This window comes from Oreochromis niloticus, linkage group LG12, assembly GCF_001858045.2.
Source record: "Oreochromis niloticus isolate F11D_XX linkage group LG12, O_niloticus_UMD_NMBU, whole genome shotgun sequence".
NCBI classification, from domain to species: domain Eukaryota; kingdom Metazoa; phylum Chordata; class Actinopteri; order Cichliformes; family Cichlidae; genus Oreochromis; species Oreochromis niloticus.
In genome coordinates, this window is record NC_031977.2 from 36,715,809 (window position 1) to 36,859,987 (window position 144,179).

The 144,179-nt window shown below is 41.3% G+C and overlaps 3 protein-coding genes and 4 long non-coding RNA genes across 23 annotated transcripts; 5 read left to right on the top strand and 2 right to left on the bottom strand.

The window, feature by feature from the left end:
• Positions 1-7,272: 7,272 nt before the first annotated feature.
• On the bottom strand, positions 7,273-58,776 carry LOC100703505 (GTPase IMAP family member 8). 13 transcript variants are annotated; one of them, XM_019365411.2, is made up of 6 exons: positions 58,674-58,776; positions 58,553-58,590; positions 57,304-57,355; positions 53,775-53,819; positions 47,596-48,804; positions 45,860-47,495 (listed from the first exon to the last, which is right to left on the bottom strand). In XM_019365411.2, the coding sequence occupies exons 3-6, from the start codon at positions 57,320-57,322 to the stop codon at positions 45,928-45,930; spliced, it is 2,841 nt and encodes a 946-aa protein (XP_019220956.1). In that variant the 5' UTR covers positions 57,323-57,355; positions 58,553-58,590; positions 58,674-58,776; the 3' UTR covers positions 45,860-45,927. The 13 variants fall into 13 exon arrangements, with proteins under 13 accessions (XP_019220967.1, XP_019220964.1, XP_019220965.1 ...); XM_019365423.1 differs by having other exon boundaries at positions 58,534-58,590; positions 58,674-58,773; XM_019365422.2 differs by lacking the exons at positions 45,860-47,495; positions 47,596-48,804; positions 53,775-53,819 and adding exons at positions 7,273-10,003; positions 10,123-11,289 and having other exon boundaries at positions 58,534-58,590; positions 58,674-58,761.
• LOC106097499 (uncharacterized) lies at positions 48,812-51,309 on the top strand. Of its 2 annotated transcripts, XR_003213191.1 has the most exons (4): positions 48,812-50,002; positions 50,079-50,238; positions 50,321-50,417; positions 51,262-51,309. It is a non-coding gene; the product is annotated as an uncharacterized LOC106097499 (long non-coding RNA). The 2 variants fall into 2 exon arrangements; XR_001223726.3 differs by lacking the exon at positions 51,262-51,309 and having other exon boundaries at positions 48,816-50,002; positions 50,321-50,546.
• Positions 58,777-59,639: 863 nt separating the features above from the next.
• On the top strand, positions 59,640-60,773 carry LOC112841860 (uncharacterized). The gene is made up of 2 exons (XR_003213271.1): positions 59,640-59,879; positions 60,552-60,773. It is a non-coding gene; the product is annotated as an uncharacterized LOC112841860 (long non-coding RNA).
• Positions 60,774-67,270: 6,497 nt separating this feature from the next.
• On the top strand, positions 67,271-75,612 carry LOC109204429 (uncharacterized). The gene is made up of 4 exons (XM_019365286.2): positions 67,271-67,287; positions 74,442-74,504; positions 74,587-74,649; positions 74,744-75,612. The coding sequence occupies exons 1-4, from the start codon at positions 67,271-67,273 to the stop codon at positions 75,378-75,380; spliced, it is 780 nt and encodes a 259-aa protein (XP_019220831.1). The 3' UTR covers positions 75,381-75,612.
• Positions 75,613-85,893: 10,281 nt separating this feature from the next.
• Positions 85,894-86,935, bottom strand: LOC109204456 (uncharacterized). The gene is made up of 2 exons (XR_002063937.1): positions 86,617-86,935; positions 85,894-86,504 (listed from the first exon to the last, which is right to left on the bottom strand). It is a non-coding gene; the product is annotated as an uncharacterized LOC109204456 (long non-coding RNA).
• A 24,896-nt stretch (positions 86,936-111,831) lies between these two features.
• On the top strand, positions 111,832-127,415 carry LOC100711088 (GTPase IMAP family member 8-like). 2 transcript variants are annotated; one of them, XM_005466324.4, is made up of 5 exons: positions 111,832-111,934; positions 112,018-112,055; positions 113,102-113,153; positions 123,651-124,805; positions 124,892-127,414. In XM_005466324.4, exons 3-5 carry the CDS (start codon positions 113,135-113,137, stop codon positions 126,448-126,450), a joined length of 2,733 nt encoding a protein of 910 aa, XP_005466381.2. In that variant the 5' UTR covers positions 111,832-111,934; positions 112,018-112,055; positions 113,102-113,134; the 3' UTR covers positions 126,451-127,414. The 2 variants fall into 2 exon arrangements, with proteins under 2 accessions (XP_005466381.2, XP_003460330.3); XM_003460282.5 differs by lacking the exon at positions 112,018-112,055 and having other exon boundaries at positions 111,835-111,934; positions 124,892-127,415.
• Positions 127,416-131,984: 4,569 nt separating this feature from the next.
• Positions 131,985-135,420, top strand: LOC109204451 (uncharacterized). Of its 3 annotated transcripts, none has more exons than XR_002063926.2 (6): positions 131,985-132,328; positions 133,021-133,086; positions 133,181-133,219; positions 133,445-133,600; positions 134,058-134,154; positions 134,464-135,420. It is a non-coding gene; the product is annotated as an uncharacterized LOC109204451 (long non-coding RNA). The 3 variants fall into 3 exon arrangements; XR_003222410.1 differs by having other exon boundaries at positions 134,058-134,150; positions 134,470-135,420; XR_002063925.2 differs by having other exon boundaries at positions 131,986-132,328; positions 134,058-134,150.
• Positions 135,421-144,179: the final 8,759 nt, after the last annotated feature.

Sequence of the window (144,179 nt, forward strand, 5' to 3'; positions counted from 1 at the left end):
TTTGGGGTCTATCACCCCAGGAAACCTGACCAAATCAGAGTTGTTTTCGACTCAAGCGCACAATGCAATGGCATCTCGCTGAACAATGTGCTACTCACCGGACCAGACTTGAATAACAGTCTAATGGGAGTCCTTATTCGTTTCAGGAGTGAGCGAGTAGCAGTCATGGCTGACATTGAACAGATGTTTCATTGTTTTGTCGTGAGAGAAGACCACCGAGACTACTTACGCTTTCTGTGGTATAGAGATAATGATCCCAGCAAAGACATTGTTGAATACAGGATGAGGGTTCACGTATTCGGCAACAGTCCTTCTCCAGCTGTGGCAACATACTGGAGAAGGACTGTACAGAAGAGCTGCAAAGGAAGGAGAACAGCAGTACGGGTCAGACACCAGACATTTTGTGGAACGCGAGTTCTATGTAGACGATGGCCTTGTTTCCACATCCACAGAGGAAGAGGCAATTTCTCTGCTACAGAGAACCCAAGCATCTCTCTCTGAGTCAAACCTGAGACTGCACAAGATCACGTCCAACAGCGTTGACGTCTTGAAAGCCTTTCCTGCAGGAGATCATGCTAAGGGCATTAAAGATCTTTACTTGGATGGAGACGCAGTACCCACACAGCGAAGCCTTGGATTGAGTTGGGATGTAAAAAGGGACACATTCACCTTCCAAGTGTCAGTCAGTGACAAGCCGTTCACACGACGTGGGATTCTCTCCACCATAAACAGTCTTTTCGACCCTCTTGGCTTCGTCGCTCCTGTGACCGTTCAAGGCAAGTCGTTGCTGAGAGAGTTGACCTTAGATGGAACTGACTAGGACAGTCCACTCCCTCAGGACAAATGTAAGGTTTGGGAGACATGGAAAAATTCGCTTCAAGAACTGCAACATCTTCATATCCCCCGAGCGTATACCACCACCTCCTGTTCCAATGCCAGTCGTAAAGAGATATGCATCTTTTCAGACGCTTCAACCAAAGCGATTGGTGCAGTGCCGTATCTCAAGACAACAGATGCAAATGACCAGATTCATGTGGGTTTCATTCTTGGGAAAGCTAGACTTGCACCACCAACTGAACCTACCATACCCAGACTGGAGCTGTGTGCGGCAGTGCTAGCCGTAGAAATTGCTGAGTTTATCGTTCAAGAGATCGATATCCAAATTGATGCAGTCACCTTTTACTGTGACAGTAAAGTGGTGCTGGGCTACATTCATAATCAGTCCAAACGTTTCTATGTGTATGTCCACAACAGGGTCCAGAGAATCCGCCAGTCCACACAACCAAATCAGTGGAGGTATGTACCTACGGAGCACAACCCAGCTGACCATGCTTCTAGGTCCATTCAAGCCTCACAGCTCACCAGAACCAACTGGTTCACGGGTCCAACATTTCTACACAAGTCACAGCCAAGCAGCGAGCAACATGAGACCTTTGAGCTTATCAACCCAGACGCAGATGTTGAGATACGACCACAAGTTACAACCTGTGTTACGAGTCAAAAGGACAAGTTGCTGGGCTGTGAGAGATTCACGAAATTCTCTTCCTGGAAGTCCATATGGAGAGGAGTTGCAACACTCATCCACGTGGTTTGTTCTTTTAAGGCAAGCAGCCGAGGAACCAACAGATGTAATGGTTGGCATTGGTGCCCTAAACCTCTCACAGCTGACGAGTTGTCCAAGGCAACTACAGTGATTCTTCTTGCTGTGCAACAAGCTTCTTTCCTTGAAGATTTAGATGCTCTCTCCAAGGGAGCCGATGTTTCCAAGAGAAGCTCTCTAACTAAACTCAACCCGATCATAGATGCAGATGGGTTGCTAAAGGTTGGAGGCAGGTTGACGTTAGCTGATTTAAGCGACAAAGAAAGGCATCCCATCATTCTGCCAGGCAAACACCATGTATCTACATTGCTCATCAAACACTATCATGAGCAGGTCGAGCATCAAGGTCGTACCATCACAGAAGGTGCCATTCGAGCTGCTGGCATATGGCTAGTTGGCGGCAAGCGATGCGTGAGTACTGTTCTTCGCGGATGCGTCACCTGTCGAAAGCTTCGTGGGAAAAGAGAGAAACAAAAGATGTCAGACCTGCCGCAGGAGCGACTAAGCACTTCACCACCCTTTACCTACACTGGTGTGGACATTTTCGGTCCTTGGGCCGTGATAGCCAGGCGCACAAGAGGAGGCATGGCTCAGAGTAAGCGTTGGGCCGTTCTCTTCACTTGCATGAGCACACGTGCAGTCCACATAGAAGTGATAGAGTCTTTAGACACCTCTTCGTTCATCAACTCCTTGAGAAGATTCTTTGCAATCCGAGGTCCTTCTGAGCACCTATACTCAGATTGTGGAACCAATTTCGTTGGTGCTTGCAAAGAGTTGGAGTTCCAAAAGGTTTTGTCAAAGTCAGAAGTTCAGAGATACACCAACAATCGCGGATGTACATGGCATTTCAATCCACCTCACTCCTCGCACATGGGCGGTGCGTGGGAACGCATGATAGGAGTTGCAAGGAGAATCCTAGACTCAATGCTGATGCGTACTTCCTCCTCCAGTTTGACCCACGAAGTCCTGTGCACCCTGATGGCGGAGGTGACAGCCATCATCAACTCTAGACCGCTTGTCTCTGTCTCTTCAGATCCTGACGTTCCTCAGATACTTACCCCAGCAATGCTTCTCACTCAGAAGCAGAGTGTCCCACCTCCTCCAGGGACATTCACTGAGAAGGACTTGTATAAGCAACAGTGGCGCCAAGTGCAAAGATTGGCCGACCAATTCTGGAATCGTTGGAAACGCGAATACTTGCAGACACTGCAACTTCGTCGTAAATGGCAAGAAAGCAGCCCAAACATCGAAAGAGGTGACGTTGTCTTAATGAAAGATAATAGTACATGCCGGAACGACTGGCCCATGGCTCTTGTAACAAACACTTTCCCCGGCGGTGATGGAAAGGTCCGCAAGATCGAGATCCGGGTCGTCAAAGACGGAGTGGCCAAAGTTTTCCTCAGGCCTATAACGGAGGTTGTTATGGTTTTAAAGAACCAGGACTGAAAAGGTTATGTTGTGGTTTGAATATTGATATATGGCATCTTAACAGATACCAGACGGGGAGTGTTCCGCTCTTAATTTTACTGCAATATAGGCGCTCTTTGTAGTGAGCTAATTTTATTTTGAAGTTCGTTTTATTTTGAAAACCAGTTTCAGGAAGTGACAGGAAGTCAGCCATGTTTGTTTAGTTCTTAGCAGATCACATGTGGGGAAAGTTGATCCAGCGACACCACCGCCTGTAAGTTTTCATTTGTATTGAATTGTAGGATTGTATTTTATGTATATTTTGTGGAAATAGTGCTGTAGATAAATACAACTACAATAGTAGTTGTGTGCTAACGCTAATGAATGTGTATTGGAATCTATTTTGTTGTGCTAATGATGCTAGGTTAATTTTAGCTATGTTATTTGTATTTCAGTTTTACTCCATGAGGAAATACTTACTAATTAAAAGGAGTTGGATGCTACATCCTGACTTCGCACGTTATTTCAAGTGGAGTTAGGCTACTGCTGAATTGTGTAGCGTATACACACAAGGAGAGCAGGATAGTCTGCATACATGAATGTTGAGACACGCCAAAGTGAGAAAAAATAGTTTAATTAAAAACCCTATGGTTTGATTAAATTGAAACACATGAACTCATATGACCCCACAGACGCCCTGTGTGTTTCCACACATGAACTCACATAACCCCAGGACCTGAACGCGCATGCACGAAACCGGTCAAACCGGTTTGGTTGGCCGCCATTTTGAACTAGTGCCCCCTTATAGGGCTTTGGAGTTGACGTCACTGGAGATGGGCCACGCCCCCTTTCCGCCATGACAGTAGGCTAGACACAGGATACAGCTTCAGCTATGGTTCGTACGTGTTGTGTTATCAGTTGCAACGTTTGATCACACGATCGTGAAGGCAAGAAGCTGGATAATGGGCTCTCTTTTCATCGTTTTTCAACCTGGAGGCAACGTGAGGGATCCCATGTATCCGATATTACTAAACAAAGACGTCAGGCTTGCATTGCAGCGGTGAGACGAGCGGATCGAGTTCTGTGCAATCCCCAGCTTTTTGTTGGTTTGGTCTCCGCATCTTCTTTCCGGTGAGTTCTAAATTAATTCATATTACTATTAAAATGCTTTTAGTGTTATTTTCAATGTGCTGAGGTCATAGATAATGAGATAAAACATGCTAATGTGTGATGCTGCAGAACCACGTCATGTCATCATGTCGACTGAGTAGCTTATGATTTAGCATTATTGCAGGCAAACCAGCATATGAAATGGATGTAACAAATCCAGACTGGGCACCAACACTGCTCATGGGCCTCTAAAAACATACTAAATTGCTCTCATTGTACACTAATCCGCACATAACTTCCAGATGAATCACACACCTGTCATGTGCACTAATTTTATCTTACAGGCTTTTATGCAGCTGCAGAGTCTGAAGGTGTGCCCCGTGCAGAAGTAATCGATGAAGATCTGACAGAAGAACAACAACAAAATTACAATGTCATAGCTGTGGACAGCAGTTGTGTTGGACAAGTGGAGGTTGAGGTACCACCTGTAAATGTGGACAGTGGTGATCGGACAGACAGCATCACAGAAGCTAAAGGGCAGACGAAGCATTGTGTGTGCAATGAACAGGGCAGAGCAGAAATAAACACAACACTGCTTGATAAGATTGTTAAGGTTTGCTGTGTTTTGGTGAATATGTGCCCCAGTGTGGTTGTCAAACCAGCGCCAAATGAAACTTGCTCTTGTTGAGTATTCATAAAGCTGTTGTGTTGCATGTGTAGTTCATTGTAAATAATTGTACTTTGTGTGAAGTAATTTCAATAAAACAGAAAAGAATAGTATACATGTTTGGTTTTTTTTATTCTTGATCTTATCACATGTACTTAGCAAGTACATAGAAATGAAATGCAAACTATTTACATGGCAACACACAGCTGGCATCAATCTTGAACCACAAAATGAAACATTACAGGCTATTTAGAGCAGCACATTGTTTGGAGAAGTATTTCCCAACAAGTTCAGGAAGACACACTTTAAGAAAGAAGTCTTGTGCTTGCTTTAAACGTGGTTCCCAGAAATCCACATCAGGGAAGATGCGTATGACAGAAGGTCTCTCTGTGTCCACACAACGTGGTCACAGTGCAGTTTCATTCAGTCGTTGTTAGTGCAGTACCTGAAACACACAAAAACCACTTTTAATAAAAGGTCTGTAATGAACCAAGGCTAATATAGATGGTTTGGCTGTACGTGCAAATCAAAAACTGTAACAAGGAAGTTGTTTAGAAAGTTATCATGTTCAAACCGACTTACCTTTGTCTTAACGACAACGTACAGTTGTCGCAGCGTGGAGGCATAAAGATGGACAAATCTTGCACCCAGCCGTTCGTGAATTGGATGCGGGCCTCCAGGGATTTATAATTCTTAAACTGGTTTGCTGTGTATGCGCTGACTCCACAGACAAGGTATGCAAAGATCGGGATAGGACAAAGGCGGTAAGATAAAATTAGTGCACATGACAGGTGTGTGATTCATCTGGAAGTGTTTTATCTCATTATCTATGACCTCAGCACATTGAAAATAACACTAAAAGCATTTTAATAGTGATATGAATTCATTTAGAACTCACCGGAAAGAAGATGCGGAGACCAAACCAACAAAAAGCTGGGGATTGCACAGAACTCGATCCGCTCGTCTCACCGCTGCAATGCAAGCCTGACGTCTTTGTTTAGTAATATCGGATACATGAGATCCCTCACGTTGCCTCCAGGTTGAAAAACGATGAAAAGAGAGCCCATTATCCAGCTTCTTGCCTTCACGATCGTGTGATCAAACGTTGCAACTGATAACACAACACGTACGAACCATAGCTGAAGCTGTATCCTGTGTCTAGCCTACTGTCATGGCGGAAAGGGGCGTGGCCCACCTCCAGTGACATCACGCTCCAAAGCCCTATTACTACTATTAACTGCACAAGTAGTGCTGGTCATAGCTGCTGGCTCACTGGGTAAGGCTGTCATGGGTCTGTAGCTCTGTCACCATTTTAGGGAACATATTTAGTTTTAAAGTAAGTTACAGGGCTTTTTCTGCCTTTCTGAAGGGCTTATATTTAACTAAAAACTATCTAATATTAATGTCCACATAATTATGGATTATTATAATTATGATATTTAAACACACACTGTATTTTAAAGAACTTACATTAAGAAATAGATTATATTAGATTTATATTTTACACATGAAAAATGCTGATTTTCCAGCAGCAAACTTATTGTGTCTCTACCGTTTAAACAAATTTAACCGTTTAATAAATTTTCTGCCTGTACAGATTGGATAGTTAAACATACATTATTTTATATTTATTATTTATTTTTGTATTCTTTTTACTTTATTATTATAGCACTAGAAAATACCAAGGGAAGGATTCTGGATCAGCACCATGATGCAGACTTATGCGCGCAGTATATACAGTATTCTGAAGAAGGTCTAAAATGTCATTATAGATTAAGTACAAGAGTTGTTAGTTGTAAATAATAGTTTATTGCAATAGCAAGTTGTGCCTTGTTCTCATATGGACAGCAAGTGGAGAGTGATAGATGAGATCAGGAGATGGAAGGAGGAAGAGAAGCAAAGAGTGATTCACAGGCAGAGCCGAGTTTATTTCTCACAGTTTTTTGTTGCCTTATGGTTCCAAGCGCTGTCACCTATTTTTGCATTTTGTTATTATCTCATAACACTTGTTGATTCAGCTACCATCTCTCCTATGGACTTTTTAATGTCTACAGTCTCAGATCAACACAGCCCTGCCCTCCAGCACTATAAGCCGCAGAAACCCCTCAATAGCTACATTGTACCCATCAGGTAAAACACAGGCTACGTTTGCTTTGCCTTGTCCCCACCTGATGACAGTGATATACTACGATGCCATCCCATTCTAGATTCTTAACTAATGTGTGTTGTTGTTATTCAGCCTGGTTCACTGTGTCCCTTTTTAACTTTGAGCACCCGCCCCTTAAACGTCTCTGCATGGCCCTGATCTGTGATAACTGCAATCTTCCTTTCTCTTCCTGTTCGGCACTACGTTCCATGCTAATGCTGCAGACAGAAAGAAATTAAACTGCTGCTAAACACATGTGTCAGAGTGGGTGTGGGGATTAGGAAGCTCAGTTTGATTTGACAGGATCTTCAATGAAATGAAAGAAAACATGAAATCAAAATCTGAATGAAGATGCTTTGTTTCATCATTTAATCCATCCACACGAATCACAGGGAAACACTCATTTATTCTTTTGAAAATCAACAGATGCATAAACGACTGTTATTCTTAGTTATGTCACTAATTATGAAGCAAAGAATTTATATTTGTCATTTATCAAAATAAAGTCAAATTTCATCTACCGTATCTGAATATTTTCAATGATAATTGAGTAAATGTTGTTATATTTAGATATTGCAGAGGCATAAATAATATCTAAACTTTACAGTCATATACCTGACTATTTAATAAAAAATGAGAGATTTTATAATAAAACTCGATAATTACTGATTACACAAAATGTATGAAAAAACCCAAAACAAATAAACACAATAAAAATAGAACTATTCCCGATAAAATACAAGAAATCAAATCACACACTCTCCAGATTTTTACCAAACATTACAGAAAACAACAAATCAGAAAAGATTCAAATGACTGATTCAACTTACAGTACAGTACAGAGCAAAACTAACAAACTTAAATGAACATCCTGGTACTTACAGAGCTCAGGCCGGGAAAAATTATTTGATTCATAACTTCAAAAAAAGACAAGAATAAAGGTACCTGATCACCAAATGTGTGTCGTCTTTCTTTGTGATCAAACATTTAATACCCCCGCCCACACAAACACACACCAAACACACAATGATAACATTAGAATGACAAAGCCACCCTGATAACTGTTCTGTTCTTTACATATTTGACTATAATTTGTTTTTCCTGCATCATTGCAACTTATCCTCTGTTTCTATTTTGAAGTAAATTATGCTAAAAACATTTATTTGCTGGAAAAACACTGACCATTGCTTCCACTCTGCCAGGTGGCAGATTAATGAGCTGAGACAGGAGATGCTGGTTCCAGGTGGGTCTTTTAGTAACTAATACTTATTCAAAGTGAGGAGAAAGTTTAACCAGTCAGAAGCATTGCTAATGTTGGGATAGTGACTTGTGGTTTAATGGTGAGACTGGAGTCCGACACTGTGTTTAAGGCAGATTAGACGACACCCAATCAGAATTATTTTCTGTTGTGAGGAAATCCCAAACATTTAAAACACAGAACAACAAATCAGTGCCTCTTTAAATGTTTTTCTCAGAACAAATGACTGAAAAAAACTGTAATCATTCATTTCTCGTCATAAAATGCTGCAGGCTGACGCGTCACTGACCTCATCACTTAAGATTTTTTGCATCAATTCACTTAATTGTTTTTCATGTTCTTCCTCTAGTTCTTCCTTGTCTTCCTCAGTTTTTCCATTCCTCATTTCTTTTTCATGTTTTTCCACTAGATGTTTGATCTTTCTCAGGTTTTCGCTCTTCTTGGTCACACGTTTCATTAAGTCGTTCATTTCCTTCACATGTTCTTCCCGCTGAGCTTTTAATTCGTCCATGTGTTTCTTTTGGGATTCGTTGAACTCTTCTGCTTTCTGTCTGGCTTTTCTTTCATAGCTCTTCTTTAGGTCCTCCAGTGTTTTCTGATGATTGTTCTCTATTATTTCCATTTCTCTTCTTATTTGTTCCTCTTGTAATTTGTTGTTTTCATATTTTATTTTTTCTTGTTTGTAACTTTCCAGCAGTTTTTCTATTCTTTCTTCCTCCTCTTGTCGTCTCTTTTCATCTTCTTGTCTTTGTTTCTCTCGCTCTTCTCTTTGTTCTTTCTCCCAGGCTTCTTGTTTTCGTTGCATCTCTTCTCTGGTCTCTTCCAGCTGTCTGTCGACACTTTTCTTTGCCTCTTTTTCCAACTGAATTTGTCTGTCCAACTTTTCAAGTTCTTCTTTGAATTGTTGTCGATATCTTTCTTCTCCAGTGTCCTTTTTCTTTTCCTCCTCTTCTCTCATTTCTTCCTCTTTTTTTCTCTTCTCTTGTTCTTCCTTAATTTTATCCATCATTTCCTGGAGTTCTTCAGCTTTCCGTTTTCTCTCATTTTCTATTTTATCTCTCTCTTGTTCCATTCTTATTTTCATTGCTTTCATTTCTTGCTTATGTTTTCTTTCAATCTCTGCCTTTTCCTTCTGCATCTCTTCTTCCTTCTCCTTCAGGATCCTCTGCATCTCCTTCTTTATTGCTGCTTCAGCCTCTTGCAGCATCTCATTGGTGTAGAAGCTTCCTCCATTGTCCTTCACCATGGTGTCAATCTTTTTTATCAGATTACTGACTTGTGTGCGGTTTTGTTTGTCAGAGTTATTGAACACGTGGTATCTTCCTCCACAGTTACAGATCAGCTTGTGAAAGGAACTGTGACATTTGTTCTTGATGTAATCATCAATAGACTCTCCCTGACGCTCCAGATCGTCTCCTCTGGTGAAAAGGATGATGGTGAACTTTCCTGAATTCTTCCCAAAGAATTTTTTTGTGAGTCTGATCGTTTCTCTCTCCTCTTCTGTGAATCTGCCAACCTGTATCACCACCAAGAAGACATGTGGTCCTGGAGCCAGCTGGCTGATACATTTCACCATCTCTTCTTGAACTTCATCATTGGACAGAGCTGTGTCAAACAGACCTGGAGTGTCGACCACAACAACAGGACGACCGTCCACCTCACCCTTTGCCTTCTTACAATATGCTGTGACCGACATTTGACTTGATGCAGCTGTAAACTCGTCTCTTCCTAAAATGGTGTTTCCTGTAGAGCTCTTTCCACAGCCGGTCTTCCCAATCAGCACAATCCTGAGACAGTCTGAGTCCTGTTCTCCACCTTCATGACCAAAAACATGAAAATTGGAGTTAGCTTAAAGATTGACACTTGTACAATGCTGGATTAAAACTCTTTGGGTCACTGAACACAGGAAAGCTACTAAAGTCTAAAGTACTTACCAGTGGTCATGTTCTTCTTAAGTTGTACAACATTTTCCATCTGTGCATGTAAAAACGTTGTAGCTGTATAACTGTGTGGTTTGTCCGTGGCCTCACTAATTTTATCTACAACCTTGAACAACTTTGGAACCTGCTTTTTGTCCTTGATGTTGAGAACAACAGCTCTTCCTCCACAGGTCTGATGGAGCTGCTGGATGTCCTTGTCTTCCTTTACAAAGTTAACAACAGCTGGATCTGTAGGATCTGAGTCCACAGTGAACAGAATCATGGTGAAGTCATTGACTCGAGAGCTGAATGTGTCCTGGATGGTCTTTAACTCTCTCTTGTCTTCATCAGTGAGGGGAGCCACAGGTAGGACCAGGATGAAGGCATGGACACCCTCAGGATCACAGAGGGAGATACACTTGAATGATTCCTCCATCACTGCCTCCTGAGGTTTTCCATACAAGGCAGGCAGCTCCACCAGGGAAACCCAACGTCCACACACCTCTCCCTGATGTTTAACACACTCTGATGAGTTGGAGACTGAATGAAGCTCAGTCTGACCTAAAATGGCCTTGGCTGCTGAAGTCTTCACTGCTGCTCTCCTCCCACACAGAACCAGGTTCAGACTGGACTTCAGATTGGGTTTAACCTCTTCTTTTAACGTTAGATATTTTCCACAGTTTTTACTCACTATCTCATTCATTTCTTCCATCAACTCTGAGGAATCTGAGAAGGAGTCTTTTCTGTCAAAATTAACGAAGTGCTGCCTTTGTTTGGATTCTTCAATGAGTTTATCCACTGAGTTATTCCCTTCCTCATTATGTGTTCGGATGACGATGGAGTGATTAAAAGCATCTTGACCAAACAAGCTCAAGACCAAATTCAGAGTTTGTCTGTTCTTCTCAGTGAAGTCAGAAGGTTTCACTAACAGCAGCAGAATGTTTGGTCCAGGAGGACAGAGACTCACACAGCTCTTCATCACTTTAAACAGCGCTTCCACAGGCAGACTGAAGATGTCGGGAGTTTTTACAACTGTGGGAGGTTTCCTATTCCACTCTCCAGAGGCAGAACAAGATTGCTTTCCTCCAAAACCTTTAGACTCTTTCTTCCCAATGAGGAGCTTTTCCAGGGCTGATTTCTTCTTCTCACTTTTTCCAAACAGCATTATCCTGAGTTCACGTGCTGCAAAAAAAAAAAAAAAAAAAGGTAAATTACCTCCAAAATTATGAAACACATATTTACATCCCATTCTATTCCATAGCTTGCAATTGTTAATCAAATCACTTGAGAAATAATCATTTCCAATTTGTCTTTGGGTTGTTTTTTGTTTTGTTTTGTTTTGGGGGTTTTTTGGCGCCTGGCCCATTTGGTTCTTTAGCCATCAGAATTGTTGTCTTAAGGCCAACAAAAATACACAATGGATTTCTTTACCAAGTGGATCATCACGGCTTTGCCGTATTGGTCCATTTGATGGGCTTTTGTTGTCATTACTATTTTTTATTTTATGTTATTTTTATTTACAGTTGTTACAAACGGGACAGACAAGGCTGGGAGATAGGTAAGGGAGAAAGAAAGATAAAGGAAAAGAAAAGCAAAGGGGAAGAGGGACAGTGAGAAAGGGCACCTAAAAAGAAAAAGAAATCTCCCGGATCACCTGTTGAGAGAAAAATGAGAGAAAACAAGCAAAAAAAGAGAGCAACATAATAAATGCAACACCATCGCATTAATCTAGTTAACAGTAAATAACAGATGAGATGAGAGATGAGATAGCCTTTATTTGTCAGTTGCAGGTCTTTTGCCCGCAACCGAGATGACAGACCTTGCCGACCGTACATACATTACACAACATCACATTGGGGAGACAGGTCAGGCTAGGTAGCGAGGAAAAAAAACATCGAAATGTGTAACACAAAAGGATAATACAGGAATGCACAGATATCAACACACCATAGCACAATAAAACACAGACGAGCAACATGGGAAAGAGTTCCAGTGTGTACATCTGATCTGGGACCGCTGCAATCTTTCGACTGCGCCTCCAGCTGACCCGATGTCCACATCAGAGGGGAGGTAAGCGTTGGAGGTGGCGTTGGATCCGGGGTAGGGAGGGTGATGCGTCGGTGAGTGCTTATCAGTATCAGTATATGTATGTGTGTGCGTGTCCAGAGTTCAGCTGAGACAGTGTCCTTCGCCCTGCCAGGCTAAGTAAACAGTCTTCCAGCCAACCCAGTTGGCCTTGCATGGGATGGGAAGGAACAGTCTCAACATAGTCGTTATCAGGGATTGTTTTGATCGGCTCCAGCCTTGAGCCCGCAGCTGGCGCCGGAGGGGTAGCCACATTATGATAGCAATTGTCTTCCAACCAGCTCATGAGAATTTCGAGCTGTTTCTTTTAGCACTCCGACTCTGGTCCCTCCATCATCCGTTGGATAGCTGCGAGTTTTTCCATGATGTTATTTACCTTCGAATCCGAGATCTTGTCACTCTTTTGCTCACAGAGCAGATTCTGAGACCTTGCGACCGCAGCCAACTGATCCGTGATGTATTCCAACTTCCGCCCATAGTTGTTGATTTGAGCGGATTCTTCCCTGATGTGTCCCAATATCCGCTCAGAGATATTATTCTGAGTATTCACTGCAGCCGCAATTGCCTCCAAGCTCTTGACCATGTCCCTGTCTGTGAGCCCTTTCTCAAAACCCGCACCTCGTCCAGTCAATTCAATCTCAGCGGGCAGCTTTGTGGCGGTTTGGACAGCCGGTTCCGCTTTCTTAATTCTCTGATAAGCCAGGGCCAGGCCAGCTCCGATCAGCAAGAACCCTGTTATCATGGTTCCGAATAGGTAGATATCTTCAGCGTCCTTGATCGACAGTCCCGCCAGGCACACGATCCTCCATGTCTGCCACCCGTCCATCGTGTAGCCGGCAGGGAAGGTCCCTCCAGGGCACTCGGGCTCTCCCGAGCCCAGACTTCTCGTGGAGAAGAAGCCTTCAGACTTAACCAAATTAACTTAACATCCCACACAGAAAGTAGAAGGTGATCTGACTAGATGGAAATCTCTACCCATGTCACTCATGGGAAGGGTCGCCACTATAAAAATGATGATCTTGGCAAAAATAAATTACTTATTTTTAATGATCCCGAACAAACCATCACAAGATTGGTTCAGATCTCTGGATTCGTATATTTCTAAATTCCTTTGGAAAGATAAACCCCCGCGTATCAGCTTAAAAACGCTTCAAAGAACCAAGGATAAAGGAGGACTAGATCTGCCTAATTTTCAACAATACTTCTTAGCCAACAGGCTTCAGTTCATCGCAGGATGGTTAAAACATACCTTCTTAGATGAGCTGTGGCTAGATGTTGAACAGGCACTTTGCAATAATCGAGAGATTTCAGATCTACCATTTATCAGCTCAAACATCAAAAGACATGAATGCTTTAAAAGCATCAACATCAGCTCTTCTCTGACAGCATGGTGGGAGTTTCTAAAAATAACGGAGTCTTCATTAATCCCATGCAAACGTACACCTATCTGGAACAACCCTGACATATTATAAAACAATAATATGATTAATTTTCCAGATTGGAGTTGTAAAGGAATTAAATACTTAGAACATATATTAGAAGGAACAGAATTGATTCCATTTGACAGACTAGTTATACAATATGGGATCAACAAGAAAAGATTTTTAGAATATCAACAAATTAAATCCATAGTAAAAAAGAAATTTAAACTGGGTCAAGTTGAATTACAAACACCACCAAGCGCGGTACATTTTCTTTCTCTTAAATCCCCCAAATTATTGTCTAAAATATACAGAATGCTTTCTAAAATAGATGAATCAATATCCCTTCCTATTGCAAAGTGGGAAGCGGATTTATCTGTCAGCTTAGACTAAAATTTTTGGTCTCAGATATGCTTAAAAACCTTTAAATTGATTAGAAATTCCAGTCTGCAATTAATACAATACAAAATACTACATAGAGTGCACTATACAGGTCATCGGATGTTCCAGATGGGCTTTACATCTTCCAACAACTGCTCACGCTGTCAAGGCAATACACCAGACAATTACATCCATGCTCTTTGGTTCTGTCCACCAGTGCAGAAGTTTTGGTGCAAGATGTGTGAAAACTTATCGAAGTGTCTGAAATGTAACATTCCAACTTCCCCTTTAGTATGCTTGTTGGGCAAATTGGATGATGTCACTACAGAAACTAATACAGTCCACATGGTTTTCACTGCCTATTGCATTGCCAAGAAAATGGTCCTCATGAACTGGAAAAATAAAAATAATCTTAATTCTAGTCAATATAGAAACCATCTAATAGATTACATTAGTATCGAGATAGCCTCTGCCACCACATTAGATCAATCCCTCTGGGCTCCTTTGATCGGCTCCATCATGGTGGGGAGTCGTGGTTTGGTCCCGCCTTAGCTATTGTGGTTGATGTGGAGGTTGGGACGGGCTTAGGGCGTCTGGAGAATCCCTAGGGACGTTATCCCTGGAGGGCTTAACCCAGGGGTTGTGGTCATAACCTGGTTAGTGGCTCTGGTTGCTCTTAGAGGGTGTTCTCCTCGTGACTGCGTGTAGCAGGGCTGGGGGAGGGTCTGTGCTGGCAGACGTAGGTTACTGGCCTGGTAGCCTGGCTGCCCCTGAGTGGATCCAGGGCAGGTGTGGGGGCTTGGGGTTCGGGGGTGCTTCGCCTCCGTGCTAGGGCTCTGTCTGAGCCTTGGGGGCTTCGATCCTTGTTGGTGTGTCGCCGAGGTTATGGGCGGGTGGGTGCACGGGGGCTCAGCCCTGGCGCAGGGGGCCTTTGGTGCATCGGCCTAACTGGGGGGCTCTTCAACTGGCAGGGAGGTTATTCCATCCTTGCAGTCCACTCTGCAGGTGGGGGAGAGACATAGGAGAGGTGGAGAATAAACCTAACCTGGGTGTCTATTGTCTTGTGTAGTCTGGGAGATGATTGAATGTTGGGGTGGGTACAGTTTCCTCTGCGGTGGGGTCGGGTGGGCTGCCCCGGGTCCTGTGGGGTTTGGCGGTGCTGCTGCCGTAGGCCCCGGTCTGGATGGGCCTGGGCTCCCTTGCCTTGGTGGGTGCCGAAGGACGGGAGCTGGCCCCAGGGAGGGGCATCTTGCCAAGTAGGGCGTTGGGGTGCGGGTGTGTCACCAGGGTGCAGGGGAGGTATTCCACCCACCCCACCCCCCACCCCCGGTCCCCTTCTGGCCACCTGTGCCTCAATTTTATTCCACAACTTAGACATCCACATCACTCACACTCTCATAACACATACATATAGGGCCTTGAGGGTGGGCACGTTAACGGCGTCTAGTGGACAGTCTGTGTATTCAACCCCACCTCTGGCACCGGTGCCGGTGCCCACCTCTCAATTTTAAATCCATGAAGACATTGAGGGTTCTTGGGAGGGGTCGTGCTAACACCTGCTGCTCTCTGGCAGCAGCACCATGCCCTCCCTTGTTTTAAATGCACTTTAGAACAGCACGCAGCAACACTACACATGAGCGAGAGGAGGGAGGTTTGGGGTCTTCACACACCCCCGTTCTCTGCTGGCCATCGGGCGGGGGGGGCGGGGGGGGCTGGGTGGAGGTGTTGGCCTTCCGATTGGGATCTGGGATGCGGGGCCTCCCTGCTGCTGTGCAGCCTGGGGCAGTCTGCTTGCCTCCACCCTGGGGGAAAGGGTAGCATCTCCTGGGTCTAGGTGCCGTTTCCGCCTCTAGGGGCGAGGGTACCTGGACCCGGGGTATAGAGTATGTTTGGGGAGTGTGATTGTGTGTACATGTCCATGTTCAAGGTTCAAGGTTCTTGATTTGTCACATGCATAACACACAGTGAAATGTATCCTGACACGCTCCTCAACATGTGCAAAAGGGGGGGGTAGAGGAATAACATTATATATATATATAGTATATAGTATATACATTGGGTGAATGTGCAGTAGTAGCAGCAAGCAGGTGAATTCTGTACATTAATAAGAATAGACATCTGACTATTTTACAGAAAAAGTTAAAGGAATTTGAAATGTACATTGTGCCTGGGTTTAGAGTGTCTGGAAGAGAGTCCTGTCTCAGTCAGTTATAGATGATGTGAGAGGGCGGGTGTGTGTATGTGTGTGGGGAGGGGGTGGCGGGTTGGTTTAGGGCCCGGATGGCTTGGGGATAGAAGCTCCTCTTGAGTCGCTCTGTCCTTGCCTGGATGATGCGGAACCTTCTACCAGATTGTAGAAGTTGGAACAGTTTGTTGCCAGGATGGGACGGGTCCTTCAGTATCCGCACTGCTCTAGTCCGGCATCTTCTGGTGTAGGTGTCCTGAAGCGGGGGGAGAGTATGTATGTCTATCCCTACGTTGGGTGACTACTAAGTATTTGTATGTGTGTGCATGAGGTTGGGAATGCATGTTTGTGTCTGTGTGTGCCTGTTTGCCTGTCTCTATATGTCAGGTCGGGTCTTACACTCCACCTCTCTGGGAACTCTCAGGCCCTCCAAAGTATGGAGGCCTATCTCCCCTCACCACACTCCCTGCTGGTGACTGATGCCCTCAGGGGTCGGTGCGTTAGTGGTTCTTGGTGTCCAGGGCTGGGCGCTCAGGTATGTACCAGCTCACTCCCAGTGGCTACTTGGCGGGGCCTGGCGCCTGTTGCCTGGTCAGGCCTCTTCCGGGGCAAAGGGGGCCCTCGGGCCTCCGGTCTCTGGGCCTGCTGCTCGGTTCACTCTGGCACAGCTGGCTGCTGGCAGAGCCGGCGGGCACGCCAGTGCAGCCCCCTCTGGCTTCTGCTCTGTGGCTACTGGGTGACCCCTCATCTGGGGCTCTCCTCAGCTCTTCCCAGGAGGGTGGCACGGATGCCCCTCCGGTGGTCCTCCTTGGGCTCTCGCACACTGGGGCCTCTGGATGTCTGCAGCCTGGATCTCCTCCATGCCTGCTTCATGCCCTGGGGGATGGGGCTATGGCTCTCTACATCCTCTAGCAGACCGTTACATGGGGAAACCTTTTGAATACAAGCGCGCTGATCCACACAGGTGTGCACACGGGTGTTCACTGTTCATAGATATAAACTACACCTTTATTGGCTGCTACTTCCAAGCACATTGTACGCTGTCTGTCCTGCGTGCTGCACAACAACATTCAATATTTAGTATTTACTGCTGTTTACACTTAGCTAGATTAATGCGATGGTGTTGTGTTTAGTATGTTGCTCTGTTTTTTTTTTTGCTTGTTTTCTCTTCTTTTTCTCTTAACAGGTGATCCAGAAATTTCTTTCTCTTTTTAAGTGCCCTTTCTCACTGTCCCTCTTCCCTTCTGTTTTTCTTTTCCTTCATCTTTCTTTCTCCCTTTCCTATCCCTCAGTCATGTCTGTCCCATCTGTAACAACTGAAGGTAAAATAAAAGAAATAATAACAACAAAGGTCGATCAAATGGACCAATACGGCAAGGCCGTGATGATCCATTTGGCAAAGTAAATCCATTGGGTATCGTTGTTGGTCTTCAGACAACAATTCTGACGGCTAAAGAACCAAATGGGACAGGCACCAAAAAAAAAAAGCAGTAAATAACATTAAATACTAAATATTAAATGTTGTTGTGCAGCATGCAGGACTGACAGTGCACAATGTGTTAGGTACACCGAGGTACATGAGGTAGCAGCCAAGAAAGGTGTGGTTTGTGTCTATGAACAGTGAACACCCTTCCACATAGCAAAATTGGTATGGCCCGGATCTGGCCCACACAATGTGCTTACACATGGCCCACATACCGCAAAGAATGACGGCTCTTTGATGGACCCTATCTGGTTTCCCAAAGGTGGCCCACACATGGGCCAGCACAAGACCAGTTGCAGACGCACTGGTGGTCCTTTGATGGCCCATGTGTGGATTACCTCTGGCAAACCTGGTCTGGGCCACCAAAGGCCGTCATTCTTTGCGGTATGTGGGCCATCTGTAGGTGGTGTGCAGCCACGGGCCAGTTGCAGACACACTGCTGGCCCAGAACAGTTTCAGCTCTGACCCCAGATGTCAGCGTAATGTGTACCTTAATAAAGCCATGTAATAACAACATGTGCATAATAGTGCAAAAGTAATATGAGGAAACTCTGTTCAGACAGTGAATGGACGGATTCTTATATAGCATTTTTCAAACCTCGCAGATTACTCAGAGTGCTCTATACAACATGCCACATTCACCCAACCACACACTTTCTCTTAACTGATTGCTTCCTAACTACATTCATACACATTCACACTCAGGACATGCAGACTAGAGAAGCCAGGGATTGAACAACTAACCTTCCGATCAATAGGTGACCTGAGCTACAGCCACCCACTGGCAAAGATGAGTAAACCCTTACTAGGTTTTAGATAAAGTGTACACTCACAAACCTGTCAAACTTGCATTTGAAACGTTGGCTACCATAGCAGTATAGTATTGCAACATGGCATTTGGGTGTTCTATCTAGAACAGGAAAATAGGAACATAAATAGTGCCTCATTGCCAGACCTGGCCCACATCTGGTTGACATACACCCTGCCATGACACCAGTCAGTCAGAAGTGCCAGCTTGATGCCAGATCTGGGCCAGGCCTGTTTTCTATGAGCCTGGGCCACATAAACCAAACCACATTCGAGCCAGATGTGGCATGCCATCACAAAGACAGTGCCATCTCTGCCAGACGTGGCCCATATCTGGATGACATACGTCTTATCATGCCAGAAGTCAGCCAGCACTGCTGGCTTGATACCAGATCCGGGCCAGACCTGCTTGCTATGTGGGAAATGACGTGCTCTACCTCTTGAGCTACAGCCACCCAGTGGTAAACATGAGTAAACCCTAACTAAGTGTACACTCACAAACCTGCATTTGAAACATTGGCTACCATATCAGTAGGGATGGGTACCGGTATCCGGTGCCATTATGGTACCAGACCGAAATGCAGCACACATTTTGGTGCTTTATTTCGGTGCTTTATTTTTTTGGATTCTAGCCAATCATTTTACCTTTGCAAGCATAGTAGGCGGGCCCAGGTACGTACGTTCTTTTAGAGCAGAGCTACAGATAAAAAAAATGCCCAAGGTGAAGCGGTCAAAAGTCTGGTTGTACTTCACAGCAAAAGATGCAAACTCAGCAGCCTGCAACAAGTGCTTTAAGGTGATACTGTGCAAAGGAGGTAACACCTCGAATCTGATGAAACTCATGGCGACGCATAGCATTTTTTCAAAAGCTGAGAAATGCGCCGTGTTTGATAGCTTGCTGCGAGACCTCACACCGAGCACATCTACTGCGGGTGTGGTGCCTGTTATCGGACCCGGAGTTAGCAACATCCCCCAAAAACCTGAAGAGTGGAGTCCTGGCCCCTAGCCCTGTCAGTGTAGCAGAAATGATGACCGATGATGATGGCAGCAGCAGCCGTTCTCCTCTGCGTGAGTAGCTTCATGTTGTTGGTGTGTAATTAACGTTGAGTAGGCTAACCACATTATTAAATTAATGCACGTAAGGTGAACTAGCAAACAGCTTCTAAGTTACATGCGGCTGTCTTCTTGTTTGATGGCAGATACTCCCTTCACCCTGGCCAAAAAGGCTAAAATGACCAAAGAAAAAGTGGGAAACAGTTAAACATGAGAGGTTTTTGGACAAAGTTGGTGTTTTTTCCATTGATTAAGCACTGCTTCCAGCCAAGAGTGATACAATATATGCCCTCTAGCTGCAGAAGGCTAACATTGTTATCTTTTTATTAAAAAAAACAGCTAAACTTGTGAGGTTTTTTGACAAAGTTTGTGTTTTCCATTCTTTAACCACCAGTTCGAGCACTGTTTAAGCACCGGCACCGTTTCAAAAGTACCGGTTTGGTTCTGGTATCGGATAAAACCTAAACGATACCCATCCCTACATATCAGTATAGTATTGCAACATGGGTCTTTGGGTCTTCTAACTAAAATAGAAAAACAGGAACATAAATAGTGCCATCATTGCCAGACCTGGCCCGCATCTGGTTGACATACACCCTGCCATGACACCAGTCCGTTAGAAGTGCTAGCTTGATGCCGGATCTGGGCCAGACCTGTTTCCTATGAGCCTGGGCCACACACACCAAACCACAATCAGGCCAGATGTGGCATGCCATCACATAAACAGTGCCATCTACGCCAGGCCTGGCCCCTATCTGGATGACATAGCACAGCGTGTGCATACCCGTGTGCACACCTGTGTGGATGACCACGGTTGTATTCAAAACGTTTCTCCATGTAATGATCTGCTAGAGGGTGTGGGGAGCCATAGCCTCGTCCCCCAGGTCATGAAGCAGGTATGGAGGAGATCCAGGCCCGGACATCCAGAGGCCCCAGAATGCAAGAGCCCAAGATGAACCACCGGAGGGGCAACCGTGCCACCCTCCTGGGAAGAGCTGAAGAAAGCCACAGACGAGGGGTCAACCACCAGCCACGGAGCAGAAGCCAGAAGGGGTGCAGTGACGTTCCCACAGGCTCTGCCAGCAGCCAACTGTGCCAGAGTAGACCAAGCTGCAGGGCAGCCTGAGGGCACCCCACCCCCAGAGGAGGCCCAACCGAGCCATGGGTGTCCAGCCCCGCCAAGGAGCCACCGAGAGTGAGCCGGTACATAGCTGAGCGCCCAGTTCCGCACACCAAGAACCACCAACGCACCGATGCCTGAGGGCACCAGCCACCGGCAGATAGTGTGGTGAGGGGAGATAGTTCTCCATACTTTGGAGGGCCTCAGGCCTCATAAATTTGTCTTAAAACAGGTTGCTTAGTGATAGTGCTGGCAGGTAGACCTTCCAATATGGTTTCTTGATGACGGGCCGGACTAAGTTTGAACAGCCATGTCAGCTCTCTATTAAGGAGGATAAGCTTCTGGGAAGGTTTTAAAGGCACTGCCCTGATTTTGTTGGGCAGAGGTGGCAAAAGTGCAGAGTTTCTTTACTTAGGTAGACGTAATGAAGCAACTTCTTTACTCAAGTAAAAGTGGAAAAGTACACGCTGTGAAATGTACTCAATGTCAGAAAGTAACTTCTTGAAGAACATTTCTATTAACAATTTTCAAACAAAGGTAATTGATCCTTGCACTATATTAATATAACAATGAAGTAATGTTAGTGCATAAATATAAATTCTAATTGTAATGAATTTACTCAGTTTAATTATGTTATGTAGGGAACCTGCATTGAAAGACAGTTTTAAAAAAATTATATGTATTAAGTTAAGAATTTAGGTAATGAATCATAAACGCAAATTATGAATACGCTGATCATGAGCACCACAGTCACTGTGCACCAGTCCAACAAAATTCTTTACTATGTGCTGGAAACTAACCTGTTTATCCTGGCAATACCTCTGGATTGGCAGACCGGGTTGGTGGTTCCCATCTTTCAGAAGGGGAACCAGAGGCAGGGCCGATTATACACTGGGGTAAGAGGGGGCAATGACCCCTTAAAGAAAAGTCCTGCCCCCTTAAGTAAATTTTTTAGAAGTTGAGATTTTTTTGTTTTTTGATTTTCTGTTTTCTGCCTGAGGCATTGCCACCTTAACGTGGTCAGAGCTGTAGTTGTATGATTTTTTAGGTAGAACTGTAAAGATGCTGTTACAGTAATCAAGCCTACTAAAGATGAATGCATGGACTAAGTTTTTCAGGTGCTGTTGAGACATCAACAGCACCAATTTACACATCATATTCATATGAGTGCGGTCCTATTAACCCTCATGCTGTACAGCAGTGGTCCCCAACCTTTTTGCGCCACAGATCGGTTCATGTCAGACACGGAGCCTTTAAGGTATTGTGGATAAATACAACCACATAAAATGATCCGACCAAGACAAAAACTGTGCTATTTTGTAAATATAATAATAAACGTGAATGTACTGTGTAATTGTGTAACTTTATTAGCAGCGTCCTCCTGCTATGGTAACGTGTAAATATTTCTTTCAAAATAAGACACACAACTACAACAAGGGAAAGACTCAGGGAAACCGAGTTAACGATAAAACCCCTGAAAACCATAAATTTCACACCGGAGCCTTGACCAAACGACTCATGGACCGCTGCTGTACAGAACCCACTGTTATCATCTTCAATGCCCTGTACCAACACAGAGCAGAGCAGCTGTCTGAACACTACTCCAACAGAGGTCGATCATCTTGTTAATAATTTTACCTTCTTACTACGTACGACTCTGGATACTGTAGCTCCTGTGAAAACTAAGGCCTCAAATCCGAAGTACCTGACTCCGTGGTATAATTCTCAAACACGTAGCCTAAAGCAGATAACTCGTAAGCTGGAGAGGAAATGGCGTGTCACAAATTTAGAGGATCATCATTTAGCCTGGAGAAATAGTTTGCTGCTTTATAAGAAAGCCCTCCGCAAAGCCAGAACATCTTACTATTCGTCACTGATTGAAGAAAATAAGAACAACCCCAGGTTTCTCTTCAGCACTGTAGCCAGGCTGACAAACAGTCAGAGCTCTACTGAGCCAACAGTCCCTTTAACGTTAACTAGTAATGACTTCATGAACTTCTTCACAAATAAAATTTTTATCATTAGAGAAAAAATTACCAATAATCATCCCACAGATGTAATATTATCTACAGCTACTTTTAGTACCATCGATGTTAAGTTAGACTCTTTTTCTCCAATTGATCTTTCTGAGTTAACTTCAATAATTACTTCCTCCAAACCATCAACGTGTCTTTTAGACCCCATTCCTACAAAACTGCTCAAAGAAGTCCTGCCATTAATTAATGCTTCAATCTTAAATATGATCAACCTATCTCTAATAATCGGCTATGTACCACAGGCCTTCAAGCTGGCTGTAGTTAAACCTTTACTCAAAAAGCATCACTAGACCCAGCTGTCTTAGCTAATTATAGGCCAATCTCCAACCTTCCTTTCATATCAAACATCCTTGAAAGAGTAGTTGTCAAACAGCTAACAGATCATCTGCAGAGGAATGGCTTATTTGAAGAGTTTCAGTCAGGTTTCAGAGCTCATCACAGCACAGAAACAGCTTTAGTGAAGGTTACAAATGATCTTCTTATGGCCTCTGACAGTGGACTCATCTCTGTGCTTGTCCTGCTAGACCTCAGTGCAGCGTTCGATACTGTTGACCATAATATCCTATTAGAGCGATTAGAACATGCTGTAGGTATTACAGGTACTGTGCTGCAGTGGTTTGTATCATATCTATCTAATAGACTCCAATTTGTACATGTAAATGGAGAGTCCTCTTCACACACTAAGGTCAATTATGGTGTTCCACAGGGTTCAGTGCTAGGACCAATTCTATTTACATTATACATGCTTCCCTTAGGCAGCATCATTAGAAGACATAGCATAAATTTTCACTGCTATGCAGATGACACGCAGCTCTATCTGTCCATGAAGCCAGGTAACACACACCAATTAGTTAAACTGCAGGAATGTCTTAAAGACATAAAGACCTGGATGGCCGCTAACTTTCTGCTTCTTAATTCAGATCAAACTGAGGTTATTGTACTCGGCCCTGAAAATCTTAGAAATATGGTATCTAAGCAGATTCTTACTCTGGATGGCAATTACCTTGGCCTCCAGTAACACTGTGAGGAACGTTGGAGTCATTTTTGACCAGGACATGTCCTTCAGCGCACATATTAAACAAATATGTAAGACTGCTTTCTTCCATTTGCGCAACATCTCTAAAGTTAGAAATATCCTGTCTCAGAGTGATGCTGAAAAACTAGTTCATGCATTTATTACTTCCAGGCTGGACTACTCTAATTCTTTATTATCAGGATGTCCTAAAAACTCCCTGAAAAGCCTTCAGCTGATCCAAAATGCTGCAGCAGAAGTCCTGACAGGGACTAGAAAGAGAGAGCAGATTTCTCCTGTTTTGGCTTCCCTTCATTGGCTTCCTGTTAAATCCAGAATACAAAATCCTGCTCCTCACATACAAGGTCTTAAATAATCAGGCCCCATCTTATCTTAATGACCTTGTAGTACCAGCCATCCATCCATCCATTCGCTTCCGCTTATCCTTTCCAGGGTCGCGGGGGGCGCTGGAGCCTATCCCAGCTGTCATAGGGCGAAAGGCGGGGTACACCCTGGACAGGTCGCCAGTCTGTCGCAGGGCCAACACACAGGGACAGACAACCATTCACGCTCACATTCACTCACACATTCACACCTTGTAGTACCATATCACCCTATTAGAGCACTTCGCTCTCACACTGCAGGCCTACTTGTTGTTCCTAGAGTATTTAAAAGTAGAATGGGAGGCAGAGCCTTCAGTTTTCAGGCCCCTCTTCTGTGGAACCAGCTTCCAGTTTGGATTCAGGAGACAGACACTATCTCTACTTTTAAGATTAGGCTTCAAACTTTCCTTTTTGCTAAAGCATATAGTTAGGGCTGGACCAGGTGACCCTGAATCCTCCCTTAGTTATGCTGCAATAGACGTAGGCTGCCGGGGATTCCCATGATGCATTGAGTTTTTCCCTTCCAGTCACCTTTCTCACTCACTATGTGTTAATAGACCTCTCTGCATCGAATCATATCTGTTATTAATCTCTGTCTCTCTTCCACAGCATGTCTTTATCCTGTCTTCCTTCTCTCACCCCAACCGGTCGCAGCAGATGGCCCCGCCCCTCCCTGAGCCTGGTTCTGCCAGAGGTTTCTTCCTGTTAAAAGGGAGTTATTCCTTCCCACTGTCGCCAAAGTGCTTGCTGATAGGGGATCATATGATTGTTGGGTTTTTCTCTGTATTTATTATTTACTATCTACTGTACAATATACTGTACAATATAAAGCGCAAGGAACTGACCTCCCAGCCCATTGTTCCTTCAGTGGGCTGGTTTCGGTCGTTATGCAAATGTACTGTTTATAAGGTTTGGGGAAACCTGCAGTCAGCTGAGACTGAAGAAGTCACTTGGATGAGTGACGAAACGTTTCTCCCACAAAACGCTACGTCCAGATGAACAGAATCAACTTTTGGAGATTTACTTTCCTGGATGATTGAGAATGCATCAAGATGTCACTAATGAAGAAACATCAGTGGCTGTCCTAGCTTCATTCAGCAAGAGCCCACAGCGTAGCACTCTGTCACTGGAGAGTGGCATTAGTCGAACATCCCTTCGGCGGATATTAGCTACTCACAAATGGCACCCTTACAAACTGCAGCTACTGCAGCATCTCAACGAGGATGACCCAGATCGGCGCACAGAATTTGCAGAATGGGCAAAACAAAAATTGGAACAGGACCCTCAGTTCACGCAGAAGATTTTGTTCAGTGATGAGGCAAACTTTTATGTGAATGGTGAAGTTAACAAACAAAACCACCGCTCTTGGTCTGACACTAACCCACATTGGATGGATACCTCCAAGACTGTTGTAGCCCATATACCACACCAAACCATCACAAAAGTGATGGTTTGGTGTGGTATATGGGCTACAACGATAGTGGGTCCATTCTTCATCAATGGAAACCTCAAGGCCACTGGATATTTGAAATTGCTACATGATGATGTGTTTCCCTCTTTATGCACTGAAGCTGGCACGTTCCCTGAGTTTTTCCAGCAAGATGGTGCACCACCACATTATGGGTGCCAGGTCCGAGCATTCCTAGATGAACAGTTTCCTGGAAAGTGGATTGGTCGTCGTGGGCCAGTGGAATAGCCCCCAAGGTCTCCCGATCTGAACCCCTTAGACTTTTATCTTTGGGGTCATCTGAAGGCAATTGTCTATGGTGTGAAGATACGAGATGTGCAGCACCTGAAACTACGGATACTGGATGCCTGTGCTGGCATTTCTCCTGCGGTGTTGCTATCAGTGTGTGAAGAGTGGGAGAAGAGGGTTGCATTGACAATCCAACACAATGGGCAGCACATTGAACACATTTTATAAGTGGTCAGAAACTTGTAAATAACTCATGAAAGAATAAAGTTACGTTGAAACCAAGCACACCATTGTTTTTCTTCTGACATTACCAATAAGTTTGATGTGTCACATGGCCCTCTTCCTATTGAAAAAACAAAAGTTGTATCCAAGATGGCCGACTTCTAAATGGCCACCATGGTCACCACCCATCTTGAGGAGTTTGCCCCCTCACATATACTAATGTGCCACAAACAGGACTTTAATATCACCAACCATTCCCATCTTATTATGGTATATCCATATAAATGGCCCACCCTGTAGATTAAGTGCATGTAAAGTGTGTGAACACAAAGAACATGCATTAAATAGACAGAATTTTCTTTCTGTTCTTGAAGTTCCAATTTTTGCTGAATGTGATGTTTTGTTTGATTAAAAGAAAAGAAAATTTCATTCAGTTCTGACCTGAACATAAGATTTGTTTGTTTGTTAGAAAAAAAAATAATCAAATACAAAATGAAAATGTTCATCAACTTTTTTTCTCTTTACAACACAGAGATATTAGCATCCTGTTCCATATATTCTCTTCCAACAACAGAACCAGTATTGCATTGCCTCAACATGACAATAACGAGTCTGATCTCACCATGCTACAATATGATTAGACAATGTGACATGCAGACCACTGAAGTCTGGTTGAACTCACCAGGTGCTGCTGCCGCCATAATATCACTCTGTTAAAAATACCAAAGACTGGAGAGAAAAAAAAAATATTAAGTTTTTCTGTGACAAACTTGCTTATAAAGACAGATTCTCCAAACATGTGGAAGCATGCAGTACGGTTTTGGACAAGCAGTGAATACTCAATACTTACTTTTTACTGTGTCCTCAGATTTGTGCTGAAAAAGATCTTTGCAACTCGGATGACTATTTTGGAGTTGGAGGATGCTGTAGTGCAGAAATAATTCAGATAGTATCAGCATTTTGGCTTTTGTTCATAATTCATTCATTAACAAATCTTTTTTGCAGAATAACCTCAATTATTGAAATATTGAATTTGTCGTGGATACTGTTGGAATACATAAATGTTTTGTGGATACAGGAGTATATGAACAGAATTGTGGCAGAAATGTTTAGAGACCTAGATCTTACCTGTAGTATGTTTTTACCTGACCTCTCAAAGAGAGATGAACTGTCTTTTTGGTTAATTGAAAAAAATTCTCTTGGTGTTCAGCTTGGTTAAAAACACAAAGGACATCACTTCCATCTCAATAAACTCCTCACATAAAGAGAAAATTCAAACCAAATGAAAGTTTTACACTGGTTTTAAAAAATTTGTATTTCTGCTCCAAAAAATTGGTTTGACACTTGTAACAGTTTGTCTTTGGCGCTCTTGTGTCACGGCTCACGGGATGAAATTATTAAAGGACCCAAAACGCAGGCAAAGGACAGATGATATGAGTAAACGTTTATTTTCAAAATGGCAGAATGACACAAACAGGCAATGGGGGCATGAGAAGCAACTGAGGAAAGATAAACTGGGAAAATTAAAGAGCAAACCTGAAATGATAACCAACTGGGGTGAAGGGCAGAGAGACCCAGACAGACGCAGGGAAACCACTCATGATGACAGAGGGGAATAACACAGACGAACCAGCAACAGGCAGGAGAACACACAGGGCTTAAATACACACAGCAGTAATCAAGGGATGGGAGACGGGAGAGATGGGAGGGGAACACACCTGGGAGAAATCACAGCTGACGAGACAGGGGAAACATAAAGTGAACACACTCACATGAGACAAGGACCTTCAGAATAAAACAGGAAACTAACAGACACTTAACTTGACAGACAGACTCACAAGCAGCCACAGTGACACCGCGGACAGACAGGGAACACAGGCAGGCATAAAATAAAACCCAAACACATAGCAAACCTAAACAAAAGACATAATAAACAAGAACACAGAATAATATAAAGAAACCCAAAACACTGAGTCGTCAGATTCAGGACCATGGCATCTTGCATGGATTAAAGTTAATGAAGACTAAAAACCAGATAATGTTAAATGTAAATTAGACAAAAAAGTGTCAGAGTGTCATCCCAGTGCGAGGTTGGTGTAAGTCAGACATGAACAACATACTGACTGATGTGTACAAGTTTAAGCAGGTTATAGTTCGAGTGATTCCTTTGCAGCAGCTGATGATTGTGTGTGTTACCTGTTTGCTTTGCTCTGAGTTCGCAGCTGAACAACTCTGCACGCTCGGACAGACAGCACTGCTTCTTCCTTTGTCTGTTTGTGTCTCTCATGTTGGTGGGTGAGAGAGTGGGACAATTTGTAGGTGGGCTGTAAGCTGCCTGCCCAATCAGAACTTAGTAATTGTGCATATGTTTTCTGTGCTTCCACTACCTAAACGAACAAAACATAACAACTTTTGGTGGGTTTGATGTTCTGTGTGGGTGGTGTTAGCCTGCCCCTGCACATGACTACAGCAAGAAAGCAATAAACAGGAAGCTTTCTGAAAGAACGATGAAGCTTTAAATGATAATGATTTTCTTTATTGTGGGAAAGCAGAAACATTGGTCTGTAACTGGATCACAGATGATTATCTCCCCTTTTATATGTACTGCATCTAATTACCCTCTTCAGAGTTTTGTTAATTAAATTCAATATTATTTATACAGTGCGAAATCACAACAACAGTCGCCTCAAAGTGCTTTATATTGTAAGGTAGAACCTATACTTAATTGTATAGTTTGTATTGTTTTTATTACAAAGTATTGTTCGTTTTAAAGCCTAATGTGTTTTGCTAGGATCATCATATTTAAAATGTAAGGAGCCAGATAACCTCAAGGAGGTGGGCAGGGAGAGGAAGGTCTGGGCTCCTTGTCCCGGCGCCCGGATAAGAATAAGGACCCAAACAACGCAGAGAAAACATTAAACTAACTAAAGGTCACAGTTTCTGAAGTTAAAAACATGTTTTCTGTGGTGCGAGGCATGCTTTCCACCAACAGACAGGGCAACTCCTTCTCCATTTCTATTGGTCCTTTTAACTTTAAACTACTCAAATCCATCTAGTCCCACATCATAGTCTTTGTTATTAGTCTCAGATACAGCACAAACATTCAACTCTGTGAACTGATATAAATATTCCTGTTTTGTGCAGTTTCTGCATCCTTCTACTGTTGGTGTGTATGACTGATAGAGCACCTGCCATTTCCACATTACTGTTGAAAAGCTCATCTGAGTAATCCTCACAGTCATGTTTCATGTTGTTGTGGTTTTCTAAATCTGTGTATGAATCAAAATGTATTCAACTTGTGCACATTTGTGTCCAAAAAGTTTAATGTTTGTGTGAAGGGGAACATGGATTTGTGAGTTTCATTTACATACAGTTTTTGTTATTCCTCCACTGATCATGCAGTACACATTTAAAACTATTTTAAAGTCAGTTCTCTCCACTGTGTACAGTTGAAAATGTTAAAATGATCCAGCTTAACTAACACTAAAACACAGTGCTGTTGAATTTTGTTTATTTAAATCTATCTAGAAAAGAAAGTGCACATCACACAGAATGAGCCAGAAACAGAAACAGAATTTTTGAAAGCTAGACTGCTTGCTTCACCCACCGTTCCCACGTCTGACTATGTCTCATTTCCTGCAGGCAGCACACTCTGCAGACAGAACATAATACATGTGGTACATACATACAGCAATCTTTCCACCCACAGCTTCCTGTTTACCACAGGTGGGCAACTTCTTTGTATATGTATTCTAACTATGTATACAGACGTGGACAAAATTGTTGGTACCCTTTGGTCAATGAAAGAAAAACCCACAATGGTCACAGAAATAACTTTCATCTGACAAAAGTAATAATAAATAAAAATTCTATAAATCTTAACCAATGAAAGTCAGACATTGCTTTTCAACCATGCTTCAACTGAATTATTGTAAAAATAAATGCATGAAACAGGCCTGTTTCATGCATCAAGAACAGTATCTTGAATCTTATTCCACTTCCTCTCATTTGGCTGTGTTGTTCTGTATGATGTCTTGATGTGTTGCTCAAATGTTACTCAAAATTTGGACATTTTTGTTAAAAAACTAAAAAGCTTGTTCACTTTACTTGGATGCAACATGCATTTGTGATTTTGTTAGAAGTGAGACTCTTCCTCTTATGCAAAATATGACATGAGCATATCAGGCAATACAATCTTCACTAAATCAAACAGAATGCCAGGGCTGTCCATTGTACACCTGTAGATGGGCACACAACATGTGTACTGCTTGGAAGCGATAAAGACTGAAGGTCAAAACATCCAAAAATCAACCTGGAATAATAAGTTCTGGTGGTGGTCACAGAAATGTTTTATATAATATCCATCCAGCCAATTCCTTCCACTTGTCCACTTCAACGTCATGGGGATGGGCCATACTGTGGGCTGGAGCCTATCCCAGACACATAGAGACAGACAACCATTCACACTCACATTCACCAGCATGTCTTTGGTATGTATGAATATCCCAGCATACCTAGAGAGAACCTATGTGGACTTGGGCAGAACATGCAAACTCCAAACAAAAAGGCCCACACTGGCTTCAAACCAAGGACATCCTTCTTCTTCTTCTTGCCAAAAACGATACTCATAACAATCTCACAGATGAAACATTATGTACAGCTACTTTCAATACTATTAATATTTCCTTGGGCTCTTTCTCTTTAATTGATCTTTCTTTTTTTTCTTTTTTCTTTTTTTTTCTTTTTTTTTTCTTTTTCCCCTGTCCCGTTTGGATCTTTAGCCATCAGAATTGTTGTCTTAAGGCTAAGAGAGATGCCAAGCGGATTTACTGTACCAAGTGGATCATCATGGCCTTGCCATATTGGTCCATTTGATTGACCTTTATTATAATTATGTATTTATTTTATTTTCAGTTGTTACAGTCGGGACAGACATGATTGGTGAATAGGACAGGGAGAAAGAATGAAAGAAAGAGAGGAAGAGAAAGAAAAATGGAGGGGAGAAGAGATGGTGAGAAAGGGGAGAAGAAAGAAAGAAAACAAACAAAACACCTGGATCACCTGTATGGAGAAAAAAAACAGAAGAGAAAACAAACAAACAAAAAAAAACAGCAACATAATAAATACAGCACCATCACAATAAACTAGCTAGCAGTAGATAACAGTAGATACTAAATATTAAATGTTATTGTGCAGCACGCAAGATAGACAGCGCACAATGTGCTTTGAGGTAGCAGCCAAGAAAGGTGTAGCTTGTGTCTGTGAACACCCGTGTGCACACCTGTGTGGATAAGCATGCTTGTATTCCAAAGGTTTCTCCATGTAACGATCTGCTAGGGAGTGAGGGGAGCCATAGCCCCGTCCCCCAGGGCATGAAGCAGGTATGGAGGAGATCCAGGCCCCAGACATCCAGAGGCCCCAGAGTATGAGGACCCAAGGAGGACCACCAAAGGGGGTAATTGATCTTTCTGAGTTAGCTTCAGTAATGACTTCCTCCGAACCATCAATGTGACTTTTAGACCCCATTCCTTCAAGACTGCTCAAAGAAGTCCTGCCATTAATTATTTAATTTAATTTTTTGTAAATGGAGAGTCCTCTTCACCCACTAAGGTCAATTATGGAGTTCCACAGGGTTCAGTGCTAGGATCAATTCTATTTACATTATACATGCTTCCCTTAGGCAGCATCATTAGAAGACATAGCATAAATTTTCACTGCTATGCAGATGACACCCAACTCTATCTGTCCATGAAGCCAGGTAACACACACCAATTAGTTAAACTGCAGGAATGTCTTAAAGACATAAAGACCTTGAGCCTGGCTACAGAAGAGAAACCTGGGGTTGTTCATATTTTCTTTCATTTGGCTTCATGCAGGGGTTTTTTTAGAAAGCAGCAACTATTTCTTCAGGCTAAACGATGATCTTCTAAATTGGTGACACTTATTGATTGATTGATTGATTGATTGATTGATTGATTGATTGATTGATTGATTGATTGATTGAGATTGAGAAGTGCTTTTATTTGTCAGTTGCAGTTGCCCACAACTGAGCTGATAGACCCAGCTGCCCCTAAATATAATACACAAACATCACATTGGGGAAACAGGTCAGGCTAGGTAGCAAAAAGGAAAAACAAATTAAATGTGTAACACAGAAGGGCAATCTAGGAGAAAAAAAGAAATTCCACTCATACTGGTCCCCAAAAGGGAGTCAGTACGAGGAGAAAAACAAAAACTCCAGAGCACATAAAGAAAGCACAGTTATCATAAATAAATAAAAATTTTATTTATATAGCACCTTTCTAGACAGAATCACAAAGTGCTGCACATAAGTCTCTTAACTGCCCCTTGGGGATAAATAAAGTCTTCTGAATCTGAATGTGAATCTGAATAAGATAACAAATAATAAAAGGGTAAAACAGACAATATAAAACAGGCAGACATTTAACCAAAAACAGTTTTAAAAAGGTGAGTTTTGAGTTGTTTTTTAAAAACAACGACTGAGTCCAAAGTTCTTAATGTATGAGGGAGAGAGTTCCACAGTCTCAGGGCCACAGTGGCAAAAGCTCTGTCACCCTTAGTTCTCATCTTAGTCTGTTTTATAGCAAGTAAGCCCTGATCAGATGACCTCAGGGACCTGCTAGGGACATAGGGCTGTAGCAGATCGGAGATGTAGGGTGGTGCCAGTCCATGCAAGGCTCTAAATGTCAAGACCAGGATCTTAAAATGCACTCTAAATTCAACAGGAAGCCAGTGTAGCTGAAATAGCAATGGTGTCACATGTGAATACTTGGAGGATTTTGTCAACATCTAGCTTCAGCGTTTTGCACAACCTGCAGACGATCCACAGAACCTTTGCTTAGACACATAAACAAAGAGTTACAATAGTCCAAGCGTGAGGAAATAAATGCATGCATAGCTATCTCCAGCTCAGGGCGAGATAAAATAGGGCTTAACTTAGCCACATTTCTTAAATAATAAAAACAAGACCAAACCAGAGATTTCACATGCCCATCCAATGTGTGAGTCAAGTCAAAAGTGACACCTAAATTCCTGATAGAGAATTTAACATACACTGAGAGAGGACCAAGGGCTTTCACTATCTGGGATAAAAATCTGTCCGGAGCGCATATGAGGACTTTGGTTTTGCCCTCATTGAGTTGGAGGAAATTTACAGCCATCCAACGTTTGATGGAATCTAAGCAATCATTCAGAAGCTGAAGCTTAGATAAATCCTGGGGCTTAAAAGAGATGTACAACTGAATATCATCAGCATAACAGTGATAAGAAATGTCCTCAAAAGAGCCCATTATATGCTGGAGGGGGAGAAGATATATTAAGAACAATAAAGGCCCCAAAACCGAACCTTGAGGGACACCATAAGTAATGGTGATGTAGATGTGAGGAGAACCACTGTAAGGCAGTACCCGATACACCAACCCAGTCTTTAAGCCTTTCGAGGAGGATGTGGTGGTCAACAGTGTCAAAAGCCGATGTGAGGTCCAACATAAGGAGGATAGAGCATTTTCCTGGATCATTACTCATCAAAATGTCCCTTGAGACCCTAAGAAGGGCTGTTTCTGTGGAGTGAGCTCTGTGAAAGCTGGACTGAAACTTATCGCAAATGCTATGTTTTTCCAGAGCTGCCATAAGTTGCTTAGCCACAACCTTTTCTAGAAGCTTAGCAATTAACGGTAATTTAGAGATAGGTCTGTAGCTGCTCCAAAAAGAGGAGTCTAGCTGAGGTGTTTTTAAAAGTGGGAGAATAGCAGCATTTTTAAAATAAACCGGAACTATACCAGACGCCAGTGAAGACTTGATTAGAGTGAGCACACATGGGCCAATAGACTGGAAGACATTTTTGAATAATGATACAGGTACAATGTCAAGAGGACAATAGGATGCTTTCTCTGAATTCACTAGTTTTACCAGCTCAGGTAGTGAAACAGGAGAGAAAGTATCCAAAATGACAGGGCAAGATGGAGTGAAGATTGATATAACAGGTGCTAAATGAGAAAAATTCATTCTTATGTTATTAATCTTTGCAAGCAGAAAAGAAAGAAAACTGTCACAGTCCTCATTAGATGAAATAGGGGCCACAGGTAGAGCAGGAGTAACAATGCCACTAATGGTGTTAAATAGCACCTTAGGATTACCTCTGCTCTCTGTAACCAAGTGTGAGAAATAGGCAGCCCTCGCATCTCTGATAGCATTATTAAAAGAAACGAAAAGGTCCTTTAGATAGAGGAGATGAACATTTAGGTGAGTTTTTCCTCCACCTGCGCTCTGCTTTACGACAATCACGTTTTAGGCAACAAATACTGTCATTTAGCCAAGGAGGAGATTTGGAGGCAGGAATCCTCGTTTTAACCGGACAAATTTCATCTAAAATAGAAAGGCAATAATTATTCAACAGATTGGTTGAATAACCAAAAACCCTAGGCTGGGTAATAAAAGTTCAACAAATGACAGTCTACATCCCGCTGCCAGGTCTCAGTCAGGAATAAAAAATCCAGTTTTTTAGATAATATAAAATCATTCAAGAATGATTTATTAGACAGAGATTGAGCATTAAAAAGCGCCATATTCAGCAAAGTAGAAGCCTCTGTATTTGTGGAGGCTCGAGTTAAAGGACATAGATACTCAGGGTTTGAACCATCATGCTCTTAGAATCCGATGGAAGAAAAAGCCAGCCAGCAGAAGAGTCTGGATAAACCCTCCTCAGGCAGGCCGGTCTCAAAGAGCTGGGCCCAGCGTATCCAAACAGGGACGTGGAAAACAAGTCCCCCTCCATGGAGCTTCTCTGAGCACAGGAGACAAGGCACCCTCGATGTCACTTACCAGTCAAAGGACTTACCAGTCACTTACCAGGACGAAGAGACATCATGAGGCATCATAGAAGATCGGCTAGATAGCAAAGCCAGACGATCATACACCAAGGCAGCCAATACATCATTAAAACTAAATGAGAACAGCAGAGCAGAAAAAAATAACACAAAAGTAGTGGAGCAAACTGCACCCGGCAGCGGCAGAGCCAAACACATGCGCCACCATCCATACCCTTCATCATGATACCATAGCACAATAGTGTCATGATGAAGGGTATGGTGGAACAGCTGCATCTGGGACACTGCAATCTCGTGATTGCGCTTCCGGCTGAGCCGCTGTCCATATTGGATGGGAGGAAAGCATGGAAGGAGGCGTTGGATTCGGGCAAGGGAGGGTGGTGGTGTGGCCGTATCAGTATCAGTGTACATGCGTGTCGGGATGTATATCCTGTGTTCAGCCTGAGAGAGTGTCCTTTCGCCTATTAGGCGAAGATCAACAGTCCGCAGCCTACGCAGGTGTGGGGGTAGCCGCATGAGAGATGCTGTAAATGTTGTTTAAAACTGCATCAGTTTTACAGTTTTTCTTAATGTCATCACTGGTCTCCTGTTGTATCATCTGTTTAAGAGCCGTGAGCTCGTCCAAGATGTTTTCCATATTGCGTTCAGTAAGAACAGTCTGAGTACTCACAGCTCTTCCCACATTTTCGATCATACCTGCCAGCTTTGTGGCGGTTTGAACAGCAGTCACCGCTTTCTCCAATTTCAGATAAGCCAGGGCCGAGCCAGCTACGATCAGCAAGAGCCCCGTTATTATGGTTCCAAAGGTAGATGTCCTTAATGTCCTCAGTAGACAGTCCTGCCAGGCACACGACGTGGCACTTCTGCCACCTGTCCATCGTGTATCCAGCACGGAACGTCCCTCCAGGACACTCCCCCAAACCTCGGCTTCTCGTCAAGAATAGAGGGTCAATTGCATTAAGGGACCAGTTGATATTATCCATAATTCTTCTTTAGGTTTTAGAGAACAAGAGGGAGATAGAGGCTTTCTCAGGGTTAGAGTCAGACGAGACCAGATAAGGAGATAGAAGCAGCAAGCAGGGAAGATAAGGGAAGGAGAGGGTGAAAGATGTGTCTCCTCCGAGAGCCAAGAGACTATTTAAGTCTCACCTGTCTTTCTGTCTCCTTTCACTTTTTCCATGTTAGAAAAAATATTTTGCCCTGCCATGCTATTAATTGATGTGGTAGATAAATCGTTTTTTGAAAATATCACTAAATCTGTCATTTATTATTTTTAATATTTAGTAATGATCATATCTCACCTCTAGTCTTCTCTGTCTTGATTTCAGGTTTCCACCATGTGCTGTAGATAGTTCAGCAGGTTAACTCGACCAAGCAGTCTTTGGGTTTGGGTAAGTACTGTTTAGAATACCGGAATAGAGAGGATGGTGTAGGTTTGAGTTTATTAGATTGATACATATATACCATGTCAAGGTTCAAAAATGTTGAGGAGGAATTCAAAAATAAGCACAGATCCAGCCGGGTGCAATTAGACGGGATTTTAATGAACACATGTGTGAGTCCGACCGCTGTGCAGATTTCAGCGTTGAACTACCTTACAATCATCAAACAAAGGTTTTATAGGGTTGGGGGTGATACTGCTCCCCCCCCCTCTCAGACACAATACAGCATACGTCAACTCAAAACCACAAATGTTCTGTCAACAACCTTTAACATAGTTTTAAAAGAACATTGTCTTCGGGTCGGTGCTTCCCCTCAGCTCGTCTTCGCTGTCGCTTCTCTCTGGGACATCTGGTGCACTTCCTGGAACAGACTAACACGTACGCCTCGACTTTGGAGCCATAAGCAAAACGTATTTCAACTCTTGCCTACTAAATGAGTCTATCTAATTTGTGTGTGTGTGCACGTGCGGGGGCGCGTGCGTGCTGTGTACTGCGTACGTGTCATGACCTCTCTTACTATATGTGTCTGTATGTGTGTGTATGTCTCGTCTGTCTGTGCGCAGATGCTCTCTGCACCTTAGTTGACCTCAACTCAAGCAACCAGGCTAAAGCCATCCTGTGTGTAATGATCTTAACTTCTATGTAAAATGTATAAAACAAATGTTTCAATCTAATACAACTACTTAAAGCTTAAATCAAAGATAAATGCATAATAAACACCCTACTCTTTGGCTTGCACTCACTCCGCTTTCGGTTTCACTTCTGCAAAAGCATGCCCTGCAGACGTGTTTCCTGTCTCATTTTGGCACAGCGTGTATTTCCTGTCCCTGCAGTCAGTTTCTCACCCACTGAAGACTTCAGTATAAGAATACAAAAACATTCAAAAACCTTTAAATTATAGATTCAACTCCACAGTTTGAAGTGGTTATAACTGAACCTGTAATAAAGACTATAACGATATATTTGAACATCTGAATGCTCCTGCTGAATCACTATTAACATGAAATGGTAATGATGATTATAAAAATAGCAGCAAATAATAGCAGTGAAATATTTCTATTCTCGATACTCCCACTCTCGACCTCTGGCACACCAGAGGTCGCCATACATTATGTTGGGTCACTCCTTGGCCCATTCAGCTGCCTCCCTGTCCACCCCTGACGTCATGGACATTAGGATCACTGTTCTTAGCTCTGACCCTCTCTTGGCATTCTGTGACTTAGCGAACCAGACAACCCCATGTCATCTAGATGGTCTTAATAATAAAAGGCCCGCTCCCACTTGAGAACACTCATGCTTGAGGTTAATCACACCAAAGTATCAGCGAGCCTAAAGTTGATCAGGGGCAGGAGAGAATAAGAGTGCAAGCAGAGCTCAATCATTTATTTTATTTCCTTTTCCTTTTTCGGAAAATAGTTCTCTATACTTTTGACTGGATTGACTCGCTGCAATCCTTGTAGACAGAGACTCGCCGCCAATCAGTCTCTGATTGTAATCAATTATAATCTGTAAAGCCCACCTGATTTTCGTACTTGGTAATTTTGTCCGCGCCGTCAGTTCACTCTCTTCCAGGCCTGCTTAGAACAAAAATGAAAAAAAAAAAAAAGAGAGCTGATTATTAGCTCCTCAAAGTACAAAACAAAATCACCTGACAGGTTTTTCCTGAGTGCACTATTACAAAAATTTTTGGGGCCCCTCTCAGACATATCCATGTCTTAATCAAACTCCCTCTCTTACAATAAAACAACAGCCTCCAAAATCTGAAACAATCTCAAAGTTCACCCGTTCAACACACCGAAAACCTCGTCAAAAGATCAAAGACCGTTTGCACAATGTCACCCTTCCTCACTCCGCCATGTTTTCATTCAGCATAAAATATAAACCGATTTCAACAACGTACCATCACTAAATTATAAATTTCCTGTCCAAATCTGCACCTCTGAACAGACCTGACCACCGTAATCAAATATCCTGATACTTTACCATTATATTTTGCCAAATGATCCTCCACACCACCGCTCTCTCTTGAACTGAAAGCCTCCGAGACACACACACACAGGAAGTGTCTTTGTCGCTCACTCACTCCAGCTAATTTGCATAGTGACTCACAGCTCAACAGCCAACTTGACAAGAGAAATACATGTTTACACCTTATCACATTATTGAATTATTTTCATTTTCTTTCTATACTAATCACTGGTCTTAATCACTCAGTACGAGAGCACTCCTAAGTCACTCTTATAAAAACTGCTTTAATCACTTTTCTTTTGTTTTTTTTCCATCTATTTTATTAAACATTCACACCATTCTCTCACCCATACAAGCAGCAAGCTGATCTTCATTGCATATGCTTGTGTTCTTAGCCAGGTTTTCAGTCTCTATGCATTAAGCTTCATGAGCTTGTCTTTGTAAGGTTAATGCATTCTGTTTGTGTGTGGTATTTTGCATCTATGGCTTCGCAGTCTCTCAGACTCCTTCCCAACTCCCCAGTTAAGCAATCAGTTTTCTGTTTCCCCGAATTACTAGCCCAAACTTTTAATTTCCCACCTTGAATAAAATCACTCCTGGTCTTCAGCCAGGTGTTAGGGCTTGCTTTTCAGGTTCCTGGACACATCATTCTGTGAACAATTCAACCAGAAACTTGCCTTAACATATCCATTGATGTTAACCTACAATTTCCTTCCGATTGCTGGATCTGGAGAGTTGGTCCGGGTCTGCTTTGCTCCTGAAAATAACAAAACTAAGACATTTTCATTATTATCATCATTGCTTAAACGACCCACTTCTCTCTCTTTCCTGCCACAAATATCAGTTATGTCATGTGATCATCTTAATTAAGTGTAAGCTGCATCTTCATTGCATCCTATATATTCATATTTTAATTTATGCATCTTTTCACTGAGCTTTAGATTCAAACTATCTCACTTCTGATTCATTTCAAAATAATCTCACATGTAACAATTTGTGTATGTGTGTTTTCAATTCATTAATATAGTTGTCAGTTATTTTCTTTCATTATTTTTACCTTTTGTATTGTTTACCTCTTTGTTGTGATGTGGTGGACATCCCTAAACAATCATGAGTTCAGGCTTCAGTTTCAATCCAATTATATCCTATATTCTCGCAGTCTAAGTTGTCCAGCTTCATCTCTCACTGGTCCTTTTTTCATTCACAGTGTCCTGTTCGGGCTTCAAAGCTCCAGCAAACACAGTCTCAACTCAGCTGTTGTCTTCTTCTCTGTTTCTTTACAGCCTTTTCTTTTAAGTTAAGTCCCAGCATGGCAAAATATCACATTCAGTGCCTTCAGTCTTATTTTCATTTGCTCTGTTTTCTTCTCCATTCATCCTTTCAGTCTTCTCTTCCAAGATTGCTCCAAGCATGGCAAATATGAGAGTCAGTGCCTTCAAGCAGACACATCACACTGTTCTTCACCAGCATGCATGTTGCCTCTTTCATACTGCTGGACTCATCAGTCGTCGTCAGTGTTACTGCTTTCGCTTGCACTGTCTTTTAGCTTCAGTTAATTCTTCAAGTCCACGATGTTCTGTCGGTCTTCATCAGGAGATTGACTGTCCTTGACTGTCCTTTGAGTTTCTTCTCAGTTTCAGGGACAAAGTGAGAGATCAAGCCGCACAATTTCGAGCCAAAGACTGGCTTATTTTCTCCCAATTCTGTTAATCTATTGTTCTGCCGCTGCACTCAAGGTTCCAATGTTGAGAGAAGTCCACCTGTATTGGCACACTAAAGCATATAATTAGTATCATATTCATTTTTCATCTTAAAACCTCCATTTTGCTTCATCTCCCTCGAGTTTGACTCGTCTGTCTCTCTGTGTTCTTTCTTTACACACTCAGTTCCTTTTATGGGCATGCGTTTCCTGTCCCAGACACACACACACACATACTTCCTGTTTCTGCAGGCAACAGACAGACTCTGTCTCCCTTTAAATTTCACAGTCTACAAACAATCAATGATTCTACTAAATCTTGATTTAAAAACAATACACCTTCATTTCACTCACACACATTTAAATAGAGCTCTTTCAAACATCAGGACAACTAACACTTCTTCCCACACATCTCCATTCTTTAGGTCAGTTTTGTAGCGTATACACTTATGTGTTTTCAATCAGAAAAGATAAACTCAACCTCTCATAACATCACTCATGGATTTCTTGAATTAAAAGCACTTTCAAACTTTAAAACATCCTACTTTACATCACAAAAGAAATATATTTCACACTCTTCTATTTCATACACACTTTTTAAATGTTCTAACCTCTTTCAGACGCCATGAATCGTCTCACACATACTGCCTTTTCTCTCTCAAACTTCCCCCCTTTTCACTTACTCCGACAAATCATGCAGAGTCACTCAAATCAAATACTGACAGCATTCACACGGTTCAAATCACTCAAAATACGCTTTCATACGAGTATTTTGGACATGCCTTCCATAATCAGAAAGAGCAAGTCAAAAGAAAAGAAAAGAAACTGAAACCTCTCATCATCCTCACGGCTTCTCACCACACACACATAACTAAAAATAAAACACACCACCATTTATTACTCAAGATATATACATCTATCAAAATTCAGTCAATTACTATACATTCACACTAATGTATTCGAACTGTATTTATACTCTCGTAATAAGCAAAACCAGCCTCTTAATTACAGGCATTTAGCAATATTGGCAAACAATAGTTATAAAGCTCAATACTCTCGAAACTGAAACCACCCTCTCTGCGCGTCACCGCTCCTCATTTGCATTTACACACACCATCAGTGCACATCCAGCTGTGCATTGCTGACACAGAGACTGATCTTACTCATAGATCTCATATTTTATATTACAGACGTCTTATTAATTACAACTGCACAGATTTTTTAGGCCTCTTAAACCTATATAATTTCGATAAATTTAACATAACGGCTCCAACCGATAAGTCCCAGACTTTTTGTGCTCAATTCACCAGGGCGGTCCCAGACTGTCCTGTCCAGATTTCTAAACCTAACTCAATTTGCCAGCATGCCCAATCAAGCGCAAAAATAGGAGACTCTAACTCCTAGCAATTTTGGAGGTTCCCCAGTTCTCCCCGGTTTGTCGTACCGTACTATCCCATTAGTCGCCGCTAGGTCAAGGATAAACGTCTTTATCCGAGAAAATGCGCTTCTTAACAGACGCCGCTGTCGTTCTAGACAAATTTAGAATAATTTGAAACAACAATCTACACCCAAAACAGGATTAAGATTAAGGACAACCCTCAACAGTTTTAGAGATTCCCAAGTCCTCCTCGAATGTTGCCCGAAACTATCCCTAGTCGCAGCTAGGTGAAGGATAGATTTCTCTATCCAGCAGGGAGCGTCACCTCCGAGAAAGTTCTTAAGGGTTGCATAACCAATGGGGCTCCAACCCACAAAATGACCCAATTCCCTACCACACTAAATTAGCAGCTCCAACTGCTTTAATTCTCTCAACGGCTCCAACCGTTCTTAATTCGCTCAGCGGCTCCAACCGCTTTTAACTTTCTCAGTACTGTACTTTATTACTTTCAGAACAGACATTCACCAGTAATTTCCAGTGAGTAGACTTTAATTTGTCATATTCAATTTGGCACACTTTGGAAAATTCAACAGGTATGTGCCTTACCTTTGTATAAGCCGGCTTGTCTCTCACTTTCGACCACTGACTCGTATCTGCCCGTCCAATCACCACGGACCCCGGATCTCTCCGTCTACACCAAAACCATCCCTCTCTCTCACCGGACGATGCCCCCAAATGTCAAGGTTCAAAAATGTTGAGGAGGAATTCAAAAATAAGCACAGATCCAGCCGGGTGCAATTAGACGGGATTTTAATGAACACATGTGTGAGTCCGACCGCTGTGCAGATTTCAGCGTCGAACTACCTTACAATCGTCAAACAAAGGTTTTATAGGGTTGGGGGTGATACTGCTCCCCCCCCCTCTCAGACACAATACAGCATACGTCAACTCAAAACCACAAATGTTCTGTCAACAACCTTTAACATAGTTTTAAAAGAACATTGTCTTCGGGTCGGTGCTTCCCCTCAGCTCGTCTTCGCTGTCGCTTCTCTCTGGGACATCTGGTGCACTTCCTGGAACAGACTAACACGTACGCCTCGACTTTGGAGCCATAAGCAAAACGTATTTCAACTCTTGCCTACTAAATGAGTCTATCTAATCTGTGTGTGCGTGCACGTGCGGGGGCGCGTGCGTGCTGTGTACTGCGTACGTGTCATGACCTCTCTTACTATATGTGTCTGTATGTGTGTGTATGTCTCGTCTGTCTGTGCGCAGATGCTCTCTGCACCTTAGTTGACCTCAACTCAAGCAACCAGGCTAAAGCCATCCTGTGTGTAATGATCTTAACTTCTATGTAAAATGTATAAAACAAATGTTTCAATCTAATACAACTACTTAAAGCTTAAATCAAAGATAAATGCATAATAAACACCCTACTCTTTGGCTTGCACTCACTCCGCTTTCGGTTTCACTTCTGCAAAAGCATGCCCTGCAGACGTGTTTCCTGTCTCATTTTGGCACAGCGTGTATTTCCTGTCCCTGCAGTCAGTTTCTCACCCACTGAAGACTTCAGTATAAGAATACAAAAACATTCAAAAACCTTTAAATTATAGATTCAACTCCACAGTTTGAAGTGGTTATAACTGAACCTGTAATAAAGACTATAACCATATATTTGAACATCTGAATGCCTCTGAATGCAACATCACTATTAACATGAAATGGTAATGATGATTATAAAAATAGCAGCAAATAATAGCAGTGAAATATTTCTATTCTCGATAACCAACAACACAGTGTAGATCACTGTCACTATACTTAAATTCAGAGCAGTTTTAGAGCAGTTTCTGAAAGTCAACAACTTTAATGGAATATATTCCTGACAGTAGTGTAAGCACAGCGAGTGCAGAAAGAGTGCAATGATAATTGAATTAGGGGAGGGTTGACCTGTTATCAGGTTACACATGCAGAGGGAGTAAACTTTTAGATTATAATACACCAACGAAGGAATCCATCTGTGGCATTCCTCATTATCCATCCTCATCATTCCTATGCAAATACCCAACAAGGGTGTCAAAACACAAATAGTCATAGCCAAAAGTGTACAGCAGCTTGTAAGAATTATTTCTTTCAGTATGACTGGGCCTAAGGACTTTGGTAATAATCAAAGACTCACATAAATATGATGAAGATCAAGACACTGAATGAAATTATAGTTTCAAAAAGATTTAAAATATAACACTCAAGTCAACATCAGTGTTTATATTGATATTCCTGCACCACCTCTATGTGTTATATAGAACTTGCCATTGTACAGCTCATGGCCTTAATGCTTCCTCTATGTGACCATCTAGCACTACTGCCAGCATAGACTAAGTGGAGAGCTGCTCACTCATTTAGTGCTGAGTTGAATCATTACTGTAGAAACTGAGGCTGATTACTGAGAGCATCAGGCTGCAAATGTAGCTACACATTCAAACAATTTCAAATTGTTTTAGGTCTTAAACTCGCTTTGTAACTGTTAATAAAGAAGGCCACTCAGAGAGCACATTTCCCACCAAGTCCAGAGCACCGGTTACCAATTCTAAAGTTTTATCGATCTGTGATAACTGCAATCTTCCTTTCTCTTCCTGTTCGGCACTACGTTCCATGCTAATGCTGCGGACAGACAGAAATTAAACTGCTGCTAAACACATGTGTCAGAGTGGGTGTGGGGATTAGGAAGCTCAGTTTGATTTGACAGGATCTTCAATGAAATTAAAGAAAACATGAAATCAAAATCTGAATGAAGATGCTTTGTTTCATCATTTAATCCATCCACACGAATCACAGGGAAACACTCATTTATTCTTTTGAAAATCAACAGATGCATAAAATACTGTTATTCTTAGTTATGTCACTAATTATGAAGCAAAGAATTTATATTTGTCATTTATCAAAATAAAGTCAAATTTTATCTACCGTATCTGATTATTTTCAATGATAATTGAGTAAATGTTGTTATATTTAGATATTGCAGAGGCATAAATAATATCTAAACTTTACAGTCATATACCTGACTATTTAATAAAAAATAATGAGAGATTTTATAATAAAACTCGATAATTACTGATTACACAAAATGTATGAAAAAAACCCAAAACAAATAAACACAATAAAAACAGAACTATTCCCGATAAAATACAAGAAATCAAATCACACACTCTCCAGATTTTTACCAAACATTACAGAAAACAACAAATCAGAAAAGATTCAAATGACTGATTCAACTTACAGTACAGTACAGAGCAAAACTAACAAACTTAAATGAACATCCTGGTACTTACAGAGCTCAGGCCGGGAAAAATTATTTGATTCATAACTTCAAAAAAAGACAAGAATAAAGGTACCTGATCACCAAATGTGTGTCGTCTTTCTTTGTGATCAAACATTTAATACCCCCGCCCACACAAACACACACACCAAACACACAATGATAACATTAGAATGACAAAGCCACCCTGATAACTGTTCTGTTCTTTACATATTTGACTATAATTTGTTTTTTGAAGTAAATTAGGTTAAAAACATTTATTTGCTTGTATATTACAAGCTGATCATAGTTCTCTGTCTCTTGTTTGTTTGTTGGAACAAATATATATATTTTATATAGTCTGCTTTATTAATATAATGCTAATACATGTCTCTTTTGTTTGTCTCCATTTGTATCCTCTATCAGACTCAGTAGGGAGTTCTCAGCAACACAACTCATGTAAGAGACTTTTGGGAGTGACAGAAAAAAGTGTAAAAGTTCCTGGTGGTAAATGTGGTGAGCTTGCAAACTGAGACTTGTGATGTGTCCCTTACATCATATCCACAGTGCAGTTATTTATTTTTGCATAAACTGAAGCTAACCACAAAGTGCATAAGATGCCAATAAACACCAAGCAAAAACCAAAGAAAAAATCTAGTTGATGTGAATCTTCATCCATCTTTTCTCCTCTGCTTATCCTTATCAAGGGGTGGAGCCTATCCCATCTATCATGGGGTGAGAGGCGGGGTACACCCTGGACAGGTCTCCAGTCCATCACAGGGCTAGCACAGAGAGACAGACAACCATTCACACTCACACCTATGGGCAATTTAGAATCACCAATTAACCCCACTAACTGCATGTGTTTGGACTGTGGGAGGAAACCCACGCAGACACGGGGCGAACATGCAAACTTCACACACTCCAGGTCAGGGAGTCAAATTCGCAACCTTGTGATGCTGAACCTGGAAAAACACTGACCATTGCGTCCACTCTGCCAGGTGGCAGATTAATGAGCTGAGACAGGAGATGCTGGTTCCAGGTGGGTCTTTTAGTAACTAATACCTATACAATGTGAGGAGTTAGTTTAACCAGTCAGAAGTATTGTTAATGTTGGGATAGTGACTTGTGGTTTAATGGTGAGACTGGAGTCCGACACTGTGTTTAAGGCAGGTTAGACGACACCAGAATTATTTTCTGTTGTGAGGAAATCCCAAACATTTAAAACACGCAGAACAACAAATCAGTGCTTCTTTAACGTTTTTTCCCAGAACAAATGAAAGAAAAACAACTGAAATCATTCATTTCTCGTCATAAAATGCTGCAGGCTGACGCGTCACTGACCTCATCACTTAAGATTTTTTGAAACAATTCACTTAATTGTTTTTCATGTTCTTCCTCTAGTTCTTCCTTGTCTTCCTCAGTTTTTGCATTCCTCATTTGTTTTTCATGTTTTTCCACTACATTCTTGATCTTTCTCAGGTTTTCGCTCTTCTTGGTCACACGTTTCACTAAGTCGTTCATTTCCTTCACATGTTCTTCCCGCTGAGCTTTTAATTCGTCCATGTGTTTCTTTTGGGATTCGTTGAACTCTTCTGCTTTCTGTCTGGCTTTTCTTTCATAGCTCTTCTTTAGGTCCTCCAGTGTTTTCTGATGATTGTTCTCTATTATTTCCATTTCTCTTCTTATTTGTTCTTCTTGTAATTTGTTGTTTTCATATTTTATTTTTTCTTGTTTGTAACTTTCCAGCAGTTTTTCTATTCTTTCTTCCTCCTCTTGTCGTCTCTTTTCATCTTCTTGTCTTTGTTTCTCTCGCTCTTCTCTTCGTTCTTTCTCCCAGGCTTCTTGTTTTCGTTGCATCTCTTCTCTGGTCTCTTCCAGCTGTCTGTCGACACTTTTCTTTGCCTCTTTTTCCAACTGAATTTGTCTGTCCAACTTTTCAAGTTCTTCTTTGAATTGTTGTCGATATGTTTCTTCTCCAGTGTCCTTTTCCATTTCCTTCTTTTCTCTCATTTCTTCTTCTTTTTTTTTCTTCTCTTGTTCTTCATTAATTTTAGCCATCATTACCTCTAGTTCTTCAGCTTTCTGTTTTCTCTCCTTTTCTATTTTATCTCTGTCTTGTTCCATTCTTATTTTCATTGCTTTCATTTCTTGCTTATGTTTTCTTTCAATCGCTTCCTTTTCCTGCTGCATCTCTTCTTCCTTCTCCTTCAGGATCCTCAGCGTCTCCTTCTTTATTGCTGCTTCAGCCTCTTGCAGCATCTCATTGGTGTAGAAGCTTCCTCCATTGTCCTTCACCATGGTGTCAATCTTTTTTATCAGCTCACTGACTTGTGTGCGGTTTTGTTTGTCAGAGTTATTGAACACATGGTATCTTCCTCCACAGTTAGAGATCAGCTTCTTAAAGTAATCATGACATTTGTTCTTGACGTAATCATCAATAGACTCTCCCTGACGCTCCAGATCGTCTCCTCTGCTTAAAAGAACGATGGTGAATGTTTCTGAATTCTTCCCAAAGAATTTTTTAGTGAGCCTCAGTGTATTCTTCTCCTCTGCTGTGAATCTGCCAACCTGCATCACCACCAAGAAGACATGTGGTCCTGGAGCCAGCTGGCTGATACATTTCACCAGCTCTTCTTGAACTTCTTCATTTGACAGAGCTGTGTCAAACAGACCAGGAGTGTCGACCACAACAACAGGACGACCGTCCACCTCACCCTCTGCCTTCTTACAATATTGTGTGACTGACATTTGGCTTGATGCAGCTGTAAACTCGTCTCTTCCTAAAATGGTGTTTCCTGTAGAGCTCTTTCCACAGCCGGTCTTCCCAATCAGCACAATCCTGAGAGTGTTTGAGTCTTTTCCTTCAACTTCATCACCTAAAATATGAAAACAATCAGAGTTAAAACTTGTATACTGCTGGATTAAAACTCTTTGGGTCACTGAACACATAAAAACATAAAATTCTAAAGTACTTACAAGTCATAATCTTCGTCTTCAGCTTCTCAAGTTCATCATGTTGCATCTGTATGGATTTATCTTGTTGTAAGACTTTCTCCATCTGTGCATGTAGAAATGTTGTCTTTGTATAACAGTGTGGTTTATTTGTGGCCTCACTAATTTTGTCCACAACCTCAAACATCTTTGTAATCTGCTGTTTGTCTTTGATGTTGAGAACCACATGTCTTTGTCTGAACGTCTGAAGGAGCTGCTGGATGTCTTTGTCTATACTTAATATATTTTCAGCAGCTGGATCTGTAGGATCTGAGTCCACAGTGAACAGAATCATGGTGAAGTCATTGACTCGAGAGCTGAATGTGTTCTGGATGGTCTCTAACTCTCCCTTGTCTTCATCAGTGAGGGGAGCCACAGGTAGGACCAGGATGAAGGCATGGACACCCTCAGGATCACAGAGGGAGATACACTTGAATGATTCCTCCATCACTGCCTCCTGAGGTTTTCCATACAAGGCAGGCAGCTCCACCAGGGAAACCCAACGTCCACACACCTCTCCCTGATGTTTAACACACTCTGATGAGTTGGAGACTGAATGAAGCTCAGTCTGACCTAAAATGGCCTTGGCTGCTGACGTCTTCCCTGCTCCTCTCCTCCCACACAGAACCAGGTTCAGACTGGACTTCAGATTGGGTTTAGCCTCCTCTTTTAACATTAGATATTTCCCCCAATTTTTACTCACTATCTCATTCATTTCTTCCATCAACTCTGAGGAATCTGAGAAGGAGTCTTTTCTGTCAAAATTTATGAAGTGATGCCTTTGTTTGGATTCTTCAATGAGTTTATCCACTGAGTTATTCCCTTTGTGATTATGCGTTAGGATGACGATGGAGTGATTAAAAGCATCTTGACCAAACAAGCTCAGAACCAAATTCAGAGTTTTTCTGTTCTCCTCAGTGAAATCAGAAGGTTTCACTAACAGCAGCAGGACATTTGGTCCAGGAGGACAGAGACTCACACAGCTCTTCATCTCTTTAAACAGCGCTTCCACAGGCAGGCTGAAGATGTCGGGAGTTTTTACAACTGTGAGAGGTTTCCTGTTCCACTCTCCAGAGGCAGCACCAGATTGCTTTCCTCCAAAACCTTTAGACTCTTTTTTCCCAACGAGGAGCTTTTCCAGGGCTGATTTTTTGTTCTCACTTTTTCCAAACAGCATTATCCTGAGTTCACGTGCTGCAAAAAAAAAGGTAAATTGCCTCAAAAATTCTAAAACACATATTTACGTCACATTCCATTACATAGTTTGTAATTGTTAAACATATCACTTGAGAAATAATCATTTACAAATTTGTCTTAAAACAGGTTGCTTTGTGATAGTGCTGGCAGGTACACTTTACAATATGGTTTCTTGGTCAGTTTGAAAAACCATGTCAGCTCTCTATTTAGGAGGATAAGCTCATGCAGACATTTGAAAGGCACTACCCTGATTTTGTTGGGCAGAGGTGGCAAAAGTCCAAACTTTATTTACTTAAGTAGAAGAAATGAAACAACTTCTTTACTCAAGTAAAAGTGGAAATGTACAGGATGTTAACGCTAGCCCTTTATATTATAACATATGATAACCTTGCCTTGGGGCCTCTGAAATACACCCAGAGACTACAAGTGGCACAATCAATAGGGGACCTACCATTAATAGGTGGGACTGATATGATTTAACCTCCAAAGCTATTCAGGTTTGGTTTATCTTATCAGGGTTACGAGGAAAGACACCTGGACAATTTCTAGGTAGTTAGTACTCCAGCTGGTGCAGGGGTGCAGCTGGGTAAGACCCATAGGACCAGAGATTAGGACCTTTTTATCAGAGAACCCCCCCCAAAAAAGGTTCCTCTCCAAGGGTTGTTGGCCCCGCAGATTGGCACCGGACTGTCCTTTGTCACTGATTCTGTTTATAATCTTTTGGACAGAATATCTAGGTGCATTCAAGGGCTACACACTTACTAGGTGCTGGGATCAGTGGTCTCAGGGTATAATCTCTGATTTTACCTCTGATCTTACCGAATTTCCCAAAGGAACCCACCCGAGGGATTAATAAAGTTTTATCTTATCTTATCTGATTTATGATTTTGTTGATTTTGCAAGGCACTGACTTCCAGTTTGCACTAGTGTGGTGTGACACAGTTAGGATGAGAATTAGCACTTCCAAGTCTGGAATGTCAGGAATGTCATAAGACATAAAGATTGGCCGCTAACTTTCTGTCATGGTCCGTGGGAGTGCCTGGAGGGGATTTTCCTTCTGTGGCTGCTGAGCCATCCCTTTGGGGCGGGGACTTCAGTGCTTCAACTGAGCCTCAGCTGCGAGCAATCAGCGGGAGACCTACTTCAGCTGACTCAACCGGCCCCTCCTCGCCAGTTTGTTCTACTCTTCTCGGTGGTAAATTACGCTTCCCTTCGTGGTTTTCCTTGTGCAATTTATCTCTTGGAGTAATTCCTGTCTTCCCTTTATTCAGCAGAGTTTCAACCCTGGCTTCACCTTTCTGGGACAGTCCCTGTCTCCCAGCCGGCTCGACCGCCTGCCCTCTAACCTCCACGCTTCAGCTTGAGACCCTCCAGACGCTTCCCACGGACCTCTCTCCCCTCCCCTCAGTGATCCTAACCCGGACTGGCACAGTAAGGCGAACTATTCTCCAGTTTCTAGTTATCAAGCTCTAGTTTTCTCTTCCGATTTTAACTACCTCTCCCTCTGTTACAGAATATCCTCTCGTCTCTCTGACCTCTTCTGCGTTCCTGCCACTAGCCTTTTGGGCCCCCCTTGTCATTTTTGGCCACCTTTTCAAATAAATGTCACTGTAAGTATTCCGCGCCCGTGTTTGTCTGCGTTTTTGGGTCCACTTTCCTGGGCAAACCTGTTGGTTCATGACACTTTCTGCTTCTTAATTCAGATCAAACTGAGGTTATTGTACTCGGCCCTGAAAGTCTTAGAAATATGGTATCTAAGCAGATTCTTACTCTGGATGGCATTACCTTGGCCTCCAGTAACACTGTGAGGAACCTTGGAGTCATTTTTGACCAGGACATGTCCTTCAACGCACATATTAAACAAATATGTAAGACTGCTTTCTTCCATTTGTGCAACATCTCTAAAATTAGAAATATCCTGTCTCAGAGTGACGCTGAAAAACTAGTTCATGCATTTATTACTTCCAGGCTGGACTACTGTAATTCACTATTATCAGGATGTCCTAAAAACTCCCTGAAAAGCCTTCAGCTGATCCAAAATGCTGCAGCAAGGGTCCTGACAGGGACTAGAAAGAGAGCAGATTTCTCCTGTTTTGGCTTCCCTTCATTGGCTTCCTGTTAAATCCAGAGTTGAATTCAAAATTCTGCTCCTCACATACAAGGTCTTAAATAATCAGGCCCCATCTTATCTTAATGACCTTGTAGTACCATATCACCCTATTAGAGCACTTCGCTCTCACACTGCAGGCTTACTTTTTGCTAAAGCATATAGTTAGGGCTGGACCAGGTGACCCTGAATCCTCCCTTAGTTATGCTGCAATAGACGTAGGCTGCCGGGGATTCCCATGATGCACTGGGTGTTTCCTTTCCAGTCACCTTTCTCACTCACTATGTGTTAACAGACCTCTCTGCATCGAATCATATCTGTTATTAACCTCTGTCTCTCTTCCACAGCATGTCTTTATCCTGTCTTCCTTCTCTCTCCCCAACCAATCACAGCAGATGGCCCCGCCCCTCCCTGAGCCTGGTGCTGTCGGAGGTTTCTTCCTGTTAAAAGGGAGTTTTTCCTTCCCACTGTCGCCAAAGTGCTTGCTCATAGGGGGTCATATGATTGTTGGGTTTTTCTCTGTATGTATTATTGTAGATTCTACTCTACAATATAAAGTGCCTTGAGGCGACTGTTGTGATTTGGCGCTATATAAATAAAATTGAATTGAAATGAATTAATCCCTCCAGTATGTTATGGTCTGGGGCCTCCTCCTGATAGTAAATGTCCAGAACCCCTTACCAGGAGGTGCCCAGGAGGCATTCTAGTCATATGGTGAACCACATCAGTTTTTCTCCTTTTGATATGGAGGAATAAGAGCTCTAGTCTGAACCTCTTAAATGACGAAGTGTTATCAGCCATGGCTACCAAAACTGAAAGGAGGACTCAAGTGCACACGAAACACAAACGGCAATAACGGTTTTAAGTTCTTTATGTCACTCAAATGGAAAGCAGGGCTGTGCCACGAGGGTATCCAGGTAAGTGGTGAAAGGAGGCTGGAGTGAATAATCCATTCAGTGGCTTGGGAATAAGTCACTGAAACTGGGAGACAAATGTTAAGATGTGTCCCAGCCCATGTCACACCAGGACTCAGAAGAAAACACAACAGTCAACTAACAAACCGTTATGGGCCATAACACCAAGATCCTCATCTTATCTCTTAAAACTGAACCCAGACAGAGGAACTTCATTTCCTCTGCTAATTCTTTGGTCACTAGCCACAACTCATAACCGTAGATGAAGATAGGAACATGGACTGAGCACTAAAATCAACAGCGTCACTTTCTTGGTCAGTTCTCTCTTTACCACAGAGCCATACAATATTCTTATTAATGCAGATGACGCTCTAATCGAGGGGTGTCCAACTCCAGGTCTCAAGGGCTGTTGTCCTGCAGGTTTTAGATCTCACCCTGCCTCAACACACCTGAATCAAATGATTATTTCATTACCAGGCCTCTGGAGAACATCAAGACATGTTGAGCAGGTAATTCAGCCATTTGAATCAGCTGTGTTGGATCAAGGACACATCTAAAACCTGCAGGACACCGGCCCTCGAGGCCTGGAGTTGGAAACCCCTCCTCTAATCCTTCTTCCAATGTCATCTAACTCGTGAACAAGATGCAGAGAAATTTTTCAATTAAATTTTATTTACACAGCGCCAAATCACAGCAACAGTCGCCTCAAGGCGCTTTATATTGTACAGTAGATACAGAGAAAAACCCAACAATCATATGACCCCCTATGAGCAAGCACTTTGGCGACAGTGGGAAGGAAAAACTCCCTTTTAACAGGAAGAAACCTCCGACAGCACCAGGCTCAGGGAGGGGCGGGGCCATCTGCTGTGATTGGTTGGGGAGAGAGAAGGAAGACAGGATAAAGACATGCTGTGGAAGAGAGACAGAGATTAATAACAGATATGATTCGATGCAGAGAGGTCTATTAACACATAGTGAGTGAGAAAGGTGACTGGAAAGGAAAAACTCAATGCATCATGGGAATCCCCGGCAGCCTACGTCTATTGCAGCATAACTAAGGGAGGATTCAGGGTCACCTGGTCCAGCCCTAACTATATGCTTTAGCAAAAAGGAAAGTTTGAAGCCTAATCTTGAAAGTAGAGATAGTGTCTGTCTCCTGAATCCAAACTGGAAGCTGGTTCCACAGAAGAGGGGCCTGAAAACTGAAGGCTCTGCCTCCCATTCTACTTTTAAATACTCTAGGAACAACAAGTAAGCCTGCAGTGTGAGAGCGAAGTGCTCTAATAGGGTGATATGGTACTACAAGGTCATTAAGATAAGATGGGGCCTGATTATTTAAGACCTTGTATGTGAGGAGCAGGATTTTGAATTCTGGATTTAACAGGAAGCCAATGAAGGGAAGCCAAAACAGGAGAAATCTGCTCTCTCTTTCTAGTCCCTGTCAGGACTCTTGCTGCAGCATTTTGGATTAACTGAAGGCTTTTCAGGGAGTTTTTAGGACATCCTGATAATAAAGAATTACAGTCGTCCAGCCTGGAAGTAATAAATGCATGAACTAGTTTTTCAGCGTCACTCTGAGACAGGATATTTCTAACTTTAGAGATGTTGCACAAATGGAAGAAAGCAGTCTTACATATTTGTTTAATATGTGCATTGAAGGACATGTCCTGGTCAAAAATGACTCCAAGGTTCCTCACAGCATTACTGGAGGCCAAGGTAATGCCATCCAGAGTAAGAATCTGCTTAGATACCATATTTCTAAGATTTTCAGATTAAAATCTGGTTGGCTGATGGCTGACAACACAGGAAGGAAATGTCATTGTAGGATTAGTAGAGCTTTAACTGTCCCTTCCTAAATTATATAGCTTTTGGCATTATAACTAATACTTTACATGAAATGGTTTTTATTTTACTCATGATACATCAATGTTGTTAGTTCAACTTACAGTCCTTGATGTCAGAGCTGCTATCTTCTGGTTTCTTGAAATCCTCTGCAAAAATACAAAGAACTCAAGTAACACCTGTAACACCAAGGGATTTTCCACATTTAAGTGTTGAAGGATACTTCAACACTTAAATGTGGAAAATCCCTTGGTGTTACAGGAATGTGCCATGAGGTCTCTACTTCTGATATGCCAAGTAATTAGTGTAATTGACTGAACACAATTCATACCATCTCAATTAAATTTAAAGATTGGACCCTGAGCCGGTGAGAAAAGACTAGAAGCAGAGATTTTATCCCAAGTTGTTTTTGGTTGTTTCATGTACTATATCAGCTTGACCCCAATTTTAAAAAGTTCTGATCATCTTCAAAGATGGAGCAATATTCCACAGTAACATGACATCTTTATTCTGCACATCCCAGTATCACTAACAATACCATGACTCTAATTCTTGTTCCTAAGTGGTCACTGGGGAAACTAAAGAAATCCAAATTTTGATTTCAAAACTAACCAAGAAAGTATCTCAGCATATCACTGTCTCTCTGAGTGGAGCATTGACAAGCATGCCTTCCTCAATACAGCTTCTTTGTGTTTCTTGTTGTGGGCAAGAAGCCATTATGTCAGGAGTTTTTGTTATCTTGCTTTCTTTTCCTACTTCGTGTGGGTTGACTAATTATACAATTCAGCCTGGACTGTGCGCATGTTCCTGATTGCCTGGTGGATAAGGGGGCTATTTAAGGCCATGGTGGAGAGTTTGTCATCGCTCAGTTGTTGAACTGCACCCATTAGTGAAACCCTGCCTGTCATCTCACTGTGCTTTTGTGACATCTCCCTTTGCTGTGGATCGACTGACCACCCTCTCTGTGCAGAGGTTTTGCATCCCGTCCCTGGTGTGGTGAGCCTGTAATCCTTGAGAGGACTGTAAAAATTGCACGATCTGATATCGTCGTGTTGGTGTTGTTCCCAGATCATCATACTAAATGTTGTTCCAGGATCAACATTGCAAGTGACCAATCAGAATGTTGTGACGTCATACTTTTGCGACTTTGGGAAAAACCGCCGTAAAACAAAACACTGTACTTAAGCTGCGAGAAACCGCTTCTGTCCACCGATCAACGGACCCTGACCCTGACCCTTTAATAAACGGTAAGCAGAATTGATATTGTCCTTGCAACATTGGAATTTCATAAATGCACCAATGGCTTGGCGTGCAAAAGAATAACGTCACAACAATGTGATTGGTCACTTGCAATGTTGAACCTGGAACAACATTTTCATGATGATCTCGGAACAACACCAACACGACGATATCAGATCATCCGTAAAAATTGGACACCTTGGACCCCTTTGCACCTCCATTCAGAAGACCTTTCCCCTTGCACATTGCCACCTCATTGTATATTGATTCACTCACTGCAAATAAACACACCGAACAGTGCTTCCGAGTCTGTGATTGAGTTCACCTGCCGTGATCTACATGGCACATTACATGAAATTGTGAGGAAACATTAGACTTCTTCAGGCTCCTCATGAAGTGCTGCATCTGCTGGGTCCATATGTCATGGTGCGGAGTCTGTGGCCTCTGTGTGTATGTTTAAGTTTATTACTCTTCTGTGGTTTTGATTATTTTGGGTTGTTTTTTTATGATTATCCCTAGTGTTTTGTGTCCTTTGTAATTCTGTTCCACGCTTCACGTTCCTATGTTCTGTCTCCCCAGTCTGTGTTAAGTTTGCGTGTGTGGAGTTCAGTCGGTGTGGTTCCTGTTTTATTTTGAAGGTCCGTGTCTCTTGTCAGTGTTTCTATTTCCTCTTCCCCTTGTCTCGTTATGTCCAATTAATCCCTGCTGTGTTTTCCATTCCCTGATTGCCCTGTGTGTATTTAAGTCCTGTGTTTTGTGGTGTGCATTGCGGGTTTGTCTGTGTTGTTCCCCTGCATCTCTGTTTTTGTCCCAAGGTTTCAGGTTTGTTTTATTCTTAGTTTTCCCAGTTTAGGTTTTGTAAGTTCTGTTCTCGCCACCCTCGCCTTTTGTTGTATGTTATCCTCCTCAATAAAGCTCACTCACATCAGCAGTGCCTGCATCTTGGGTCCTTTAATAATTCCCACACAGCTTGCCTCGCAAACTGTGACACCATCAGATCTCATTGTTCTGTCAGTTTGTTTTGTAATAACTTCCAAGATTTGGAAAACATGAAATTACTTTTTGCCAACTAAAGGCAAAAACACAAAATTACACAGCTATACACATACAACACGACCACATGCAAAACAGTCCAGGACTATAAATACACACGGGGGTAATAGGTAAGTGGAAACAGGGCTGAAACAAATCAGGACAATCAAAAGGAAGTAAAACTTAAGACATCAGGGATAATAAGTAAAAAATATATATATCAGGAAATTATCAACATGACTAAGCAAGAAAAAAAATCCCACCATCCTCCTCTGTCACCTCAACCCCTCTGTCCTGGTTCACTCCATTAATCTTCTCAGAGGTCTTTCTCTTTCCTCCTGCCTGGCAGCTTCATCTCCAACATCCTTTGTCTAGTAAATCCAATAAATCCACTGTCCTTTATCTGCACACATCACAACCATCTAAGCCTCTCTAATCCTGCTCACTCCCAGTGAACATCTTAACATCTTACTCTCGGCCTCCTGTTGAGGTCAAGAACCCACTGTGTCCTCTTTCCTCCACTCTTATATTTCACTCTATGTTCCTCCTTATTCCTAAAGTTCATATTCAAAAACCCACCCACAGAATGCCACAAGCCCAGATAAATGGGGAGGGTTGCATTACAAAGGGCATTTGCTTTTTTGGCAAAATCAGACATGATAAAAAAATTAGAAAAGTGAGCAAACTGAAAATATTTAATAGTAACAAAACTGCACAGCAAAACCCACAGACCCTGACTGCTTTGAATTGATGGATAGATTTAGAACACATATACTGTCAGAATATCTCCACTGCATGGAAGAAAAAAACTGTTAACACTTGTTGCTCCCACACTAGGTGGGAAGTGAAGCATTGTGCTGGATTAGCTTGTAAGTTGTTGTTGTCTATCAAGGGCAGGTAGAGCCACAGCTGTTGGACTTGCTGGTATGAGAAACACTCGCTGGTGGTGTTAGTCTTTGAATGTTAAGTTGACAGCCCACACAAAGGACATGCATTAGCTGGGCATGTGAAGACACAGTAGCCTTCAAGCAGCTTTCAGTTATTTATTTTTTTTATTTACATTCATTCTTTCAGCAAGTGAAGCGACTGGAAATGAAGAAGTGACTATATCGGCAGAACAGGGCGACATGTACTGTGAGCATGTTGGATATGTCTATCAGCCAACGTTGCTCCTAAAACCAGCAGCACAGTGTGATCATGGCAGTTGGATGATGCTCCACCCTGCTGCTGCACCTGTTTGTTGTTTACTTTCACTTCAAATACCTGAACTGATGTTACAGTTACTCTCTAAATCTGTGACATATTTGGACAGTGTGAGTGCAAAATCCTCACTGCTGAGCAATAAGATGTGAGTGGACTCACCAGCTGTTTTGGTTGCCATGATGTCACTTTTCTGAAAAGACCGGGGGATGAACTGGAAGGAAAAAAATGCATTTTAGCTTCTTTGAATCACACAACATGTGATGGTAGGTGGACAAAGGGGCTGTAAGCATGAATGGTTCAAATGCAACGGCACAAAGAAAGAGAAGTTTTCTATTGTGATGTTGGTCGTTTTATGCGATACTTCAGTTGGTCTCCTGTTGGTCACCATGTAGAGTATGTTTTATACAAACTGGGAGGTGCGGGGGGTCAAGTGTAACCAATTACATTTAGACCATTAAGACATCGTGAGTAACGGCGGAAAGAAGGTTCACATCTTTCACAATTTCATTTTTCAAAGAAATTAAAGTCTTTTTAAAGACTGATCAACCAGATTTATCCTGAGCAAAAGACTGAAGAATCAGGGGACCTCAGTCTGAATACATGTAGAAGTGTTTTATACACATGAATGATTTATTCCACGTTCTCAACCTCAGAGATCATTTCTGATTTCAGGAAGCTTTCTGTGCACAAGAAGATATTACTTGAATGAGTTTTAATTAAAGAATATTTTGATGGATCCACTCATGTGTGCTGCATTCAAGTGCATAATTGGACCAAGATTGTTCCAAACAGTCGGACAGAAACGACCATAGACCACATCACCTGGATCATAATCACATTCACATCTTGCTACAAGGATTAATTTAGCAAAGGCTTCTGAGAATGATGATTAGATGAGATCACGAGAGTCTGAAAACTCCAGAAAGTGAAACACGATCTGAGTGTGGGCGGTACAATCTGCAACAAAGAGAATACCAGGACCTGTTCCAGCCTGCTGGGTACAGGTGAGCAGCTGCAAATAAGGTGTGTGTGTGTGTGTGTGTGTGTGTGTGTGTGTGTGAGTGAGGGGGGTCTTATGGTAGTTTCAGTAGAGAGATTAAAATTTTCATATAGATAAAATATTAAAATATTCCTCTCCACTCAACTGTCTCACCCTCCACTTTACATGCAATATTTCTGTTGGCTCAGGTTAAATTATTTATATCATCATATGTTATATGAGAAATAACCTAATTTTCATGTATCTGCTCATTATCATAATATTATAAATTATAGTTCTGCATTATAACACACAGTTTCACTCTCTGCAGCCAAAAAGAAAAGATGTAAATGAGGAAAAATTGAGAGTATATTAAAGGCAGTAACGATCAAAATGAAACTATCATTAACAAAGAGAATCACAACACACCTCACAGCACAAACACAGCTAACAAAGGTGAAGCAGACCTGCAGAGAATCCAAACCATGAAAAAACATTTAGTGATGAGTTTAACTGTTGAGAAAAAACAGCAGATAAATTTGTGCTTTACCTGTTCGTCGTCCTCTGAGTTCACAGGTGAGACATGGCGCCTGCTTCTTTGTTTGGTTGCACCTCTGATGACAGCATGAAGGCGGGCTTTACACTGCCCAACCAATCAGAAGTTAGAAACACTGCTCATGTTTTCTCTGAGCCTTATTTTCTTCACTTTTGATTGGGTGGGAACAACCACCCACCCACACTCTGTGTGCTGGTGTTTGGGTGGGGTGAGCCTACTCGACACAAATTTATGCTTTATATTTTTATATTTGTACAGATTTGTGTCGACGTTCAGAGGCTGGATCCATGCAGGACAGATGACAAAACATCTGCATCGGTGCGCCTTCATGTTTGTCGTCTCGTTGCACCGTTGTTCTGTACGACATCCTGATGTGTTGTCGGCCTGATGTTCATTGTTTAAAGCAGGGGCGATTTTAGCCCATTTTTGGGGGTGCTTCAGCACCCCCAAAATGAATCAAAGCACCCCCAAAGATTTCTTACTTTTTTTGGACAATATTTGCTGTCTGTGTGACACACTGCTAAAAATATAAAAACCATACAGTACTTGGTTGAAACATAACATTTTAACAACAAAAGTATAGATAACACCCCCCCTCCCAAAATGGTTTGTTCCAGCTCGGCTCTCCCTTACTCTGGCTCTAGCTCTGTTGCTGCCAGAGCGGCAGCAGACGCAGCGGAGCGGAGGTGTAACGGTGCGTTCACACCGAACGCGATAGAGGCGGCCAGAGCGTCAGGTTTACATGTAAAGTCAATGGAAAGAGGCTGATGACACGCGATTGCGCGTCCGGCGAAAATTCTGAAGCAGATTTGCGTCGCGAAAACGCCAAAACGCCTGAAACGCGCGTCAGTGTAGCGCGTCTGGCGCGTTTGACTCGCGGAAAAAACCACGCGCGTGAGTTTTTGTGTTGCATTTTGTGCATACGCGTCTTTCGCCTCTACCGCTCGAGTTGGAAAAATTTGAACTCCAGCGTCAAGTCGCGCCGCGTCAACCAATCAGGAGCCTGGTGACGTGGCTGTAACCAGGTCAAAGGGGCAGATCAAACCAAAGCCCTTCATTCTTCATTCAGTATGGAGGAAAAACTCATCAACGCAGTGGCTAATCGTCCAGAACTATACGATGCTAGCTGCTACTTCTACCGGGACAGGAATAAAAAGGACCGAGCTTGGAGGCACAGAAGTGAGGAGATCGGGCAACCTGGTAAGTTCATTTGTTCTTCTTTTTAATTTTCAGACTGACCCGATGAAGCCGCGCTAAAGCTAGCAAGCCCGCCTACTGTCCCGCTATTTTCCCACTGATGTACAAATACCGTTCTGGTTTTATGCATGTTGTCATATAGGAATATATTGTTTATTAATAAACAGCACACAGTGGTCCCGCTCATCCGTCACTGCCTCGCTTTTTCGCTGATTTTTCATTGCACCGTACAGCATTGCATTCTGCAGCCTGATTGACAAATCTCCTCCGTGTCGTGTCTCCTGCGCTTGCCAAATTGATCATGTTTGGTTTTGATAACCATCACGTCCAATAGAAAAAACAGCACAAAAACACTCATAACTATGACCCTCATTCGGAAATAGACACCTGCACCGGGAGGAAAGGAAAAGGCGCACGAAAGTGGCAGGCAGATGAAGACAAAACGCGGCATAAAAATACTTTTACGTTTTGCAGTCTACAAAGGTTTGCACTTTGAGAATCAACTTGTGAGAACTGTGACTAATGTTCATGTGTGTGGGGAAAAAAGTGTATAAAGTGCGTGGCGAGGGGCTAGTTATTCTGAGAACCCCTGCTGCAATAAAACAGGGACCACTGTATATACTTTCTCTATGATTATTGTATTCAACCTGTTAACAGTTAATATTGTCTTGATAGAACCAACTGATTCTGCTGCAGAGCATCCCGTTGCTTCTCCTGGCTCCCCAGTCCCTGAGCTCCTGCTGCTGCACCCACAGGTATGTACAGCAAGCACTGATAGCTCTTTACTCGGTGTGGGATTGCCTTGTGATCACCTTTACTAAATATCTACAACTAATCTGATTATATCCTGTTTTGTTTTTTCAATGTTGAAATTAAAATCTAGTAGCAGCCTTCTCATTTCTTTGTGTTTTGTGCTGTGTTTTACACGCCCAGAGAGGAGGACAGCTCCGAGGCAGATGAGGGACGGGTCCCAGGACGGTCCATCGGCAGTGGAGCTGGCCATCCTGGTGTCCCTGAAGAGGCCACGCCAGTCTGCAATGGAGCATTTCCTCCTCAGCCTTGTTCCTGCTCTGGAGAGCAGCTGGGTCCTTTTTATTCCTGTCTGTCTGTAAATACTTATCTTTTATATATTTATGTTTAATGTTTTTCTGTTTGAGAATTTTAATATTATTTCAAATAAATTTTTATAATGACTAATGTCTCAGTTCTACTACACAGCAAATGTTGGCACACGACTTGACACATGTAGAATTTATTTCATATTACACTAATGACAGAATATACTAATACAGTGGGATGCAAAGGTTTGGGCAACCTTGTTAATAGCCATTATTTTCCTGTATAAATCGTTAGTTGTTACAATAAAAAATGTCAGTTAAATATATCATACAGGAGACACACACAGTGATATTTGAGAAGTGAAAAGAAGTTTACTGGATTTACAAAAAGTGTGCAATAATTGTTTAAACAAAATCAAGCAGGTGCATAAATTTGGGCACCACAAAAAAAGAAATGAAATAAATATTTAGTGTATATCAATGTGTGTGTCTCCTATGTGATATATGGGGGGCCTTTGTCTGGACGTGCTTCCCATCCAGAGCTCCACAGCAGAGAGGGAAGTTCCAGCGCTCCTGGAATCCCTCTGTGATGGACCGCCAGTCTCCAGGTGAAGGCACAGCCATGAAGTCGCCCACTAGACAGTCCCAGATGGCCGTCGCTACCTGGGGGGTGATCTGGCACACCGTGGACACACCGACTCTGAAACTGAACGCGATGGTCCTGAAGGAGTCCCCGGTGGCAAGGAACCTGGACAAAAGTGTTCAAAATTAGTATTATGTGTACTGCAGTTACAAAATACATTATTCAAATTCCAAAATACTTTTGTGATGTCAGATTTAAATTACAAAACATAAATCTTACATAAAACATTTTCTAATTATAAGGATAATTACATAATATATATTAGATATAATATAAAACAGTCAGTTGTGTTTTGTTTTAACTTTACCATATCATAATTTGATTGGTAGCAACTTTTACCACTACAGTGAGCCAATCACTCATAATTCCTAAACATGTAAATCAGGCAGGAATGAAGTAAGACATTAATAGAAATAAAGAGTTGTATGTTGACATGTAGCCCTTTCCTTGCTTAAATCATTAATATTTTTGAAAAATTAATCTGTGATAAGACATAGCTTATCAAGATAGAACCATATAACTAAAGATGAACCAAACTGTTCACAATTTTATCTACCTCTCAGTTTAAAGAAAGGCTGGTGACCCCTGTTATAGAGTCTGACAGCTGCGAGGATTACATACAAATATTCATCTATACCAGAATTAAACCAGGTGTAAATAAGGAGTGAGTATCACTACAAAGATTAACCCACAGTGGCCCTTGTACCAGTTTGATATCAGCAAACACAGAGAGCATACACTGATAGACACCACAGCCATGCTATCAATGCAAACACTGATAACAGCATAAATTGAATTAAATCGGGACTTGATGAGACCTTTCAAGCATCACTAGAAATATTATAAACAGTCGTCTCCATACCACAGTTTGCTATCAGTAAACACCGACGGCATTCATTGATAGCATAGCACATCCATGTTAGCAGTGTATAAACGATAGTTTAGCATATTAGCACAGGTATCAATAAAGGACTACCGTATTAAACACTTTTACTAACCGCAGGCAGATGGACAGGCGCTCTGCAGGTGGGATTGAGCGCCTGTAGTTGGTGTCTAGGCGGGCGATGCTTGGACCAACGCGGGACAGCAGGTCCTCAAACTGGGCGAGGGAAAGACGGCGATATCGCTGAAATCGGCTGTCATCCAGGCGCAGCTCCTGGAGCAAGTGGTGAAACTCACCAAACTGCTCACCCGTCTGGAGGACTTGATGGACCCAGGTACGGCGAGGACGTCCTTAACGCTGCTGCTCTGCTCTCCACAGTAAATAGAAACGCTAGCTCGACAGCTGCCGTCTAGCAAAGATACTGTCTGGCACAACTTCCTCCCACATCCCTCCCACATTTCCGGTTCACGCGCGTCAAAATATGCAATTTTGACGCGCGATGGATTTTTCTTGGACACGCGTTCGAGGTGCGAATGTGCACGCGTCAAATTAGGGGCGTTTGGGGCGTTTTCGCTCGCGCCTATCGCGTTCGGTGTGAACACACCGTAAGTGCCTGGCTTAAAACAGGACATATTAGCTGCATTTAACCTTCAGTTACTCTTTATATAGTTAGGTAGCAGTCAGGCCATGTTTCTTTTTAGCTGAAAAACATTACACCAGGTAACCTGCAGTGTTGAAAACATGTTTTCCGACAATGTTTGCTGCCCTACAATCCGTCCTACTCTGTAGTAAAATCAGTGACATTTGACCGTCCTGTTGCTCCCATTGAAATTTATATAGCATATTTAAAATCTAAAACTAAAAATTGTCCGTAGCCTACTGTTGTTACCACTGTCCTGTTTGAAATGGATACTAACTAGCTAACTGACTGAATGCCCATTAACCTTAAAACTACGGTTGTGTGTGTGTGTGTGTGTGTGTGTGTGTGTGTGTTTGTGTACAGAGAGACAGCCAGGTTCATAAGGGATATAAGGAAGTTTTTTCAAAAAAAGGAGCAACATTCAGGTAAAAGTGTAAAAACAAATGATCCATCAATAAAGGATAATGTTGGATCAGTGTTTCAATATTTATATCTTTTATTAGATGTTCATGTGGTTTGGTTATTTGCCTTTTGGTTGAAAGTACACTGAGAGAGGACTTTTTGTTAGTGATCTTAATAGTATTTTTTCATATTAATGTAATTTTTCATCTAATTGAATCCAATCTATTTGTGTATGATTGTCAGTCCAAAGAGGGAGAGAGGAAAGAGGGAACGTCAGGAGAAAGTACAAGGTCAGGAAGAAGCAGGTAAGAAAACAGACAGGGAACAGTGACAGGCAAAACAGAAACTATTAAACTGACAAAGAGAAAAAACCTGATTTTACTCACACAGTCAGGAAGTTGTGTCCTCCCTATATTAAAGCTGCTATACAGAAGCTGCAAAACAAACTGGGTTGAAACATTTTTGACCCTCTTTAACAACATTCCAACATTATCATTGATTGGGGAGATTAAAATTAATGATATATTTTTATGTGGTTCAGCCACAACTCTACTAAAACCTCAGCCAGTAATAGGTGGGCCAACTTTTGGACTGTCCAGTTGTCTGTATGACTGTCGCAGTACAGTATCAGAAAGTGCCAAACAGCCCTGGTGGAGTGAGGAGCTGTAGAGAGAAGCAGATGCTCTGTTTATATTCTAAAAGTGTTTTAAGCTTGTTTCAAAGATTCTGTACAGCAGCTTTAAATGTTTTCCAAAAGCACACATACACTTATCAGTGTTTCTCAAACTTTTTACAGTGTGTACCACCTGAGAAAAATGTCAAGCTCTCCCAAGCACCACTATGAAAGCATGAAACTCATAAATCTTACAACACAAAATTAGTATTATTAAATTAGTAAAATTAGTATCTGCAGTAAAGATTTTTATTTGTAATAATTTATTCTGTTTTGGGAGTGTTTTTTATGTATCTGTATTATATTATACATACACATTAAAAGTGAATCTCTGTCCAAATGCACTCAGTTTACTTCTTACTCACTATGAGCATCATTCATTATTCTCCTCCAGTAATTAAGGTTAGGATATGTATTTTTTTTTTATCCCAATCCATTCTTCTTTTGCAGCATTTAAATAACCTTGATCAGATTTGATGGTTTTGTTACAGACTTTTCAAAAAAAGTGTTTTGCCTTTCTTTCTCAAATGTGGGATTAAATTGTGTTAAAATGTACAAAACAGTGATGTCATGTTTTGAGACGAGGACCCAGGCACAGAGAGACTTGTTGAATTTCAGAATCTTATGATTTAAGAAAGAAATTTGCAGACTTGCACAGAGATGGTAAATTATGATGACTGATAACGGAGATGAAGACAACAGACGATGAGGACAGGGAGGAACAGGGGTTTAAATGCACCAAGGAGACAGTCAGAGAGAACTTGGGACAACTGGAGACATTTAAGGATGCAGGGACTGACAGAGACAGGGAAGAAGTCTCATCGTGACGTGTAAAGTTTATCTTGCCTGGCTGGGCAGCTCTCTGGGTGCTCAGCACCCCCAAAGCTCTGATCCTAGAATCGCCCCTGGTTTAAAGTTTAAAAGAATACATTTGTCCTCTGTCACTTTAATGCAGCGTGCATTGTGGTTGTGTGAGAAGCCGAGAGCATGAAATGTAATAACTCCACAGACGACAGCTAATCTGTCAGAAAGGAAAAGGAATCCAGGGCCTGTTCCAGCCTGCTGTGTTAGGAACGACGGTTACAAATAAACGTGTGAGACAAAGATCGTCACAAGAAAAATGTGAGTGTGCGTGAGTCAAGCAGCCTGTTACAGTTGCTCCTGCTTTTTCTCTTCAGTTTAACTTTTACTTACTTATTTCTTTGTCCTTTACTTTATAGTTGGAGTGTTGAACTCTGTAACATATTGAATTATTTAAATAGTTTAGTCTGTTACTGTCTAGGTGCAACTGTAATCCACATAATTTCCTTTGGGATTAATAAAGTATTCTGAAACACACAAAACAAAATCATCAAACAGCACTCACACTCACAACCCTTGACACTCATGCCCATGAAGAGTGGATGGCAACTTCTGACCACAGTCTGTGTATATCAGCTGATACAGCGGCTTGCAAAAGTATTTGGCCCCCTTGAACTTTTCCACATTTTGTCACATTACAGCCACAAACATGAATCAATGTTATTGGAATTCCAGGTGAAAGACCAATACAAAGTGGTGTACATGTGAGAAGTGGAATGGAAATCATACATGATTCCAAACATTTTTTACAAATAAATAACTGCAAAGTGGGGTGGGCGTAATTATTCAGCCCCCTTTGGTCTGAGTGCAGTCAGTTGCCCATAGACATTGCCTGATGAGTGCCTATGACTAAATAGAGTGCACCTGTGTGTAATCTAATGTCAGTACAAATACAGCTGCTCTGTGACGGCCTCAGAGGTTGTCTAAGAGAATATTGGGAGCAACAACACCATGAAGTCCAAAGAACACACCAGACAGGTCAGGGATAAAGTTATTGAGAAATTTAAAGCAGGCTTAGGCTACAAAAAGATTTCCCAAGCCTTGAACATCCCACGGAGCACTGTTCAAGCCATCATTCAGAAATGGAAGGAGTATAGCACAACTGTAAACCTACCAAGACAAGGCCGTCCACCTAAACTCACAGGCCGAACAAGGAGAGCGCTGATCAGAAATGCAGCCAAGAGGCCCATGGTGACTCTGGACGAGCTGCAGAGATCTACAGCTCAGGTGGGGGAATCTGTCCATAGGACAACTATTAGTCGTGCACTGCACAAAGTTGGCCTTTATGGAAGAGTGGCAAGAAGAAAGCCATTGTTAACAGAAAACCATAAGAAGTCCCATTTGCAGTTTGCCACAAGCCATGTGGGGGACACAGCAAACGTGGAAGAAGGTGCTCTGGGCAGATGAGACCAAAATGGAACTTTTTGGCCAAAATGCAAAATGCTATGTGTGGCAGAAAACTACCACTGCACATCACTCTGAACACACCATCCCCACTGTCAGATATGGTGGTGGCAGCATCATGCTCTGGGGGTGCTTCTCTTCAGCAGGGACAGGGAAGCTGGTCAGAGTTGATGGGAAGATGGATGGAGCCAAATACAGGGCTATCTTGGAAGAAAACCTCTTGGAGTCTGCAAAAGACTTGAGACTGGGGCGGAGGTTCACCTTCCAGCAGGACAACCACCCTAAACATAAAGCCAGGGCAACAATGGAATGGTTTAAAACAAAACATATCCATGTGTTAGAATGGCCCAGTCAAAGTCCAGATCTAAATCCAATCCAGAATCTGTGGCAAGATCTGAAAACTGCTGTTCACAAACGCTGTCCATCTAATTTGACTGAGCTGGAGCTGTTTTGCAAAGAAGAATGGGCAAAGATTTCAGTCTGTAGATGTGCAAAGCTGGTAGAGACAGACCCTAAAAGACTGGCAGCTGTAATTGCAGCAAAAGGTGGTTCTACAAAGTATTGACTCAGGGGGCTGAATAATTACGCACACCCCACTTTGCAGTTATTTCTTTGTAAAAAATGTTTGGAATCATGTATGATTTTCGTTCCACTTCTCACGTGTACACCACTTTGTATTGGTCTTTCACCTGGAATTCCAATAACATTGATTCATGTTTGTGGCTGTAATGTGACAAAATGTGGAAAAGTTCAAGGGGGCCGAATACTTTTGCAAGCCGCTGTACAAAGACACAAAATGAACTCTGGTGCTTGTTCCAGTTTGCTGCATGATGTTCGACAGCTACAGGTACACAACACAAACTACAGTCACCTACTGAGCTGAAGGTTTAGGGGTAGAAATGATTGACGAGCAATGATTCACAAACATGTGCAATATTTTGTGTGTAACTGTAAAACTATTGTTCAAACACACGCATCAAAAATGATCAGAGATCATTTACTCACTCATTTGAATCTTCAACAGATTGGATACTTTCCACTTTTAAAAGCTTCCTATGACACTAATGTCTAAAAACACGTTCTTTTTAGTTTTTGTTTACATTTTTAATACCCGTGCAACCACCACCTGTACAGGCTTTTCTTTCACAAGCAGCCAGTTTGCTCCTTAAGTTCAACATGTTTTTGACTTATTTAGCATAAAGTCAGTGGGTCGAAACATTGAGGTGGTGTCAAAAGATTTCAGGATTTTGGGATTTTTATTATGTTATGCTTAAAAGTACGTTTCTTTATCTAAATATGTTTGCTCTTTCAGTATTAAACCTAAATGGGGAAGTGCAGACTCAACAGGAAGCCTGCACAGTTCTATTTTATCTTTTCCTGTACGTCTCTGAGAATGCTATGAATAAAAAGGCTGACAACTATTGCATGGTGCGAGTCTCCCTGAGTCTCACCCGTGTACACGTTAACCTGTCTGAGCGTTTTTATTCCGACCTGAGTTGCAATGCAGGAAAACTCCTGACATTTCTTGGTCCTTCGAGCCGGATGGGACACAGCACTTTTGTGTGACCCCACAGGAAAACCTCATCGAGTCCTGCCGTCATGAGAAGCCCGCGCTGAAGTCTGTCGACAGCTCCTGTCCAGGTACAGGATAAAGTCCAGAGACGTGAACTCGGGTTCTGGCCGGCGTTCTTATAAGTGGTCCACGGCGGTGGGGGTCGATGAGGTAGACCTGAGAGACCGGCAGTGAATCAGCAACCAGGTGAATATTAACACTCAGACACCTCGCGTAAAATGTTTAGGCTTGCCCAGAGGGGCTGGTAGCATTTTAAAATAAAGATAGAGCTCGTCAGGGACTGGTAGCTCCCCCGTAGTGGGTAAAGGTAGCGCGCGTATAAAAGTACTGTTTTGTTTTTGTATTGTTTTATTTTTGTTGGTGGAATAAGTTGATTTTACAGAACAATAAGGAGGCTGAACTATTCCACTGTTTTGTTTGCTGTTGGCCACCCAAGTACTGGTGAAAAGAGAGAAACAGGTCGTGTTTCATCACGTAAAGGTGACACCGCTTTCAAGAATAGCTTGAAAGTAGAAGGCCGTGTCAACTACCTCTCTCGATTCTCGTGCCAGAGAAGGTGCCGCAGTTGTGTAGTTGTAAGGGATTAAAATTAAGAGGATTAAAATGGGTAACTCACTGCTGACGAGCAGTGGTTAGAAAAGAAATGTCCAGGTGCTGGAGAAATCCAAAGAAAACCTAAATGTCCCACGTGGGAGGGAAAATGCATTAACTAAACTATAAGAAACCCTCCAAGCAGAAATAAATACTGAAAAGGAAGCTAAAAAGAAAACAAAGAGTACACAAGAGTTATATTTTAAAGCATGGAAAGAGGAATGAAGTGGAATAAACAAAAGGTTAAATTAAGGATAACTTAAATTAAAGTAGAGCTTATCTGCGATAAGCATGATAATAGGAGATAATAGGAAGGTTAACAACCTGTAAACTGGTATTAACAATGAAACATAGTTGGCATGACGACCGTGCCTAGAATGAATAGAATGCATGAAACCAGATAATTCACACGAAAATATATCAAATAACAAAGAGAGATGCATAAGGTATATTAAGGCTGTGTCATTGTTCAGCCAAGGAAAAGCAAATGTCTCCAGCTTGGGAAGGTGTGAAGCTGCAGATTCACACAGACCCGTGATGGATACATAATAAAATGTAAACTAACAAACTATTGTATATTAGTAGTGAAGTAGTGTATTGTGATATACCATTGCTGTTATAAAAAAGGAAAAACAATACAATGATAACATTAATAATGACATACTATTAATAGGAAGGGGCACCTCAGTCAGTTATGATGTGAGGTGGAAGATTGTTAAAAGTAGTCTGATTCAAGCTTAAGGTTTGCTCAAACTCAGTACAATGATATATGAGATGAAGAAAATAAAGAATTAACTTGACACTTGACCTGCTTGTAAACCTGTCATCTTAGATGAGACTTTGTTAAGATGAAGAGCAAACCTATGCTAACAACTAATGAGCCAAACCCTGTATACAACAGCTACAAGATTGAGAAGCTGAATTAAATAAATATGTGGACACTACCAAGCTAATGAGGAGCGGTGACGCGCATGGAGATGCTGGTCTTGCTCACTACAATTGTATAAATAGAGTTTGAATTCATTACAATATGAAAGCATATTTTGAGTGATTCCAACTGTGTAAATGCTGTGAGTGGTAGGTTGATTGGGTGTGATTTGTACAAAAATAATTTAAAAAAGTAATAAAAGTAATAATAACAATACAAAGGTTCATAGTGGAGTGAGTGAACAAGTGGAAGTTTGAGAGAAAAGGCAGTGTGTGTGATGATTCCTGATGTCTGAAAGAGCTCAATTTAAAAGTGTGTGTGAAATAAAGGTGTATCGTTTTTAGATCAAGAGATTTAGATTGTTTTTAGTAGAATTAAAGAGGGTTTTTAGACTATAAATACAATGAAAGACAGTCTGCAGAAACAGGAAATGTGTGCCTGTCGGTGACAGGAAACCGTGTGTGTGTGAGGAGATAGGTTGAATTTAGAACTCAGTGATAAGATGCATGAATTAAACCTTATTGTAATAAACACTTGCAATGAAGAAAGCAGCTTACACTCAATTAATATGAAAGCAAAGCCTTGATGATGCCATAGGCAATTTGTTTTATTTTTGTTTGTTTGCTTAGTAAGTTTGGAAAACAAATTTGTGATCATATTTGTGATCACAGTGACACATAATGATTTGGGCATATGATTTGTAGATGCCTAGTTTTAGAGCTGTGAGCTATGAACTGTAAGCAATGCAAGGAAGAATGCAGAAGTTTGACACATGCCAGACAACTTTCCTATGTAGGCATTTTGCTTACACTGTCACACATCAGAATTGCTGTATGCTGTATCACGCGCTGACCTTCACAGCACCCCACAGGCTGGTGTCGTTGATATCTTTGTAGACGGTTCAGTGTCCAAAAGTAGCCTTGGGCGGAACTGTGTAGGTTATGCGGTAACCACAGTAGACACAATTTTAGAAGCAAAAGCACTAACGTCCTTACACTCTACACAGAGTGCAGAACTCACAGCTGTCATACGTGCCTAACCCAACTGCAACATGGAAATCTTTTGAAGGCACTGTTGGAAGTGTTTATATTGCCAAAACAGTTCAGAGGTCACTGAAGGCAATAACTTCGCAGACCAAAGCCGCAAAAGCAGCGGCACAACAAACTACAGACACATTAATGTCTGACTCCTCAATGCAAATACCACTTGATGTGCTTATGAATGAATGAAAAGCCGCACCAACTACAGAACAATAGAAATGGTTAAAAGGTGGAGCACAGCTAGAAGGTGGTTTGGTGACTTGTAATGGCAAACCAATACTACCAAAGTTCCTACACAAATCAGCAGCTTTATTGTCAGCAGGAGGGGGGGTAGGTAGATAAGATTTCAGAAATTTGTCGGAACATGCATGATTTGCCAAAAACATAATGCACATGATGCACATAATGCACACCACCTCATCCTTTTCATACGATCCACATGGGTTTTATTGAGCTAAATGAATGCCGAGGCTCAGAATACGCTCTAGTGATCATAGACGTGATAAGTAATCAGTAAGGTCTCTGAAGCACTAGGATTTAGCATCAAACACCCGTGGACCACAAAGTGCCGGACTGGTGGAAAGAACTAACGGCAATAAAACAGAGACTGAGAAAATGCATGGAAGAAACAGGGAGACCATGGCCTGAGTGTATAGGCCTGGTAAAAATGTGGATGAGACTGACACAAAGTTCTCAGAAACTCACACCTTTTGAAATCATTCACGGTAGACCATTTCCACTACCAATTACAAGTGAGCCTATAGATAAGTCAATAAGAGAAACTACACTAGCCGAATGGATGACTAAATTACTTGAAAATAAAGAGACTGCTCTAAACAACTCTCTAGTGTCTTGCAGGTTGAAACCAGGTGATTGGATCCTGATCAAAGTACTCCAAAGGAAAAATTGGAGTTCACCAAGGTGGGAAGGTCCTTATCAAGGGGATACTCACCACACCTACTGCCTGCAAAATAGCAGAAAGACCGTCCTGGATCCATCAAAGCCACTGCAAAAAAGTGAGTGACAACCTAAACATTTAGACGCCGACACCCCTAACTCCTGTATGGTGATCTATTGGTGGAGGGAGGGCTGATCGGGTATACCCCGCCTTCTTCTTCTTGCCGGTAGTCTACTCATCAGAGGTCACAGGTGTGTCTGGTCATCATGAAGACACTCGTCCTCCTAGTGGCTAATGTTGCACTCCTGGTGAGTTTCTTAACACTCACCCGGAAGAAAGAAGATGAACAACACCACCTGCAGACACGATGGACACATGACAACTTACATCTTCATGACATGACACAAGACCACATTCACCCATGGATGAATAACGCATGGTATCGATATATACATGATAGCACACCCAGAAAGGACTGCTATGTTTGCTCCTACATGCCCCCAACGACACAATACGCCACCTTGTATCCGAAGGGAATGGACATAATTCAGGCAAAGTGTGCCGCGAGCTACGCCAGCCGTGGGCATCGATTCCAGGGAATCGTGGTCAACCATGAGGAGCCTCTCCAGATAGGATGAAATGGCACATGTGACGAATGGTTCTGGGTTGACCTGAAAGTGAAGCACAGAAGTAAGGCTAAATCATTCCCAGTCTTTCTTGGAAACAATGGGAATTTGAGCCACAGCCTATGCTACCGCCAAGAGAACGGATCCACGCCAATGGGAAACACCACCGCCAACTGCAAAGCAGTACAGACACACGCTCCTGGAGGGCCCGTGAAGAGCAGCAACATCTCAAATGGCACCTTCTGGGTGCAAGGGATGGCCTGGGATATCCTTCCTGGGAATTGGACAGGTCAGTGCGCTCCCATTTTCATATCTGACCACACTTTCAAGATAACCATGGACGCCACGTCAACTTCAACGTCAACAACAAGGAAAAGACGAAGCACCCCAGACCTCAAGCAGCATGATTCCATATGGGGTTCCAATGTCCCAGAGGAATTTAAATTTTGGACTGAAAGACAAAAGGTTCTGAATGCTTCATGTAAATTCAACGACGAATGGGATCAGGAGATTGATGCTCTGTGCATTGCAGTAGTAATGCAACACAGGGTAGCATTGGACATAATTCTCGCCGAGAAAGGAGAATTCTCTTTAACAACACATGTTGCACATACATTCCAGATAATGTGCACTCACCGAACATGACTGATGCTCTGAAAACACTCAGACAACTTCAGGACGCACAACAACGAGACTATGCCACAAATACAGAAGACTGGCTTACGTGGCTTTTAAGCGGCTCTTGGAAGTCCCTGCACTGTAAAATATAACTTGTTGTTTCAACTTAAAAATATCAGGTACAGGGCTGCCTTAAAATTTTAAGTTAAGTCAAGAAATAGAGTTTGTTCTTATAACACAACCAATTGTTATCTTAATGAAAAATCACATGTTGTCTAAACTTTCGTCTTAGTTTAGTTGACTGAGATTTGTTAGTCAGTTCAACTCCTTTAATTGTCATTTTTACTTGGGAAAACCCTTTCAGCTAAATTAAAATAATCTATTGTTTAAACTCTTGTCCTAGTTCAGTTGACTTGGGTTTTTTAGTTAATTCAAATACTTTAATAGTTCTTTTAACTTAGGAATCTATTTTAGCTTAACTAACATAACCTGTTAGCTAAGTTGATTTAAGTTTATTAATTAACTGAGCTCCTTAAGGTAGCTGAGTGAACTTGTAAATCAGTTTCATTTTAATTATCAGAGTTGATTGACTGGATGTAAAGAAAAATGTGTATTAAACATCTTAAGTTTTGTTTTTTAGCTTTCTAACATCCATTTCAGCAAAACTACCTCTTAGGTTTATCTTAGATCTCAGGTTTAAATATCTACATTCCTTTAAATTAATTTTCTGTTGTTTACAGAAAAAAAATAAAAACCCACAGATTCCATTAAAGTCTATCTGATCATTTCATACAGAAAGTTTGTTTTAAGAACATGACAAGACAATTACTAATGAGCACCCAACATTCACCATTTATTGTGCCATCTTAGTCATCTGAGAAATAGAAAAATCAGTGACGTAGCTCATCTTTCTCACAATCCATCAAAACTCAAAGGCTGCTCCCTGTGAAACAATAAATTTGAACTTGGTCTTGAGCCCAGTTTGGGTGAAGATTAAATTCTGACCAATACTCTAGGAGCAGTAGTGATTCTTGTGAAGTAACAACATAAACTCTACATTAATGTAATGTATCAACGGGACACTTGCTATTTTAGAAAAGTTATTCTTTACATTTGCAAAATTTTTAAACTTCATTGTGCTCAGTCACACCTGTTAGCATAAAACTTGAAATATTAAAATAGTACAAAACCTTTGATAAGTGACAGTAAAGATCAGTTTATAACAACTAAGACATCAAACTCTTGTATTTGTCTTCGTTTACAATTGCAACAAATTCCACAGAACCAATATCTCTGAAAATGAGTGCATGCTTCTGAAACATTTGATAATATGAATATTTCAGAAACATCAGTTTGAGTCTGCTCAATTGCAAAACAAAGGAAAAACTACTGACTTGCATGAGATAAGCATCTGCAGAGTCCACCATTATATTGTTGTTAACATAAGTTTCTTAAACCATGAACTAATGAGTAATTGTCTAATCTGGAATGTAAAGTGTAGTCATTTAGTGACATACAAAAGTGAGAATGAGAACTTGCAAGAATAAAAAAACAAACAGTAAAATAAAAACTGTCCTTAACACTAAGGCAATTGTATGCTGTGAGCATACAATTACAGTTCTGCATATGTAGTATTATACCTGCAGCTTTTTTGTGTGTGTGTGTGTGTGTGTGTGTGTGTGTTCTGTTTAAACCTTGTATTAACAGTGCTTATCCCCCGGGTACAGGTTCAATAAGTTGTCCAGAAAAACCTACAGAAGCGGGGGAAATAAGACCAAGCCTTACGTTAGGTATGTATACATGTCTCTATACATGACACTCAATTTAAAGGAAAAAAGGTTTTAAATATTTACAAACGTTCTAATACACCAGGCCCGAGACAGAGTACACAGCGTGTCAAGAAGCGGGGCCATCCGGAATAACACAGAACAAAGTGTGAGTATAGGCATAAATAAATCAAAAGAGCCAAACACATCCTGTTTTGAAATGATACACCATATATATTTCTAACACCCGTCTATCTCCACAGCGATCACACAACCCCTTACCACTACGGACCCCTTGAAGATCCCTTGACGTTTTTGGAATATTTACGTGATATTGAACTCCCAGAACAACAAGAAAAACCACAACCTTTGGGCAACATCGGAGAATCGGAAGAATTCTTCATCACCGGTCCGCACACACCAGCGAGTGAGTGTCTGCCTAGTGATTTCAACGATGTTTTCGAGTACAGTCTATCAGATTTCAACATAAATGACATACCCGCCACGCCAGAATGTCTCAGAAACAACAGCGATTCAGACATAGGTTTTGAAGAAGGAGGCATAACAGACTCACAAATATCGCAGGCATATGATGCATACTTAAATGCAGCAAAACCCTCTACTTTTGAACAGAGCCATTGTGCCTCAAAAAATGATATATTATCTTTGATCGATGCTAAACTTAGTCAACATCAACGAGAAATAGAGGCTAAACTTAACCAGCAACAACAAACAATACAGCTGAACTTGCAAGAAATACTAGCTAAAGTTAACCAAGATCGAGAAGCAGCACAGGCCAACTTGCAAGAAATAGCACGGGTTCTAACAAGTAGCCACCAGGCAATAAACGAGACCTCAGGTTTATTACGTCTCATTAATACCACCATTCTAAATAGGTGACTTTTAAAATCCACATCATGGACCCACCCTGTAAATTATTCAAGCACAATGATGGTACCTCCGCTAGGGCTAAATGGTTCGACTTTGAAGCTTTTAACCAGGCGGCTGCGCAATTAGTAAGCAATTGTCAAGTTTTGCATGCAACACTTAGTAGTCTCGCTACAACCCGCAGTGATGTGTCTAATGAGCGTCCTCGTCCAACTCATTCTGAACCTATTGGTGATGATGTAGCCGAAACACAGACGGAGTTTCCTGTAACCCCAAATGTTACTGTTGTTACTCAGGATACCGATGAATGTCTTATTACTGAGTCTTCTTTCACCCCTGAACAGGGGGGTGTACCCAGAGCACATGCTTATCAGGGGGCTGATGCTACTGTATCTGTTGCTGTTGCTGTTGCTGACGCATCACCACACAGCCCCTCAAACAATGGAAATTCCTCAAGTGTTAACCATACACAAACACATGCTGCAGTAGTTGAGCCCATTGTTCAGTCTGGGTCTGGCAGTCACAGCCAGCTTAGCATCAGAGAGATACCTAATTTCAACGCACGAGAGTTGCGCGAGCGCCTTGATTTTAGGGACATAAGTCTTGATGATCCAGAACAAGTGCCAGAAAGAGTTAGAAGCTGCCTAGCTAATGTGATAGATAGAGCAGTGGCTGGATCTCAGCAGGGTTGTGTTCTAAATGTGGTCCTCCGTGGACCCTCGCTGGCTTCTGATGTTCAAGCTGTTTTAAATCCTGATGATCAGTATGACCCTGACCTGTTTCTCGACCAAATAGCACAAGTTATGCAAAGTAACGACGAATCTATCGGTGATGATGAATTAGAGTTTATTGTCACAGTTGCACAAAACAGTAGCGGTGGCGGGGCTCGCTTAAAACTGGCAAACATCCCTTATGATGAGATTCTCTCAAAGAAGGGTAAACATCTGTATACACCAAACAATACGCACAACAATTTGTGCTTCTCCCTTTGCATAGCACATTCATTAAACCCAACAGCCCCAGAGCATGAAAAATATGCTACTGCTAAACAGTTACATGCTCAAGTAGGTCTATGCGACACACAGACAGTATCATTCTCTGATGTCTGCAAATTTGAGAAACACCTAAACATTAAGATAGTAACCTATTATCACGCAGCAGGGCGTAAACGTCTGCATACTTTTTTCACACATGATGAGCCAAATCCAAACACTGTAATGCTGTACCTACACAATGAACACTATCACCTGATTGAAAAGCCCACCGCTTTTCTAGGGTCAGCCTATGTGTGTAATTTTTGTTACAATACATATGAAAGACCGCTCTATCACAGCTGTAAACATAGATGCAACGTATGTTTCACACTCTGTCAACACCACAGAGGTCCAGCCATGAAATGCAGTGACTGTAACCGCATCTGCAAATCACAACACTGTTACCAACAACACAAATTACCAGAAATAAAACACAACATGGTCCCGTGTGACAATATGAAGCGCTGCTTGAGTTGCGGTGTCACATTTAAAGAATCAAAGAAATCACCACACAGATGTGTCCAGCCTAAATGCGAGCACTGCCGCGAGCCTAAATTAGCCGGGGACTCTGAGCATCAGTGTTTTATACAGCCTGTTGAACAACAGGAGCCTTGTGATAAATATATTTTATATGATTCTGAGACACGGTATCACAACGGAAAACATGAGGCCAACTTTGTGTGTGCGTCTGATCTGAAGGGCAACAAGTTCTCATTTAATACATTAAAATGTGTGGCTGCGTTTGTGCAGCATTACAGACGCCCGAGGTTTCGTGGGTACACATTCATAGCCCACAACGCCTCCGGCTTCGATAATTACATAGTTTTGGAGTACATGGTCAAGCAATGTATAACACCTACCGTCACAATGAGAGGGAGCCGTGTGATTTTGATGCATGACAGGGAGTATGACCAACGGTGGATTGATTCGTTCAGCTTTTTGCCCATGGGTCTTGCCAAAATACCCTCTGCTTTAGGTTTTCAAGACCTGCAGAAGGGCCATTTCCCACACAGGTTCAACACTAGGGATAATGAGTATTATGTTGGTCCATACCCGGAACCCTCCTTCTACGGCTATGAGCGCATGTCTGAAAGTGGTAAGGCGAGCTTCATGGAATGGTACCAGACTGCATCACAGAACACCTTTGATTTTCAGGCTGAACTCAGGCGCTACTGTGTTAACGATGTTGATGTCCTGCGTAAAGCATGTACCATATATCGTGACACTCTGTTGGGTTGTACACAAGTTGATCCATTCATGCACACAACCCTGGCTGCATTCAGTATGGGTGTGTATAAAACACTGTTTCTGCCTAGAGACACACTCGCTCTCACGTATGACGGTGCATATATTGAGCAGAATAAGATGTTTTCAAACGTCTCTATTGAATGGCTTCAATATGTGTCCCACACCACCACCAACACAGTGATAAAACACGCTCTCAGAGGAGGCGAACAAAGGGTTGGGCCATATTTTCTGGACGGCTTTGACCCCGCTACTAACACAGCTTACGAATTTGCAGGATGTTTTCACCACGGATGTGTTAAATGCTACCCCGAGAGTGAAGTAAATCCTGTCAGCAAAGCGTCCTACGGACGGCTGCATCGTATGTTTTGTGACAAAGTGGATGCGCTGAAATCACAATACAGTTTGAGCGTTGTTGTGATGTGGGAGTGTGAATGGGCTGCCTTGAAGCAGACAGACTCTGCAGTTGTGGCTTTCATGCATACATACAGAAAGCCAGAACGCCTGAACCCCCGAGACGCCCTTTTTGGCGGTCGCACAAATGCTATAAAGCTGTACCACAAGGTTGCGTGTGATGAAAAAATATTTTACTACGACTTCACCAGTCTCTATCCCACGGTGCAATCTAAAAAAGATTATCCTGTAGGACATCCTCAAATCATTTACAGCAACTTTGACAAGCTAGAAAATTATTTCGGCTTTGTTAAATGCACAGTACTGCCACCAAGAGGGCTTTTTCACCCCGTCCTTCCCTACAGGTGCCACGGCAAACTGATGTTTCCACTCTGCAGCATGTGCGCTGAAGACCAGAACCAGCACACTGCATGCGGGCACAGTGACAGTGAACGGGTGTTGAAAGGCACATGGGTCTCATTTGAGCTTGAAAAAGCTGTTGAGAAAGGATACAAGCTTGTTTCTATTGATGAGGTGTGGCATTTCCCCAACAAGACCGACACATTGTTTAAAGACTATGTGAAAACCTTCCTAAAACTTAAACAGGAAGCCTCGGGGTATCCAGAACATGTGAAAACCCCTGAAGAACAGCAAAAGTACATAGCCGAGTATTATGAAAAGGAGGGAATAATGCTGGATCCGTCCAAAATATGTGTAAATAAAGCTGTTCGAAACTGCAACAAGCTGCTGCTAAACTCATTATGGGGTCGTTTCAGTATGAGGTCAAACATGGTGTCGTCTGAGCTCATCACAGACCCGTCCAGGTTTAGTCAGCTAATGTTCAGCGATCAGTACGACGTGTGGCAGTTTTGTTTCATCTCTGACGACGTCGCCATGGTGCAATGGCGCCACACCGATGGTAGAGCATCCCGCGTTAAGGACGTTAATGTCTTTGTGGGTGCCATGACCACTGCACACGCCAGACTCATGTTGTATGACTTGTTAGACAACTTGCAACAGCGCGTGCTGTATTGTGATACAGACAGCGTCATTTTCACAGCACGCCCTGGCGACTGGATGCCTCCTCTAGGCCCTTTTCTGGGTGATCTCACCAGTGAATTAGCTTCTGGAGAGGGTGGTGTGGAGGATCACATAGTAGAATTTGTTTCCGGTGGGCCAAAATGCTACGCGTATCACACATCGCTGGGCAAAACACAGGTCAAATGTAAAGGTGTAACACTGAACGCACAAAACACCAAAGTTGTCACCCACGAATCCTTGAAAGGTTTAGTCCACAAGTTTGTATCCAATCAGGTTTCAGATGCACACCTAGTGGCTGTGTCTGATAATATCAAACGCGATAAAAAGAAGCTTCATTTGAAGAATGTATCCGTTGTGAAGAAGCTTAAAGTTGTCTACAACAAGCGCCGTGTGCTCCCAGACTACACAACCCTGCCTTATGGATTTTAAATTAGATCAGGGGTTTGACGCTAGGTTGCAGCACCCGTTCAGCATGGTGGTCAGCGGTCCCAGTAACTGCGGCAAGACTTTTTTTGTCAAAAATGTCATTGAAAATGCTTCCGGGATTATTTCGCACAACATTGATAACATTGTGTATATATACTCATGCTGGCAGCCTTTATATGACCAGCTTCTTAAGATAAGAGACATAAACTTTGTTAATGGTATATCCGAATCTCTGGCTGATGACACCCTTCTGCCTATAGACAAGAACAATTTGTTAATTATAGACGATGTAATGAACGATGCCGCTAACAATTTAGAAGTACAAAACGTGTTCACAAAGTATGTGCATCATAGGAATTTGAGTTGTATATATCTGGTTCAGAATTTGTTTATTCAAGGAAAATCCAGTAGAACTATTTCCTTGAACACTAACTACCTAATATTGTTTAAAAATCCTAGAGATAAATATCAAATCATGCTTTTAGGTAGACAAATGTTTCCCGGTAATACTAAATATTTTTTAGAAGCGTTTAATGATGCTACATCCACAACATACGGGTATCTTTTAATAGACTATAAAGCCAAGACCCCGGACTATTTAAGACTCAGAACAAATTTACTGTCAGACCGTCCGGTTGTTTATATCCCAAAACAAAAAACTGTGAAGAGGTGAAAGGATGTCATCAGGCATGCGGAGGAATCTGTCTCTGTTGGAGTTGATATACAAGTCTCCACCGGCTCTACGCAGAGTTATTATTAGCAATGCAAACTTGGATTTCATCAATGCTTTGTGTGAGATAGCCTTTAACGTATTGCAAGGTAACATTCCACTGACCAATCAACAGTACAAACAGCTAAAAAAGAAAAAATCTCTAATCAGACTGATTGCCGACAAAAAAATAAAAACTTTGAAAAAGAGAAAGACAATCAACCAATCTGGAGGGTTTTTACTGCCGTTATTAGGGGCTGCAATCCCTTTCATCACCAGTCTGATAGCAAACAGGTGAAAATGGAACATGTGCAAAAGATGTTTTTGGTGCCCCAGCATCAGTTGGACTTATTGAAGCAACCACCACAGCACACAGGCAACATCAGACAACAGGCTCAGAATGACTTGGACAAGGAAATGCTTCAGGTGTTGCAAGAATCAGACATAGATGTGTATGAGAAAGCTAAAAAATACAGCGATATTCTCCAAAGATACCTAGCACTTGTGAGACAAGGAGCCCGTGAAAAGAGCGTATTGTCTTTATCCCTACCGGAGCAGCTTAACACAGAGGCGCAAACCCCTCCTGCGGACACCCCTCTTGCTTATGGCGCTGAAGGTGTGAAGGACTTTATCGCAGAGAATGTTTTGACACACATATCTAAAAGGAGTAGGAGGAATGCAGAACTCATTCTATCAGCTCTGAACCGTTCGCCAAACACTATTTCTTACAATGACAAAGGCGAAATTGTTGTCGATAAACACACTATACCGGGCTCACACATTTATGATCTGATTAAAGCCGTCACATCCACACACACACCTTCTGAAGGTTTCAGACCTATAGGCTGGACAGAGTTTTTAAAGGCTGTTTCAGATTTAAACATACCGTTATCAGCCATATCCAATGCCGGCGTACGTAAGACACTTGCGCTGTATAAAGCAGATCACACACTGCCTGAAGACACTGTTTTTTTAAAACCTACGCCTAGAAAGAACACACCGGGCATCTCACTGCGTGATAGTACATTAAAGAAAAAAATAAAGAATAAAAAAAATAAATTAAAGGGTGGTCCTGTCGAGTGGTTGGATTTTTGAATTCAGACTATTTCTTATCACAGCTGTAATGTTGTTGTTTTTTTGTCTGCCTAAAATATTGACTGTTTGTTGTTTTTCTACCGTAATTTTTTTCACTAACTGATAGATTGTTTTCTTTTATTACAGTTTTTATTATTGTATAATGTTTGATTTCTTTATTACTTTATTACTACATTATTACTACATTGTTTTCTTTTATTACAGTTTTTTCTATTATTGTTTTTATTACTCTTGAAGTCTGTATGATGTGGCTGTATAATATATATGCAACATTTTTGATAATAAATACAATTGACTCGATTAAATCATGCTCTCATATCGTCTTTTATTATAACCACTAGTACACATCAGTATCCTTGTTGCACACGTACATAATCGCTACATCCTGCCACAGGCTCTATGTTGTTGACAAAGCGGCACACCATAGCATCGTTACAAGTTAAATTAGTAGAATACATGTTAAGCAAATGTGAATAAGATACACCATTTTGTATATGAAATAAAAAAAATACACAATGTTGACCGCATGTGATGGAGAAGTCATTCTGCACTTGTTTTCCTGAATATAAAATAGTGGAACAGTTTTTTAGAACAAACACCTTTATCTCTGGTGGAAAACGGTCTAGTGAGTTTCCAAAACTATCAAAAAAATAACAGCGTTTGTCTCTCGAAATATAAACAGCAAGCCAGTGTTCCCCGGGCATTGTAGAAGGGTGAGTGTTTACAATAGCCATAGCAGGCAGTCTTTGAAGCTGTGCATTGGGTAGCTGATCGCTGGCTAACACCCCTAGAAAATGTGTGTTTTTATTGATAATCCTGCCGATCACAGATGTTAGCTCTATAGTGTTCATGACCGTGTTTGCTGTCTCAATAGTAATCCAAGAGCACCTGTCTCATATTAGATATTTCAATGACTGAATCAAATACTGAATAACACAAGATGTTCATTGTGCGGGGTAGCAGGTTTCTGAAACGGGCTTCAAGCCTCACGTTCCCAGTTTTAATTAACGATACATTGCCTGAATGTCCTTCGTCAGCTTCCAGATTGAAACAGAATAATGTATACCCGTTACCAAAGTCGTTACGCGATATGGCAAGTGCCCTGTCCTTTAAATGTCTTCCAGTGGTTTGTATCAGCTGATAGAATTCTCTGGTATACTGTTTTCTCTGAAAATTTGGCTGGAACGGTTTAGCAGGATAAGCCTGACCATCAGCGTATAAAGAAATGAATTCTATATCACAGTTTTCAAAATTAAATGGGTTACGGGTGGGACTTCCTGTAAAAGCTTCATTATCAATGAATGCAATGATGACAAATTTAGGTATCCTGCCCATAAATAAATTGTCATTAGTTGATATTCGAGACCCTGCTGGTATGGAGAAAGTCTTTAAAGATACTCTGTCTATAGCATATTTTGCATTTGCATGGTGCAATGCCTTGCTGTGTGCAAGTCTGACGCTCGGTGATATACTAACTTTCTTGACAAAGAGACTGGCTGAGACAATTTTAACTCTGTACGCATTGGCATCCGCTGTCATGAGAGCAAATTCGTCTTTAGAGCGCACAAATTTCAGTGACAGGTCGATTCCATTAAGTAACAGTTTTTCTTGAAAAAACAGATCTGCGTGTACAGGAGCTATCAATTCAACAATGCTGCTATTCGCTGTATATTCGCCTCTGGTCACAAGGCCCTGGTTGTCCCCTTCTATGGATGTGTCATTCATGTGTGATGCTGTATCCTTACAGAATAACCCTGTGCTGAACTGTGTGTCTAAAGTGTCCTTATTATACTTGATAAGACATTCTATCACACCTCTGTATGGATATGTGTTGGATGATTGACTAATGAGCGTGTGTCCCAAATTAACATCGACTTGACTAAATAAGCTGCATCCGGGATAATTAATAAATCCCACGTTAGCATCTCTAGCCAGGTTTGAGACATCAGCGTTTGTGATTCTCACACGTGTGTAGATATGTGTCATTTAGATCCAGGTAGTCTTCGCCGGACGATGAGATGTAAAACTCGATCGGGCCTCCATCGGTGATTGCCGAAACAGGAGGTATTTCAATAAACGTACTTTTCTCAATGCTGGTCTGTGTGTAGGGAACAGTAAACAGGTCCAGCTCTGTTTTTACACATTCTCCAGATTGACTGTGTAACAGCGCCATTTAGAATATGTCAAACGCTGTAGTTTTTGAACGCTTGGTTCTGGGTCTTTTCACTCCGTGTGACGGTGTCCGTTTGTTGGATCTTCTGGCTGGTTTTGTGGTTTTACGCTTTCTAGATGGTATGCGTGTTGTGGGTGGGGTTTTTGAAGAATTGGGCGTATACACATACACTCTGTTACCGGCCTGCTTAGTGGTTGTGGGCTTAGTTATGTTGGATATGACATCAGACACTATTCCTGACGCTGCGGTTTTAAGGTGGGGTTTGAGTATACCGACTCCTTTTTTAAACAACGGTACTGCAAATCTAAATAAGCTGCGGAACAAGCCGCCCAGACCTGCGCCATATTGCGTGCTGGTCCCTATATACCCCCCCAAATCACCCCCGGCTTGCCCGATGTAATATTTTAGATATTTTGTCTCGTCTGTGTTGTAGACAGCCATCCTTTCTTTTTTAAAATTGTTGTCTTATCGGACGGAAGTGTAGCTTGACAAACACCTTACCGTATAAAAAGGGTATATGCTGATTCTGATCGTCTTTCAAATCAATTTCTATGTCGTTGATTAATGTCTTTGACACAGGTGTGTAGTGTGGAGTGTCAAATTGTAAAATGGCTACGCGCCGGACATCGTCTGTGATATTTATAGCCCTTAATAGCCGCGCGTGGGCGTCACCCACAAGTTGATAATCGGCGATATCTGCATAAATAAACATGTTGTATTTTCCCCCGTATATGTCAGCAGGATGCGGAGCATATGTGTTTTTATAATGAAGTACAAATGGTTCTCCTTTTTTGAATCCTAGGATTTCTGCCAGTCTCCCTCTAAATGTGAGAACAATGCCTCTAGGCCCCATAACACCGACATAGTTACTAACGGTGTTGTATTGTGTTTTAATGTCCGCCGTGCCTGGCTGCTGTTGGCATTTCAAATTAAATTCTTTTATTATCTGCTCCACAGAGGTATAATGACCCACAGACAGCTCAATCGTCGTTGCGGATAGGACGTCATCTTTGACAGGGTTATAAATTTCTACTCGCGAATCTGCTTGTGGAAAAGACAACCAAGTGCGCGGGTACTGTATCTCTATAACAGCTACCTCATACTGATGATTCAAAACAATAGGTTTTGCTAACTTTGTTCTAAAATTAGATATCTTATTGCCTGGGTAAACATGAGTTGACGCATTTGAGAAGAGGGTCACATAAAAGCCTGCCTTGTTGTTCTTTTTATCCATCCTTCTTTACTCTGTCTCTGCACGGTGGTGAATGAATGCCTGCAGAGCTGTGTCATCAGGGTTAATCACACCTCGATGATGTCTTTTTCTGGAATCCATGAATTAAAACTTGTTGGCCATCCTAACCATTTTACTAGAGCCATCTTTTTGCGGCCCACCTTTTTTCTAGCCAATATGCTTTCAATTTTAAATGTTTTGTTTTTATCAACAATCACCCGTTGTATTTCAGGCTCATAAAATGTGCCTTTCAACACCTCTCCTGCTAGATCGGCTAGTCTGTACACTGGGGGCTGTCTCCCTATACGTTCTTTGACTGTGAAAATCTCATCGGTGTAGGTTTGTTCGTATCCTTTTCGAAACACTCCTCTCAGTTTCGATATTCGTACTGTGTCGCCAACATTAAATTTAAAACACACATTCCTCTGAGGCTTGGTTTTGTACAGGGTGTTAAAGACCTGCTTCTCATTATCCTTATTTACCTCAGCTGGGGCCATTTGGATAGATCTGTGATAAGCATTGTTATATGCCTGTGTGAGCTCGGGGATGACGTGTACATATCTCCTTGAGTTGACGGATGTTAAGTACTTCCACATTCTACCCTTGAAGCTGCGGTTGAATCTTTCAACAATACTAGATTTAACCTCACTAGCTGTTGAGAAGTGTTTGATGTTATATCGCTTCATTAGCTGTTTAAAGGTTGTATTATAAAACTCTTTGCCTTCATCTGTTTGTAGTTTCATAGGGATCCTTCCCTCAGCAAGTATATCCTGGAAAGCGGCTGCTACGGCTGGGCCCGTCTTGGTTGTGAGACATCTAACCCATGCATATTTTGAGAATACATCTATACATGTTAGCAGGTATCTAACATTATCATTATCTGACATGTATTCAGACATATCAACCAGATCGGCTTGAAACTGTTTGTCGATTCCATTAACCAATACTCTATTTCTGGGAAAGTGGATCCTAGCTGGTTTATGGAGTGTGTAAGTGTCGTCTCGTTCTAAATAATGTTTAACCTGTGATAATGAGGGTTTTACACCTATTGCCTCAGCGGTAGCTATACGGAGCTTATTTAAACTGGCCAATCCAGCCGGATGGGCCGGATCATGATAAATTTTATACAAGGTGTTTTCCATGATGCATGCATGACACAAATGATAAAGCTGTCGGTATTAACACGTCTTTTTATTTCATTCACACAGACAATGAATACTGAACAGCATACATTAAACCAGGTGTCTCCCAGCCCAGTAGTTACCAATCATGCGAAGCATGGCTGGTTTAGCACGTCGGTCATAACGACTTGCTTCTAGCAACTGCACAATGTTGTCGTTAATTGCGCATACTATATGTTCTGATGATCTCAGTTCGGTCATGGTGTGTTCTGCAATCCTGCTGAATTGTGTTCCAGTCCCATCGACTGTGTACGAGCGCACAAACAGGCGTATGGCGGGGATGAATCGGTCTGTCTTGAGCCTTATCATCACATCGTCATAGTAGATGTCAAAGAAATACTCGGGCAATTCGAGCAAGCAGCTGTGTTGCACCTGACTGGGGTGAGATATTTGACATCCGTAGCATGTATCCTGTAGAAACTCGTTTAGCGCCAACATCAGCAGATGGTGGGTTGCAAGCTTGATGTCGATAATGGTTTCCTCAAACAGCCCCGATCCTGTAGGATCCTGCAGCAGCAGCTGTGGAGAGGGGGGAGGAGATGGTGGGGTCTGGATTAACAGCGATGGGGGTGGGGAGTCTGTGAGGTCCCACGGTTGCGTGTCTCGCTCTGAAAATGGGACAATAAAAATGTTATATTTTGTTGCATAGATACACACACACACACACACACACACACACACACACACACACACACACACACACACACATATTTAACCTACCATTTGGTTTATTTAGTTGTCGGACGGCCTTATGATTTTAGGTTTGCACAGGGTAGAAGGCAAGCCAGTCTTCGGGCAAGTCGCAAAATCATCAAAAACAAGGCGTTTTCTAATACCCTCGTACGCAGTGTTGAGTCTATCTCTCTTGATGGCGTCGTCAACCTTGCTAAACATATGCAGCATAGCTCTCCAGTCGCACCACTGTATAAAAAACATATCCTTAAACCATGTAGTGCGCTCTTCTATGCTCAGAGGGTAAGGATTTAACCTCCAGTTTTCAACCCCTCTGGCCGCTATAAAACTTTCCCTGTCATCACATACACTGAGAGATACACTGCAAAAAAGCTGCAGGTATAATACTACTTGCATGGCTTTCTGCAAGAGTCTGTTTCTTAGACCATGCACTAGTGAGATGCACTGCCTTCCACCAATGTTCATTAGGATGTTCTGAATGACTTCAAAGATGTCCTTAAGTTCCTTTGGATGGTCTATGTTGAGGGCAAAAAGAAGGCCCATCAGCATGGAAATGGCACTTGAGACATCCCTCAGATTAGACAGGATTACTGCCGCCTCAAGGACAACCAACACATCGATGATGTCTTCTTCTTTCACCATCACAATGCCAACTTTCATCCTCTTAGAAAACGTGTCTTCAATACCTGTCAGCTATAAAAGGGTTCAAAGACAAAAAAAAAAAAAAAAAAAAAATTACACAATTACAATTACACAACATTCTTTGTGCTTAACAATTCATGTCTTTCCCAAGAAGAGCCATACTGATGCTTTGGATGATGGTGATTGGCTTTGGGTAACACTTATTAGTTGTTAAAGTTTTTTCAGAATGAGATATGCACCCCCATGTTACAAATCCATTTCTTGCTTTAAACAAAGACCATGTTCATAAATAACTGAGCATGTCTTCAATTGCAGAATTCAAACAAAATTTTCAATTTAAATGGTAAATGGCCTGTATTTGTATAGCGCTTTACTAGTCCCCTAAGGACTCCAAAGTGCTTTACACATTCAGTCATTCACACACATGGGTGGATGACTGAATCATGACTCAAGAGTTGACAGTTCGTCTTATAATTGGAAGGTTGCCGGTTCGAGCCCCGGCTCCGACAGTTTCAGTCGTTGTGTCCTTGGGCAAGACACTTCACCTGTTGCCTACTGGTGGTGGCCAGAGGGCCCGGTGGTGCCAGTGTCCAGCAGCCTCGCCTCTGTCAGTGCGCCCCAGGGCGGCTGTGGCTACAATGTAGCTTGCCATCACCAGTGTGTGAATTTAAATCTACTCATGCTAAATATTGGCTGTGCTCTAAACCAAATCTGGCTGAGAATACATGAAATGTGCAAACTGCAGCTACACTACAGGATCAGATTATGGCTCCATAGACAATGCTTCTTTAATCAGTTTATTGATTAAAGTTTATTTTTCCCCCTATATTAACAGCATGAAAAAAGAGCATATAGACATGGCTGAACAGGTTGCATAATTGGCACTGAATATCAACATCCACCTTTACCCGGCTGCCCAATGACTCTGGGCCAGTAACCTTTAATTGCTTACCCAGTCTACACAGTCTCTTTTCCAGGGTCCAGGACATTTCACCAAAGTATTGCCCCCCACAGCTGTAGCAGCCACTGCAGCCCCTTAAATATCCTAATATCTCTGCCATTACAATATACAATGTGAGAAATCAAACGTAAAGCTGAAGTGAACAGTACAGCAGCGAAATGTCAAAGACCCTGGTGAAGACATGAATAAACACAAGACACTAATAATATCAATGCTAGCTTGCCAGTTAGTTTCTCTGAAACCTAGACCAAATCCAGTGTCAAAGATCTTGTAATAATACATTTGGTGAGGAAAAAGTACACATGTTATCATGTGGCATCTAGTGTTTCATAGATGCCACATGTTTAATTTAAAATCCACTGTGGTGCTGTCATTATTAAATTTACTAAAAGAAACAATGCTAACCTTCACAGTCTTGAAAGTGTGTGAGGGCTCTTCCTTTAGAAAATGAGGTCCTCTGTCCTCTTCCTTTGTGTAGGGCTCTGGTCAAAGAAGTCAAAAAGAAAACAAAAACACTTTTTAAACAGTGTTTATGAAGCATGTAGACAGCTCCAAATTCACAGCTTTTTGATACATAATTCCATCAATATATGATTATCATTGGAGATTTTGAATCAGGCTTATCAGGATATTCAAGTAGAATATGATATCCAACCTACCACCAATATACATAGATTCTGTAAAAGTTACCACACTAAATGTCCAGTTGTGAAATATGATGACAGACTTATCAGCTTTCTTTCAATGAGTTCATCAGTTGAACTGGATAACCTAAAACTTAAACAAAGGATTAGATTTCGCAGTTGAACACTTACATCATCACCGAAGCATCTTATGAGCCTAGTTAGCCCTCCTATGCCGCTCTTGATTTTGTACAGCTCCACGAACCTCTCCATAATGGTCAAGCACAGCAAAAAGGAACCCTTTCAGGTCAACAGATGTAAGACGGGCAAATTCTGCTTCAACCTGAGCAATAGAAGAAGAGGGGTGGAGAGTACAGGCAGAATATAAAAAAAGATTCTTTGAGACCCAAATTTAAGCAAACAGTCATCTGAGGCCCATTAGAGAAAACACAAACACACAAAAGCAAACAAACAAAAAGATGCACTTTACCTGCCGTTCAGCAAACAAGGAAGTTCAGAGAACAATAAGCTCTGTCTTGAAATCTTTTAAAGTAGAATGATTGTGAAAATGACTTATGTGATGTAAAACTTTAGTAAATGTGCGATTAAAAGAACACTGAGTAAAAGGACAAGTAACAGTTTCCTTATTCCTCAGATGTTTACCTTGATGAGCAATACTGTTTTAGTCCAACTGCCTCATTAAAGTTACACAACAGGCTTTTTACATTAAAGCCAGCAAGTCCATTACATACTCCCTTTTTAGATCTGAAATACTGTGCACATTCTGTGTATATGTAGTGGACAGCAATTTACCCAAAAGAGCGCAAAGTTTGCAAGTCCACCTCATTTAAATGACAAAGTCAGATGTGATCATCTAGACCTGTGAAAATAAATTAATGACAAACTTGCAGTTATGGATGTTATTACAACCACAAGAACCAAAACAGTCTGCTCCATTGCTTTTGTTAATGAATCATTTGTTGGTAGCACGTCTGAATATTTAGTTTATGCCACCTGCATGCGATCATCAATAGTGCCATATTACTTCTTAAGAAGTACCCTGACACTACAATCTTTATATCATTTGTTCTACAGAGCTATTAATTTACAATATAATCTGTGGTGTTTCCAGTATGACAAAATGCACAAATTGTAACTTACCATTTGACTCCACTGACAAAAATAAATCCCCAGCATCAAGTTTGGCTTCACAGACCTAAAATAAGTAAAATAAAAATATATGTTATAATTATATTGTTTTCGCCATTTATTCATGTTTGCTAATTTTCTGACATATAAACAATGTTAGTTTTGTTACAATACAGAGAATGCAGTTTAATTAAAAGGTAAATTATGCAAAAAAAAAAAAACCTTCTGCAGTATACCATGCCAAAAATCAGTGTCTCTGATGCCAATTATTTTATCACTACAGCTCTTTTAGTATGGAAACTCACACAATCTAGTCATACTAGTCACAAGAGTTCAAAAATAAGTCAAAATAGTGAGCTGTTGTTAAGCATAAAGCATTTCAGGGTAACAAATAACTGCACAATAGAATTAAAGCAAAAAATAAACACACTGGAGGACTATCTGATAAAAACTAATATAACGCTGGTTTGTAGACCATATTTTGTCTCAGTCCTCAGTGCACTCTTGCAGCTTAGCATGCAGCAGTTAATAACAACTTAAGTGATTACATAGGGGTAAACAGATGACAACAAGCATCGGAGTCCTGCCAAAAAGTTCTTTTTGAACCCAGCCAGTTATTGGAAATATTGCCAAAATGAACTTCCACCAAAATACAACAGCCTGTGAACTTGAAAGAAATTTACAAGTACAGCGACAATATGAAACTAGAAAAATTTGCATTTCCTGCGAAAATGCTGTGTGGATGCCTTAACGCTGAAGCTGTCTGCTGAAAAGCTGAAAAAGATGAAAAGCTGCAAAAATTGTATGGCAGTAAAGAAACTGAAAAATTATGCGAGAAAACAAGTGAAAAAACAGAAACTTTTGCTGAAAAGAGGTGAAAAGGCAAAAATTCTGCTTCAAAGGGGTACAGAAGTTCAAATTTGTACTGAAAAGAGGAGAGGTGAAAAGGTTTCCTCTGAAATGAGCAGAAGATACTGAGATTTGTATTGATAAGAGGTGAAAGGCTGAAAATTCTGCTTAAAATAGGTGAATCAGCAGAATTTCTACTGAAAAGAGGTAAAGAAGTAGAACGTTGCACTGAAAACAGGTGAATCAGCAGAATGTCTGCTAAAAAAGAGATTTCTGTTGAAAACACCTGAAAAAGCTGGAATTTGTGCTGAAAAGGGGTGAAAAAAACTCACAATTCTGCTGAAACGGGGTGAAGAAGAGGTGTTGGGCTGTTGAGAAGAGTTAAATAAGTTAAACTGATATGTTTGGGTACAAATACTATGATTTGGCAATAATACTGCGTTTTAGCACAACTCCTGAGATTTGATTGAAATACTATGATTTAGAAGAAATATTATGACTTTGTACAAATACAATATTTTGGCACAAATACTATGAAGTGGCAGAAATACTATTATTTAGTAGAAATACTATGATTTACCAGAAGTACAATGTTTCTGCAAAAATAGTATAATTTTGAAGAAATACTATGCCTTAGTAGTAATACTATAACATCAGAGATATATGATGATTTTGCAGACATTCTGGTTTTACACAAATACTATAATGTGGCAGAAATACTATGCTTTAGCACAAATACTATGATTTGCTATAAATACTATGATTTGGCACATATACTGTATTCAGCAGATATACTATAACAAAATAGAGACTCTACGACTTAGTAATAATACTATAACATAACAGATATACTGTGATTTTGCAGACATAGTATGTTTTTTCACAAATACTACGATTTCGCTCAAATAGTATGAAATTGCAGTAATACTATGATTTTCAAGAAATGCTATGATTTGGTAGAAATGCTATGGCTTAGTAGTAATACTATAACATAACAGAAATTTTAATTGGGCACAAATACTCTAATTTGGCACAAATACCATGATTTGGCAAAAATATACCATGATTTGGCACAAATACGATGATATGGCAGAAATACTATGATTGGGTACAAATACTATGAATAGGCACAAGCACTATGATTTAGCAGAAATGCTATGTTTTAACATAACTAATATCTTTTGACAGAAATTTCTGCTAAAAGGTACTAGTTCTGCTTTTTAGCAGAAATACTGTAAAACACTATGATTCGGGATAAATACTATGATTTGGCAGATATACTGTAATCAGCACATATACTATAACAAGACAGAAATTCCTCCACTTATTAGTAATACTATAGCTTAACAGAAATGTTATATTTTGGCACAAAAACCATGATTTGGCAAAAATACTATGATTTAGCAGAAATACTATGATTGAGCAGAAGTACTAAGATGTAGTAGAAGTACTTTGATTTAACAGAAATACTATTATGGAGGAGTAATACTTTAAAATGGGAGAAATATTGATACACACACACATACACAGAGCCTAAAGGGAACAGTGGCTGTTAAGAGTCTGGGCTTGGTATATCTAGGTCAGTTAAATTAGCTGCACCTGCTGTAATCAGCCCTTACACACACAGACACAGAGAGAGGTATAAGTTTTCTGCAGTGTATTTCTCACATTCACATTCAGGATTCCCCTCGAACCTCCTGGTCTCAAGGCAGCTACTCATCTCACTGAGCCAAACTCATTCTCACAAAGAAGAGGTAGATAGACTGACAATTGTGCTGAAATTATCAGAAGCTGCTGAGAACTGTGCTGATAAGAGGCAAAAAGGATGAAAATTTTGCAGAAAAGAGGTGAATCAGCAGAATTTCTGCAGAAAAGAGGCAAAGAAGCAGAACGTTGCGCTGAAAAGAGGTGAATCAGCAGAGTTTCTGCTGAAAAGAGTTTTTTTTTTTTCTGAAAACCGCCAAAAAAGCTGGAATTTGTGCTGAAAAGGGGTGAAAAAAATGAAAATTTTGCTGAAAAGGGGTGAAGAAGCTAAAGTATACCAAATCAAAGTGTTTGTGCCAAAACATGGTATTTCTGCCATATTGTGGTATTTGTGGCACAAAAGTTACTACATTACAACATGAATACGGATTAAAGATGAAAGAAACTGGCAACAAATTCCTCCACTACAAACCAGTCTGATACCACTTCTTTGCAGTGTTCACGTTTACTAAGGCACCACCCAAAAGGCGCCACAAGAGGGCACTCCAACACAAGAGATGACCTATGTACACTGATGCACTTAGTAACAGTCAGCCTTCTACTTAGCCACTACGTAATACAGCGATATTACAGTGTACAAATTCACATAAATTTGCAGGGGGAACAAACAAAGCAGGAACAAGCCCAAAACAATCAAATAACTGTGCTGCCATAGCTATCGCTAACTAGCACATACGCTAAAGGTAAGTAAAACCAATACACACAAGTAGCAGGGTAAACATCTTAAGCATGGAACATTAACTCACGTTTATGTGACACACACCATCCCCAACAAATACAGGATGGGCTATTTGCTCCCCTTCCCAGCAGCTCTCTCCTCAATCGTTAGCCCAGGAACGAAGGAAGACCATCTAGCTCAGAAGTCCCATGAATTCCCTCACTGCTCAGAGGCTGCTGGGTAATGTAGCTCACACTAACACAGGTTTTTCTACAAGCACAAATACTATAACATAGCAGAAATACTGTGATTTTGTTGAAATACTATGCTTTAGGACAAATACTATGATTTGGCAGAAATACTATGTTTTAGGACATATACTATGATTTGGCTCAAATACTATGATATAGCAGCAATACTATGTTTTGGTACAAATGCTGCGCTTAGGCACAAATATTATCATTTGGCAGACACTATGATTTAGCAGAGATAATATGATTTGGCAGAAATACTATAATTGAGTGCAAGTACTTTAAGATAACAGAAATACTATGATTTAGCAGAAATACAATGTTTTTGCAGAAACACTGTAATTTCACTCAAATACTTTGAAATAGCCGTAATACTATGATTTGGCAGAACATAACAGAAATTCTACGACTTAGTAGTAATACTATAACATAACAGAAATATTAATTGGGCACAAATACTATAATTTGGCACAAGTACCATGTTTTGGCAAAATCCCATAATTTGGCACAAATACTATGATTTGGCAGACACTATGATTTAGCAGAGATAATATCATTTGGCAGAAATACTAAACTTTGGCACAAATACAATAATTGAGTACTTTAAGATGAGAGAAATACTATGATTTTGCAGAAATACAATGTTTTTGCAGAAACACTGTAATTTCACTCAAATACTATGACTTAGAAGTAATACTATGATTTGGCAGAAATACTATGTTTCAGTACAAATACTATGACAAAGCAGAAATACTATGACTTAGAAGTAATACTATAACAAAAGGGATTCCTCAAAATACTATGAAATTGCAGTAATTCTATGATTTGGCAGAAATACTGTACTTCGTACAAATACAATGCTTTGGTACAAATACTATATTTTGATTTCAATACTATGATTTGGCACGAGTAGTATGATTTAGTACAAATACTACGAATTGGCAGAAATACTGTGACTTAGTAGTAATACTATAACATAACAGATATACTATGATTTTGCAGACAGTCTATGTTTTTGCACAACTAGCACAATATGGCAGAAATACTATGATTTGCCACAAATACTATGATTTAGTACAAATACTCTTATTGGCACAAATACTATCTTTCAGTACAAATACTACGATTTGGCAATAATACTGGGTTTTAGCACAACTACTGAGATTTGGGTGAAATACTATGATTTAGAAGAAATACTATGACATCGTACAAATACAATGTTTTGGTTCAAATAATATGATTTGCAAAAAATACTATGATTTGGTACAAGTACCATGATTTAGTACAAATACTACAATTTCGCTCAAATACTATGAAATTGCAGTGATACTATGATTTTGAAGGAATACTATGATTTGGTAGGAATACTATGCCTTAGTAGTAATACTATAACATAACAGATATACTATGATTTTGCAGAAATTCTATGTTTTTGCACAAATACTACAACAACTACTACTACAAATACTACAAGAAATACTATGTTTGGGCAGTAATACTATTATTTGCTATAAATACTATTATTTGGCACATATACCATAATCAGCAGATATACTATAACATAACAGAAATTCTATGACTTAGTAGTAACACTAATATAACAGAAATTTTAACTGGCCACAAATAACATGATTTGGCACAAATACCATGATTTGGCAAAAAGATACCATGATTTGGCACAAATACGATCATATTGCAGAAATACTATGATTGGGTACAAATACTATGATTTGGCACAAGTACTATGAATAAGTACAAATACTATGATTTGGCAGAAATACTATGATTTAGCAGAAATACTATGTTTTAACATAAATAATATCTTTTCACAGAAATTTCTGCTAAAAGGTACTATTTCTGCTTTTTAGCAGAAATACTGTAATTTTGCATAAATACTATGATTTGGGATAAATACTATGATTTGGCAGATATACTATATTCAGCACATAAACTATAACATAACAGACATTCCTGCACTTAGTAGTAATCTCATAACATAAAATTAATATTATGGTTCTGCCCCCACACCATGATTTGGCACAAATACCATGATTTTTCAAAAATACTATGATTTAGCAGAAATACTATGATTGAGCAGAAGTACTAAGATGTAGTAGAAGTACTTTGATTTAGCACAAATACTATTATGGAGGAGTAATACTTTAACATGGGAGAAATATTGATATACACACACACATACACATAGAGCAAAGTGTACAGGGGCTGTTAAGAGTCTGGGCTTGGTATATCTAGGTCAGCTAAATTGGCTGCACCTGCTGTAATCAGCACTTACACACACAGACACAGAGACAGCTATGAGTTTTCTGCAGTGTATTTCTCACATTCAGGATTCCCCTCGAACAAATGGCCATAATTTCCTAACCGTAGGGGCTAGAACGCTCATTCTGACACCGATTTGTTCAGAAGAGATGGGGAAAACTTCAGGCCTTCATAATTCAAAGATAAAATATAAATTATTGAAGATATATGACTTGTAATACACTGTAACTGAGTAGAGGCGAAGCAAAACTGCCTTGACTTGCCCTCAAACAACGTTTTGTAACTCTAAATCTATATGGAGCATCAAAATCATTCTTTCACCGTAAGAAACAGCAGGCTTTGGTGAACAGTCATGGAAATTTTCAGGTCTCTGTTGAAATCAATCAAAAAGATATGACGAGAGAAAAAAGTGCCTCATTTCCAGAGTTTGAAATCTGAAGAAATCTGAGCGAGGGAAAAATTTCCTACCCTCAAACAAGTGTAATTCATGGCCAAACGGTAATAGGTGAGGAAAAAATTCTTGAATTGTGAGCATCAGGGATGTCTGAAGATATATTGGCACAAGCGTCATGTCTCAACTTTGTTTCATTAAGGAGATATGACGATTTGAAAATGCCTCTCATTAGAGAATTCCAGCGCTGATTTTGAAGAAACTCTCCATTGAGTTTCTATGGAGAGTTTTGAGACTTTATGTTACTCTGAGGAGATTTGCAAAAAATCTATAAGTCCCACAACAATCATAGTGACATTTTGTGAAAGCCAGCAAAAATACCTACGTTTTGATGTATAATTTGTGGGAGTTGAGTGGAAATTGAGTGAGTAGCAAGAAGTTGTTCAGATATGAAGAGAAAATTCAGAATGGACGAGTGTACACTCTGAGTTAATTGCATAGCAACCATAACAACGCATGTATTTTCTGAAAAATCACAATTTTGCAACTGAAAACTTAAAGAGGTATAAAATTAAAATGGTAGAAGATCTGAAAAAGCTGAATCAGACAGGAATAGCCCAATAGTCTGAGAACATTTTAAAGTTTGAATGGAGTTTCTAGGTGAAAGTATGACAAAGTAGTTAAGTTTCAAAAACAAGCAAGTTTTAGCAGAATTGTGGAAGTTTTCCATTCATTTCAATGGGACAAATTAAAGGAAAAAAGTGTAATATTTTAAAAAGTATAAGAGTAATAAACACCAAAAGTCATAGCACACATTAGCAGAAATAGCAGAACAGTATAGAGTTTGAACTGAGAAAATCGGTTGAAAACTGAGGAAGTAGTTCAACGGCAAAAAACGTACGGAAGTCCTAAGAATAATAATAAAGAATAAAGAGAAACAGGAACTCAATAGTGTGGAAGCCCTTTGAGGGCATCCACACAATAAGCTTTATTAATTAGCTGAGTTAGCTTGCTAATATCGCAACAGTGGTTGAGTGCACAACCTTAAAGCTAGCGGCACAATACTTGTGATTTGGTCAGCGCCACATTAAACCCATAAAAAAGGCCATGTGTCAGTTTATTAGGTCAAGTTTGGTCATGACACACAAGCTGGACCTTGTCGGCTAAAGTTACATTAGCTAAAGCAAACATTTCGGTAAAAGAGAAAAACACACATCATGCCATAAATTCAAAACATGTTCCAACTTTTGTAGCTCTCTTTCCTTATAGTTATAACCAATGTTACTCACCTTGAAAGCATATTCCAAAGAAGACGATTAGAAAACGTCCAAGTAAAGTGAGCATGTGGTTAACCGCCAATTCCCCATGATGCACCTCGGTAGCAGTCACGTGAGGCAGTTTTGAATCTTGCTGTGCTCAACTTACCCACATTGTCAAGTTCACATAAGTTGCTGATTTAGCTGGACATGAGTTTTCAAGTTAGCTTTTTTTGGTGTAATTGGGACGTTTTTAACTTGTAATTCTATGTTATAACAACAACTTCAGTCATCTATCGTCAAACTGATATAGAATAATATGTTGAAATAACAAACATCTAGAATTACATTTTACAGTGTGCTGATTAAAGGACTTGTTTTTGTTGGTGTTATAATACTGTTATTGTGTCTTTTCATTTCATGTGTCATACCTTGTTTGAAGAACATGGTATCAAAAATGGTAACTGCTTCAATTCATGCTTATATCACCCTATCACAGAATGATGAAGATGATAATGAGACAGACACTTGGATATAACATACTCACAAAACCCACTATTTTATGATGTCTTGGCTAAAAATGTTTACAAGTGACCATAGACTGATGCACTGTTAGTGGTTGCTATGTACATATACAGAAGGAAAGATCAAACAACAGGTGGGAATGTCAAAGGATTTCAGGATTTTGGGATTTTTATTATGTTATGCTTAAAAGTACGTTTCTTTATCTAAATATGTTTGCTCTTTCAGTATTAAGCTTAAATGGGGAAGTTACACTTAAATGGGGAAGTGCAGACTCAACAGGAAGCCTGCACAGTTCTATTTTATCTCTTCCTGTACGTCTCTGAGAATGCTATGAATAAAAAGGCTGACAACTATTGCACGGTGCGAGTCTCCCCGAGTCTCACCCGTGTACATGTTAAACCTGTCTGAGCGTCTTTATTCCGACCTGAGTTGCAATACAGGAAAACTCCTGACAGGTGGAGATGTGATCAAAAACTGAGAGGAGAAAAGATGTTTCGGATCACTGAGCTGACGTTTTTGTAAATGTGTTTGATAACAAGACATCTCTGCAAACTCAGATGGAGAGCAGGTTCAGACCCTGCTGACTCACTCTGGCTATGGGCTGAGATCCAGTCCACATGTATGTGCGTCCTTCCTACACAATCACAAGAAGAACTATTTAATTTTTATTCAGGCAACACGAAAAACACAAAGACAGCTTCTAGTTTGTGTTTCAGTGCACGCCTACTAAGACATGAGGAGAACTAACAGGCCGATGTCTGTCAGAGCTTCAAGTGTCCAACTGGAAAAAACACATACACGGTGTATGTTTGCTGTTATTGTTTAAAAGATTCAAAAAGCAAATGCACATAATCTGATGGAAAACCAGCTTATGCTCATAGAGCTGAGTCAGTGATGGTGTTTATATTTTCTACTGATAACACCAGCATCTAGAAGCTCTCGAAGATGTTTACGAACAGCTTCTATGTCCTGGGGATGAATAGGTCTTGCTTTGTGTTTAAAAGGGGTATTTTCATGGAGCTTGATGTGATGCTTCACTTCTTTAGTGCAACCAAAATCCAAGTCATGATGTGAAAAAACTTCAGACATGGCATTCAGTTTTGTTGTGATCCGTTCTTTCCATTCTGCTGGTATTGGTGACTCACCAAAATTGAAAGTGAGCGGTGTTGACAACATCTCCTGATCTGGGAGGTTGGTCACACTGTGCTCAGAGACTATGCAGTCGTAGGCTCCCAGCTCTGCAATGACACTCAAAGCTGGTATGTAGATGTCTTGCTCTGTTCCGTTGGATACAACAACTGGAACCTGAGTGTGTGTACCAGCTTTAAGAGCAACTAGACAATTACTGACACACAAACCACCCGGCAGGCCTGAACCCAGGTGCTGAATGACAACACATTGACTAGCTGGGCTGAGAAGCTTGGCAGAACCCTCGACCACAACTGTGCAGCCAGCTGGAATTAGCACAGGAGATTTACTAACGGTGGTCACAACACCAAGATGATCATTACAATTCTGTTGGTACGTCACTTGGAGAGTTTGCAGAACTGCTCTGTACCCGTAAGAGGTAGGCTGGAATGATGAACAGTTACTAGAAGAGAATTGTTCATAAAGAATTTCAAGTGTATTCATGCCAATAAGTACTGAGGTTGGAAAATCAGGTCTCACATCAGGAACAACAAGTGCAAGTGTTTGAACTGGGAAGTCACTCCCAAGAAAGTCTTTTGGAAATGTCATGGCAACTTCAACATACTCAAGGTATGGAACACACTGACCAGCAGCCCCCTCCACATGAAGAAGCTCATTCAATGGGTGGACTGGCTGATCGGAGAGATGTTCATTATAAAATGAAACTGGAATTGTGGTAACCTGGGAACCAGTATCCAGTAGACACGGACAGTTGCAACCTGCAATGCTGACTTCTGCTGTACATCTGGATCCAACTAATCCTGGCGGTAATCTAGTGCGGATCTTTGTCTTTGTCTGCAATTTTGCACACTTGACATGCTTTTTGTTCTTAGCGGGACAAGGTTGGCCCAGCTCAGCTCCTGTTTGTCCTTCAACAGGAACTGGAACTAGTTTAAATCCTCAGAAGCAGAGGACTTTTGCTTCTGCCACTTTTGTTTGTTGTCAAATTGTTTCCGCTTAGCGCTTACCAATGCTGAATTGGGTGCATTTTCACATTGTGGCTTAATGTGACCATCTTGTCCACAGCGGAAGCAAAACCCTGGTTTAGGGCTGGAGATGCTAGGTTTTGGATTCTTACCAACCTTCTTTGGCCCATAGCTTTGGAGCTGGGCAGACAGCAAACGGTGGTTTGACATTACACTGTTGTGCTGTCAAAGCTGCAAGCTGCTGTTTTATAGCTGCCATCTGTTGTGAGAGCTGTGGTTAGCGCAGTACAGAGGTTAGTTTCTTCCACCGTATTGACAAACTGGGCATTAGTGGTGGCTTTCTGTTTTGTCATTCCCAAATGCTGTTTCATTCTTAATGTCTTTGCTGCCTCTCTGTCCTCTTCAGTTCGAAGGAGCAATAGAAGTTCAGCAAACTTAGGGGGGTTGTGTTTCTTTTGTTTAAGTTGGAGTTCCGATATTAAATTGTTATCCCAACATCCCCTGCAGAATTGATTCAACAATTGTTTGTCCATGTCTTTTTCTAAAACACCTCCTCTTTTTGCTGCATGCTGTAATGCCACCTGCAGACGTGGCAAATAGGCCGAAGGCTTTTCTCCACTGTCCTGGAAGGTGTCCATGAACTTGGCAAATAACTCTTCCCCATCTTGCACAGTGCCATAGGCTGAGTCAAGTTGTTTCATATAGATTTCTGGTGGTGTGTCAAGGCTGAGATGTTTTACTATATTACAGGCAGGAGGCAGTAGACTGTCGCGAATCAGTCTGGTGCGCTGCAGATCAGATATAGATGGATCTTTCAGGGCTAATTCAACACCTGACCGCCATGTATCATAATCTGTCTCTTGAATTGGCCTGGGCACTTTACCAGAAAACGCTCTCAGTTGATGGAATGCATGCAGCAAGCTGTCCCCACTCCGAACAACGTGTTCCACAACATAGCGTTGTACTTCAGGAGGGTTGAGATCAGCCGCTGGAATGGAGGCAGAATGCCTCTCTCCGCCTTGTGCTTCAGCACCACTGGCAGCAGAAAGGGACTTAGATGGAAGAGATGCTGGTAGTGAAGGAGGAAAGACTGAATCAGGAGGTTTTGAATCTTCTGGTTCTGGTTTCGCAACCACTGGAGTCTCTGGGTTGAGCTCTGCAAGGGACCGGCGTATCTGGGTCATCCCCTCACTGAGGACTTCTGCATAATCCCTCCGAGATAATTTGGCTATTCTTTTTAAGTCTGCCAAGTAAGTATTTGTCTTGGAACCACTAAATATAGCAACCTTGCGGCCTATGTCACCATACTGTTCAAGGAAATTTATAACTTCATCAACCGAGTGCTCAGTTACTCCGTCAATTAAAACCGCATTTGGGATCTTAATGGCAAGCGTCTCAAAAACTTCCATTATGGGGAAAAATGAATTGGTGAGTTTGAATATATATTAATTATTAACCAAATCAGCTCCTGGCTGGATCGCTAAGAAATGTAACACTGATGAAGCACTAATGAATTAATACAGGCTAGGTATTGAGTGAAATATTAGGTTAATCAGAAGATTTAGGAACGCTACTGGAGCTGATGGGCAGTAATTAATAAATACACACAACACAAAATGCTTTTGCAGGTACCATGTATTTAACCAAAACCCAAAGAAAAATAACAAGAAAAGAAAAGGAAAACTTAAATAATCACTCCTGCTGCAGCTATTCAATTAATCAAAAACCCAGTGGGGGTGCACAAAGACAACTAAGCAAATTCTTCTGGCTTCTGGCTTATACCAAGCAATATAGATTCTCAAAAACAGTTCCCCATAAATAACACATGTTAACATCAAAACTAGGGATGCACCGATACCGATACTGGTATCGGGTATCGGGGCCGATACTGTAAAATGTGTGCGTACTCGTACTCGTAAAAGTTAACTGATACCATGAACCGATACTAATGTAGCCCGTATGGGAATTTGGGAGTGGATACTCATAATTCCCATGGACTTAAATGCCACGGTAACATAAGGTGTTCACAGTTGATGTTATGTGATGTAACTCTACCCTGAATGTAATTTGCCCTGTAATATGTCGCAAGGTAAATACAGGTAATTAGAGCAATCAAACTGTTATGTTAATCATAAAAGTATTATTTTATGGTATGTAACTCTGAAGGGAGTTAAAATATTTTTCAGAGTTCTCATTTTCTGGAGGCCCGTGAAGGTAGCATAAAACGGGACCTGTGTATCTGTTGCAATGGAGGAGGAGAACAGAACGGCATGGAGAGATACAAGGGTTAGCTGAACCAAAGTGAGAGACTCGGCTAGTTTTACTGAGGTTAACCAGCACAAAAGAGTGTGTGACTAGAAAGCTGACCGTGTGAGAGCTTCACAACAGAGTGTGGGTGAAGTGACTTTTTGTTTCAATGGTCGCACCACCGTGCTGTGTTTCCAGCTACGATCGCCGAGGCTAAAGGCTAGCCCGGACTGCTTGGCTTCCAGGGAGGCAGCCGCTATGGACTGTCGGAGAGCTGGACAGTGACTCGCTAACGTGCTGTAGCAGAGACAGCATCGGGTCCGCAGGGAGTGGATTTAGTGTGGGACTGGTGAACGGCGACCTACCGAGCAACGGAACTGTAAGTCAGACTTTTGTGCTCTTACTGGGGAGAAGAGGATTTTTCTCCATCGTCCGGCGTGAGCAGCAAACAGGCCTGCAACAAGCGTGAATGTGAGTGTGTGGAGCCGATGTGTGAATATTGTGTGTTTAGTGGATTTATATAACGTGTTTTGGAGTGTATATTAGTGAGTCACTTACCAAAAGGTGATAACATAAGTTGGGTTGTTTAATATAATTTGAAAGGGAATTATTTCATTTATACAGTGTATTTCATTTGGTTAAGGAATTAGAATATCATTTGAGTTTAAAAAAGGGATGTGTTGTACAGTATTTGTCTCTGCCCTTACGTTCAGTAAACGTTTCGTTTGTGTTAAAGAGTTGTCTGGGGTCGTTTCTTTACTACTGGTTAAGTTTAACTTGTGTGTGGTAGAAGTATCGGTTTATGTACTCGGTATCGGCAAGTACTCAGATCCAAGTATCGGTATCGGATCGGTTTGAAAAAATTGGTATCGTTGCATCCCTAATCAAAACCACTGATCCACACTGAAGTCCATGAGTTTTATCTGAATGTCCATGAGAGATGTCCAAGCGCTATTGTCCATAAACGGGGGGAATGGTGTATATGATTGTGGAAATCAGTGTATTTGGAAAATGGGGACAGAGCGTCGTCTTTGATAGCTTCCTACCCAACCAGTGGAAGCTTCAATGCAGAATGAGTCCTGCTCCTAGCCGTTCATTAGCCCGCCATCCTTTTTCATACCCAAAAAGGTTCACCTGGCCAATTCCGTTCTGTTCACTGCACAACAACACTGTGGCTCTGGCTCACAGTAATCAGCGTCTGCAACAGCTCTGTCACCTGGCTTGCCTCCACGCATCTGACGGGAGGAAGCCGGGACAGGCTTACTATGACCTACATGCCATCCGATTGGCTGAGCAAAGTCATGTGGTTGGAGTCATGTATTTGTTATGTGTTCAATGGCAGGAAATAAGTGCAGGAAATTACTGAAATCTAGTAAAACAGATTTTACTCTGGGTTACACACATCTGCCCTAAAATCTTTCTTTTTGTTTTTTTTTGTTGGGGGTTTTTTTTCGGGTTTTTTGCCTGTCCCGTTCGGTACTTATATTGGTCCACTTGATTGATCTATATTATTATTAATCATTATATAATCAATATAAGCGCTTTGAGTGCTCAGACAGAGTAGAAAAGCGCTATATAAGAACCAGTCCATTTACCATATTGAGCAGCATGCAAGACCAACGGCACCCGATATGCTTTAAGTTGGAAGTCAAGGAAGATACAGTTTGTGTCTGTGAGCACCTGTGTGTGGTGTCTGCCATTCAATCTAACGATCTGTGCAGGTCCAGCTGTAGCTGATTTCTGGTTCGTTTGGTAAAACCAGTCCACCTTTGTTTTGATCTTCTCTGTAACTTTGCCTTCATTTGCGTTTTCTTGTTTCTGGGAGACAACCAGCAACTGGGCTTCTGTTAATGTTTTCTTCCTTGTTGTTTATAATGTTGCTTTTATAGGATGACTGCAGTGGACGAGCAGCAACATAAAATTAAGCTCTACATGTAAAGATTATTTCTATTTTTCTTGTGAAGAGATGAAGTGATTATAATTGCAGGTGGCAGGTGAAACGTGATGAAGACATGAATTTTACTCACTTTGTCTTGTTTTCATGAGCTACTGTAAGGATTTTTGTTCTGTATGTAATTTGCTGAGTTTCATATAACAACAAACCTGCAGATTTTTTATACAACACCTTTAATATACATACACTATATAACATGCAAAATTTTACCTTAACAATATGAATATTTTCAGCTACATGACGTCCAGTTAGTCATTTGAAATTTGGTGCTATTCAATAATAATAATAATAATGATAAAATCAGATTTATTTCAACAAACCCAAAGTCAGCTTACACACAAAAGTCAAAGTCTTCAGTGAATTTAACTGTAGGTCTTTATCTGTGGACCTCAGAATCAGGGATGGGGTGTAGGGGAGGAGAAGACCAGCTAAATACTGGAGACCAAGAGCATGTAGGGATTTGTAAGTGAGGAGAAGGACTTTATGGGGGACATGGGTCTTGACCGGGAGCCAGTTGATGCTTGTAAGTTTGATGTGTTGCCAGGTCTCGTGTTGCTCCAAACTCTGCTGAGTTCTGAATATACTGGAGCGTGTCCAGGGTTAGAGTTACAATAGTTTAGGCAAAAGATGATTTAGACATTGCAAAGTCTGGGACCACTGGCTGGACTCTGGAGATGTTCTTTACAATAATAATAACAATAATAATAATAATAACATTTTATTTATGGGCGCCTTTAAAGACCCTCGAGTTCACCTTACAATAGTACAAAATATTAAATAAATAAATAAATAAAAACTCAAGGTAACTCAAAAAAAAAAAAAAAACAAGCATGAAAGTATAAAAGCTAAACAAGGTCAAAAATAGACTAAGACTGAATCATGATTAAGGGTCTGTGAAGGTTCTCAGTCATCCAGGTCATGATAGTCTAAAACTGGATGAACCAGTTTGTGTCTGAGTGTGTTGCTGGGTCTGAAGTAAACTGGGATGTCGTGCTTGGAGAAAAAACCCTCCTGTCACGATGAGTTGTGTGGCTGTCAGTGGCTGGACCCACGGGCAGCACTCGGAGACAAAACATTAACTTAAACGGCAGCTTTATTTGCTGGTGAGACACACTTGGCGATACACAATAACTTAAACTCACTAGACTGGAGATGCTAATGACTCTAACCTGAAGGTAAACGACAATGAATACGCACACAACAAACGTGGAGGACGCGACAACTGGCAGGGAAAAACACAGGGCTTAAATACATACTGAGGTAATGAGGGAATCGGCAATAGGAGGGAGACACAGCTGGGAGAGATCAGGGCTAACGAGACCGGGGGAACAAAGCTGCACACACTAACATAAGACAAAGACTTTCACAATAAAACAGGAAACATGAATCACAACTCAGACAGACAGAAAATGACACATGGAACTGAACTATACATGAAACCACTATTTCTAAAGCATGGATAACAGAAACATGAAGCTCTAATAATAATCATCATCATCATCACAACAAGAAAATGAGAAAACAATCCAAAACACCAAGATAACTGAAATACCAAGTACCAGAGAAACAAAGAATAATCCATGATGCAAAAGTAAACCAAAACATAATAAACTCAAAATACTGGGTCCAACGGACCCAGAACCGTGACACCTCCTGAGTTTTTCTGATTAACCCGCAACAACATTGTTGAGTTTGTCTTTCTGATCCTCCCTAGTTGGTGTCTGATCTTCTCTTCTGTGCCTCTTTGCTGACTTGATGAAAGCCCAATTAGGAGAAACTCAGACAGAAACTGGTTCACCTCAAAGACAAAACTCCTAAACACAAACTTAACAATGTGGTGTATGCTGTACAGTGTAGCGAGGAATGCACAGACCTCTACATTGGAGAGACCAGACAGCCACTTCATAAACGCATGGCACAACATAGAAGAGCCACCTCCACAGGGCCCTAACTCTGCAGTAGCAGGGAGGCCCAGCATCCCAGACCCTAATCGGACGGCCAACACCTCCTCCCAGCCCCTCCGCCCCAATGGCTAACAGAGAACGGGGGTGGGTGAAGACCCCAAACCTCCCTCCGCCCGCTCACATGTAGTGTTGCTGCGTGCTGTTCTAAAGTGCATTTAAAACATGGGAGGCCATGGTGCTTCCTCCCAGAGAGCAGGTGTCAGCATGACCCCTCCCGAGAGCCCTCAGAGTCTACATGGATTTAAAATTGAGAGGTGGGCACCAGTGCCAGAGGTGGGTTTGAATACACAGACCATCCTCTGGGCGCTGTATAACGTGCACACCCCCAAGGCCCTATATGTATGTGCTATGAGAGTGCGAGTAATGTGGATGTCTAGGTTGCGGAATAAAATTGAGGCACAGGTGGTCAGAAGGGGACAGAGGGGGAGTGCCTCCCCTGCACCCTGGTGACAAACCAGCACCCCAAGGCCCTCCATGTGTGGGTGGTTGTGGTGGAGCGGGAAGAGGGAAGGAGCTGAGAATGGGGAGGGAAGGAAGGGAGTAGCCCCTCCCTGTTCCCAGTTCCCCCCCTGACCCCAGTATTAACCCCCGCCCTCTGGAACTCACCAAGGCCAGGGGGCCCAGGCCCATGTTCTCCTCAAATATATGGCTGTCTGAGTGGTGTCCAAAAAACGATGTGGGCTTCATAGATAATTGGGAAACTTTCTGGAGGGAACCTGGGCTTCTGAAGCTTAAAGCCTTACTTTTGAGTCTCTGATGTTGAACTGATGTTGAACTTTATTTTGTTCGTAAGGTTAATTATTATGATGCCAACCGTCCCCTAAAAAACGGAATCGTCTCGTATTCAGAGAAAATATTACGCGTTTCGTATTGAGCAGAAAAAAACCACAGTTTGTCCCGTACTTCAGCGACAATGAAAAAGACACAAAGCTGGAGTTATTCTGTCGTTACGCTGCACAGCTGCCTCTTCTCTCGTTCTCTCCCCCTCCCTCTCCTATTGCTACGTCAATCATGAAACTGATCAATGATCAGCTGATCAGCTTTTCTCTCTTGTTTATTTATCGCCCACTTTGCGCCAGAAAGAGGAAACCAGCGGATGTCCCGTTAAACAACAGCAGCACGTTTAAGCTTGATCAGCTGTTGTTAGAATTTATTTAATATTAATTTCTAGTATCAGCTGATGTTTGCTGGAGCCACAGCTGTAAAGCTGCTGGTCATGATGTCGGTTTGGATATGTGGTGAGAGGGAAACATGCAGATGAAACCAGGAGATGTCCTTACTGAATCATCAGAGCTGAACAGGTGATGGAGAAACAGGTTTACCTTTTAGGTGACATGAATGAGTTGAAGTTATGAACTGTTTGTGAGAGACAAATAACACCAGGATCCTTTTCTAAGTAGCTGACAGCTGGTAACTGTGCAGGGGCGGGTCTAGCAAAGTTTTGCCAGGGGTCCAGGTAGGGCATTAACAGGGAAAGGGGGGCACAAAGAAATACTTTCTTATTCTCATTTAAAATGTCTCGCTTTTATTAAATAATTATCTGAATCTTACAACAAACAATTAATAGATTGATGCATATATACCATCAGAACAGTGTACATCACTGTCACAACAGTGTTTGTTTTCATTCAAAGGCTTTATGGTTTTTCCTATAATGGTGGGCCGGTCTCTAGTCAAAATGCCCGGGACGATTTTTTTGTCCCAGTCCAGCTCTGTATGCAGCTCATCTGCAGTCTGGTGTTACCTACATCTTCCTATTCAGAAGGCAGAATTTCCGAGTTCTGAGTACAATCGAAAGCACCACGACTGCAGTTTTCGTGTTGGATGTAAAAAGCGCACGTGACGCAGTGATGTAGGCTAGAGCAGCGGTCCCCAACCCCCGGGCCTCAGACCGGTACTGGTCCGTGAGTCGTTTGGTACCGGGCCGCGAGAGTTGAAGCTCAGGTGTGAAATGTATGGTTTTCAGGGATTTTATCGGTTTTCAGCGTTATTTTGTTATCGTTTTTATCGTTAACTCGGTTTTCCTGGGTCTTTTCCTGTGTGTTATGAATAAATCTTCTTTTTTTCGGTACTGGTACTAGTTTTATTTTGCGACACCTTAAAGGCCGGTCCGTGAAAATATTGTCGGGCATAAACCGGTCCGTGGCGCAAAAAAGGTTGGGGACCGCTGGGCTAGAATCACGGCGATGGTCCAGGCGTGGGATTTCTCTCTTGGAAATGTGCACATTATTTTTTCCTTTCTATTGGTAGGTGGCACAGTGCACTGGTGGCAAGTAAGCAAGCTAGAAGACTGGCAATCTTGCTGGGTATCCAGTTACGGAAGCAACACATTAACAAGAGAATTCTGAGTAAAACCAAAGTTACTTTCCCTGATAACTAGTTACTTTGAAAGTAACGAGTAACTTGAAGTAACTGAGTTACTTTTGATAGAAATAACTAGTAATGTAACTAAGTTACTAATTTAAAGTAACTTACCCAACACTGGTCTTTTCATAGGCCCGGAGTCTATGGTGACTGTAGACAATGTAGACTCTGGCCCAATAACACAGCGCTGAATCCCACTGTAGACTACCAATTGTCTGTCAATAGAAGTTGCGGCACCAAAACAACAACATGTTGTCTGACAGCTTGGTCTATAAAGAATTAAATGCACGTAACACACACTGCACAAGTTTCCGTTGTGGACATTTCTGGCATCAAACAAAATGTATTTGTTGTAACTCTTCCCCAAACAGTGCTGGGATTTTTGCAGTAATATCTGGAAAACTGAAATTCCAGAGAAGGTTTTATTGTTGATTTATATGTTTACAGCACTTCAGGATTGCAGTATTCATAGTAACACATCTATCATTGTTCTCTGTGCAAGTTAATCTGTTTAATTGTACATTGTTTCTAAATACTGTCTTCATTTTAATACACTTTGATCTTTGACTCCAAAATACAAAGTAATACAGCTGAACTGACGTGACTGAAGAATGACGTAAATGGAAGAAATCACAGCCTTGGAATTCTTTTTGTTTGAAACTCAGTGATGCAGAAAAATATGTGGACACCTTTGAATGCTAGCTAGAAGTTGATTACAGAGTTATTTAAGATATGAGGAACAGCAGGTGAGTGGTGCTTTCTTTTTCAAACTACACCTAGAGCAGAAATGTCACAGACAACATGAGAGTTCAACTATATTTAAAAGAATATATCTACGTCTCTATATCTAGATAGCTTTATACACACATATAAAAAATTAAAATAAAAATAATTCCCTTCTCATCCATGCAGTGGGTCTATCCTTCAAGCTTGAGTCCTCTACCAGAGGCCTGGGAGCTTGATGTTGTTCCTGGGATCTGCTGGAGCCACTCGCCTAGCTTGGGAGTCACTGTACCGAGTGCTGTGATTAACACTGGGACCACCGTTACCTTCGCTCTTCTCTGAGCCCTTGGTCAAGTTTCTCATGTTCCTTCTTCCTGATGTCATTGGGAACCGCCACATCTATCACTACAACCGTCTTCTTCTGTTTGCCTACCACCACTATGTCCGGTTGGTTAGCCACCACCATTTTGTCCGTCTGTATCTGGAAGTCCCACAGGATCTTGGCTCGGTCATTCTCCATCACCCTTGGGGGCATCTCCAATCTTGACCTCAGGACTTCCAGGTTATACTCGGCACAGATGTTCCTGTACACTCTGCCGGCCACTTGGTTATGGCGTTCCATGTATGCCTTGCCTGCTAGCATCTTGCACCCTGCTGTTATGTGCTGGATTGTCTCTGGGGCATCTTTACACAGCCTGCACCTGGGGTCTTGCCTGGTGCTCTTTTTAATCCAGCTGCTGCCTCACACAGCTCCTTTTGTCACCGTTTCTTCCTCGTGTCCTAAAGCGTAAAGTGTACATGTTTAATGACTTTTAAAAACAAGAACCATGTGCAAAGGTTTTATTTCATTTGGGCTTCTGGAATTCCCTTCCCAATGCCACGATCTCAACTCTGTTGAAAATTTCTTGATGTGCTGTTTGATTATTTTGTTTTGCGTGTTTCAGAATCAGAATACTTTATTAATCTCAAAGGAAAATATCTGGGTTACAGTGGCACCAAGACAGTTCAGTAACAGATTAAACTATTTAAATAATTCAATACATTACAGAGTTTAACACTCTAAGCACAAAATAAAGGACATGTGTAGATTCATTCCAAACGGTTCTCATGTTTCCTCATTTTTCCGAACTAGTAACATAGGGTTGTTGTCTTGATGAGACAGGACTCAAAACCAGGAGGGTTAAACTTAAGGCGCAGCTATTATTGCTGGAAAAACACTTGTCATAAATAAACTCACAAAAATAAAACTCATCTCCGAACAGAGAAGATGGAAGACGGGACCACTAGACCATGCCAAACAAGCAGCATGTAGAGGATAAAACGCTACAAAGGACAAAGGCAAACACAGGGCTTCAATACACAGTTGGGTAATCAGGGAATGGAAAACAGGAGGGAGAAATTAGGGCTAACGAGACAGGGGGAAGTAAAACTAAATACACTGACATAGGACTGGAACTATCAAAATAAAACAGGAAACAATTTACAAAGACGTAGACTTGACAGAGAGAGACAGACTTGACAGAAAATATAGCTTGTAATACGAAACCAAACCAGCACAACTCAACAATCAGAACACAAATCATAATCTAGAAAAACACCAAAATATAAGAAACAGAAAAAAACAGACGTGTTGGGTGGCCGAAAGCGTAACATACTGTTACGACTTGTCACCTAGTGTAAAATGTTACACTTTGGGAGTGAGAATGTGTTGAGTAATCACAGTAAAGTCTTTGAACCAAAACTAACAGCCCCCACTGATACACATGATACGTCATAACCCTGATTCCAAAGCAATGACCATGAAATCTGATTCTTCCCATACGCTCTAGTGTTCAGTCAGTCACCCTTCTGTTCAAAAATTATGTTCAGTATTTACACATAACACTTGTGGTGTCTAATAGACTCCAATTTGTTCATCAAGAGAGTCCTCTTGAGAAATAAGTCAAAAAAAATTTCAACTGAAGAGAAAAAGCAGGAGCAACTGTAACAGGCTGCTTGACACATGCACACTCACATTTTTGTTGTGACGATCTTTGTCTCACACGTTTATTTGTAACCGTCGTTCCTAACACAGCAGGCTGGAACAGGCCCTGGATTCCTTTTCCTTTCTGACAGATTAGCTGTCGTCTGTGGAGTTATTAAATTTCATGCTCTCGGCTTCTCACACAACCACAATGCACGCTGCATTAAAGTGACAGAGGACAAATGAATTCTTTTAAACTTTAAACAATGAACATCAGGCCGACAACACATCAGGATGTCGTACAGAACAACGGTGCAACGAGACGACAAACATGAAGGCGCACCGATGCAGATGTTTTGTCATCTGTTCTGCATGGATCCAGCCTCTGAACGTCGACACAAATCTGTACAAATATAAAAATATAAAGCATAAATTTGTGTCGAGTAGGCTCACCCCACCCAAACACCAGCACACAGAGTATGGGTGGGTGGTTGTTCCCACCCAATCAAAAGTGAAGAAAATAAGGCTCAGAGAAAACATGAGCAGTGTTTCTAACTTCTGATTGGTTGGGCAGTGTAAAGCCCGCCTTCATGCTGTCATCAGAGGTGCAACCAAACAAAGAAGCAGGCGCCATGTCTCACCTGTGAACTCAGAGGACGACGAACAGGTAAAGCACAAATTTATCTGCTGTTTTTTCTCAACAGTTAAACTCATCACAAAATGTTTTTTCATGTTTTGGATTCTCTGCAGGTCTGCTTCACCTTTGTTAGCTGTGTTTGTGCTGTGAGGTGTGTTGTGATTCTCTTTGTTAATGATAGTTTCATTTTGATCGTTACTGCCTTTAATATACTCTCAATTTTTCCTCATTTACATCTTTTCTTTTTGGCTGCAGAGAGTGAAACTGTGTGTTATGATGCAGAACTATAATTTATAATATTATGATAATGAGCAGATACATGAAAATTAGGTTATTTCTCATATAACATATGATGATATAAATAATTTAACCTGAGCCAACAGAAATATTGCATGTAAAGTGGAGGGTGAGACAGTTGAGTGGAGAGGAATATTTTAATATTTTATCTATATGAAAATTTTAATCTCTCTACTGAAACTACCATAAGACCCCCCTCACTCACACACACACACACACACACACACACACACACACACACACACACACACACACACACACACCTTATTTGCAGCTGCTCACCTGTACCCAGCAGGCTGGAACAGGTCCTGGTATTCTCTTTGTTGCAGATTGTACCGCCCACACTCAGATCGTGTTTCACTTTCTGGAGTTTTCAGACTCTCGTGATCTCATCTAATCATCATTCTCAGAAGCCTTTGCTAAATTAATCCTTGTAGCAAGATGTGAATGTGATTATGATCCAGGTGATGTGGTCTATGGTCGTTTCTGTCCGACTGTTTGGAACAATCTTGGTCCAATTATGCACTTGAATGCAGCACACATGAGTGGATCCATCAAAATATTCTTTAATTAAAACTCATTCAAGTAATATCTTCTTGTGCACAGAAAGCTTCCTGAAATCAGAAATGATCTCTGAGGTTGAGAACGTGGAATAAATCATTCATGTGTATAAAACACTTCTACATGTGTTCAGACTGAGGCCCCCTGATTCTTCAGTCTTTTGCTCAGGATAAATCTGGTTGATCAGTCTTTAAAAAGACTTTAATTTCTTTGAAAAGTGCAACTGAAAGTGAAAGATGTGACACCCCCCTCCCCCAGTTTGTATACAGCATACTGTTCTTGGTGACCAACTCAAGACCAAAGTTCAAAGAACCTAAAATGCATTTTTTTTCCTTCCAGTTCATCCCCTGGTCTTTTCAGAAAACTGACATCATGGCAACCAAAACAGCTGGTGAGTCCACTCATATGTTATTGATCAGCAGTGTCCAAATATGTCACAGATTTAGAGAGTAACTGTAACATCAGTTCAGGTATTTGAAGTGAAAGTAAACAACAAACAGGTGCAGCAGCAGGGTGGAGCATCATCCAACTGCCATGATCACACTGTGCTGCTGGTTTTAGGAGCAACGTTGGCTGATAGACATATCCAACATGCTCACAGTACATGTCGCCCTGTTCTGCTGATATACTCACTTGTTCATTTCCAGTCGCTTCACTTGCTGAATCCAGTGTAACACTATCTGTACTTACCAAATGTTTAATGCTTGGAAATCAGGACTGTTGACCTTCACTAAGCATCAGTATCAACAATTTGACCAGGATGCCTAGGCCCAAAAATCACACAGTTGGAATCAGGTTACAAGAATTGAAATGTGTCCCAAATATCTGGATCCCATCAGAGGCTAGTTTCATAAAGGAGATTGGTAATAGAATAGAATAGAATAGAATAGAATAATCCTTTAATTGTCCGCCAAGGGGAAATTAGGTTGTAACAGCAGCAAAAAAAACACATATTCAAACAAAACAGGACAGAAACACACAAAAAGTTTACATATTTACATCATGGACAATAATTACCGAAACAGTACCGTACAGTTATTAAAATGAAACTACAGATAAGTAGTAAACCCAGGTTGTAGTGTGCAAACAGAGCAGGATACTGAAAGATGTTTAAATAGTTAAGAATATTTAGAATAATTAGAAAAGTACAGATTGTGTATCGTACCTGTGCATTAAAAAGTAGACATGTAACTTCCAATAAGTTAGTGTATATAAACTCAGAAAAGTGATGTGCAAGTTATAATAGTCATGGATGTCCGGCTGATTGGTAGCTGCTCCACCACAGGAACAGTAAGACCTCCAGCACATAATGAACACCACACTCATAAACACATTTATTAAATAATAACAATGGATTGGATTTCTATAGCGCTTTTCAAGGCACCCAAAGCGCTTTACAATTCATGCTCACATTCACACACTGGTGGAGGCAGCTACGGTTGTAGCCACAGCTGCCCTGGGGCAGACTGACAGAGGCGAGGCTGCCATATCGCGCCACCTCTGACCAACACCAGTAGGCGGAAGGGTAAAGTGTCTTGCCCAAGGACACAACGACCAGGACAGAAAGACCGGGGATTGAACCGGCGACCTTCCGGTTACAGGTGCGCTTCCCAACCCCCTGAGCCACGGTCGCCCCATAACACGTAAACACAATTTTAAACAATAACCCTTTTCCTTTTAGTGTCTTTCCACTCAGTGTTCCCAATATATATATATATATATATATATATATATATATATATATATATATATATATATATATATATATATATATATATATATATATATATATATATATATATATATATATATATATATATATATATATATATATATATATATATATATATATATATACTTTTCAAGGTCCTTTGCCCCAAAGAAAGCAACTTGAGCTCAGGGAAATGTAAAATGGATCATTGGATACTAAATGAAAAAAAAACAGCCTACAAACAAATGTGCAGTGGAATTAACCAAAACATATTCATAACATCCACTATCAATAACTCGGTGTCAGTGTCACTAACGGCTCATCTAGCAGTCTTGACATGATAAAAATACAGGCTCGTTCAGGCTCATGCTATTAACAAATTTCCTTAGGCATTTAGGCATAAACACACCGACTCGGTAACTGACGTTGTATCGGCCGCCGTATTAGGACAGTAGCCAGGCTTGCTTAACCGCTTGCTAATCAGAATCAGCAGAATCAGCATACTTTATTAATCCCTTAGAAAATTATGTGGGTTACAGTTGCTCCAGTACAGTAACAGAAACAGACTAGACTATTTAACAATACAATATGTTAAATATTGCTGCCATTTTAATTCGCTGCGGATGTTGGGTCAAACATCACGCTGCTGCTCAGCGCTGTCGCATGTTTAACTCCTCCACTGTTATTATCAACAGTTTTTAACCAGAACTTTAAAATCCTGGAGTGTTCATGCACACAGACTGAGAACCTGAGCTCATGGTTTTATTCCACTTGTCGGGCTGCCTTGGACACTGTCGCTCCATTAAAAATCAGGCTCCCTAAAACTAAATCTGAGCCCTGGCTGAACAACACAACCCGAGCTGTCAGACGCGACTGTCATCGAGCCAGGGCTGGACTGGGACAAAAAAATCGGTCCGGGCATTTTGACTAGAGACCGGCCCACCAGGTATTAAAGCCATAAAGCCTTTGAATGAAAACGAACGCTGTTGTGACAGTGATGTACAGTCTTGTTGGTATATGTATGATGTTTATAGATTTTATATCAGATAAAAACTTTGGTTGTAAGATTCAGATTATTACTTATTAAAAGCGAGACATTTTAAATGAGAATAAGTAAGAAAAGTATTTCTTTGTGCCCCCCTTTCCCTGTTAATGCCCTACCTGGCCCCCTGGCAACACTTTGCTAGACCCGCCCCTGCACAGATACCAGCTGTCAGCTACTTAGAAAAGGATCCTGGTGTTATTTGTCTCTCAGAAACAGTTCATAACTTCCCTTCAACTCATTCATGTCACCTAAAAGGTAAACCTGTTTCTCCATCACCTGTTCAGCTCTGATGATTCAGTAAGGACATCTCCTGGTTTCATCTTCATGTTTCCCTCTCACCAGATAACCAAACCGATATCATGACCAGCAGCTTTACAGCTGTGGCTCCAGCAAACATCAGCTGATACTAGAAATTAATATTAAATACATTCTAACAACAGCTGATCAAGCTTAAAGGTGCTGCTGTTGTTTAGCGCGACATCTGCTGGTTTCCTCTTTCTGGCACAAAGTGGGCGATAAACAAACAAGAGAGAAAAGCCGATCAGCTGATCATTGATCAGTTTCATGATTGAAGTAGAAACAGGAGAGGGAGGGGAGAGAATGAGAGAAGAGGAGGCAGCTGTGCAGCAAAGACACAGAATAACTCCAGCTTTGTGTCTTTTTCATTGTAGCTGAAGTTCGGGACAAACTGTGTTCCTTTTCACCTCAGTACGAAACGCGTAATATTTTCTCTGAATACGAGACGATTCCATCTTTTTACGGGACGGTTGGCAACTCTAATAATTAACCTTATGAATAAAATAAAGTTCACTATCAGTAACATCACAGCACCCACCCAGCTGTATACAAACTCCGTCATGCTAGCTAGTACGCAGTACCAGTTATTGTAACTGACGGTAAAAAGTCAGCACAAGGAAAATAAACTCCACCTAAACTTGGTTTATATCTGACCCAGATAGACTGCAGGTCATAACTTCTTACCTGAAGTTCAGCTCACCTGACACTCGGACTGGCGGCCGCCTCGGGTCTCCCCTCCTCCTGCCTACCCTTGCCGTCATCCACCTGCTGGCCTCTGCGAAAGCTCCGCCATAGGAACCACCACCAAACAAGTTATTAAACGAGTTATTTTTACACATTGGCCAGCATCTGGTCAATCCACCAGCTTTCATTGTTTATACCGTTACAACAAAACAAAAACAAAACAAAAAAACACCCATCGGCCCATAAAAACGAAAAATCACCATCAGCCCACCGGGCAAATGCCCCGTTTGCCCGATGGCCAGTCCAGCTCTGCATCGAGCTGAGCGCAAGTGGAAAAAGGACAAACTACAAGTGTCATTCCAGATGCTAAAGGACTGTTGGCATCAGTATCAAAAAACTGTAAAAGATGCCAAAAGAAAACACTTATCTGACATTGTTCTGTCAAACTGCCACAACCCGCATGTTTTTATTGAAAACTATTAACTCTGTTCTTAGTGCACCACATACTGACTGTATCGAGCCCTCATCTGGAGCCTGTGAAAATTTTTTACACTTTTTTACTGAGAAGGTCTCCTCCACCAGGTGTCATGATCCTGGGTCATTTTGACCCAGCGTTTTGTGTTGTATGATTATTTTCCTCTGTTCTGGTTATTCTGATTTTGGTATTCTGTCTCCTCCCCTTGTGCCCTGTTCGTGTTCTGGATTTCCTGTTGTATTCTGTAGGTCTGTGTCTGTTGTCATCGTGTTCAGCTTGTATCCTCAGGTCGTCTTGTGTATTAGAATCAGCTGTGCTCCCACCTGTATGTCATTACCTGCTCTCCTTGTTTGTGGGTGTATATATAGTGGGTGTCAGTCTGTGCCTGTCGTCGGCTCGTCTGTGTATCTCTGTGTTAATCTGCGTTTGTCCGCGTTCCATGGTGCTTCGTTCCTGTCCGTGTCTTTCTGCCCCGCAGCCCTTTTGTGTGCTCTCAGGTTTGTTATTTAGTTTATCCCAGTTTAGGTCTCCTTCAGTTATTTGCCATGCCTCACTGCTTGTTTGCCACCCTGCCACTTTTGTAAATAAACGTCACACTCTTCATCAGTCGCTTGCTTGCATTTTGGGTCCTCATTCATGCACAACACGACTGCTGCCCCAGCCGTGACACCAGGGCTCACATGTCTCCTTGTGCTCGTGACCCCTCAGTCTCTGCTTCCTGCTCTGCTGTCTTTGACAAGTTTGAGCCTGTGACTCTGTCCTCTTTAAAGGAGACTGTTGGCCATTTTAAGCCTGCAGGGTCTACAAATGTTGCTGTCCCGCCTCAACTCTTAAAAGAGGTGTTACCTACAGTTGGACCGTTGGTTCTTGAGCTGGTAAACCACTTTGATGTCAGGTGTTGTCCCTAAAGATTTTCAACATGCAGTAGTCAAACCCCTCATTAAAAAACCTGCTCTTGATCCTACGGTTATTCCAAATTATAAGCCTATCTCCAAATTATGTTTTCTTTCCAAAATTCTTGAAAAGATGGTTCACAGCCAAATAATGACCTTCCTGGAAAAGCAAAAAGTTTTAGAGGTTTTCCAATCTGGTTTTAAATCCTTTCATAGCACTGAATCAGCCCTTTTAAAGGTTTCGGGTGGGCATTAGGGGCACGGTACTGGAGTGGGTCAGGTTGTACTTGGCGGGGCGAACTTTCTGTGTCAGTCTTTGTGACCATGTGTCGTCCTCCGCTCCTCTCTTGTATGGTGTCCCACAGGGCTCAGTTCTAGGCCCCTATTCTTTTCTTTATATCTGCTTCCTCTTGGTTGTATACTGAGAAAACACGGCATTGCATTTCACTTTTATGCTGATGACTATCTAGATCTATGTCCCTCTAAAGAACAAAGGTACATACTCCACACAGCTATTACTGCAGTGTCTTGATGACATTAAGGCTTGGATGTCTCTTAACTTTTTAAAATTCACTGACAAAAAGCCTGAGGTGATGTTTTTTGGTAGCCCCACTGAGACCCTCAATGTGTATTTAGATACCGTGGCCCAGTATAATAAGCCAACTGTCACAAACCCTGGGGGTGAAAGTTCAATTCAATTCAATTCAATTCAATTTTATTTATATAGCGCCAAATCACAACAAAAGTCGCCTCAAGGCGCTTTATATTGTACAGTAGATAGCACAATAATAAATACAGAGAAAAACCCAACAATCATATGACCCCCTATGAGCAAGCACTTTGGCGACAGTGGGAAGGAAAAACTCCCTTTTAACAGGAAGAAACCTCCGGCAGAACCAGGCTCAGGGAGGGGCGGCCATCTGCTGCGACCGGTTGGGGTGAAAGAAGGAAAACAGGATGAAAGACATGCTGTGGAAGAGAGACAGAGATTAATAACAGATATGATTCGATGCAGAGAGGTCTATTAGCACATAGTGAGTGAGAAAGGTGACTGGAAGGGAAAAACTCAATGCATCATGGGAATCCCCGGCAGCCTACGTCTATTGCAGCATAACTAAGGGAGGATTCAGGGTCACCTGGTCCAGCCCTAACTATATGCTTTAGCAAAAAGGAAAGTTTGAAGCCTAATCTTGAAAGTAGAGATAGTGTCTGTCTCCCGAATCCAAACTGGAAGTTGGTTCCACAGAAGAGGGGCCTGAAAACTGAAGGCTCTGCCTCCCATTCTACTTTTAAATACTCTAGGAACAACAAGTAGGCCTGCAGTGCAAGAGCGAAGTGCTCTAATAGGGTGATATGGTACTACAAGGTCATTAAGATAAGATGGGGCCTGATTATTTAAGACCTTGTATGTGAGGAGCAGGATTTTGAAATCAATTCTGGATTTAACAGGAAGCCAATGAAGGGAAGCCAAAACAGGAGAAATATGCTCTCTCTTTCTAGTCCCTGTCAGTACTCTTGCTGCAGCATTTTGGATTAGCTGAAGGCTTCTCAGCGAGTTTTTAGGACTTCCTGATAATAGTGAATTACAGTAGTCCAGCCTGGAAGTAATAAATGCATGAACTAGTTTTTCAGCATCACTCTGAGACAGGATATTTCTAATTTTAGAGATGTTGCGCAAATGGAAGAAAGCAGTCTTACATATTTGTTTAATATGTGCATTGAAGGACATGTCCTGGTCAAAAATGACTCCAAGGTTTCTCACAGTGTTACTGGAGGCCAAGGTAATGCCATCCAGAGTAAGAATCTGCTTAGATACCATATTTCTAAGATTTTCAGGGCCGAGTACAATAACCTCAGTTTTATCTGAATTAAGAAGCAGAAAGTTAGCGGCCATCCAGGTCTTTATGTCTTTAAGACATTCCTGCAGTTTAACTAATTGGTGTGTGTTACCTGGCTTCATGGATAGATAGAGCTGCGTGTCATCTGCATAGCAGTGAAAATTTATGCTATGTCTTCTAATGATGTTGCCTAGGGGAAGCATGTATAATGTAAATAGAATTGGTCCTAGCACTGAACCCTGTGGAACACCATAATTGACCTTAGTGTGTGAAGAGGACTCTCCATTTACATGTACAAATTGGAGTCTATTAGATAGATATGATACAAACCACTGCAGCACAGTACCTGTAATACCTACAGCATGTTCTAATCGCTCTAATAGGATATTGTGGTCGACAGTATCGAACGCAGCACTGAGGTCTAGCAGGACAAGCACAGAGATGAGTCCACTGTCAGAGGCCATAAGAAGATCATTTGTAACCTTCACTAAAGCTGTTTCTGTGCTGTGATGAGCTCTGAAACCTGACTGAAACTCTTCAAATAAGCCATTCCTCTGCAGATGATCTGTTAGCTGTTTGACAACTACTCTTTCAAGGATTTTTGATATGAAAGGAAGGTTGGAGATTGGCCTATAATTAGCTAAGACAGCTGGGTCTAGAGATGGCTTTTTAAGTAAAGGTTTAACTACAGCCAGCTTGAAGGCCTGTGGTACATAGCCGATTATTAGAGATAGGTTGATCATATTTAAGATCGAAGAATTAATTAATGGCAGGACTTCTTTGAGCAGTTTTGTAGGAATGGGGTCTAAAAGACACGTTGATGATTTGGAGGAATTAATTATTGAAGTTAACTCAGAAAGATCAATTGGAGAAAAAGAGTCTAACTTAACATTGATGGTACTAAAAGTAGCTGTAGATAATATTACATCTGTGGGATGATTATTGGTAATTTTTTCTCTAATGATAAAAATTTTATTTGTGAAGAAGTTCATGAAGTCATTACTAGTTAACGTTAAAGGGATGGTTGGCTCAGTAGAGCTCTGACTTTTTGTCAGCCTGGCTACAGTGCTGAAGAGAAACCTGGGGTTGTTCTTATTTTCTTCAATCAGTGACGAATAGTAAGATGTTCTGGCTTTGCGGAGGGCTTTCTTATAAAGCAGCAAACTATTTCTCCAGGCTAAATGATGATCCTCTAAATTTGTGACACGCCATTTCCTCTCCAGCTTACGAGTTATCTGCTTTAGGCTACGTGTTTGAGAATTATACCACGGAGTCAGGGACTTTGGATTTGAGGCCTTAGTTTTCACAGGAGCTACAGTATCCAGAGTCGTACGTAGTGAGGAGGTAAAATTATTAACAAGATAATCGACCTCTGTTGGAGTAGCGTTCAGATAGCTGCTCTGCTCTATGTTGGTACAGGGCATTGAAGATGATAACAGTGGGTGGATTATATTCTTAAACTTAGTTACAGCACTTTCAGAAAGACATCTACTTTGATAAAGTCTACTCTCCACTGCTGTGTAATCAATTATTGTAAATGTAAATGTTATCAGGAAATGATCAGACAGCAGAGGGTTTTCAGAAAACACTGTTAAATATTCAGTTTCTATGCCATACGTTAAAACAAGATCTAGAGTGTGATTAAAGTGGTGGGTGGGTTCTTCTACATTTTGAGAGAAGCCAATTGAGTCTAGTAACAGATTAAATGCGATGTTGAGGCTGTCATTTTTAGCATCTACATGGATGTTAAAATCACCCACAATAATTATTTTATCTGAGCTGAGCACTAAATCAGATAAAAAGTCTGAGAAATCAGAGAGAAACTCTGTGTAAGGCCCAGGTGGACGATAGATGATAACAAGTAAGACTGGTTTCTGAGTTTTACAGCTGGGGTGGACGAGGCTAAGCATCAGGCTTTCAAATGAATTAAAAGTCTGTCTTGGTCTTTCGTTAATTAATAGGCTGGTGTGAAAAATTGCTGCCACACCGCCCCCTCGGCCTGTGCTTCGGGATTTCTGGTAGTTAGAATGACTCGGGGGTGTTGATTCATTTAAACTAACATACTCATCCTGCTGCAACCAGGTTTCTGTAAGGCAGAGTAAATCGATTTGTTGATCAATTATTAAGTCATGTACTAACAGAGACTTGGAGGAGAGAGACCTAATATTTAATAATCCACATTTCACTGTTTTACTCTTTGGTTCAGATGTGGATACTGTATTGTTCTTTCTTTGTGATTTTTTATGTTTAAGTTGTTTATTGCTGGTTTTTAGTTTGTTTTTTGTCTTTTTGGGAGCTGACACAGTCTCAATGGAGATGGGTTTTTGGGGGGGTAGCAGGAGGAGAGAAGCTGCAGAGAGGCGTGTAAGACTGCAACTCTGCTTCCTGGTCCCAACTCTGGATAGTCATATTTGTGGACTGTGATCTGAAGCTTGACAGTCAGATTAACTCAGCTGACTGAAATAAAGCCAATTTTTTCATGGAAGCACTTCGAGACAGTGATCCACACCTTTGTTAGCACTAAGTTGGATTACTGTAATGCACTTTATATTGGGGTCAGTGCATCATATATTACTCGTCTACAGAGGGTGCAAAAAGCAGCAGCTCGTTTTTTAACTGGCACTTGAACGTTTCAGCACATTTCCACTATTTTAGCCTCACTTCACTGGCTGCCCATTTCTTTTAGGATTCATTTTAAAATTCTTTTATTTGCTTTTAAAGCTCTCCATGGCCTAGCCCCATCTTATCTCTCTGAGCTGCTACAGCCTTATACACCCACCCGCTCTGTCATGTCAGCTGATCGGCTGCTCCTGAATGTACCCGGGACTGAGAGTAAACTTAGAGGAGCAGCTCCAGAACTGTGGACTGATCTGGACCAGACTCCCAATACTCCATGTTCACAAAACACATCTAGAATGGTTTTGCAAACTCCCATGCACCTTGAAGTGTCCTCTAGGGGGTAAAGAGCTGGTCCAGTGTTCCAAGACCAGGACAAAAACCACATTGTTCCACCATCCTGGCATACACTTTCCCGGGGTGAAGTGTGTGTGCCCCCTATATTTGGAGCACACCCTCTGGTCCCCCTTCTTAAAGATGGGAACCACCACCCCAGGCTGCCAATCCAGAGGTACTGCCAGTACAAACAGGTTAGTTTCCAGCACACAGTCAGGAATTGTGTTGGACTGGTGCACAGTGGCTGTGGTGCTCATGATCAGAGTGCTTATAATTTGCGTTTAAGCTGATGATTCATTAACTAAATTCCAACTTTATACTAACTTTATACTGTCTAGTATAAAGACAGTATAAACAGTTTAGTATCAGTGTAGAGGACAGACATCAGTCAAGAAAAAGAAAATCTACTGAAGCTCATATTAAAAGGTTTTGTGAGTTGTGATATTTTCCCTCTTAGGGTTTCCCCACCCGCCCACTCTAACCCTTGACTGTACTCATTTTACTGTTACCATTTACAATATATGCAACAGAAAATAGTTATTTTTTTAAACTATCGTTCAATGCAGGTGTCCTACATAACAGATTCAAACTGAGTACATTCATTAGAATTTAGATTTATGCACTAACATTATTTCATTGTTATATTAATATAGCACAAGGTTCAGTTACCTTTGTATGAAAATTGTTCATAGAAATGTTCTTCAATAGGTTACTTTTTACTTTCTTACACTGAGTACATTTCAGTGTAAGAAAGCTCATCCTCCTTAATAGAGAGCTGACATGGCTGTTCAAACTTAGCCCGGCCCGTCATCAAGAAACCATATTGTAAAGTGTACCTGCCAGCGCTATCACTAAGCAACCTGTTTTAAGACAAATTTGTAAATGATTATTTCTCAAGTGATATGATTAACAATTACAAACTATGTAATGGAATGTGACGTAAATATGTGTTTCGGAATTTTTGAGGTAAAATAACTTTTTTTTTTATTGCAGCACGTGAACTCAGGATAATGCTGTTTGGAAAAAGTGAGAAGAAGAAATCAGCCCTGGAAAAGCTCCTCGTTGGGAAGAAAGAGTCTAAAGGTTTTGGAGGAAAGCAATCTGGTGCTGCCTCTGGAGAGAGGAACAGGAAACCTCTCACAGTTGTAAAAACTCCCGACATCTTCAGTCTGCCTGTGGAAGCGCTGTTTAAAGAGATGAAGAGCTGTGTGAGTCTCTGTCCTCCTGGACCAAACGTTCTGCTGCTGTTAGTGAAACCTTCTGATTTCACTGAGGAGAACAGACAGACTCTGAATTTGGTTCTGAGCTTGTTTGGTCAAGATGCTTTTAATCACTCCATCGTCATCCTAACACATAATGAGGAAGGGAATAACTCAGTGGATAAACTCATTGAAGAATCCAAACAAAGGCAGCACTTCGTTAATTTTGACAGAAAAGACTCCTTCTCAGATTCCTCAGAGTTGATGGAAGAAATGAATGAGATAGTGAGTAAAAACTGGGGGAAATATCTAATGTTAAAAGAAGAGGCTAAACCCAATCTGAAGTCCAGTCTGAACCTGGTTCTGTGTGGGAGGAGAGCAGCAGGGAAGACGTCAGCAGCCAAGGCCATTTTAGGTCAGACTGAGCTTCATTCAGTCTCCAACTCATCAGAGTGTGTTAAACATCAGGGAGAGGTGTGTGAACGTTGGGTTTCCCTGGTGGAGCTGCCTGCCCTGTATGGAAAACCTCAGGAGGCAGTGATGGAGGAATCACTCAGGTGTATCTCCCTCTGTGATCCTGAGGGTGTCCATGCCTTCATCCTGGTCCTACCTGCGGCTGCCATCACTGGTGAAGACAAGGGAGAGTTAGAGACCATCCAGGATGCATTCGGCTCTCGAGTCAATGACTTCACCATGATTCTGTTCACTGTGGACTCAGATCCTACAGATCCAGCTGTTCTAAACTTTCTAAAGGAAAACAAGGACATCCAGGAGCTCTGTGAGAGCTGTGGAGGAAGATCAGTTGTTCTCAACATCAAGAAAAAACAGCAGATCCCAGAGATGTTTGAGATTGTTGACAAAATTAGTCAGCCTACAGGACAACTGTGCTGTTACACAGCCACAACATTTTTACACGCACAAATGGAGAAAGTCTTAAAACTTGTCACTGGTAAGTAGTTTAGATTTTATATTTTCCAATGACCCACTGAGTCCTGATCTAACGCTAAGTTAAATGCAACTATTTTCATGTTTTAGGTGGTGAAGTTGGAGAACAGGACTCAGACTGTCTCAGGATTGTGCTGATTGGGAAGACTGGCTGTGGAAAGAGCTCTACAGGAAACACCATTTTAGGAAGAGACGAGTTTAAAGCTGAATCAAGTCAAATATCAGTTACACAACAATGTCAGAAAGTACACGGTGAGGTGGACGGTCATCCTGTTCTTGTGGTCGACACTCCTGGTCTGTTTGACACAAGTTTGTCCAATGAGGAGGTTCTAGAAGAGCTGGTGAAATGTGTCAGTCTCCTGGCTCCAGGACCACATGTCTTCCTGTTGGTGATTCATATTGGCAGATTCACAGCAGAGGAGAAGGAGACACTGAAACTCATCAAGCAATTCTTTGGGAAGAATTCTGAAAAGTTCACCATCGTTCTTTTAACCAGAGGAGATGAACTGGAGCATAGCAGATTGTCCTCAGAGGACTACATCAAAAACAACTGTGATCCTTCCTTTAAGAAGCTCCTCTCTGACTGTGGAGGAAGATACCACGTGTTCAATAACAATGACAAACAAAATAAAAAACAAGTCAGTGAGCTGATAGCAAAGATTGACACCATGATGAAGGACAATGGAAGGCGCTGCTTTACCAACAAGATGCTGCAAGAGGCTGAAACTGCGATAAGGAAGGAGATGCAGAAGATTTTAAAGGAGAAGGAAGAAGAGATGCAAAAAGAAAAGGAAGAAATTGAAAGAAGATATATAAAAGAAATGGAGGATATGAAGAAAAGAATCGATGAAGAGAGAGAAAAGGAGAGAATACAGAGAGAAAAAGATCTAGAAAAAATGAGAAATAAAATTAGAGAAGAAGAAGAGAAGAGAAATCAGGAACAGGAAATCAGGGAAAAGGAGAAAAGGGAAAAGGAAGCTGCAGAAGAAAGACGTCGACAAGAATTTGAAAAAGAACTTGAAATGCTGGACAAACAAATTCAGTCAGAAAAAGAGGCAAAAGAAAATGTCGACAGAAAACTGGAAGAAGCCAGAGAAGAGATGAGAAGAAAACAAGAGGAGTGGGAGAAAGAACAGAAAGAATGGTGGGAGAAACAACAACAAGAAGAAGACAAAAGACGAGAGGAAGAGAAAGAAAAAATGAAAAAACTACAGGAAGATTATAACGAAAAGCTGAAATGTGAAAAAATCAATAAAGAGGAGGATCAAAGAAGAAGAGAACAGGAAATAAAAGGATTGGAGGAAATTCATAAGAAAACTCTGGATGATCTAAAGAAGAAACATGAAGAGGAAGCCAGAAAGAAAGCTGAAGAGTTCAACCAAGCCCAGAAGAAACACATGGACGAATTAGCAAAACAGAGGGAAGAACATAAGAAGGAAATGTATGACTTAGTGAAACGTGTGACCAAAAAGACTGAAAATTTGAATAAGATCAAGAATTTAATGCAAAAACATGAAAAACAAATCAATCGGACTAATGAGGAGGACATGGAAGACCTCCAGGAAGAACAAAAAGATCAACTAAATGAGTTAATGAAAAACATTTTGGGAGAAGAGATCAGCAGCTCATCAGCCTGCAGCATTTTATGAAATGAAACGTCAGATGTTCTTCTCTTTCTGTCATTTAGATAAGAGAATCTTTAAAGTAGCACTGATTTGTTGTTGAGCATGTTTTACTCCTGCTGTCGATCACAGCCACAGAAACTGATTAGTGATCATCAGTCTCAGCAGTGTCATCATTAAACCACAGGTCTTTACACCAACATTAAATATGCTTCTGACTCAGACTGGTCAAACTAATTCATCTCATGTACAGTAATGACTTGTTGATACATGTTACTGCACTTCTGTGTTCCTGAGTTCTAACATTGATTTACTTTTAAACATCGACTCAGGCTGCTCTGTGGTTTTAGTTCGACTTGATTTGACCTCTGCTTTCGATACAGTTGATCACCACATTTTATTATCGAGGCTAGAACATGCTGTTGGTCTCAAAGGCATAGTCCTATCTTAGTTTGAATCAGATCTCTCAGAGAGAACTTTCTCCGTTGCTATGAGGCAGTACTTTTCCTCTTCTGCCCATATCTACTGTGGTGTGCCCCAGGGGTCTGTTCTTGGTCCTACTTTGTTCTCCCTGTATATGCTGCCTTTGGACTATACTTTCAAAAAATATTAACATCTCTTTCCACTGCTATGCTGATGACATCCAAGTTTACTTCCCCCTGAACTTGGATGTCTCTGACCCACTACAACCTTTGTTTAACTATCTTCATGATGTTAAAGTTTGGTTATCACAAAACTTTCTCGCATCAAATGAAAATAAAACTGAAGTAATAGTCTTTGATACCTCTTTGCTTCAGAAGCACTGTGTCGAGGCTTGATTCATTTGGCTACAGTCATGTGATGTCTGGTTCTGTTGTGTATGTGAGTATGTTGAGTTGATTTTGGTCAATCGTGTGGGTTTGTTAGGATTCTGTTCTTTTCATTTGCTTTTGTTTTGTGTGTGTTTATTTTATCTGAAAACATTAAATACTTAAAATGTCAAAAATCTGCTTTTCATAATATAAAAATCATTAAATAACTTTAGAAAGACTTCCATTTGACTCTTTCAATTTAATTGAATGAAAATTGAATAAAAAATATATTTTATTTTTAAAATAATCTTAAAATCTTGTTCTACTAAATGTGCAGCAATTTAATTTGTTTAGCTGATAGTCTGTGGGACCCAGGAAGACCATACTCCTGCATCTCTACCCAGTTGCGTTGCAGTTTCTGTGCTCTCCAGCCTCTTCTGTTCCATGTGAGAGGATTTTATCTAAGGCAGGAGAAATTATCTCCAAGAAAACGAGCAGACTCGGCCATCGCACACTGGAACAAATTCTCTTCTTTAATAAAAACCAAACAAGATAACCTTAAATGCATCATGTTTTTACTTTACAAGTTCATAAGTATTTCCCCTTTCCAGTTCACAATCAACTCTACCCCCAGGTCAAAGCTATGTATAAGAAAATTGGTCAAATATAATATTATTTATAAACGTACCTGTCCGTCTGTCCAGTGATTAATTGCATAAGTACGAAGTCACGAAGAGGCGAAGGATGACCTCGATTGCAGCTATTCAAAGACCAAATATAACGTTCCAGAACACTCCAGCTCGCATGTTGGTCTGCTCCAAGCCTTTCCACATATGTAAGTCTTTTGTTGTAGTTGTCACGTAATTTATCATAAAATAATTGTAGATGTAGGTTACAATAATAATATTGATTTGAACTGAATTCGTTACGCTATGGTGCTTTGTTTACTGTGGCCAGTGTTGGGAAGGTTACTTTTAAAATGTATTCCACTACAGAATACCGAATACATGCCCCAAAATGTATTCTGTAACGTATTCTGTTACGTTACTCAATGAGAGTAACGTATTCTGAATACTTTGGATTACTTAATATATTATCATGCTGTTTACAACTACATGAATGTCCTATTGCTGTGATTTATTACTGTTACTGAAGGTCCGCGGCTCCGAACAGTAGTAAAGGGACCTGTGGCTAATACGGTGGGTTCCGTGTCGGGCTGGTAGCCGAAAACTAGCTTTACTTTGTTGTCTGGGTCACTTTGCTTGCCAGAGACAGAGAGAGGCGTTGAAAGGCTGCTCCAACGGAACTTATTTACACGAACACAGTGTACAGTTCAGTCTTAATAGTTACAAATTACTTACAAATGGGCTCGTCAGGCACTCTTCTTGGCTGCAGTGGTTATTATTATATTTACATGCTTCCAGCTCCCGTTTTTGCTCCGTGACAGCTCGGACTTTTCCTTTCTCTCCCTCCCTCGCTCACAGACACATAACGTGTATGGCAGTCCATTCTCGCTGCAGCACGGACTACACTGCCCATGAGGCTACATTCTTTAGGGCCATGCCTGTAGCATTCTTCCTTTTAGCTTAGCACAACAACAACAACAAAAAAGCGCTCTCTCACCCAGGAAACACGCAGAGAGAGCGCGTCACCCTGTAACCATGGCAACCGTAACGCTGCCGCCTGGAACAACATTACGTAGCTGTCAAACAAACCCAAACAGTCCTGACCCGAGACAATATGAAACAGGGAAGTACCGCCATGTAATCCATTTATTTCAACAAAGTAACTGTATTCTGAATACCACCTTAATAAACGGTAACTGTAACGGAATACAGTTACTCATATTTTGTATTCTAAATACGTAACGGCGGTACATGTATTCCGTTACTCCCCAACACTGACTGTGGCTTTGCGGGCTAATGCTTGTTGTGCTTTTTAGGCAATCCAGCCAACAAAATGCTGGAATGAGATACAGACTGGGCACCTCTATCAACCTGGGCCATACCGAGTTTAAAGGTGCTACCACAGCCAGACTTGATCGGTTAAGAAGGAGAGTGAGATCAAAACAGCCACGAAAAGTCCCGCATATATGTGCCCAAGGGTTGTATTGAAGCAATCAAGTTATGAATAACTGTTGTCCAGTATGTTGTTTTGAAATATTTTTTTTTTCCAGTGTTAATTTGTTTTTCACCGAAGCAGCTAATAAAGCACAATGGAATACAATTTTGCCTCGTTCTTGTAAGATTCTATAATAAAATGAAACAATAATGGCAGTTGGTGGCGCTGTCACTTGGTGTTCGCTCTCTCTGCAGTAGAGTATCACTTCCTGTTCCTGCTCAAACACAGTGGTGTTTCTGAGTAGCTTATCTGCTTAGCATTTTAATTAAAAACTTTTAGATACATTCTTTTTTCATAGTATAATCTTCACGTGCTTCATCCGAAGCACACTTTCTGTGTACTCACTACCTAATTTATAGCCAAAGTATTCACTCACTGTCTCTGTACTGTTTCGCTAGCTTAGCTTAGCTTGTAGCCGACTCGTTAGCACCATGGCTACTTCTCCTGTCCCTCCTGCACTTTCCTGCTCATTGTGTCAGATGTTTAGTTACTCCTCGGCCTCCTTTAGCAGTAATGATACCTGTAACAAATGTAGCATATTTGCAGCTCCAGGATTACTGAATTGGAGACTCGGCTTCGCACCCTTCATTTACCCGTAGCTAGCCAGGCCCCTGTAGCTGGTGCAGCCAAAGATAGCGCAGGCCCCGCTAGCTGTTCCCCAGCAGACCCCAAGCAGCTGGGGAAAGAGGGCGGCTGGGTGACGGTGAGGAGGAAGCATAGTCTTAAACTGAAGCCCCAGGTACACCACCAACCTGTTCATGTGTCTAACCGTTTTTCCCCACTCGGCGACACACCCGCCGGGGGTCAAACTCTGGTAATTGGTGATTCTGTTCTCAGACATGTGAAGCTAGAGACACCGGCAACCATAGTCAATTGTCTTCCAGGGGCCAGAGCAGGCGACATTGAAGGAAATTTAAAACTGCTGGCTAAGGGTAAACGTAAATACAGTAAGATCATAATTCACGTCGGCAGTAATGACACCCGGTTACGCCAATCGGAGGTCACTAAAATCAATATTGAATCGGTGTGTAACTTTGCCAAAACAATGTCGGACTCTGTAGTTTTCTCTGGTCCCCTCCCCAATCAGACCAGGAGTGACATGTTTAGCCACATGTTCTCCTTAAATTGCTGGCTGTCTGAGTGGTGTCCCAGAAACGATGTGGGCTTCATAGATAATTGGCAAACCTTCTGGAGGAAGCCTGGTCTTTTTAGGAGAGACGGCATCCATCCCACTTTGGAAGGAGCAGCTCTCATTTCTAGAAATATGGACAAATTTATTAAACCCCCAAAATATGACTATCCAGAGTTGGGACCAGGAAGCAGAGTTGCAGTCTTACACGCCTCTCTGCAGCTTCTCTCCTCCTGCTACCCCCCAAAAACCCATCTCCACTGAGACTGTGTCAGCTCCCAAACAGACAAAAAACAAACTAAAAACCAGCAACAAACAACTTAAACATAAAAAAACCTCTGTCAGTGCGCCCCAGGCCAGCTGTGGCTACAATGTAGCTTGCCACCACCAGTGTGTGAATGTGTGGATGACTGAATGCAGTGTAAAGTGCTTTGGGGTCCTCCTATACAAATACAGGCCATTTACCATTTACCATTTTAACATCCATGTAGATGCTAAAAATGACAGCCTCAACATGGCATTTAATCTGTTATTAGACTCAAGTGGCTTCTGTCAAAATGTAAAAGAACCCACCCACCACTTTAATCACACTCTAGATCTTGTTTTAACATATGGCATAGAAACTGAACATTTAACAGTGTTTCCTGAAAACCCTCTGCTGTCTGATCATTTCCTGATAACATTTACATTTACAATAATTGATTACACAGCAGTGGAGAGTAGACTTTATCAAAGTAGATGTCTTTCTGAAAGTGCTGTAACTAAGTTTGAGAATATAATCCACCCACTGTTATCATCTTCAATGCCCTGTACCAACATAGAGCAGAGCAGCTATCTGAACGCTACTCCAACAGAGGTCGATCATCTTGTTAATAATTTTACCTCCTCACTACGTACGACTCTGGATACTGTAGCTACTGTGAAAACTAAGGTCTCAAATCAGAAGTACCTGACTCCGTGGTATAATTCTCAAACGCGTAGCCTAAAGCAGATAACTCGTAAGCTGGGGAGGAAATGGCGTGTCACAAATTTAGAGGATCATCATTTAGCCTGGAGAAATAGTTTGCTGCTTTATAAGAAAGCCCTCCGCAAAGCCAGAACATCTTACTATTCGTCACTGATTGAAGAAAATAAGAACAACCCCAGGTTTCTCTTCAGCACTGTAGCCAGGCTGACAAACAGTCAGAGCTCTATCGAGCTAACTAGTAATGACTTCATAAACTTCTTCACACATAAAATTTTAATCATTAGAGAAAAAATTACCAATAATCATCCCACAGAGACGCATGGAGATCAGGGGCAGTACCCCTGGACTGGCAGACCGGGGTGGTGGTCTCTATCTTTAAGAAGGGGGACCGGAGGGTGTGTTCCAACTACAGGGGGATCACACTCCTCAGCCTCCCTGGAAAGTCTATGCCAGGGTGTTGGAAAGGAGAGTTCGTCCAACCAGTCTACATGTGTTTTGTGGACTTGGAGAAGGCATTCAACCGTGTCCCTTGGGGTGTCCTGCACTCAAAAAAATGAATGAGGTGGATTGTTCAGTGTATATTAATTATTTATTTTCATTTTACTTAAAATATATGTTTTTGTTAAGTTAACATATGTTTTTCTAATCAAGTCTACGTAATTGTGTCTATTATTCACTGTACATAATACTAATGTGTTACTTGATGGCATAACATTTAAGTTAAGTCAATTAGGATCGATATACTTTGTATATCCACAAGGTGGCAGTAATGCAAAAACAGTTGTAATGAAACCGCGAAGAACAACAAGGTTTCACAGCTTGGGCCTGTTCATGCGCAAGACTTCAAATTTAACTTAAAAACGTTGTTTTGGCGCCAAGCTGCTGTTTCTTTGAGAGGTAAGACCACTTTTTTCTTTGACTATGTTGTGTAGTATCTACATGTCGAGCATGGTTATATTTTGCGTTTGTCTTATAAGACATGTTATATCGTTTGCGTGCGCTTGTTCTACATTAGTTTTACTGGGTCCTGGACATGCTTAACATGCTTATTTTGTGGACTGTGTAAGAAACATTTTTATTGTTTTTGGTTTTATTAAGGGATTAGCTACAGGGGTTCATGGGGTTATTTTTTCATTTGCTTTCTTGGGATTCCTTTACTGTAATCCGAGAGTCATAAATATTGAATAGGATAGCAAGGATAGCATAAAGTGACATTTAAAATCCAAAAAGTCGAGGGCGAAAGCCACTGTGACACCATTGTTATGCTCTATCAGTAATCTGTATTATGTAAAAATGGTCTGTAAATACAGCATGTTTCCTAGCGGAGTGATACAGATCAGCATAGTTATAAATTACAGTTTGTTAAATCGCACACTTACTTTTTTAAATAAAATTATTCACGACATATGAGTGGGCAGGCAATGGAAGTCGACAGACCTGGTGATAATTGCTTCTATAGAAAGTTAGCACATGGCAGTGTCAATCTCTTGCTTTTCTTCTGAGTAGTATTTTATTTAGTTGTAATTCAATCAATAATTTGCTTCTTGAAATTAAGTAATGAATTTCTTGTTTTATTTTATAAATCTCAGATCCTGCCTTTACCTGCTCCCTCCTATACTGATGTGGTGTATGTGGTACTGCTGAGCTTGTATGTGGTATGTGAACTGTTATACTTTTAAAAACAAAACTGTTTTATAAGTTAATTTTTCTTTAGTGACCCATTCAATGCCCCTGTTATTTCTTCTCCAGATCTGAACCATTGTAAAGGTTGCAGTTCAAGGGCCTGAGGTATTAAATTCTTTTCAGATCAGCTGTGATCAATATTTTTTGGAACTTGATATATAACAATAAAAGCTGTAATGGCTCCATTAGCATTTTGTGTAAATGTTTGTGTTAAAATTATAGCTTTAATGAGGTCTTTCTACATTAGTTTCAGTTATAAAGTATGTATATGTGTACATATAGTATGTATATTTACAGTACAGTATGTTGTGTTTGTTGACATGTTTTCAGGTGGAAGCAGAATTTGTGAGGATTACTACTGCTCCACTTGTTCCAAGGCTTTTTGCACAACTTGACCAATACACTGACCAGCTCATAAAAGTCTTCAAGAAAAAAGGAGGTGCTGCAGTGAAGAAAATTAGACAAACTTTGGCTCCAGCCGCAAAGGTGGGTTATTCTGTTGGTAGCAAAATATTATGGCTAATAAGATCACTTTCAAATTTAAACAGCTAGTGTATGGTAGCTGCACAGTGTACTTACATTTATATTAAGCAAGACAAAGTTTGGTACTCAAAACTTTGGAAAATTAAAATTACCTAAACATAAGTAAAATCTGATCCCTCGATTTCGGGTTAAACCATAAGTGAATGTTTTTATGTTAAAGATCAGTTTTTGAATACAAAAAAGATGATGTATTAGTTTGTCTATACCCCCATTATGGACATATATAATGTGGTGGAAACCCTACCCAACAGGTTAACTATTCATGTCCATGTGATGATTAGTTGGTCTTGTGTACATGTCTATCTGTGCAGTAAATATGTCATTCATTTTGCGTATAATGTGAGTTTGTGTCATCCTAAAGTATATCTGTTTTCTCCTGTATCTCTGTCACTCTCTACAGAAGGAAACTATTGAAAACGGGAGGGAGTGTGTCCTCAGGGTACTACCTTTTTACCTGAATGAAGACCCAAGCATCCTCTTCAAAGAATAATTGGTTGGTAATTTTAGTTTAGTTTTTTATCTGTATTAAACCAAATTTTGAATAACTAATGTTGTTGCATGTTGTAGTGTTGTTGTTGTTGTTGTTGTAATTTGCATGGAACCTGTTTAAATGTTTTGGGGAATCTTCTTGTATACCCAAACTATTTATATTTATTGTTGAATCTGTAGTCTAAAATAGTGGCGCACTGGGGTGCATGTTCCTAATATTGTGTTTACTTCATTAAAGGGTAGCTTTGGCTCTTTTTTTTTTCTTTTCCTTTTTTTAATTTAACTGGACGCCATTTTTCTTTGTTTTTGTGTCTAAGCTACAGCTACAACTGTTCAGAGGGAGCTGGAACAAATTACCCTTGCTATCTTCACCATTGAAAAAGCTGATGTCAGCACTCCTCCAGCCGATGTGGGTATAACCATCTAGGGTGTTCTGCATGACCTGGAAAACATGGCCTCTGCATGTGCACTCTTAATGGGTGGGATATATGCACTGAATCTCAGTTAACCTCGAGACTGAAAGCTTTCTTTGAAGTACTTCAGAAGCTCTTCCTTCATCTGTATGTCAGCAGACTCTTGACCAAGGTACAGATACTCAAGAATAAACTGAACGAATAAGCCAACCCTTAATTTGGATGATGAATGTTCTGTCAGATGGACAGAAGTTTTTCAGAGGCTGAATGGGAATAAAACGGTAATTTGTTGAAAATGACAGATAAAGGGAAAATTACATGTAAGAGAAATTTAGAAAAGTTTGTAAACTACTACAATTTGAGAGATTTTACTCTTGTGGGGGGAGGAGGGGCTAGTAAGAGACAATCAAAAGTGTTGAGATTTAAAGGATTTAATTGAGAGATGATACTGCACCAGAAATGTTGAAGGGTGGTGTATATATTAGCGTTCAAGGTATATTGTTATGAGGTGGAAATATGTTCATATTCTGTTTGTGTTACATTGTGTGCATTGTAAAGGTAATTGCAATACATACTAAGAATAAGGGTAGTTAGGAATGCAGGATGAATGTATATTTTGCGGACTTTTAAAGACGAACAATTGTTTCCATGTTAAAATGTTTACAACCCAAGTTTTTTGCCCTAACACTGGTAAAATAAACGTTGAGGGTGGCAAGTGTTAAATGGTTACTGTTGTGCTGTTGCAAAAAAACTGAACGCTGACAAGCTGTTTTATTGTTAGACCATAATGCTGGCATGCTTTATTTAAGTTTTATTTGGGATGGTGATATAATTTTCTTTGATTGCTAATATCAGTGGACTATTTATTATTAGGGCCCGAGCACTGAGAGTGCGAAGGCCCTATTGTATCTGCTCCATTTATTATTATTATTAGGGCCCGAGCACTGAGAGTGCGAAGGCCCTATTGTATCTGCTCTGTTTATTATTATTATTATTATTATTATTATTAGGGCCCGAGCACCGAGAGTGCGAAGGCCCTATTGTATCTGCTCTGTTTCTTATTATTATTATTATTATTATTATTATTATTATTTCGGCAAATGGATCGGCCTTTTGAGGGCCTAAACATGCTCGAAAACTCATGAAATTTTGCACACGCGTCAGGTGTGGTGAAAATTTACGTATTTTAATGTCCGTAGACATGTCCAGGGAAAATTGGCTCAGTAGCGCCACCTAGAAAAATGAGAAACGCGAGCCCCCGAGATGGGTATGACCTACATGTATAAAACTCGGAACACATATCTAACGTTTGGAGACGCACAAAAAAGTCTATTATGGCCATGTCCTAAACCCAACAGGAAGTCCGCCATTTGGAAGTGAAGGTGACATTTTGGCTCTAATTTTGCCATTTCCATGCCTCGAACTTTTGCGAACTCCTCATTGGAATTTCATCGTACAAGCTTCATATTTGGTCAGTGTCAACTACACACCTGGGCCATGTTAAATTGCGGAGCTTTTGAGTTTTCGGTATACAGTGAGGCCGTGGCGCCACGGCGAATTTCGATGACTCGCCATGAAAATCTTATTGCCTCTCGTTCTGTCATACATTGTCCGACCTTGACCAAAGTGGACACATATGATAAGGCTCCACCCCTGAACATATTTCAACTGCCATATTTGACATCAGGGACAGCGCCACCTAGTGGGAACAGGAAATGTCATGTTTTACACTTTGGGGTACAGTATTGTAATGGGTGACATCTGCAGCCTCAAATTTCTCCAGGAAAGCCTTAAGGAGTTGGTCTTGGGTTACAGAGAAAACTGTGAGTTTTCGCTGAAGGGTGTGACCCCAGCAGCATGGCGAACATTGAGGTCTCGCCATGAAGAAACAAATTAGTGTAACTCAATGAAATCCAATCTGATCAGTACCAGATTTTACAGGGATGATGTCAGACCCGCCCTGAACAGATTGATATGCCCATTGTCAGGAATACGTAGAGCGCCACCTAGTGGCACCAGGAAATGTCATGTCTTTCATTTTGTTGTACTGATTTTCACAGGTTCATCGTGGCCACCTCAAAAGCGGTGAATATCACCATCAGTCCCTTCTTGATGCTTCAGTGAGAAAATTGTGACTATAAACTGAACGGCGCACCCTGGTGGCAACGCAGTTCACCATGAAAGATGAAGTGGCTTTTGAGGGGCTTGAAAAGTTTAAAAAGTCTTGAAATTTGGCGCACAGCTCTAATGTGATGAGGGCTTTGTTTTTATATGTTCATTTTCCTTGAACAGCGCAAAATGGCTCCACAGCGCCCCCTACAAAATTTCAAAACAACAGCCCCTGCTCTGTGTTTTATGTATGAGTTTGAAACCTGGCAAGCTTATTGGAGATATCAAGATGTACAAAAAAGTCTCTTGGAGCAATATCCCAAATCCAACAGGAAGTTAGCCATTTTAAAATTAATGTGTAAATTTGTCGACATTTTCCCCTCTTTTCAGGCCTCATACTTTGACGAACTCCTCCAAGGGATTTCATTAGATTTACGCGATCTCCTGTGTGTGGAATCTAAAGACCTTTGTGATGTTAAATTGCGAAGCTTTTTACGTTCAGGGAAACGGGGTGGTCATGGCGGCACGTGGAGTTTCAATCACTCGCCAAAAAGCAGTAACCTGCTGTCGCTCAAAAACACAATGTCCAATCTCTCCCAAAGGTCGCAGGCGTGATGAGACTCGAGCTCGGAAATGTTTGTTATGCCATTTGTCAGTAATGGTTAGAGCGCCACCTAGTGGGACGACTATAATAATGGTTGAATGAGATGAAATTTTAGCTGGTGGTTAAATGCATGAATTCCATCAATGTGACATCAGATCGGAAGCGCTGGTTTTAGGTGTTGGGCTTGGCTCGACGCGCCGGGGGTGCGAGGGCCCTCATATCGCTGCTTGCAGCTTTAATTATTATTATTATTATTTTTTACCGAAATGAATTGCCTTTTTGAGGGCTTTAACATGCTCAAAAACTCATGAAATTTTGCACACATGCCAGGTCTGGTGAAAAATTTTGTATTTTAATGGTTTTACATATGAGCACTGGAAAATGGCTCTGTAGCGCCACCTATGCCTTGTTAAATGCAGCCCTACGAACACATCGTTTTAGCTACATGTATGAAATTTGGCACACATGTGTATCATGCCAAGACGAACAAAAAAGTCAGTGGGACCATTGACGCAAACCCAACAGGAAGTCCGCCATTTGGAAGTGAAGGTGACATTTTGGCTCTAATTTTGCCATTTCCATGCCTCGAACTTTTGCGAACTCCTCCTTGGGATTTGGTCGTATAAGCTTCATATTTGGTCAGTGTCAACTACACACCTGGGCCATGTTAAATTGCGGAGCTTTTGAGTTTTCACAATACGGTGAGGCCGTGGCGCCACGGCGAATTTCGATGACTCGCCATGAAAATCTTATTGCCTCTCGTTCTGTCATACATTGTCCGACCTTGACCAAAGTGGACACATATGATAAGGCTCCACCCCTGAACATATTTCAACTGCCATATTTGACATCAGGTACAGCGCCACCTAGTGGGAACAGGAAATGTCATGTTTTACACTTTGGTGTACAGTATTGTAATGGATGACATCTGCAGCCTCAAATTTCTCCAGGAAAGCCTTAAGGAGTTGGTCTTGGGTTACAGAGAAAACTGTGAGTTTTCGCTGAAGGGTGTGACCCCAGCAGCATGGCGAACATTGAGGTCTCGCCATGAAGAAACAAATTAGTGTAACTCAATGAAATCCAATGTGATCAGTACCAGATTTTACAGGGATGATGTCAGACCCGCCCTGAACAGATCGATATGCCCATTGTCAGGAATACGTAGAGCGCCACCTAGTGGCACCAGGAAATGTCATGTCTTTCATTTTGTTGTACTGATTTTCACAGGTTCATCGTGGCCACCTCAAAAGCGGTGAATATCACCATCAGTCCCTCTTGATGCTTCAGTGAGAAAATTGTGACTATAAACTGAACGGCGCACCCTGGTGGCAACGCAGTTCACCATGAAAGATGAAGTGGCTTTTGAGGGGCTTGAAAAGTTTAAAAAGTCTTGAAATTTGGCGCACACCTCCAATGTCATGAGGGAATTCTTTTTATATGTTTTTATCTTTTATTACTTGTATCCTTTAGAGCTCAGATTTAAGGTTTATCATTTATCACTTATATTCTTTTAAGTAAGTTTAAGTTTCATTTAGGTTCATTTTAAGTGTTTCCTTCATAGTTTGAGTAGAATCATTTGAGTGTGACAGTTAGCCTAGAAGTCACACATAGTTCAGCTGTGGATGAGCGCAGGCCTTATGTCTGGGTATGACAGAGGTGTGAGGTGAAGCTGGGGTGCAGACCAGGTCATGACACATACTTAGCATATACTGCAGACACACATACACACCATAACAGATCTATTTTGGTAGGGCAGAAGTGGAGATGTATTTTTGCTGCAATTGTAGAATTGTGCCGAAGTACTTAGAGGAAGTGCAACTGATGTCGAGATAAGAGACGTAATATTCTTTAAACTATGCTAAAGTTCACGGAACATCTTGTGGTTTAAGTGATGTAAGCTGTACTTTGTCTATTTTTGCAAAAGAGGGGGGCTTTGTCATTGTACCCATATAAAACCTTTGTTTAATCATCGTGGGTTCAGTTCGATTGCTGACTTTGCCCAGCTTCGGACTCCACGCGTGTAATCAATAAATCTTTGCTTTGACCACATCTTCCGGACCAGAGTTGTTATTTGCTTGTGAGCCCTCCGTACTCCTTTTCTCCAACTTTTGAACCCCAACATTTGGGGGCTCGTTCCGGTGGTTGGAGAAAGGCCAAGACCAGGGAGGCGCTGGACAGGGTCCGAGGTGGTCAGGCGGACAGACGGAAATCAGTGGTGGAAGTGAGGGGACGTTCGCCGGCGAATTAAAAAAAAGGTAAGACACTACCTTTTGAAGTGAATTTCCAAAAAGTGTCAGATTGAACACGACAAAATTAGAAAGTCTACTCACTGAAAGTTACTGATGAATGTCTGTTTTGATTTAATTCTGATTGTAATCTCATGAGCATAGTGGTTGAAATAAGGATAATGAAAACTAATAAAGTACAGTACTGAGAGAATTTTAGTGTGGTAGGGAATTTGATTATTGTGTGGGGTGAAGCCCCGTTGGTCATTTGATCTACGTGTGATGGTCAGTTCGTGGGTTCAAGTCCCTTATGTCCACAACGGGAGATCTGCCTCAATCTTAATCCTGCTTCGGATGTAGATTGTTGTTTTAAATTATTATAAATTTTTCTAGAACGACAGCGGCGTCTGTTAAGAAGCGCATTTTCTCGGAGGTAACGCTCCCTCCTGGATAAAGACGTTTATCCTTGACCTACCCGGAAGAGTAGGGATAGTACGGCACGACGAGCCGGGGAAAACTGGGGAATTTCCAAAATTGCTAGGAGTTAGAGTCTCCTATTTTTGCGCTTATTTGGCTACCTGTAAATTAAGTTAGGATTAGATATTTGGACAGGCCAGTTAGAGTCTGGTCTGGTGAATTGACTGCAAAAAACCTGAGGTTTGCCCGTTCGAGTCGGTTATGGTAAATTTTTCGAAATCGGTAGGAGCTAAGAGGCCTAAAAAATCTGTGCAGTTGTAAAATAAGGACGTCTCTGTAAGATAATAATATAATGGTAAGAAATCCTCGGCTGAAGGGAGTCTCTGTATCAGCCTGCTGACTTCTATTTTTAGATGGTGTGTGTTTATGTAAATGAGGAGCAGTGACGCTCATAGTGACTATCGCTTTCGGTTTCGAGTAAATTGAATGTGTAACTATTGTTTGAAAAATTTGTTAAAATATCTGTAACTAAGAGGTTGGTTTTGTATATTACGAGAGGATAAATAGAGTTGAAGTAATTGTGGTGAATGTGTGATCAGTGACCGAGCTTAAGGGTCACCGTTTAAGTGTGTGAGTGCGTGATGAGTTTGACTGAGGGAGAGAATGCTGCAGCTCTGTGAGTTATTTTCAGATAACCCGTGTTTATGTAAATGAAACGGCTGCTAACGTGAGTGCACGAAGGAGTTTGAACAGTTGTTTAATAAAGAACGTGGCTGCGAAATCCCTAGAGTTTGGGGGAGTTTATAGAAATTGTTATGTATTGCTGAATGCGTGTATTTAAAATGCTGGTTTTGTTTATTACCATTTTGTGAGTAAAGTCTTAATTTTTGACATGAGTGTATGACTGTTTTGCTGAGTTGTGAGATAGAATATATCAACTGTGATTTGATTTTTCTTAAGATAAAAAGGATGTTTGTTTCTGGATCATGTGAGATTGAATATTCACGTACGGGGAGTGTTATTCATATGAGATGCATTTGTTGGGCTGAAACGCCGCAGAACCATTATGGTTTTACCGTGTCCGCAGATATAAGACGGTCAGAATTAGAGTTATTTAACTTTCTGTTTCGTAGTTTCCTGATATTCCGGTGTTTGGAAAAATACATTGAGACACACGAAAGAGACCCAGGTGAAGCTGCCACTGCGTTTTTATCGTTCTGCCAACAGGCCTTTAGTCCCTTTGACATAGAGTACCACTGGACCGGGTAACGGACGGTGAAAGTACGAACATATGCAAATGAGTTGGCCGCTGTGAAACGCACAAGGATCTCTGTTTTGGTTTAAAGTGTTTTTGAGGTCATAAGCATGATTTATACATATTGTTAACTGACTGTAAATATTACGTTGCTTTGTTTGGTATGGGGATATACATGGGGCTTTGTTTCATTGCTGCAATGATGTTATTGATGAGCTGGGTTCGGAGTATTGTTCTTGTGATGCAAAGCTGGATGTTTTGAAGTTAAAGCTGTTTTAATTTAGGCAATACATAACGGGTGATATTGACGCTTGAGTTTTCTTGTGTTTTTACCTGAGGCTTAAATAAACAAATAAGTACCTCTGAGAAACCCGGTCAAATTTTACTGTGCATAATAACACATGGTGCATTTAAGTATAACTCACTGCGGCCTATGTTGGGGTGATAGGACTGAGTATAAAAAGTGATGACCTTTTAAGATTAAATTGTGAAGATAAGATAAAGTACACAAAGTTTAATCGGATGATTTGAGTTTGTTAAGCACATGGCCATATAATAATGTTGGGCTGTAGCATGCTGACATATCAGTAGAGAACTGTTAAAGACGAATGAGCTGTCTTGACCCAGAGAAAATGGAGTGGTCGTCCTGTAAGGATTGAATGATACTCCGGCTCGGTGGTCAAGTTCAGACATAAGCCTTAAGCAATCATGAGCCACTAATAAGCATGACAGATTAATAGATATAAAATTACAGGATTGAGTGTTAAAGAAAAAATCACAGTGAAATGAGCACGCAATAAAGTGGACTTATTAGGAGTAGAAGAGTTATACAATAGAGGGGAGTTGGTGTTAATTTACCAGTAAAAGCAAAAACAAAAAATAACATAAAATAAAAACGGGTTGGTCGGTTGAAATAATAGGGTTAAAATTGAAGAGTGTTAATCTGAACTTGAGGTTTACATAGGGAACAACCAGCTGGAAAATAACCGAAAATGCTGTTGGAGGCGTTCTGTAAAGTGGATATTTCACTCGTGGAAGGGGTGTTTGAAATTAACTGTGTTTGCCATGGAGAAACGGAGAATGCCCCGTATGAAGTGTCCATATCCGCAACAGTTGAGTTAGATGATTTGGATGAGTATGTAAATAAATGTTTGCTATTGTTTACGGGATTAATGGAATTGGCGGACAATGAAAATAACCCGGGGTGGGTGCCATCTAACGCGGCGGAGTTTCTTGTCTCCCTGGTGGAAGCGGCAGAGACGGGTGCCGAGTTTGACATGCTTAGATGAGGGCGTGTAAAGGTGGAACCCGGGTCAGAACAAATGAAGTGTGTTGTGATAAACGGGTGGTCAAGTCACGGATGGCTTATGATAAGTTGGGTTAAACTCTGTGTGTCACCAAGCAGGAGAAGACGAGGAAGCGGCCGTCAGAGCGGTGAGACGGGTTGTGGAAACCGAAAGTGAAGTACAACAGAGTAACTGAGGAGGAGGAGCTAGAAAACGTCACAGGAGGAGGTAAGTGAGTGTGTGGCAGAATGGGTGACAGGGCGACCTCTGGTGAAATAAAAGGGTATAAGCCCTTGAAGGCTCAGCTTGAACAGCTGAAGAAAGCTGTTCGACTGGCTAATGCTGGAACATTAAAAGCGGCTGAAAAAGAATGTCAGGTTATGGAGCTTGAGGTAAGTAAGCTCATCACATCTCAACAAAAGAAATTGAGTGATGAAATAGCTCTGAGTTTGGTGTTTCAAGCTGAAGGGAAAAGATGTGAAGAACAACTGAAGCAACTGGAAGAGGAGTCTGTGGGTCATTCAGTGAATAGAAAGACCAAGGCAGAAATGAAGGACCTCAGAGAGGTGCATGACAAGTGCTCTAAGTGGTTGTTTTTGTGGAATGCCGCAAAATCTTGGATGAAGGAGGATGACACGGCCAGAGCAGGGGATATGGTGACTATAATGGCCTCAGTAAAACAACTGAAAGAGGAAAATAAGAAGTTGGAGGAGCAAATGAGGAACTTGACCACCAAAACAGAGGAAACTGCTAGACCCTCAACACCCAAAATATACCCATGGGCTAATTTAATGCCAAGTGCCCCACCCCCACCCTATGTCATGCCGGTGATGACTTTGGATGGAGGACAGGTGCGCGGGCCTGAAGGACAAACAGGAACAGTCCTGGGAGGAGTGGTGAATGTTGAATACACTGGTGGACACATAAGGAGACAAGAGGAAGAAGTAAGAGCAGGGGGGCGTCAGCCCTGTAGTGAAGGTGGGAGACTGGAGGCCTCAGCTGCAGATGAAGGCCCAACCTCGCCACAAAGGGGGATCATGAGTGATAAGCTGATGCCGTCCGAGGAACACCTGGTGGATCAGCTAAGACAGGACAGACAGGAAGAGGGGATGCACACCCGAGAGGAGGGGCGGCCCACGATGGAGCTGGGAGCCCGGCCCAAGCACAAGGGATCGCCAGGTCAGCAGAAGGAAGGACAGGCCCAGATGAGGAGATCGGGTGGAGCAGAAAAAACGCCCGATCGGGAACACTGGGAAGGAGAAGTGCATGGTCTTATGTATGAGGAGCCTGAGGCCCTGCTGAAGGTGTTCAGCACATTGGAAGTGATGAAGCGGGCAATACTTAAGGGGAGGCCAAAGGATAAAATAGAGGACGAGGTTTCCTGGAGTGATGAAGAGGAGGATGGCGATGAAGAGGAAGTGGCCGAAGAGGGAGAAGTTGAGTCAGACCCAGGTCCAAGCATAAGGCTGAGAAACCGCGAAGTAAAAAGGATGAAGGCGGAAAACAGAAGCAGGCCACTCCAGGTCGGAGAAGATCAATGTTTGGGCCATCAAAGGGAAAGACACAGGTGAAGAAAAATAGAAGAGTAATTTTTGATAGAGGAGTACAGGAGGGACAACTGAATATGCCTCTGATGTCTGGTCCATGTGGTGAACCAGTGTATAGAGCATATAAAATCAGAGATTTGGAAGCATTGGTTAAACAACTTCCGCCCATTACAGAAG

Excerpts from the sequence above, each read along its gene's own strand:
- LOC100703505 (XM_019365411.2), bottom strand. Across the intron at positions 48,805-53,774 it reads CAGCTCTGACATCAAGGACT|CACGTGAACTCAGGATAATG; the intron begins GTAAGTTGAACT and ends TTTTTTTTGCAG. Across the intron at positions 47,496-47,595 it reads GAAGACGAAGATTATGACTT|GTGATGAAGTTGAAGGAAAA; the intron begins GTAAGTACTTTA and ends TTCATATTTTAG.
- LOC109204429 (XM_019365286.2), top strand. Across the intron at positions 74,505-74,586 it reads AAGACCAAGCCTTACGTTAG|GCCCGAGACAGAGTACACAG; the intron begins GTATGTATACAT and ends CTAATACACCAG. Across the intron at positions 74,650-74,743 it reads GGAATAACACAGAACAAAGT|CGATCACACAACCCCTTACC; the intron begins GTGAGTATAGGC and ends CTATCTCCACAG.
- LOC100711088 (XM_005466324.4), top strand. Across the intron at positions 124,806-124,891 it reads AGTCTTAAAACTTGTCACTG|GTGGTGAAGTTGGAGAACAG; the intron begins GTAAGTAGTTTA and ends TTCATGTTTTAG.